General features: G+C 36.6%; 4 protein-coding genes and 1 pseudogene across 6 annotated transcripts; 2 read left to right on the plus strand and 3 right to left on the minus strand.

The window, feature by feature from the left end:
* Nucleotides 1–6,618: 6,618 nt before the first annotated feature.
* LOC121297359 (fibroblast growth factor 20-like) lies at nucleotides 6,619–8,790 on the minus strand. Its single transcript, XM_041223683.1, has 3 exons — nucleotides 8,372–8,790; nucleotides 7,714–7,817; nucleotides 6,619–7,389 (listed from the first exon to the last, which is right to left on the minus strand). The coding sequence occupies exons 1-3, from the start codon at nucleotides 8,646–8,648 to the stop codon at nucleotides 7,144–7,146; spliced, it is 627 nt and encodes a 208-aa protein (XP_041079617.1). The 5' UTR covers nucleotides 8,649–8,790; the 3' UTR covers nucleotides 6,619–7,143.
* A 3,244-nt stretch (nucleotides 8,791–12,034) lies between these two features.
* LOC121322065 lies at nucleotides 12,035–62,910 on the plus strand (annotated as a pseudogene).
* An 18,660-nt stretch (nucleotides 62,911–81,570) lies between these two features.
* Nucleotides 81,571–101,629, minus strand: LOC121320248 (CCR4-NOT transcription complex subunit 7-like). Of its 3 annotated transcripts, none has more exons than XM_041258502.1 (7): nucleotides 101,524–101,629; nucleotides 94,288–94,492; nucleotides 89,400–89,593; nucleotides 86,607–86,768; nucleotides 86,123–86,267; nucleotides 82,497–82,607; nucleotides 81,571–82,186 (listed from the first exon to the last, which is right to left on the minus strand). In XM_041258502.1, exons 2-7 carry the CDS (start codon nucleotides 94,402–94,404, stop codon nucleotides 82,055–82,057), a joined length of 861 nt encoding a protein of 286 aa, XP_041114436.1. In that variant the 5' UTR covers nucleotides 94,405–94,492; nucleotides 101,524–101,629; the 3' UTR covers nucleotides 81,571–82,054. The 3 variants fall into 3 exon arrangements, with proteins under 3 accessions (XP_041114436.1, XP_041114443.1, XP_041114451.1); XM_041258509.1 differs by lacking the exon at nucleotides 101,524–101,629 and adding an exon at nucleotides 91,551–91,613 and having other exon boundaries at nucleotides 94,288–94,376; XM_041258517.1 differs by lacking the exons at nucleotides 89,400–89,593; nucleotides 101,524–101,629 and having other exon boundaries at nucleotides 94,288–94,380.
* A 192-nt stretch (nucleotides 101,630–101,821) lies between these two features.
* Nucleotides 101,822–112,034, plus strand: LOC121320236 (vacuolar protein sorting-associated protein 37A-like). Its single transcript, XM_041258492.1, has 12 exons — nucleotides 101,822–102,231; nucleotides 102,758–102,832; nucleotides 102,978–103,095; nucleotides 103,401–103,501; nucleotides 104,328–104,559; nucleotides 105,629–105,699; nucleotides 105,976–106,103; nucleotides 106,210–106,268; nucleotides 106,637–106,705; nucleotides 107,113–107,256; nucleotides 110,871–110,968; nucleotides 111,735–112,034. The coding sequence occupies exons 1-11, from the start codon at nucleotides 102,122–102,124 to the stop codon at nucleotides 110,949–110,951; spliced, it is 1,188 nt and encodes a 395-aa protein (XP_041114426.1). The 5' UTR covers nucleotides 101,822–102,121; the 3' UTR covers nucleotides 110,952–110,968; nucleotides 111,735–112,034.
* Nucleotides 112,035–114,420: 2,386 nt separating this feature from the next.
* mtmr7a (myotubularin related protein 7a) lies at nucleotides 114,421–143,892 on the minus strand. Its single transcript, XM_041258526.1, has 14 exons — nucleotides 143,702–143,892; nucleotides 142,802–142,924; nucleotides 142,259–142,421; nucleotides 140,947–141,104; nucleotides 125,065–125,193; nucleotides 124,069–124,203; nucleotides 123,317–123,449; nucleotides 120,676–120,785; nucleotides 120,178–120,303; nucleotides 119,997–120,046; nucleotides 119,273–119,473; nucleotides 118,906–119,040; nucleotides 118,164–118,290; nucleotides 114,421–117,720 (listed from the first exon to the last, which is right to left on the minus strand). The coding sequence occupies exons 1-14, from the start codon at nucleotides 143,723–143,725 to the stop codon at nucleotides 117,355–117,357; spliced, it is 1,980 nt and encodes a 659-aa protein (XP_041114460.1). The 5' UTR covers nucleotides 143,726–143,892; the 3' UTR covers nucleotides 114,421–117,354.
* Between the last annotated feature and the right edge of the window lie 287 nt (nucleotides 143,893–144,179).

A 144,179-nucleotide genomic window follows, 5' to 3' on the forward strand; every position in this document is an offset into this window, starting at 1 on the left:
AGACTTCTGCTCTCAAACTCCTACTCACTTTCTACCAGACACAGAGAAAAAGGACTTCCTTTATAGGGCTCTTTATTAGATAATTAATGACAATTTTTACCAAATTGTTTGCACCTGATTTGTATATACATATATTAGAGTTCTCCCATGACCTCTAGTGGACATTATTAGAAATAATGCTAATACTGCAAAAAAAACTTTTTTTTTAGAGAAAACCTGGACACAGTGCTCTGCTCATTCTTAGGCTGACATATACACAAGAAATAATAATTATTTTTATACTTATAATATATATACTGATATATATATATATATATATATATATATATATATATATATATATATATATATATATATATATATATATATATATAGTATATAAATAGGAGGAGTATCTGGTGCACAGCAGGAATATATGAAGACAACAGGTTGTAGTTTAAAGCAGTTAAAACCGCTATTGTTGTTGAACCGGAACAGATAGAAAAAGGACAACTGTCAGATAGGCAACCCCAATAACGAAACAACAAAGTTGCACACAGGCAGCTCCTAAATAGGAATTCCCCTAGAGCCCTATTGGCTCATACACACAAGGGCACATTTACATACACACGGACCAATCACTCATACTCTGGGTGCCATGCAAACAGCTGACTGACGAAACTGAACACAAATCAAAGTGCAGCCAACACAGACCCCTCTCTCATACAGCTGCGCGGTGCACGTTTTACCTTAAGCAGCACAGCAGCACTGCTTAGACTCAAAATGCGCTTCCACTCATAGACTCACGCAGGGTGACACACACAGAAACGGCAGGGAAAACAGGGCAGCACACAAACGCGCACACACACACACACTCACTGTACACATGTCGTTATGTGTCTTTAAGTTTCAGAAAATATCTTTTCACTAAAAGTGATTGGTGGCGTTTCCCACGTGCATTTTTCAGAGTGAGCGGCCATAAAACGTCTCACCGCCGGTACTACTGCAAGATATATATACGCTACTAATATGCGTTATATATATATATATATATATATATATATATATATATATATATATATATATATATATATACACACACACACACACACACACACACACACACACACACACACACACACACACACATACATACCGTCTATACGTGAGCCGCTATTGTCCTCGGCAGATACATTTGTCACGTCATGATGCTAGTGATTGTACTACGATCACTACCAAATTTTGGTTTCCACAATGGACCCTAACGATTTTAAAGCAAGTGTAACATTTCACTTACGATAGTTTTATTATTATTATTATTATTATTATTATTATTATTATATTATTATTATTATTATTATTATTATTATTTATTATTATTTAGCAGATGCTTTTATCTAAAGCGACTTACAGAAATTAATCCAAAGAAAAAAAAGAAACAAAGAATGATTTGAACTTACTAAGTATTATTTTTTGCTTACCTTTAGCATATGAGAAGTGCTAGTTTTACGAAATGAACATGTTTTACAAGGGATGCACATTATACAAGTAATGTTAAAGTAAACTCTCAATTATGTAGATAGTGCAAAGGGTGCATATTATATTCAGAAAATTAAGGTCATAATTTAATGTGGCAATAGTCTATTCTTATAGGACTACATGTAAGTTTATGTATACTAATATACTTATTTTGTTGTATGACTTTATAGACATACTATGAATCGTAAAGTGGTAGAGATCTCTATATGAATCACATGAAAATCCTTTACTGTAGGAGTCATAAACCTAATTGTGCTACACACTAGTAAACACAAGTATCTCAGAATGTATCAAAACAATATAAAAGTTACAAAGAAAAAGTGAAGGAACTATATGGTTCTATATAGAATGCCCTTTTTTCTAATAAAGGTGAGGGATAGCAATATTGATCTTTTGGGATTAGCTTCATGTGTTTAAATCGTTCTATTGTAATGATTTAAAAAGTAAATGTATCCTATTGGTGATTTTCCTCAAGGGTTATTTATTAGCTCTCTAAGATCACTTAATTCACCAAAAAATATCTTTGCAAGGATGATGTTACATCGCTGTTGAGATCATTAAAAAAAATATCTCAAGCGATATAGACCAGAAATCTTCCTGTTAAACAGAGATGAAGTTGTATTGGGTTCAGAAAAGATTCCTGTCACAGGGGTGAGAAGTTAATTGTTGTGCTTTTCATGTTCAACTATGTAGAGAAGAGTGCACTTTGGCATGAGGTCAGCCATAAACATATTTCTCTTTCCAAACAGGTACAATTGTCAGTATTTGACTATTGTTCTGATGATGCAGAGATGCAAGAACCAAACAAAGAATTTGCAAAACAAATCAAACTGAGGATTAGGCATGTTTTGTGCAAGACATGCATGAAATCATCCCTTATCCTTGTGTCATCCTTGCATTACCTTTTGCTTTAAACTTGCATTTACTGTAGATCTCTTGAAATTATTGCTTGAGTCACAGTATAAAGATACATTACTCAAACACAGCTACCCTATCTATGGCTATTTGATTTTCATACTGTTTTTTTTTTTTTTTTTATCTTCCTAAACAAAAGAATAGTAGTTATTTTTTAGAAAGATAACAGGAAAGTAACATAGATAGATAGATAGTTTTTAATTATAGAACAAGAAAGTCTTTTATTTAAATGGGAGCAGATTGAATTACAAGACCTAATCCCTGTGCACACAGGAAACATTTCTAAGCAGTGGTCTTCACTTTAAACAGCAGGTGAGTCTCCGCCAGTTCCCTCAGTGATGTTACAACTAGTGAGTAAGATATAAATTATTATACTTTATGATAATTGAGGCAGACAACAAAGCTTAGTATATTTCTTCTGAGATGCAGTGCCCCCCCCTCCCCCCACCCCCATCTGACAAACACAAAAGCCTGAAGATCAGAGAGCTGGGAAATGCTGACAAGAAAACCTTGAACACCTGCACTGCCTGAGTGGCCCACAAAGAGAGCCAGTCAGATCAATGACTTACACACCTACCTCATTCTGGACTCCTTTAAACACCTTCATCTGATTGGGTTTCTGTAAGAAACGTTTAAGGCTCTTTCTGAGGAGGTGATGAAAATAAGGGTGCATCCATTAAGTGTATGAAACAGACCTTAAATTGGTCCTGGACGAAGGATTTACATTTTTACTGTAAAGTCTGACGGACCACCTGCAGGTGGGCCCCCGACTTATATATATATATGGACATATATATATATATATATATATATATATATATATATATATATATATATATATATATATATATATATATATATATATATATATATATATATATTTGCAGAGCAGGAAAGCATACAGGCAGCTAGATTTCAAAACATCACTTAAACAAGAGCAGGAATATTTCTGGGCAGCAGGTAACACTGGACTGTTAAACTCTACAACTAATCAGAGAAATGACCTTCACAGTGTCAAGAGGCACTTGTATAACAAGGCATTCTGCTTTAGAAAGCTAGAGAGGCTGAGTGACCAAGAGGATATGTCAAATAGGTAGCTCTGGTTCATTTGATTTAGTTAGTAATTGTATATGTTTCTTCAAATTGCATGATCAAGTATGGGAAAAAAGAATACTTCATTGCTTATTTGTATTCTTTACACTTTTCTTGTGGAGCAAGTTTTGGCATGAATTCATCGGTCTGTTTTTGACACATAGTCAAATAGAATGTCTAACTCTTGTGATCATTTTGTACTAACTCTCCATGACCCCCAAAAAGGGGGAAGCTAGAGCATTAAAGTGATATGTACACTATTTACTTTGTGAAATTAAAATAAAACTGTTCAGGTTATAAAGATAATAACATAAACAAGACATAGGCATATTTGCGAGGTCTTCAATTAACCTTATCCTAGTGTAAGTGTAAAAAAGGGGAAGTAAAACCTAAGACAGACACAACTAAACTGTAGCTGATATATACAGTCTTGTTGTGATAAACCGCTTTGGACATTTAAAAAGTAAATATGCAATGAGACATTTGATCTGTCTTGTTAGTAATATGGTATTATCATTATACCATAATAGGTCAAAGATCGACTTTATTGCTCTCATAACAGTGTGTGTGTGTGTGTGTGTGTGTGTGTGTGTGTGTGTGTGTGTGTGTGTGTGTGTGTGTGAAAATACACTTTTTACTAATCTTATTCAATACCTGCAATCATACTTAACTTAAAGAATCACAGTTGTATGAAGCCAATATTTTGCATTTAATAAAAATAATCTTATTTAAATTACTACTATAATATGTTCTGTGCTGTAGTTACATTATCTGTTCTTGGCGAAGTGCTGCAATTGTATCAACAACAATACGTATCATGTCCTTAGCACCCTTATTTGAGTTTCCCAAAATGTATTTGAACCCTTCTTAGAAAGTAGAACAGCCTTATTTAGAAGAGAATATGTTTTAGAATGGCCAAATAATTTAAACCAAGAAAGTGTGATGCTGTGATACTATCGTATTGGGAAAATGCTAACATCCCAGTATTGCAAACTTTTGCTCCCATAATGAGAAAAGCCCACTCTTGCCACAAACACTATATTCATGATTTAAGTTGGCAAGCAGACACTGTCAAGACAGTTCCTGGCTTCAAATCACACAGATGCTGAGATCACAAAGCATAGTTTACATGCTTCAGCACAGGAATTCTTCCAAGCACTCCATGAAAGTTATTTTTGGTTAACAAGGATAAAAATCTAAAAATGCTAATGTTGTCATTGTACTCTTGTTTTTCTCTGGTAAATGTATATTCATGAACTGGGGCTAAGTACAAAGCAATAGTGTTGGTTATTGTAACCTGAATCCAGTAATTACTATACAGGTACTTTGAAACCACATATGTTTAAGTGATGATAGATTCTGTCATGTTTTAAGTATACACAAATAAGCATGTATTTGAACTACATAAATACAACACTGCAATAAAGTTGTATGTGTGAGTTTAAATGAAGTAGAGCCACAGGGTATGCTGAGTCACATAGATTACTGTCCATTAAAAGGATTGCAGCTTTTTGGCATTTTGTGTTTAATGATAATATTTAGTAAAACACGAGACTGAAACTGCCAGCAGAGATTACTTAATCCTTATCGCACTGACCTCACTTTTTACTGTAAGGTTTCAAGTCATTAGAAAGAAGTTAAAGGTAATGTATTTTATTTCATCTGGATAGTTGTTGAGTGGGTAGGTTTCTTTTGTAGGTGTGGAAAATGTTATATTGGTTTTACATTAAAATTGGAGATAAATCAAATAAATTATGAACAAATCTAACTCAGGGTCATTATCAGTTAATGTAACAACCACATGTACTGCATCTATTAATTGTTATGAAATGCAAGTGACAAACACTAAAACAGTAATAATATAAGTTGTCCTTTTATACATTTATCCTCAAATAGTGAATTTTCACCGTATAAACCCAATCCAATATTCATTAAAATAATGCATCTCGCTCATGAACAATATTATATAATATAGATATTAATATATATATATATATATATTATAAGGAGTATATTTCTATATATATATATTATTAATATATATATTATATATAATTTCGTTAACGAGTGGGCAATGTTTAGACGTACATGTCAGAAGATACGTCAAAATACTTAACACTACTGTGAAAGTATTTAAAATCCTACTTACCACCTACAAACTAGGTTGTATTTTTTTTTTGCTTTCAATTATAGATAAAAGTGTATAAGACCATTTCTTTCATAAAAAAAGTTCCTGTTTTTGTCAAAGCAGACATTTTTTCTCTGAAGCTAGTCAAAACTAAAATCTATCATTTACATGTACTGCTGAACTGAGATTTCAAGAGAAATATGACACGTTTCTACCTCTGTGTTTTAAATTCATCTTAAAATATTTGTATGTTTATAAAAATACTAACTGTAGTTTTCTAGCAGCCTGGAACATCAACGTTAAATCTTAAGAGCTACGTTGCTATATGGTGAACGGGGACAATGGATAAACCTTATTTTTTTAAATAAAATGTACTGTATATCACTGTCCCATTTCAGAATCCTCAGTTTCCTACCACCAGCTTACAGGAATAAGACATGTTTTGAAATACCCACAGTTCTTTTTTCACTGTTATAAGGTTACCCAATATAATCCAAAGCTTGAAAACCTCCAAGCTAAATATATTTGTATTCAAATACCCCCTATAGGGGTAGGGGTATAATGTGGTTACAGTATACACTAAAACATAAAAACAACAAATAGAAATGTTATAAATTGAAGACACAGAAACTGAAATTAATTTAAATTGTTTATTTTCCTTTTGAATGTTTACTGCACTGCATACAAATCAAGGCTTTTTATATGAATTATCTTTTAGGAAACAACATTAATTTAAAAATATACCCTAAACTATACTTTATAAAAGATGTTACAAAAATTATATTTTTGATTGAGTTATGATGCAATCTTTTATCTTCATAATTACAAAATCTGAATAAATATTGGCAAAGAAAATGTATCCTGTTGTACTTATTTCAATAAAAAAAAAATAAACTCTTCAATAAATAAATATAAAAAAAAATACATTTTTTTCTATTGTAATCTGGAATTGCATAAATAAATCCATCCTGGAAAGGAATAACTTTGGTAAGTGATCAATCCAGTTTTAACTTTCGTTTCTTGCAATGTTTGATTGATTTTACAGTCACCATAACTTGTTTCACAGTTCAGAGCTTAAATTGAGAAATGGTTTGTCCAACAATGCAAGAAATTCTTTCTGCAAATACTCCATTTCATGAAAGGAGTGTTCTCCCACAGGTAGATGTTTTGATACTACTTCGGTTTACTACATACTCCAAATAGGAGGTACCAGCAGCATCATAGTTTCATTACCAATTTCCTTTTGTCTTCTACTTGGTTTAGTATCAATGGAGCCTACAAGGCACAAGCAACTCTTGCTTTCACTCGTTCTTCTCAGACATGCTGAACTATCTTCCTGACACAGAAACGTGATTGTTCTCTTTGACTACAGGTCTCAAAACCAGCCTTCCAATAACCTTGCTGCATTAAGAAGCTGAAACGTTTACATCCTTGTTTCCATGGAAACCTGGGTTGAGGACATTTTCTTCATTAAAAAAAGCTGCTGCGTTTCAGCTGTATCCCAATACATCTCTGTACAACTCTGGCACTCTTTCGGGGTCTACTGGTCTTGGCAAGAAGTGTGTGAACTTTTGATGCCGTCTGGATCTAGTCCCATCTCTTGGAGTGCCATCTTTGTTTAGTGCTACAAAATATCGGCCTCCCTTGTCACTATGTTTGTAAAGATTGGAAGAATAAGTGTTGTACCAGTTTTCTTCAAATTGCTCCCTGAAGATGCATTCTGCTGACAACTTTTCCTGAAAAAGAAAAGAGTTCATTAGGTCAGTGAAGAAACCTTACAAAACAACAAATTAGATAAATTAACTAGTTTAACTGGGCACAATACTCTAAGATGGCCAGTCCAAAAAGTGGTGTTTGATTTAAATAGATTTATAAAACGCGCCACCTGCTGGCAATATGGATGCATTACTAATAGACAACTATTTTAGGCACTTATTTTATACTAAACTACCTACATTAAATGCAGTTTAATAGTGAACTATTATATTTTTTAAAATGTTAAAGAATTAAGGCCACTTTCATTAAAATAAACAAGTAATGGTTTTATTTTTTATACTCACAGAGCCATAAAGTTCTCCCTTGTCGTTCATTCCTAAGTAAAGACCACTGTCCACTCCTCGTATGCTGACCAGTCCAACAGCAACACTTATAAACTCCAAAATACCTGAAAAACAAAACATACGAATATCAACTTATATCAAGTTATATAAACGTTATATTCTCTCATTTATTACAACTGTTTGTATATTGCTTAAATTATTGTACAGTAAATGACTGGGAATTACAGTACTATGTAGGGTTTGGGTCTATTGATTCAAATGGCTGTGAATTGGATTTTTCTATAGACTTCACTGAACTTGTGTTAAGGATAATTTTGCTTATCGGAAAGTGGTTAGTCTGTAATCATTTTCTGTGCTGTTGTTTAATCGATACAAATACATGTTTATGGTGGGATATAACACAAAGCCCTTTTGTTTTGATAATCTTAAGCAAATCATTATTCACCTGTGTATTGCAATCCATTTCTAACAACATTGCAGGAATGGATACCCGAGGAAAAACTTGGGCATAACAAACAAAAACTAGGGCACATGTATGCTATTTATAACGAGTGTTGCAAAAACAAAGCAGGTTTAGGAGGAGTGTTGATTCAATATTCTCGATTAACCTAGTTTACCTAGTTTAAATAATACGAAATGCCTGAAAAATACAACTTACCTAACCGACTATGATCTTTCCTTGTCCCTTGCACAGTTCCATCAGGGTGTATTTCTAAGTGAAAACCAGTCCTGCAATACAGCTGCCTCCTTCGAAGGATGCCCTGTAAGTGGGCTAAATCAGTAGATGTGCTGCGGGACAGTCTTTCGTTCTGAGCCAGGTGATCACTCACAAGAATAGGGTTATCCCCAGCAGGAGGCAGAAAGAAATGTGAACCGACATGTCCAAAACCATCCAGACCGCTAAAGAAGCTCCCTACTTCGGCTAAAGGAGCCATCGGAGAGCTGGTAAATTCACTCTTCAGCAGATATCCAGTAATTCTATAGAAAAAGTAACCACTACATTAAAACGCGTCCTTTAAAAATCCAAATCGGTTTGGTGTGTGTGTTGTTTTAGTAAGAAACAAGTGTTGTTTTTTCTTGCTGTCGTCTCCAGGTTTCTCTTTTTCTTAAAGTCCAGACACTTCTTGTGGAAGCCTCTAGCTTGTGCTGTTGTGTCTGTATAACTGGATTAGATTAGAGTCCTGTTTAAATACATACCGTATATGTAAATTCAATCTTGACATATGCTAATTCACCGCTTTGTAGACTCTATTTGAAATAGTAATCCTTACCATTAGCACACCTTTCATATTAAAATAGACATGTTCAGTCGTACAGTCATTCAATAGCCTGATTATATTACATTACAGGCTACTTTGCTGTTGAGATCCTAAATTAAGCACGCTCGAGCTTGGAGTATAATATGCCAGGCATGAGAGGTGAGTTGCTATAAAAAGGAGTTGCTTTTAGCGCGACTAGAAGACGTGCAGCAGGTGCAAAATGCAAAGAAAAGAGAAGGGGCGTTACCCGGGGATTAGACCTGCCCGGGCAGATATACATTAAAGCAAGGTATAAACTCAAAGATCTACAGAAAGTAGTTCTTAAACAGAAGTCTGTTCCGTAAAAACACGCGTGTTGTAAATAAACTATCCGTTTTGTTGAAACTTACATTCAGTCTGTGGTTTGGCTGGGTATTTAAAACCCTTTTGAAAATTATATAATTCAGCCGAATCAATTATACATGAAGTCTCAACATACACACGATCCACTGCTGTACTTACAGTAGGCCTACATTCAATATTATGTTGTTGTAAATTCAATGAAAAATAACAGAGAACGTTCGTTGGTTGAAAAGTGATCATATGTTTTTTTTTTTTGTTTGTTTGTTTTGTTTTGTTTTTGTGGGGGGGTGGTCCGACTGATTGCTCATAAATACTGTATTTGAGTGAAAGAAATTAGCCAAACATGTCGCCCGTTCTTTGAAACAAATAATCTTTGTTGAGAGAAAATATAGTATAACACTTGTGAGACTGCTTGCTCGTTCAGCAATCTGTTTTAAATATTATTAGGTAATGATTTTAAAATACGATTACCGAAATGTGGTCGTTAAATATAAGGAACATCACGATCAATATAGGTACGGTTAAGATCAAACAGAATTTATTAGTTCAAAATAGTCATATGATCGCTCTGTGAGTTTTTGAACAACGGGCTAAATTGACCTGTTCTTGTCTGTGCAAAGCCCTGCAAGGTCCCATGATAATAATAAACAAGCAACATATATTCTGTATCAATACAGGAGTCTGTGTGGGCCAGGTCCCGGCTCACTCACTGACTCGCTGTGTGACCCTGAGCAAGTCACTTACTGTAACCTCCATGTGGTCTGTGAGATGTACAGTTCACACACCCTAGCCTCTGTAAGTGGCTTGGATAAAAGTGTCTACTAAATAAACCAAAAATAATAATAATAATAATAATATAATCTAAATATTATAATAATAGAATTAAATAATACCAAATAATTCTCATTTAGTGCACAAGTTCGTTCTAATTGAAATATATTAGAAGAATGATGCAGTGAGAAAGTGCTGGTAGTGCAGTACACATCACAGGCTGCAGATGTGTTATTGTGCCTCTTAGATGGCAATGCCTTGTCAAGTGGTGAGGCTCCTATACTGCCATAATAAAGACTTAAAAACACATCTGTGTAAATGCTTCACTTCAGTGTCAAACATCAGATGATCTTTCCCGTCTTTGAACAAAATCTGCTTAATTGTGGTGTAAATATCAAAGGACAAATCAAAGTTGGGCAATCCAGCACAGAAAATACTACACAAAGGTATCAGACATGTTTGAACCCCATATCAAATATATCCCTTCCTTCAATTTGTCCACTACAATGGCTTTAATATATATATATATATATATATATATATATATATATATATATATATATATATATATATATTATATGGATATAATGATATAGATTAATAAGGATGGAGTTTTTTTTTTTTACAATAAAATGCAAGTTTTTGATCAGATGAAATATCAATATATTTTACAAAAACTAGTCTAGACATATTGTCTGTCCTACCTTCATCTGTACTACGCCTGATGTATAAGTTAATTTTATGTAAAGTTAAGATTTGGATTTTAGAACTGGGTTCAATTTATTTATTTATTTATAATGTTGACAAACATATAACGCTAAATTATTGCACATTATATATATATATATATATATATATATATATATATATATATATATATATATATATATATATATATATATATATATAAAACAAAGCAAATGTGGGTAATATATTTAACATGGTTTTGCAATATTAACCTACAGCAAGATCTAGTGGGATTAGATTTAGAAATACTGAAAGAAATAGAATAAATTCAGTGGAACTGGCAAGATAGGAAAGAAACAAAGCCAGACTAATGGGTTGCAGTATCAAAATCAGCAAATGAAAGACAAATCCTTGTTGATAGGTTACTGACACATTCAGATTATATCCCCCCATTACACTGGGCATTTCTAGGGTTAACCTACCAGCCTGGGTCTGTCCAGGTCTGTCATCCACCTGTTAACCCATTAATCCCAATAGGGGATTGCTAAAGACAACAACTATGCTTAGTATCTAGTTTTAAGAAAATCACATTCCAAATCAACATGGTCTCCAGTCAAAAAAAAAAAAAAAAAAAAAAAAGGTATAGCATGTTATCAGATATATAGAGGTATTAATTACAACCGTTACCAAAACACACGCTTAAGAAGTACAGTAGAATGTGCATAATATAAGGCATCAGGTGCATTGCATTGTGTTCTGTTTCCAGTCTTACCATAAAACTGTTTGCTGTGCTGCAATCCAACAACTAATGTGTGTGAGACATATCTGTGATTTCCCAGGCAGCTGTGTGGTCCTGGTCACCCGCTAGTTTTGTTTGTACAAACTTTCACCCATCACCTTTTTTAACCAGTTTTGTGACTCATCTGTGGCTACAGTGCAAATTTGGGATTGATGTTCCAGGGAAGTTTTCATTGTTGCATATCCGAGACACATTTTATTTTACAAGCCCACTGTGCAACCTTTTTTTTTTTTTTTTTTTTTTTTAATTATTGATCTGTTAGGTTTGAGAACTACACTGAAATATATTCTGTACATACACACTGCGTTTGATATGCTGCCAACTGCATACACAGCCTCAACAATGTCTCGCCGCTGTGCAAGAACAGGTGCTGGATAGATTTACTTGGACTGTGTCCCTTTTCCAGATCTCGCGAGGTTTGAGAAAATCAGCGTTTCCAACTAAGTTAATACTAGCAACAACTATGGTCGCTATCAGCAGAGTATTTCTTGTTGTAATTAAGTCTATGAAGAATAACTTCACAGCAAGCCTACCAAGCGACCACCTACGGAATATACCTAAAAGGAAAGTGAAGTCGCTGAAGCCCGGTGTAACAGCGATGTTTGTAGCTGCAGGAGGAGCTTTCGCCTACTAGTATCACTGCCATGCGAATAAGTCGTATCGGGGCAACGGATTGGTGTTCATTATCAAGAACAAAACGGACCTGGTCTCATCACTATCCGCAGTAGCTGCGAAGGAACAGGTAGTGTGTGTGTGTGAGAGAGAGTGAGAGAAGGAGGGGGAGAGGGAGAGGATACAGCATTGGTGATTTAGTCCGTTCAATTTGTGGATGCTTATGCTGCGGCAGTAATATCAGTACTGTAATCTATTGTTGCATGTCATAAAAAGTTCAAGGTTACTGGTAGGCTGCTCCCAGTCCAGAAGCTTGTTTATAAAGACAGGTGAGCTTGCCAAGTTGACTTTTCAGGATATGTAAATATGTGTGTAAGTGTAGTTGATCATATATGCAAAGGTCTACCTCATTTATTTTGCAAGTAAAATATATAAAATTGCTTTTGTACACACAAAATACATGGTATGTTCTGTATTGAAGCAGCAGGACCCCTTTTAATATTGATATTTTCAAAAAATGTAATAGAATATAAAAGGGTCTGTGAAGCTATCAGAAGACTTGGATAGCAGGACTATCCATGTTGATAGTCAGAAAGCATCTCCATCATGTACTGTAGCAAAGTTTCTAAATGGAAAACGCTGTCATCTGGAAACAACTGCTGCACCAACACAAACATACTGCAGGAGGTAAAGCAAAACAAAAAGAGAACACTTAGAAGTTAAACCCATTGGCCTGCCTGTGAGTACCAAGCACTGTTTTTCCAATGGCTGTTTTTTAATGATGATCTGGCGTGGAAGTGTCAATACATACATTTTCCTTAGTAAGCTTCAAGTTAATTACCATGAAGAAAACAGTCTGTGATGGTGGTCCACTATAAAGGCGTTATATAAAATAAAGATTGATTGATTGATTTACCAAAATGTCTACATTTTTCATATTGGAAAATCTGAGACCTGAAAGGTCTAAAATGAAACTCAAAAGGTTGAATTGTTTGACAAGGCCTATCAACAGTAAACACTGCATAAATAACACATTTAACATTACTTACCTGCCAGATGTTCAAGTAGACTATGCGCCAAAGCATCAGTAACAGCATCAGCATTACACAGGCTAATTGTATTATACCTGTACAGTAAATATGTGATCTTTGTTTAAAAAACACAAGTTTTATTTTTTCTTTCAGTTACTGTAGATTTATTACAGGTTAAGCTGTAAAATATAATTTGTTATTCAATAAACTGGCTAAAATGGCCACCCATATATCTTGTCAAATAATATCAAATATATATATATATATATATATATATATATATATATATATATATATATATATATATATATATATTCAGTGATCTATCCAAAATAACTGACGTTTTGCAGCTCTATAGATTACAATATTTTTAACTAATGTATTGTATGCTTTTGGAAGGCCTCAGTTGCCTGTTAACCAATGTTTTTAACCTTTTTCATCAAATCTAAAACACGTACATTTCGTTTCACGGACCCTGAGGTAACATTAGATAGTCCAAGATTAGTGTCAATTAGGGTCTGCGAAACCAACTGGTAAGATATCAAACGCAAATGCTAAAAGTCATACATGTTACAAAAGCACTGGAAAAAAAGAACTCGGTTCCCTTCCCTGTCTAACTGCTTCTACACCAATTTTTACATGGTGCTGCAAACCAACTCTTTATGAACAATTCAGTTAGCTTGCAGCTGTGACAGATTTTCGGAAAACCCTCTCCATTTCAAAAATGAACCTTAAAACGATTTGTCTTATAATCTATACAAGTTATACTGTTGACCTAATACTACTGATTGGGAACATTTCAACAGCTGTAACATTTTCATCTGTAACCGGTATTACAAATTTAATAAAGAGTAACTGGATATGTACGTAAACAATAAGGCTTTGCAACATTGGAACACTTGTGGCTGTACCCTCAAGTGGCTAGATGCGTTGTGTGATTCATGGTGGAAGGAATACACAGCTCTCTCTATGAGAACAGTGTTGGAAACAACCCTTTTGAAATCTTCTAACCCCCCCCCCATTTTTTTTGCTATGCTCATTCATTGTAAGTTATAGAGGTCATATTTTTATTTCCTAGGACATTTCACATGGGCTAGAGTGCACCGACAGGACGTAAGTCAAGTCTTAAGTAGGTCGGAAATCGTAAATCAGAAGTTAATACATTCTGGCTTCTTGTCTGCTAGTTGTGTTTTAAATGAAAGATATGTTATAACAGTAGTTTAATTTATTAGATTACTTTTGCATACATTTCCTTGATTTCAAAGAAAATGAAATTTTTCAAACAATTCGTTGTCATCGTATTTGTCCAAAGGATTACTTTGGTCGCTGAGCACACGTTCACACCTGAGACTAAATCCTTTACGCCTGCTCTTTATGAGGCATAGGAGTTAAGCCCATGTGTAACTCAGACACACGCACGTCCTGGTGGTGCACTAGGAGTACATTTTAAAGTCTGGTTTATTTCTGTTTTTAAGTTTGACGTCAGGCGTGCATCCTGTTGGTGCACTCCAGCCCTGGAGAGTGAAATTGTCTCCAATCCTTCAATGCCTGCTTTAATCCAATGACATGCTTTGACCCTGACAACATTTTTGACCCTGGTAAATTGTCCAAACATAAACTACATAAAGTCAAACAAACTGCTAGATGTTTGCTATAACATGGGTTTCATTCAAAACTGCACATAGCAAATGAAAATACAAACTACAATAATTTTAAATATGGTATTTAGTACCATACCGTTTGTTGCTACATTTTATGGTGACTAATTTTAGTTATTTTTTCTTTTTTTGTGATCATATGTTTTTATTGGAAGTACACAGAACAAAACAGAAATACAACACGCCAAATATCAACAACACCTATGTCTGAAACAAACTTCTGCAATGCAAAGGAAACCAATTGCTGTGAACTTCTTTGTTGTGCATTCGATATGTCTCAGGTATGGTTCATAACGACATTCATATCAGCACTGAGGACCAAAGAAGAATCAGACGACTCCAAAATAGCTTTTTAGTCAGCGAAATAAACAAACCAGAGGCAGAAATCGTAGCGATGTACACTGAAACAAAAGCCACCCTATTGCCAGAAATGATAGACTTCAAATAAGTTACCCTCCCCATTTCATCCCCGTTGTCGTCAGCCATCGTCTATCAAGTGAACAGATCAGAGTACCGGGACAGAGAGCAGCCAAGGCCGAGGTGTCGCACAGTAGAGCCAACCTTCTTCATCCCATCAGAGTGCGTCCTGTCAGCAGAAGCAGGGGAAAGACTACGGACCTGGGATAGGCCATGGAGGTCAAGAGAATCCAAAAGGCTTGGGCATCTTCATGAGACTGGAACAGATGAACCATGGAGATGGCTGATCTTCAGAGCCACTGGGAAGAGCAGAAATGCATGCAGGCCACAGGAACATGCAAAGACAATAGAGTGGGAGAAGGCCCTGCGGCACTGAGCAGTGAAGCTACTGTAGTCTGGAAAACATTTAAGTTCACTGGCCGCACAACGAGACGTGTCCTTCTTGGCTGCTTGCATTATAGCCTGGCGGTCTGAATATCTCAGGAGATTAAAAAGAAGCATGCAAGGCTTCTCTTTTGCTTTAGAATGGTCAGAGTAAATATGATGTGCACGCATTATTTGAATATCTTGAATACCAGATAGGGTCAGAAACCACAGTGAGAGTGATTTGGTCAAGAAATCAACGACATCAAAGTCATTATTTCATAGGTTTCTGTCCTCAAGATCCCGACATTTGGGTCTCCATCTGATCGATCCTGCTCTCACAAGATGCCATATCCGAGTGCGAAGAGTGGTCAAATCAGATTTAAGGGTATTGAATTCCACAGTGAAGCCTGTGAACTGTTTCCGCGAAGTGGCCACCCCAGAAGCAGTTTCCAGCACTGTATTTTCAATCCAAGACAGCATGTGTTCAAAATATTGACAAGTCTGTGTCATACAGGCCTCTGTAATGGCGGACGAGTCTGGATCCATCTTGCTTTTTTCCCCCTTGGATGGAGAAGAAGAATGAGAGGTAGAGGTCTGTTTTTTTGATGTACATGATACTCTCGAGGCAAATCAGACAGTGATATATTCATTGGTAACAAGGGAGTGTGCCCTTTTAAAAAGTGAAATAATTGAGGGGAGGTGAGGAGAAAAGAAAAGAGACTAGACTGACATTGCTCTCGCAGGTCACATGATCCCCCTAATTTTTATATTTTTTTCAATTGCTCAATAAAAAAAGAGGATACTGTGTACATGAAACATAAAACTGTTTAAAGTTAATACTCCTGATCAGGTTATAAGGATTAAGCAGGGTTTTCAAAATATGCTGAGTGGCGCAATGCATTGTCTAAAATGATATTTGTGCCGGCCACTTTTATTAAAAATATATATATATATATATATAAAATGATCATTTGCGTGTATTATTATTACTTAGCTTCGTAGATGTCTTCAGTTTTTTGTCGTATTATAATTCATATAAACAGGATGCTGGAGACATCTGCCCAAGGCTTCTAAGAAATTAAAGAGAAAAATATCCCTAGAGTCTGCGACAGCGGAGCGGAAGATGACTCAATGTTGGATAACACGGTTAACGACTTAGGAACGGAAACGGGTATGAGAATGGAGAGTTCAAGATCTGCAGTTAGCAAAGATATGGAACTCCAGGTTTGTATTTGCAGCTGGAGCAAGGCGACAACAGTCAGGGGTTTGAAGATTCATCAAGGGAGAAGGAAATGCTTGAGGGAGAAGGGACAAGGGCCTTGCATTGATCAGTACTTCTGCCGAAATCAGTCGAATGAAATCCAGCGTCAGGAAGCAAAGCACAGTTCGCAGGATATCAGCACCCCTGTCATAGACGTGAGGAGGACTTGCATGGATACAATTAGTGATGAACCTAATGATCCTTGTGAACCCGGTCAGACGAACCAGCATAAGAGAGAAAAGACCCTCAGTGGGCAAAAGCCTGGAGTTAAATGGCCAAGAGCTTGTGAGAAAACTATATGGAACACAGTAAACACAGATCTCTGTTTTACTTTGGAAAGGTTAAACGGAACAGTTGAAAAGAAGCTGGGTAAATTTGAGGACATCATCTACGCATATGGAAGCGAGGGATTTGGAATTGCAAAAAGGAAGGAAAAAGTACAAACTATTCCGGGAAAGTGTAGACGGAAGCAGGAGATTGAGCGCTTAGTTAGAGAAAGGAGGCAGTTGAGGAAGCAATGGAGAAAAGCAGAGCAAAGTCAGAAGGAGGGACTCAATCTGTTACAAAGGGTCATAAAAGATAAGCTTGCAACATTGCGCAGAGCTGAGCGCCTACGGAAACGCTACAAAAAGAAAGAGTGTGCGAGAAATAACTTTTATAAAGATCCATTCAAATTTGTAAAGCTATTCACCAGTGAGAAAAAATTGCACACTGAAATCATTTAAGTTTGAGCTGGAGAGATATTTGGAGGAAACACATACAGATTCAAAAAGGCAGGAGCCTATATCAATTCCTTCAGATATCCTATCTATCAATCCACCCAAATACCAAATGGAGGACTGTGCACGTAAGTGGAAAGAAGTAGAGCAAGCTGTGAAAAAAGCAAGGGCATCATCATCTCCAGGGCCTAATGGAGTTCCATACAGAGTGTACAAGAGTGCTTCTGGATTTCTACGAATCCTGAGGACATTTATGAAAGTGGCATGGGAAAAACAGGTTGTACTAAGAGCATGGTGCCGAGCAGATGGAGTCTTTATACCAAAGAAAAGGATTCTACAAGCATCGGTCAGTTTCATTATATTTTCATTATATTTAACGTAGAAGGCAAGATTATCTTCAGCATTATTGCTTAGAGATTGTCAACCTACCTATTGAAGAACTGCTTCATTGACACTTCAGTACAAAAAGCGGGCATTCCAGGTTTCCCAGGATGCTTAGAACACATCAGCGTAATCTGGCAAGAGATTCAATCAGCAAAAAAGGAAAGGACGGAGCTCCATGTGACATTCCTGGATTTGGCTAATGCATATGGTTCCGTGCCACATGAACTTCTTTGGGCAGCATTTCATTTGTTCAGGGTACTGATGACAATAACAAATTTAGTGAAAGCCTACTTTGGAGATTTGCAATTTTAGTTTTTCAACTTCAGAATTCAGCACTACATGGCAATGCCTAGAAGTTGAAATAATGGCAGGATGTACCATTTCTCCACTGGCTTTTACCATGGCAATGGAAGTAATTATAAGGGCATCAAAATGGGTAGTGAGAGGAGAGTGCTTGGCTTCTAGAATGCAACTACCACCAATTCGAGCATACGTGGATGACATGACAACAATGACTACAACAGTAGCCTGCACTTATCGGTTATTGGGCAAATTAACCAATAACATTGAATGGGCACGAATGCAATTTAAGCCCACTAAATCAAGGAGCATCTCTATAATTAAAGGTAAAGTAGTAGATAAAAGGTTCTACATTAATGATGAGGCAATACCAACAGTGTACGAGAAGCCAGTGGTGAGGCAATAGACAACAGTGTCCAGGAGAAGCCAGTTTGGTCTACTGCCAAAGTCTGTGGCCACTGAGATGTGTACGAGGTTTCCTTGACAACAGTTGAGAAGCTAAAGCTTTAATCAGTTCATATGTCAGAAAATGGTTGGGAGTTCCATGCTGCCTCAGCAGAGTGGGACTTTATGAATACTGCAGCTACCAAACTCTGCTCTAACCAAGGAGTTTAAGTGTGCCAAAGTCCGACTGGAAATTACATTAGTAGATTCACATGACAAATGCGTAAGGGGGGCAGCACCTGTGCTGAAAACTGGAAGAAAATGGACAGCAAAGAAAGCTGTGGAAGATGCTAAGGCTGCCCTTTGAATCAGAGATATTATGGGGCAAGTTCAGCATGGAAAAGGAGGTTTTGGTCTCAACATGGCACAAGGCAACCCCAGCTCAAGGAGGAAGCTGGTAGTCAATGAGGTGCAAAAGCAGGAGGAGAGGAGAGGTGTGTAAAGGCCATTTGGCCAAGCAGGGAGAATGGTGAATGGGAGAGTGTGGAACAACACAAGATCGGCTGGCAAGACCTATGGACAGTAGAACAGAGCAGGATCAGTTTCCTCATCAGATCACATATGATGTTCTCCCATCACCACAGAACCTAAACCTCTTGGGTGAGATCCCATTGTCCTTTGTGTTCATCACCTGCAACATTAAGGCACATTTTGACAGGATGTAAAGTGGGTCTTAGCCAAGGATGGTTTACTTGGCGCCTTGACCATGTGCTGCGATGTTTGGCCTTAGCATTAGAAGACGAGCGTAACCAGACCAATAAGTTGCCACCAGTTCCATCAAAGCATTACACACAAAAGGCAATAAATATTCCTCCATCCAGGAGAGCAACCACCAAGAAAAGGTGTTAAAACCAAGCCTCGCTCAGGACAACTGGAAGCTGCTAGAGACTGGAAGATGCTGGCAGATGTTGGTCAATGGCTTATTTTTCCACCTGAGATTGCCACCATTAACCTTAGACCAGACATTGTCTTGTGGTCTGGATCAGCACACCTTGTTCATCTGGTAGAGTTAACAGTGCCAATGGAAGATGCTGTGGATGAGGCGGAAGAGATGAAGAAACTTCAGTATGGGCAACTAACTGCTGAATCAGAACAGCGAGGATGGAAAGTTTACCCAGAGGATGGAGAGTTTACCCAGTATAGGTGGGTTGTCGAGGATTTATCGCACTCTACAACCCGGTTTCTCAGAGGCGTGGGGTTCAGTGGCATAGAGTTACGTCACACAGTAAAAAACTTATCTGAAGCAGCAGAAAGGAACAGCAACTGGCTGTGGTTGAGACGGAAAGATTCTGGATGGGGATCTCAAGCACAGTAGAAAGAAAGCAACGCTGATGTACAGGTAAGTAAGCTGGGCTGAGCTGAGTGGGGGATGGAGGGGGGTGATGTTGGGACGCCAGAATCACTGTCGAGCCCTCTTGAGGTGTCGTGGGCTAGTCAGCGAAACACTGAGGATGGAACGTGCCCACTTGAAGACCCCAGAGGTGTACCCTACTTAGCTCAATCCAGCTGGTTGTCATGCTGATGCGCTGGGGAGACTGCACTGTGGTTGATCCCCAGAGCCAGCATCGCAACTGTTGTGTGTGCTGATGCGCTGGGCAGGCAAAATGAGCTGATCCCTGTAGCCAGCATTACACTTCAGCAGTCAACACCAGACAGAAGGATATCTACATCATCAGATGGAAAACAACGCAAATTGATAGAGATGCAGATGGATCACGTTAATTTATTGCAAAGCTACGTCTTAGTTCGTGCTTGGCGAGAGCCAAGTTCAAATCAGCATGAAGTTCAACATCTACTCTCATGTAATGGAAATCACAAAAGTGTGTCATGGCCACTGCCTGTAGGCGCCACCATACTTGTATGGTGCCGTGCAACTAGTTTAGCGCACTTCCTGTCTTTCCGGTGTAGGACGGTAAAAACGCTCCATAGTTTAAAACAAGAGTGTTTTGAATGTAAGCTGATCACAATCTAGAGTGCAGTGAGTGTATGTTCAAAACACTCTGCTGTGCTCTGAACTTACGTTCGTCAGACGCCCAAAGCACTATAGCTACGTATGCTCAAAACGCTCCCCTTTACCTGCAACATATTCATATAAACGAATTACAGGCAGCCCTCACACTTACGACACAATTTGTTCCTGAAAGTCACGTTTTAAGTTGAAGCGTCGTAAGTCGAAGCACATTTTCCCATAGGAACAATGTTATAAACTGGGGTTGTGTTCCTGACTCTTCAGCCAGATAATATCGTTTTACAAAAATGACCCGTTATATTGTACTCATGCAATTATTTATTTAATTCTTTACACTCAGCCCGGTGGTTACACGCATATTACTCAGACATCGACCTGGCTTGTTTAAAAGTACAGACTGGGGACTTTCCAATTACGTATTCAGTGTGTGTATGTGGTACTCCTAGCAGGAAATACGATCGCCTGAAGTTAAGCTCCTCATCATGTGACAGAGTTCACAGCTTACATTTTGTTTTGAGTCAATTGTTCTTATCAGATATTGTTAACGGCAAATAAAACAAACAAACAAAAAAAACAGTTACATGCATTAAAAAAACAAACAAACAAAAAAAAACAAAGTCAGGGCAACCACGGCAGATACTGCAGTTTAGACACCAAGCATACACACATGACGCATGACTCAGGTCTCGCTGTGCCGTAAATGCCGTATCGATGTCGTAAAGTCGAAAAGCAGGGTAATAATGCAAAAGAGTCGTAAGTCGAGGCGTCGTAAGTAGAGCATCGCCTGTACTGTATACAGGTAGGTACAGTTCAGTGCTAATACTTATGCCATATACAGTGTTTTCCTGAAATCAGTAAACAGCTTCTAGGTTATGTTTACTAAATGTGGCCTATTAAGTTATATTTAGTTAATGTGTTATGTTGTTGGTAGTATATATATTTCTTCCTCTAAATGTGCACAAAACTTGCGTGAAATAATACTGTTAGCCTACATTTAAACTGTTTAAACAGGGCTAAGTGTGCATTTCATTATGTATTTTACCAAAACTGCAACTAATATTTAACTGAATGTACATAAAAGGCTGCACTTCCAGGGCCCTAAATTGGCAACAAAAAGGGCAAGGCCAAAATGGCCTTCAGTTCATTACATTTGAGTACACCAAGGCCATGAAGCTTGTCACGGCCAAAGTGTAGGATGTTGTATCATTTTGCTTAGGATTCCAATATAAAGCTAGTTATTTTGCCACATAAAGAAACAACAAAGTTTAACTTAATAACTTTATTTAGAAAACCCATGCCATTTTATAATTGTACTTATTTGCAGTAAGTTTTTTCACACTGATGCTTGCACTGAATCCCACCACATGTGTCACTGCACTACAGATAGTGTTTATGCAGTACTCTAGTGCAGTGGTTCTCAATCTGTGGCCTGCCAGCTCCTTTCAGGTGGTCAGTGGAAATGTTACATAATAACAGAAAGGAAGCAGCAGCACAGTTTATAGATCCCATTGCAAACCCAAAATTTTAGACGTAAACACTCATATCTCCAAGTTAAAAACATGTCTAAACTCTCCATCATATATAGTTTTTTGAGTGTCTTAAATGTATTTGTTATTAGGGAGTTTTCATGTATTGCACTCACGTGCAGCTTGTAAAGTAACACAAGACAGGGTGTGCATTGTGTTGCATACATACGGCTGTATGCTAATGCTACACAACACACAAGCACTAGAGTGTTATCCCACTTCTAAAATGGATACTCTCTCTTTATTATTATTATTATTATTATTATTATTTATTATTATTATTATTATTATTATTATTATTATTATAGGTGGTGGTTGTATTTATTAGTAAGCATAGTAGTGTTTTACTTCATCTGTCCAAAACACTTGCCATGTAAAAAAACAAAACAAAACAAAACAAAAAAACATAAGTTACAATAAAAGGACGAGCCATATTGCCAAACTTGCCCCCAAAATAGGAGGGGGCAAGTTTTATGCTTGGAAAATCAATGCGTCATTTGCTTAGCAACAGGTTTAACAACCACAAACCTGATTCTAAACAAACAAACAACATGGCTATGCCACTTAGTTTTTATGGCATTACGGTTTTATTCACTGATGAACCAAAATTAATAAAATGTGGTGAAATGGCTGTAAATTCAGGGCATTTTATCACCTTCTCTTTTGGTAGCACTAACAGCGTATTGTTAGGAAGTGTTCAGGCTAGTATGAGGGGCAAAACTTACGGTATCAAGTAAAGGTCAGTGTTGTAGACAGTGCAGTGAATAAGTACACGTTTCAGCTAAGATTAAGAAACATTATTGCACATATAAAACTGCTGTACAGTTATGCTTCTAATAATGCATGTTCTAGTTTTTCTTTTGTACAGTGACTGCTTGATTATGATTATGGTTATCATTGTTATTAGTATAGCTACATAACTATCACACCTTAATCAGAGTACCATGATCAATGTTTAATCTTAGGAAATAATGTAAATAACTTCTTGTATGCTGAGATTAATTACTACAGTACGGTATAGTCATACGCCAGTGAAAAGATCAGGTTCGTGTAGAACCACAGGCTTCACTGCCCAAAACATCTTCAAACTAAAAGTGACTATGTGGCTTTGAAGAGTAAGGGAGTGCGGGGTAGATGTATTGTTGATTAATGAATCCACAGTTTGTGTTACAAATCCGAAAACTGGATTCATCAACGAAATCAGTCAGAACAATTCAACTGAAAAATGAATACCATTTTATTACACAACAATCATTTCAACAATTAATTAATAACTATTGTAGACATTTCAAACATAACACTTAGAAAAGGGGTTGTGATTTCAGTTTAGCATTTCATATTGTTTGCTGAAAGTAATACAATTATACATTTAACAATGTAAAAACAAGTTTTTATAATTACAAATTGTGACAGAGCTTCTTTACAGTATAACTTTGAACACAGTTCTGGGTTCCTAACACTGTCTTTGGTGGATAAATTGCTCTCGGCAGCAAAGGATGGGTTTAGTCAGGACCGCACCTGTGTGTTTATTTGTTCCACGGTGTCCCTTTTCCAGTGGGAACGCGGCTTCTTTTAACAAACAGTACAACTAACTTTCAGTCAGACCGGTAATCCGGCATACTGACTTTAAATGTAATATTCACAAATCACAGACTTAATATATTTTGTTTTAACCTACACCACATTCAGGTCTACACAGGTCCTTACCTTCACACAGACATCTATTGTGTTTGAATTTTAAACCTTTCCTTTTATACCTGCCTGGCTTGTTAAATTACAAACAGGTGTATTAGCCAGTCAGTCTGTGTTCTTGGGTAGTTTTTGCATTCTGGGGGTTTTCATTCCTCATTTAAACAGAAGAACTATGTACTTTTTTTTCCATCCACATTTTGTAATGCCTATCTTACATTTCCAGGGTAAAGACTGCATACTATTCGGTCTATTATGAGATACTATGTATCGCCCTATTACAATGTTACCCCCATATTTGACCACAAAATAAATTTTGACACAAACACACCCTTCTAAAAACAAATGTGGATTATATGTATTCACTTCAATTGTATTTGGGGGTGGTAGCTCAGTTACTATTTGTGTATTACTAGGGGACACAATACAAGTATACAAAAAGCAATATAAATGCTTTGAACCTATAGTAGAGTGTTGTGAGCGGGAGAGTCTTTTGAAAGTAAGTAGTGGAGTGTTTTTAACAGATGCAGTGTTATGGATGTGACCGAAGTGTTTTGAAAATATGCTCATAACACCCAGGGTGTTTTGAACATCATATGCCTGCAAATAGCGACAAAACAAAAACCTGCCACGAGTACACACACTTTAATTAGGCGTTATTTCAAAAATAATGCTCAGCACTCAGACTTCCACTGAAACCCAAGAAGTGCAAGTAGAAGTTAGTGTTGATGCACAGGAGCTTGGCCTCCCTTTGGGTGATGAGTCACACACAGGATCTGAATCAGACTATTTCAGCGATGTTCTTTGTATAGTATACAATTAAACTGTTTTGATTAAAAGCAAATACCAGTTCTTTTTTCAGCCAGTCTTGTATTGCAGGGGCCTTGATGCTTCAAAACTCAAACATCCTTCTTGTTGGTCCTGCCTTGCTGTGTCCACTACTAGCACATGCTTAGACCTTTCAAAAGTGCGCCAGAATGCACCATTTACCAAATCTCTCCCCCACCGGTGCCAAGTGCCCCAGTGAGATATTAAATATATTAAAAACCCTGATTTAATTAAGAATTTTATAGAATTTTCAGCATAAAAGTGTAGGCCTATATGATAGACCAGATGGCTTGAAAACTTGTAGTTACAGTAATGTCTGAGTCGTGTCGAAGAACACGTTAAGGGTATGAGTTTCAGATTGTCTTAGTGTTCACACAGGAGGGAGGGATTGTGATGTACTGCAAAACAATGATTTGTGTGTGTGTGTGTGTGTGTGTGTGTGTGTGTATATATATATATATATAATATAATATATATATATATATATGTATATATATCTATATATATATATCTTTAGATATCTTTGGTACACGTCAAAAATAAAAAAAATGAAAACTTGCAAAACCAGGCAAATTTACCCACCCTATGTGGTGTACAAGTTTAAGTGTAGAACATTGGTATCAATGGACAACTTCTTCAAAGATTCAAAGCCCTTTGTCATTTTTTTCTTCCACAATAGTAGTAAAAAGATGTGTACCCCTCTAATAGTCTTGTGATGTTTAAGCGCATATATACAGTACATCTGTAAATGTCAGATGCTCCAGGCAGCACGTAGCCTTAGTTTTTTGAGAATAAAGGTAGAATTTTTCAACCTGGTCCAATACGTTTGTACTGTTAGGTGACATAATATAGTTTATTCACAGTTTTTGACAAGGTAAGATTCCCTAGAGCATTTGGCATATGAAGTAAGTGTTAAGATCCAAGGGGAAATATATATACAAATGCTATGAAGTGCAGGTGTTTTAAGGTGGGGGTGGGGGGCTATAAATCTGCAATTTATGTGCTAAAAAAAGGTTGATTGTTGAGAGGTTAGACTGCAGTGCACCTTCAGTACACAAGATATATTTGAAATGGCCAATGATTCAGACAGATTGTTGTGGAGATTGTGAATACTAGGATGCTATGAAGAACAAAGTGTTTGAACTAATTTGATACAATCTGTACAAACTATAACTGTCCATGGCGTAAACATCTATGAACTATAAAATCAACAGCTGTTTTCTAACAGTACAACAAATTGGAAAATGTGTAGGAAATTTATCTTCAATGTACAGAAGTGTACAGATTTTATTTAGGCTGAGTTTTGTATTTCTAAGAATCTCTTTAAGAAGAACCTAGTAACAGTAATCTGATTTATCTGTTTTAAGGCTTATAGAACTTGTTTTTTAATACTATTATTGGTAAAATATCTACTAGAGCTCTGTGGCAGAGCACAGCTCTGCCCTTTAGAAATTGGCAGGGATGGGGTTAAATTCCCCTACCTGCCTGGGTTCATTGTGTTCAGGTGGCTGGGGTTGATTAGATGATTAGTTTAATTAACAATCAATCAGCACCCAGCCACCTGACATAAAAGGAGGCCTCTGCTTCTCATTTAGTGAGAGGGAGTTGAGGAAGCAGGTTGGTGTTTTGTTGGTTGTGATTTTTCAATTTTCTAAATCCAGTGAAGGCATTGCCCAGCCTGGAAACCTTTATTTTGTACATTTTGCTTTTTTTGTCTTTCTTTGTGTTTCAGTCCTTTTGTTTTGGCCCTTGTGCCTTTTTATTTTTGTATCTATTTATAATAAAAGTATATTTTTTTTGAACTGCAGTCTGTCTCTGGGCCTCTATCCACTCACCAGCTTGCCACAGTGACATAAATAGAATATAACTGTTCTTACAGTTCAATATTACACTTGATGGGAACTGTTCTGTACTTATGCTTCAGGTTTCATGAAAAGCTTATTGACTGTGAATTATTTAGAGACTAATGGATGGGGTATGTGATATGAGAATTTAATGTCCACCCATGGGGTGGGCATTACATTCTCATTTATCACACATTACCCCATGCAGTATTTTTTATTATCTCTGGCGAGATGTTTTTTTTCCCCAGCTGAGAGGCGAGCGTGAGAAGACAGCAACTATGTGAAGTACGGTTGGAATTACTTTCAGTTTGATAGCTCGCGATGGAGGCGTGTTCCGTTGCTGGCGTTAATGAAAGTGTGTTTTCTATATCAACTATCTGTGTATTATGGCAAATATCAACTGGATGAGCCCATTGATTAATATATGGGCCAGTGCAATACAATATTTTCATTGAGGGATTATGGGTAAGGCCCTATGTAAATCACAATTTCATGGGCTGCACAGAAATTGTGAAATTAGCACAATACCATGCTTTTTACAATATTTATAAGACATAAAATACATTATTTCAAAATTATTTGTATTTGTAAAAAAATACATTAATGAAACTGTACAACTCTGCTGTGTGCCTGCGTGTACAATTCACCATGCACATAGTGCTGTGCAGTGGTTATGTCATGCATGTGACTATATGCTATCTAAGCGGAAATCCAGAACAGTATTGAGATTGCTTTACTTGCAAAGAAATAGTGATTTCCATGTTCCAAAAGTCCACTGAAAAAAAGTACCAAACACTTTAAATTTTGACCCGTCAGAGACATTTGTTTGTGCAAATATCCCTCTTGAAAAATTGGACAACCAAAAGTAAATTCTTCAGACTGAGTGTAGCAAATGGTGTAGTGATTCCTTCATCAGCCCAGCTGAGACATGAATACTTATTTAAAGTTGCAGAGTATTACAAGCAGGAGATTGTGGAATTGGTAAAACAGTCTGCTTGCTTGTCAGTGGTCACTGATGAGTCAATTGATGCCCAAGATCAGTATGGGTTACACATTGTATTTGTTTTGCAAGACCTAAATGGTGAACATGCATCTGACATACTAGAACTAAAAGCTGCCCTTGCAGATACACTTTACCTACAGGCTGTTGTTTACAACTCAATTTCCTAAACTATTGTAAAGTGCTTGAATAACTTTGACGTTGATTTCGATGATGTCAGTGCATTTATATCTATATTTGAAAAATTTGTACACATAATTTATGAAATAGTTCTGTGCACATTACACAAAATACGATCCTATATCCGTGCCATTGCCGTGAATTTTAAAGAAAATTTCCGCTATTTTCACAGGGCCTTAGTTATGTGACATCATAAACCCCATGGTTTCTTGAAATGTACTGTTATTTTTAATGTTACTGTACATGGGTTTATAAAAATATGATACAATGTGTTGTTCCAGGTTCATACTCACTGCAGTCTCTTTTTACAGTGCATAAATGACAATAACAACTGTTGAATTTAGAATAGTATTGTAGCAATCGTTAAAAAGATGCTGCATACTGGGTCAATAAAGGAAAGGCACATAGCTCAAAAAAAATGTAGCTCTTTATTAAGCAGCAATCCACAGCCTTTGCTTGACCAGAGCCTCTGGCCTTGCCCTTTCAATGCAGTGTTGCTAACAGGAAACAGCAACACAACGATATGATAGAGAGTGGCTTTCACAGCAGCAGACTGAGGGAGCTCAGCTCACCACACAGTGTCAGGTTCATTCTCACTGACGTATTTTTTCATAACACAGAAAATTACATTTTTTAGGTGTAAGTCACGCTCGGATGTAGACATTTCTTCTGAATGTATGTTCTCTCCAAACTCAGTCACTGTAAATAAGATTTTACCAGGGCCAAATCAAGTTAGTTTTTCTTGGTTGTGTTTCTTGTTGACGAATAAAGGTTTTTTGAGCATCATTGTTGGCTGGCTGTTGGAAATGGGACAACATGCTGGGTTTGTGAGAAAAACAGTTTTTGATCGAGTGAATCTTGATTGACAGAGAGAATCTTATTGCATGGATACTAAAATAGTGTGTTCAGTGCAGGTTTGCAAGTTGATTCTAGTGTCATACTGTACAAATGTTAGTACAATAGAAGGTTGAACAATTGTGCACAAACCCTGGATGCTGATTTATCTACAGGGTTCATAAAGCTTCCCTGTGAGAGAAGCTTGTATGAGTTTGCAAATCTGCTGCCACTCCACCTACAACTTCAAATGTGTCATAAACCATTTAAATTGGTAACTTCATATTTGAATGTTATGGAAAATCTAATACTGCACCATTGATTGTGCATTCCTGTGGTAGAGTGGCATGCGGTCAAGGCTGGTCAGTGGCAGAAATAGTAAACCCAGAGGCAGTTCAGTCTTTTTGCACTCTTTTATTAAACAAAACAAAAGATATAAACAAAAGTTCAGACTCAGCGGCGCCTTCACTGAACTGTACATCTTCTCCCCCCCAAACAAAGGATTGAGTTCCTCTTTTATATCATGTGACTGGGCTTAATTGATCACCAATTATTCAATTTCCAGGCACATTATGCACATGGATTTGGCAGAGATGTAGATTTAACCCCATCTCTGCCAAACTTAAATTCAAAACATTTGAACCTTTATTTACGCAACCAAAAATATGAAAACATTTACATGTGCAGGGTCTGCTCTGTCTCAATGCTAAATGCGACTATGACTTTGAACTCTGACCTGCTGTAGAGTTGTTCTTTTAATGTCTGATATGCAGCTTTATTGTTAGACGTTCTTAGTTCTGTTACCTCTGTTGTCCAGTAAAAAATAATCCCTTTACTGCCACATTATTTTAACCATACAGTGTCAATGATACTGTAAAGAAGATAGCTGGTCATGGTTATTATTTAATTCTCACAATAACGTTTCATTACAGGAACTTTTTACATTTCCAGTGAACATTTCAGTGCCATATTGTTTTCAACCTCTGGACATGTCCATGACAGATCTTTTCCACATTTAACATAAAGTTTGTTTTTGTTCACAAAAATCCCATTTCTGGTTGAAGAACAGGCTCAGTAGTGCAATGCAATTTTGGCCTACATTAAAGGAAAAAGCTCAAACATAGAAATGTACCAAGAAATGTTTAAAACAGTACCAGTTCTCTATTTTTGATAAGAAAAATGCTGTGGGAATGGTGCATGAATCAAAGAGTAAGTAATGTTCAGAAGGATGCCTAGGGGTGAAAAATTTGGAACTTTTTTTTACCCCTGACTAGGTAATAGTTGCCAATTCAAAATATGTAAAAGATTTTAAGTGCAGTGGTTCCCCCAGTCATTACTTTAGCTATACTGGGGTGAGTCATTTAAAGCCTATTTACCCCAGCCGGACTCCCATGAAAATGAGTCACCACTTATAGAAACCTGGTTATGGGAGGAGCCATCATTGCAGAAACCAGGCCCCACACTGGCCTTCTGCATTGGTAGAAATGCTCTTATGGGTCAGCATGTCAGCTTGCAGTGCGACATACATAACTTAAAACTTTATTGAAAACTGTTCTTTGATAACATGCTACTGTATAACCACTTTCACAATTAACCATATGTATTCAACACACATTTAAGATACACTTAAAGTGATTGTATCTAACAAAATAGTTATGTAAATGTTCTCTGCAGTAAACATCTATTCATTATATCGGTCTCAAATGTGCAGTTTTTAAATGAAAAGTGTTTAAGCAAACCAGATATCCGGTACTACACTGTTAAATAAATCTCTGTTTGTAAGCCATGCTTTTACTGTCTGCAATTCCTGAGTCTTTTGATTTGGATGGTGAAATTGGCCATGGCTCGTCATTGGCTTTTTCCCTGTCAATAACCAATGAGCTGCTTCCCCAATTGGCTGATATTCTTTCAGCTAGTAAGGTGCTTTCACCAAGAAGATACTGCTGGGGTGAAATGAACAGACAATGTAAGTGCAATTAAAGTGCAATTCATTTGTGAGGTATGATTACGTTAGTCACACTGAAGACAAAAGGCCTTGAGTAATGTAAATGTGTGAAGTCTGAACAGTTTTGTGTTTGCTTTGTTTTAGTCCAGCAGTCTGGATTTTGAAGATGGAGATGTCTACATTTCTTCTCATGAGCAAAGATTCCGCATGTTTTCCTCTGTTGAATATGAGGGCCAACTCTACATGACCCCGCAGAATTTCATCAAGTCTGTTACTATGGATGAGCCCAAATGTAAGTGATGAAAAGTAGTACTCACATTAATTTGCTTACAAACAGTTGGCTAAACAACTAATTAAATGTACAGTGCTAGAATACATTGTTCTCTGTATAGGATATTATTCAGGACACTTATGTATTCACCTTATGTAGAGTATTCAAACGTTTTAAAGGTGATGCATAACAATGACCTCAGATAGCTATTTAACAGCATTCCACATCAGTGTATTATTCTAGACAGTCTTCTTTCATGTTGTGTGCATGGACAATCTGCCTAATCCAATTGATTTAGACATGCTATCAAATTAGATCTGAACACATACGGGTAAATTGGAAATTGTTTGCAGGTGATGCTTGGAGGATATGCATTTAGGAAATACATTGTCTTCATACATTGTCTGAAATAGCCATGATTGTAAATAACCCAATGAGACACAACACCTGCATGGAGCTAACAGTTTAACCAGCATCAATTTTAGTGCTCATCTGTGTAATGGATATTAAACTGTTGTTACAAAAAATGTTTACCACAAAGCAGGTGGCGTTCCAAAGGCACTGTTATTGACACTGGTTTTATTTATATTAGATTTGTAATTTAAAATTGAAAATAACCAGTTCTTGTTTTAGGTGGTGAGGAATAAAGAGTGGTATACCCCCAAAACAATTTCAACACATCATCCTGGCTTCTCATGGCATTCCGCGGTTATAGTCATACCGGCACATTTTAAACACCATCAACATTAAAATGAAAGACAAACTATCGGATACAACTCAAAAGTTTTGTTCAAGTACATCATGTCAAATATCTGCACTGCTAAAACGCTGTATTTAAAAGGGTAAAATAAAAGGGTTTATTTTACCACATATTAAGCACTACTTCAAAAAAATGAAAAACTATACTAATAAACTAATATAATAAAAAATAACTTTTCAAAAGAAACTAGTCTGTAAACAATTATATGCACATACAGAACTGTAAAAACAAAATTAGTTTTTCATCAAAAACCAAAGTAACATATGATTTATTTTGCGTGTGTGTCACTCGCGCACAGAGTCCAGGTTGAGATGCTGAGCCTGCAGCTTTCTGATCAAAATGTTTTTGCTGAAGTGCTGTGGTTAGCTTCACGATGAAATCTCTCCTACCTTGTGCAAAACGAAGGACTTGATGGCTGCCAGGTCCAGTAGAGATAACAACAGGCTTGTATGTATAAAAAAGAATTGAATATTGTAGGTTATATTCAAAATAAAAAAATAAAAAACATATTATACAAAGTGGTTCTAGTGTTAATGAAATGTAACTTTTAGATGTTCACACAAACACAGATATAATATTCTAAGTAGTAAAACTTATAGAAATTATATTTTGGATAATTTTGTGTGTATGTGTTAGAAAGGTAACTAGACAAACAAGTAGCTAATGCGTGGTGTAATTCAGAATGTGCGTGACAGCACGTGAATTAATTTCTGTTGTTAAATGTTTTTGTGTTCATGGCAACGCATGAAGCTCTCCTCACGAGTAGTTCTAAGCAGACACGGACATTTAAATATCCCCTCCCCTAAATTACTATGCATTGAGTAATCTGCATTGGCACGGACGATTTTCTTTCCTAAATCAGAACTGCATAGCAACACATTTCCTGAAAAGTACGGCAAACAGGTTGTGAGGAAAACTCATGACCTGTGCATGTAAACGCTGCCATTGTCTGGGATATACAGACAGTACTTATTGAAGATAGTGTGCTTTATGTTACTGGCCTGAATTCTTGTTTATGCGGAGGAAATCGTTTACGAACAAGATGTTTTTATTATGGTAAGTATGGCTTGTTCCATAAGTGATAGTGTCACTTCTGGTGTACTTAGTATGTATGAAGAAACATTTTCATGAAATGTATGGTTTTATACTTTGGTTGTAAAGTCCATGGAGATGTGTACTCAATGAAGACACTTTTTGTGAGAAGTATGCTGATAGCCAATTATCTCAAAAGGGGCATCGTTTAGTTTTATGACCTCAATAGATAAAGACAATAATTTGGTTAAAGTATTAACATAAATCCTCTTGAAGTCCATTTTATTCCTAGGTAAACACATAAAATGCCCACCAGGAATCGTGCACCTTCTTTCTTTTGGAACATGTAGTAAAAGATTTGTTGGCTATAAAAAAAAAAGGCTCTTCAGAAAGCTTTGACCACAGATTGTTAATGATTTACAACAAATGTAATACAGCAAAACATATAATCTAGAAGTGCAATATTAGTGGGAATACCTGATAAATAAATCACCTTAAGGCTTTTGGTCTTCATTTTCTACATTCAGGCTTGGTCTTTTGTGTTTGGCTGAGTGTAAGTGCTTTGTTCTAACACTGACAGTTAGAAACTTTATCCACAGGTTTGCAACGTGCCATAGATCTGTTTTAATCCCTTTTAATACATTTGCAAACAAAATAAACTGCCTAACATTTGTGCAAGAAACCATAGCTCACTCAAATAAAACATCCCATTTACAGGGGCACTCTGTTGGCCTCCACCAGCCCTAATACAATGGTCAAAGCAAAAGCTAACACGTGATAAATGCGTACACAACACTGGATCTGAGGAAACAGATACCTTTAAAAATATAATTAATAGTCCTGTCAAACATACTAGCACCACAGCTGTTTTCAGAAAATGAAAGGTTTGTTACTTCTAATGTAAAGGCAAATCTATGTAATAAGAAAAAACATCCATCTAGGCAATCAGTTTGGGATTTGCAAATCTTAATGCTGACAGTAATATTCACACGGGCCAATCTGTAGCCAGATCTTTATTTCTTCAGATTATGAACTGTGATTTTTACTGTGTTCATATAGATGTTTTACACAGCTTGTCACATGCTTGTTTTTGTGCCTACAGTCACTGTTAAAATTAAGTATGATATGCAATGTCATCTTTCTTATTGTCTGATAATGTGCCAGACTGTTTTAAATAAGCTCTGGTAACATACAGTTACATTTCAGCAGTCTTCAATGAAGCTTTTCAAGGTAGATGGGGAGAGGGTCTGATGCTTTTACACCTATTGAGATGTAAAGTTCACTTGTGTATGCGCCGTCAGTTTCAATTCTAGTCGTTTCTTGAATTTCAAGTTTCAAGTCTTTTCTAGCTGGTTGCTATGTGGATAGGCAGAAGCTGTAAAGGTTTTCTTAAGAATTATCTGTTTGCCTCGCATTGCGTTGTTTCAGATTTTGCCAGTGTACATTTTCATCCTTTTTAGAATTTAGACTTTGAGCAGTCTCAAAGCAAAGCACCAGCCACAGAGTAAATAAGAAATACTACTGAAGAACTTTCGACCGTGGGTAAGTAGCTGACTGTATTGGAAAAGGCACAAGAACACTTCAAGACCATTGTCGGGGTTAGATGAATGACTTATAGAAGTGATGTTTTTTAGTTCATTGCTAGTTTGCTTTGTTCATTGCTTGTAAATGTGTCAGTTTTGCCGTCAAGAGATAAATGTAGTTTGACTTTTGTTTCTACAACCTATTACAGACTTATGATGTCAAGAGCTTTTAATCATTGCTTAGTAAAGACTAACATTAACAATGTGTGTTGATGACATAAGGGTTATTCCCCCTATTGCCAGAGCACATGCTGATGCACAGATTCAAAATCTTTAATTCTGCACTTAATCATGAAATTAGATGAGCTTGAACGTTTCAAAGCTTTGATTTAAAAGTAAACGTATAAAGCGCAAAACAAGAAATACTGACATTAACACTGCTGAATACCAGTATAGCTATATCAACAATACACTGAAACCAGAAAGTATGGTGATACTAAAACCAGGGCTGTGTTCGAAGGTTCATTCGCTAGCCAAGAATTCTATTTTTTTTTTCTCTGTTAACAGAAACAGTTTGACAGTGTCTGAATACTGTAAGTCACACATTAAATGTCACTCATATTCCAAATGTGATCTTTAGCGGCTCCAGTGCTTCAATAAAATGTGTACTGAATGCCTACTACCTAGTGTACAATATGTAATTTAAGGGTTATAGTAGAATAGGTATGAAACATAAAATATGCGCTGTTTCGTTTTGGAGGAACTGAGTATTTATTTTCAACAGACTAGTGCTATAAAGATCCATGGGGGTACCCTGCATTGTGCAAAAAAAGTTGCAAATAATAAAGTGTAAGTATTATTTAGTCATTATTTTATAAAGGTTGCAACTCTGCGTTTTGGTTTGAAAATAAATTAGCAAGAGGTGTATATGAAGATCCCAACTGGGGGTTTCAGTAACATACTCTCTGTTCAACAGCTGAGATTTCTGAATCGCAATTTAAAACATGTATGAACTGGAAAGGATTTTTTTGAAACACGGTTTTCTTTTTTATTTTGTAAACAAGTTAGCAATAACAAGACACGTTGCAGTAAACGTTATATATTTTATTCAGCCGATAATAATTATTATTGTTCATTTGCAGTCGATAATAACAGAAAATTGCATTATTGTCCAACACTACTGTATATGTATTACAAGCAACATCAATTGCATGTACATAAACAACATGTATTTTTATTTAAATTAGAAAAACATGATTACTGTTCTATATAATGTATTTTTAAGCTACGTGTGATTGACTTATTTAATTTATAAGATAATAGGATTTTCAATCAACTGTAAACTAGTAGCTATGGTGACAAGGTCACCAGTAAATTATGCAACTTAGTACTATTAAACTTTCAAACCTTCGTTCGGTAATGTGTTCCAAACCTTCAAAATGTACCCCTCGTTACAGCCCTAACTAAAACACCTCCTTGCAAGAGCAAGCAGAAACTACAAGCAAGAATTGCCCACGTACTGTTTTTTTTTTTTTTTTTTTTTCAAGTTTTTGCTAAACACATCAACTTGATTTATTTATTTATTATAAAGTATATACTGTATCATTTTGTAAGTATACTTTAGGTCTGAAATGTTTTTTTCAGACTGAAACCGTCAAGTTGTATTCTAAGGGCTAAACGATCCTGGTAGTACACTTTGGATAAGATTGAATAACTCAAACTAATGCTCCTTTTAAGATATAGTGACACGTGTAAAATAAACAAATACTGTACAGACTTGTCACATGTAAATAATATTTGTTTTACTTGTCTCTTTTTTTGTTTTTAAGACTGGTTTATCCGAATAGCATTTGGTACAAAGTACTTTTTTTTAGTACCTGTTAAACATGTCCTGTAGCTGTAATATGGGACTTTTTATATGACTTCTAGTTAGTCAAGACGAGGGTCATTGCCACAGCTATTATCAAACAATTGTGATAAGTTTAAGACTTTAATTAAACAGGCACTTAAGTGATTGTTTTATGGTTCTGTTTATCTTGTGAGGTAAGACTTTTATTGCATATTGGATTGCAGTACTGAAGATTAGATGAAAGGTTGTGAACTATTTATTGGTTACTAGCAACTACTGAAATACTGTATTTCTGCAAAAGCTGTGCATGCAAGCTGCGTTCCAGTGTTTTAGAAATAGGTATTTCGGGTTATTTAAACTGAACAGATTTTTTATTAAACTGCAATGAAGCTGCAGTAGTCTTTTGAATTTGGTTGTCAAATGAATGGTCCAAACAGGGTTAAACATGCTTAAGCAAGTTAGTATTTTATATTAAAATGGTATTTGCATAGAGATAATATTCAGTTATTTTTGTCTTCCTAATCTGTGCCTTTTTTAAAACTTTTATTAGACAGAAGACAATGGAGGCCACTTTCAAAGCAAGTAAGACCTTTCTGACAGAAATACAGTTACCAGTTACCAGAGCTGAAATCAATTCTCCTCTCTCTCTCTCTCTCTCTCTCTCTCTCTCTCTCTCTCTCTCTCTCTCTCTCTCTCTCTCTCTCTCTCTCTCTCTCGCGCGCGCGCACGCTAACATAAGTTTAAATTGGTAAATTAAAAAAATAACAAAGACTGGTACACAACCACATGTACATCTATAAACAAACACACTTGTAATGTTCGAATAAGTATATGTTCACTTTAAATTATTTTTCTTTCCTACTACAGAGGAATGATTTGATTCAGCATGCTGATTTTTTAGTCTTATCTGAAAAAAAAAATCTCCTAAATATGTCAAGAAAACTGGGCTCTAAACACACAAAATAATGGTTTTAATGGAAGATGCCCTTTATAAGAGTAGACTTTATGTCCCATAATTTGTATAGATAAAATATATTTCAGTATGTTCATGACAGTAAAACAGTTTATGAAAGTTTTAGGTGAGTCAGTCAGCTGAGGACTTTCATATATACATTTAAAAAAATACAATCCTCAAAGGTTGTTTTATTTAATTTACTAAAGAAAATAACTCATTCAATTCTTGTATTGTGTTTTATAGGAGTTAGAGCAGATACTTTCAGAGGGACATCAAAACTGTTTCGAAACTTGTCTGATGGTGGTAAGGGAATTACATTGCCAATGTGATATTAGGGGGAAAACATTTTGAATTTCAGTAATATGCAGTAAACTTATTGTTCATATCATAGTTTAGATTAATACAAAAAGGAATACTACTGGTTTGGTGGTAAATATAGCTTACAAGTGTAATCTGAAAATAGATGTGTACTTTGTTATGCTTGTGTTTGTATGTTTCTGATAACATTTTGTTTACACAACAGTGTTTCAGCAACATAATTGGCATTACAGCCAACAAATTTGCTATTGAGGGGCTAAGGTTTAGACAGTTATGGTATTAGGAATTCCAGTAAGTTATTAGGTGTTTTGTTTGTTTTGTTTTTTCTTCTGTTTCATTTGATTGCATTGCTCTACCAACATTTTAGTTCCAAACTACTTGCAGTATGTGCACACCACACTGTCTAATTTGTCAGATGTTCCTATTCAGTTTTTGTTGTCTTTTTTTTTTAAATGTGGTGCTAAATAGTAAGAAACATTATAAGGTGGCAGCATCTCCTTTATACCAATTAGGGATACAACAGTTATCATTATCTTAAACCAAAACCGAACTGAAGCCAAATGCAAAAGTACTGAAAGAAAATAAAATGTTAGTTGAGGTCCCGAAACACTGGGAAACTGGAACAAGCAGTAAACTGGGTGAAGCTGCAACAAGCGAAAGGGATACTGAGGACAAATGTCTGGATGCTGCTTTTATCTGTGAGCAGGTCAATTTGTTTTTATTAAGGTCACTTTAATTTATTGTACATGTATTGAAATGAATTTAGTTTGTCTGATTTACTTTGTTGCTGCATGCCTTCAGCATGTTGATTGAATTCAAGTGTAAGTGCCTTACCGTAGAGTCGTATGTATTATGCAATAGTGATAGGCCATAATAAACCAGCAACTAAACTAAACTAACCCTAAACAAGAACTTTGCGTATGTTTTTTGGGGGTCTGGCTGCAGGCCTTTTAAGCTTTAGTGTTTTGCTGCCATAAGTCTGGAGGATATTTTAAATTGAATTAATAGAAGTGTTTCTTCGTCAATATCACTTAATACACTTTTTTATTCTTTCTACATTGTGTCTATTTGTAGAATACATTGGTATCCATGATGCAGTAACACTGTATTGACCTTATTATCACAGTTTTAAAAAATAGTGGTATGCCTCGATCCCTTGGCTGCACAAATGCAGTTTGGTTTTTCGGTTTTAAACTTTCATTTTGGTTTTACCGAAAACCAATTACCAAACTGAACCGATCATAGAATCATGTGATGTCACTAGGATTTAAACACTGTTCCACAATTCCAATACATATCTGTATTACAGAGAAATGACACTCATGCATAACAAAGGTATTTTAGAAGCACAGCTATATTTTAAACCCAAATATGTTAAGATGATTTGCACAGTTAATGTGTCCACAGAACATATTCTTCTAAAAGATGAAGTTGTCATTGGATCTTTGAAGAGTTAAGTCCTAGATTCTGTGTGTCAGGTTTTAGATGTTTTCTTTGCCTTTTTATTTGACTTGAATCCAATACCTGTTCTGGAACTGAAACTGAGGGGCTGTGCTGGGCTGAAGCTTTTTAATCCCGGCGTTAAGTTTCGAAGCTCTACACGAAAGTATTAGAGTGATCTTTAAACAAAGCTCATCTTTGAAAATGTACAAAGCTGTTTGAATTCGGCAGTGTTGAGACAAGATTTATATACCAGCCACTAATCACTGTGGACAGTATTAACTCTAAAAAGGGCATTGAATTACAGTTCAGACATTGAAGCTTTCTATAAAGTGATCTTGTGGAATTTTTTTGTATTGTTTAACCACATTCATTTGAGCTTTGGCTTTGTTAAGGTAAATAATTTAAAAAACAATTTTGGTTGCTAAGATAGAAACTATGTGGCATAAGTGTTACTGAGAAGGAATTTTAAGTATTTACTGTATTTAAAATAAACTTTTAATTCTTTGCACTGTCTAAAAATGTGTACATGAGTAACTGATTGTAATAGCATCTCGGTATGCATTGAAGGAATGTTGCACTTGTTAGCATTTCTTTTCAATGAAATACATTATTATTATTTTTTTAAATAGTATGTGTTTACATTTACGCAAGTGTGTGTGTATATATATATATATATATATATATATATATATATATATATATATATATATATATATATATATATATATATATCATTATGAAGGTTGCATATATACTAAATATAAACAACGAGTTTTTTATTATACTTAAATGATGTTGTTTTGGTTTGCTGTTTTGGATAATATGAAAAGGGCAGACCTAATATGTTGTTGAAAGAGTAATTTAAGTTTAAAAACTGGTATTAGATATGTTGGAGAAAAAAAAAAAAAACATTGTGAATTAATCGAATGCAAAGCCTTAGGTTTGCTAGTTTCTTATTTATGTACATGCCCAGTACTATTGCATTTAAACCTAATCATTTTATGTTTGGGTGGTACTCCGCCTTTCCCCTTTGTGGTTTACTGGGGCACGTTTTTGTCTGTACAATAGCCATTCCAGGATCTTTCTCCCATAACACTCAGTGCAGTCAACCACAACTATCTGTGCTCCGGTCACTGTCTGCAACCACAAACAAAAGAGAGAATGCTTTCAAGGCCTGCTAGATAGCTTCTTCTATGTCTGCTGACATGTTGCCTGACAGTTGCTCTTCCCGTCTTTGTTAGGTAACAAAGAGAGTGGCATCAAACAAAGAAGAACACAATACCAAATAAAGAATCCACATCTCTCTAGATCACTTAATGATGTTTTACAGCCCTTTACCAAAACATAAGCAGCATTTGACATCTACAGAGATGTCTCAGGGGTGTTTTAATTTTCTTTTGGTTTGCATCCACTTATGAGGTCAATTACGTTGTTAATTCCCTATTTCTGTGAAGAGAACAACAGCCAAAGTTGGCAGGGGATTAGTGCGATTGCTTTAATGGTTTAGAAGACTTGGTGGTTTTTGTTTGTGTGTTGTTTGTGTGTGTGTGTGTGTATACTGGAGATTTTGACACACACCTAACAAATTTATTTACTCTGCGTAACCTGGTAGGTGGCATCTTTTTAAAGATTGCTACAATACACATTGTATATTGTATATATGCATATGCATTACGAAAAGAAACAGCAGTGAGAATGATCCCAGAAAGCTACTTTCTGTTCTGAATAGTATTGATAGATATCTTGAACAACAAATATATGATCATATTTTTAAAATCCATTTAATATAAAAATAATAAAGGGCTGCAGTGCATTACGAGAAATAAAAAAAATAGATCGGAGATTTCCCTTAAACTGACTGGGCAATATGACGGCTTTAATCTCTTGTAAAGGACCTCAAATGATGTCTTTCAAACTATGCTTAATCACTGTTCCAAATCAGTCTGCCCAGAAATACATAAGTACAGCAGTTGTGTATTTTGCCATTTTTCTGCTTGATGAAAGGTAATCTCTGTTCTTGTACACGCCCTCTGAATGTTGTCTGTCAGTGTAGACTAATACTGTTTCCTCACTTTATCTATCTATTTAAATTTAGTATAGCAAATAAAGTTTTAAAAACATCGAGAATAGTGTTTGCTGTCAGCAGCAATCCAGTAACCACAACAGCATCTAGTCTCCGGTTTGAATGACGAGATGAAGAAGTCAAGCAGCTGGCTTCGATTTACTTTCAACAACAACTTTATTTCAGCAGGTCACAGTAACAACACAGGCATGGTACTCTCTTCTCTAACAAAGCCAGGAAGAACACACTTTACCAAGTTACTGAACAAACAGCATGATCAGCATTAATCAGTCAATCAGTCTGTTTTATATAGCGCCTTTCATAGTGGCCCACCATCAAAAAAAAAAAAAAAAAAAAAAGGCTAACAGACCACAGATGGAATTTTGATCTCATTAGTCATGGAATAATAAGAAAAATATTTCTATTCATTTGCGACAAAGCGCTAATCGATATCCATTTTCTAAAGGCAATAGAACCCTCATAAAAGAACTTTACCGTCTGGTTACCTTCGGCTCATGACATTTAATGACAGGAGGTGGGTCTTGCCAGACCTTAAAGCCCTCTTTGGGTTCTGTTGCTTAAATATATCATCTAGGGGCTCTGCGCTCTTGCGGTTTATGATGTCACATAACCCCTTGATGACATCTTTTTCATAATGCACTGCAGCCGATGTATTATTACATCTATGACAGAGACATAATTGTTCTTGGTGATCAATCTCTCTCCTGACCTGTGAGGGTATGGTGTAAAAGGAACAGAGTGCCCTGGACTGGATGGCCTTACAATTCATTCCCAGGGTTAGAAGGACGTTGGACGGTCATCTAGAAAGGTGGCAGAGCTACGATACACTAAATCATTGACCCGGAAGGAAAACGACGTGTCAGCCGCGGTTTGGAGGAGCGGTTGCACTAGTTAACCAAGGGTTCATGATTGATGGTACAGAAGGGGGCGTAGCGAAGTGATCTGTTCCTTTGTATGGTTAAAGCTGAACCTGAAGAATGTGTATCGTAATCTTGAGTTTTATCCTGTCTAAGGAATACTTGTTTGTTATTAGTAGACAACTGAACACATTTCGGAGCTGTCACCAAAGGCCAGCCCTAACCCGGACAACACTGTACTTTGTTTCATAAACTGTATTCGCACCACGAGCACTAGAGCATGCACTGTGGACTGGTGCTAGTGTTTGTGTTTCGTGTGGGTGTAAAAAGATCAGGACTGTTATTTCGGGACCAACCTGTGGATTACAACGAAGCGATATACGTCGCTGTATTGCTTGTTATTATTATTATTTACTGTATTTGTGTCATCGGAGCAATTGGATTTACAAATAAACGCCATTACACCTGGATTATTGTTGTCTGTCTGTTCATTGATCACTGCTGCATTCCTGCACCTGCACACTGTTAACCACTTTGACACAATATAAAATACAGTGTCATGTCCCAGGGATACAAACTGGTATGGCATTGGTCTGCATTACCAAAGAGGGATTTGTTGTGTCTTGGCAAAATATCATGTTTGACATGCATTCAATGTATGACCATTGTCTTATAAAATGACATTTTAATTCAGAAATATGATATGATATGTATTTAATTAAATCATAGTTTGTTTCAGGTGTTATTGCCTACACTGAATATCTCTTTCTGCTCTGCATTTTAACAAGTGAGTATGTATAAATGTCAAACTACCCACACATTTCAGTTAAAGAAATGACTATGAACTGTCTTTTTATTTCAATTACAGATTCTACTTTTAATAATACAATTAAAATGTAGTATATTTTAATATATAAGACCTGTTACTGTATGCCTATGTAATGTCCTCTGTGACATACAGTAAATCTGGCCATGTGAGGAAAAAGGAGGGTTTAATTGTTTGCTTGCCAATGAGTTTTCACAGCTAGCAAGGGTTCTTACAACCTTAGAATGTATTTAGTTTTCTGAGTGACCAGGATGTGTCCTTCCTACAGTATGCTATATTGATTTACGTTTTTTCATAAATAATATTCCTGTAGAGGGCATTGTCCCTCCAGGTCAGGTTCAAGGTTCATCAGTTTTTCAGAGTTATGGATTCACAATCTCAGTGCTGTATAATATGTAGTTTCCTGTGAAAGTTCCAATTTCTGAAAGACTAGTGTAAATGTAAATGTTTTTATCACTTAAAAAGAAATATAGCAAATGTTTGTCTTATTGAGACAATACCTGTTACACTGCATTTTGGAAACTGGCAACCAATTTATCTTGCTTCCGGTGAATGCTGTAACACACTGCATAGATCTGCACAATTCATTTAAAATGTCATCAATGAAAAAGACACCATCTGTATCAAGATTGGAAATATCTTTGCTGAAGATTGCTCTGTCCAGTACAAGAAGAGGACATTTCACATGTCTGTTGTTCTTTTATTTTTTATATATATTTTTTTCATTTTGTTTGATAAGTCACAAATGTTTAGTATAATGCCTTTAAAATGCAGACATTAAAAAATGAAATTTTCTGCAATTTAGCATTTTACTGTTTTTCAGGTAAGCACTTAAATATTTAGGGACATTTGTTGTACAGGGTGATTAGAAAAATCTCTTGGCAGGCTGTACTTACTGTTCTTCAACACAACCTAAAAAAATTGTGGAAACCCAGTTTAAGAAAGCTGCACAGTGTCAGTCATCGTGCAAGGCCAAACTGGAACTCAGACAGAAACATTCAAATATACTGTCTCGTATTTTAATATTAATTGTGTTATTTGTATTTGGAAGGAGAATTTCTCTCTGTGGCAGAGCAAAGCCCTGCCCTTTTTAAATTGGCAGGGATGGGGTTAACTTCCCCTACCTGCCTGGGTTTATTATGTTCAGATGGCTGGGGTTGATTAGGTTAATTAACGATCAATCAGCACCCAGCCACCTGACATAAAAGGAGGCCTCTGCTTCTCATTTGGGAGAGGGAGCTGAGGAAGCAGGTTGGTTTTTTTTTTTTCCCAAAAAAAAAAAAAAAAAAAAAAATTATCCCAAAAATTCCACAAAACAAAACAAAAGTACTGCGCTGAGCCTCTAGGTGGCGCTATCCCACTCTGACACCAAATGTGGCAGGCTGGCGAGTGGAAAGAGGCCCAGAGACAGACTGCAGTTCAAAAAACTAACTATTTTATTATAAATAAACACAAAAATGAAAGGGCACAAGGGCCAAAACAAAGCAATTTAAACACAAAGAAAGACCAAAAGCAAAACTTACAAAATAACAATTTCCAGGCTGGGCAATGCCTTCACTGGATGCAATCTTTCCAAACAACCAAAAAAAACCAACCTGCTTCCTCAGCTCCCTCTCCCAAATGAGAAGCAGAGGCCTCCTTTTATGTCAGGTGGCTGGGTGCTGATTGATCGTTAATTAACCTAATCAACTAATCAACCCCAGCCACCTGAACATAATAAACCCAGGCAGGTAGGGGAAGTTAACCCCATCCCTGCCAATTTAAAAAGGGCAGAGCTTTGCTCTGCCACACTCTCCCTAAAAGAAAAGAACATGAAAACCCAAGTTACCCCAAAAGTACGACCAAAATAGTGTGAGAAAAAGGTGCGACTTGTTTTTATTTTTCCATGGAAACTACACCATTTTGTTAGCATTTTTATAATCTTGAATTACCTTTAATGGAATAAAGAATTATTAAACAATCTGCCATTGCACCACTGTTTTTAACAGAGTGACCAAGTGGGGCACCTGCTATTCATTTCACCCCGTGGATTATTCGTTAGTTTTTCGCATATACTATTCAGGGATATCAAGCTATTTGGTAACCAAAGGGTCTTTTGGCCTTTTATTTCCCTCAAGAAAACCGAATTGAATATCTTAGTAACAAAATAGCTGTAAGCTGTACATATGTTTAACCCCTTTGTTTCTGCTTATCTGACACTAACAAATATATATCTTGACAACTTTCATACAGTTTGACAAAATCCAACCTAAAGAGAATTCAGGCTATATTAAACTTCTATTAAATAAATACAATAAAAAGTAAACATGTCACACTGACAATGTTAATAGATTTCTCAGCACTTATTATTTACATATGTTTTTAGAGCAGGTGGTGCAAATAAAAATGACTACACCCTTAAAGCACAACATTGCATTGGTCATATTAACTAATGTGTGTTTCTTGCTGTTTAATGGACCTGTTTTACTTCCACTGTTTTCTGAATAGATGTTGCTTTCACTGTGCACTGAAACAATGACACCAAACACACTTTGTAATCCCATAGGAACTGAACTGTTTTGATTAAAATAAATCTGTGTTTGTTTGGAGCCTTTATTTATTTCATAACAAACCAAACTACATTGGGTTTGATATAAGCCGCCCACAAAAAAGTGTGAATGGGCCCTTAAATGACCTGACCTAATAATAAATACAAATTATTTAAACATTTATTTTAGTTGATGCAAAGTACAACTGTGTATAGCTCACTGTTGACTTTAGATGGTCACAAGATACGTTTTAAGTGTGTGGGGGGGGGGGGGGGGGGGGGGATCAAATATTTTGCCAAAGTAACAAGTGCATTGTTTTTTTTGTTTGTTTTTTACTCAGCTGCAGGAGATTTTCTGAAAGAAAAATGAAAAAAAGGGGAGAAAAGGAGATGCTGAAAAATCTGCACAGCTGGTAAGGATGGTCATAACAATGGGTACCTTTGATCTCCAAAGCAAGGGTTTTAAAAGATTCAGTACAGGGTTTACTTCTGGCAGCGTTATTGCATTTGAGAGGTTTAAGTAGAAGAGTTCAGTTTTGTAGGTTCTGTAATAATTAAGTGCAATGTAAGCATTTTATAAGTTCAAAAGATTACATTTAAAGTAAGGTGTAAGTGCAAAAAAATCAGATTACAACCAATACAACCAAGGGAGCAATGTTCCAACCAATAAGGATTCAACATTCCTTTTAAGAGCACCTCTGCAACTGTGATAGCAAATGAAGGGCATTTTGAAACAAAACCAAACAAAAGGAGACAAAAGTACAAAAAAATAAAAAATATCCAGCAGCCCAAGTGAGGATGACTAAGCTCCTCAACCAGGATATGAAATAAAAAAAAGTCAGCTATAAGGCTTTGTCTGACCTGCCTGGCACTTGCAGCATCTGCAACCTTCACCACTGGGGCTCAGGTTCAGCATCTGCTTCCCTCAAATCCTGTAATCTTTCCTCTGTAAGTTTAACAGCTGATCCATTATGGAGAGCTATGTTCTATAAAACACAAGAAGCCAGGATGATATTGCTAACCTTCTGAGGAGTGAACTGTGGTGTTCCCCCAGAGATATCCAAACATTGCAATCGCATTTTGACGATTCCAGATGTTCGCTCAATTACAGTACGAACACAATTAAAGGTATGGTGTGACGGAGAGCGAATGAATCCGAATCAAAAATCTCCCTCTCGACCAGTGAGGGCACTGTACAACAGGAGCTGCGGGCTTCCTACTGAATGGTTGGGCAGTTCATCCTGGGGACAGTCGGGAGCCAGCCATTCAGGAAGAGGGCGGCGTTACGGTACCTGGAGTCATCGCCCTAGTACGGTGAGCGAAGTTTCAGTCATGAATTGGAGGAGACGTGATTGAACTAGCTATCGGAGGGGGCGGGGCTTAGGGTACTTTAGGGGGACGTGACACCGTAATCGGCTCCTTTGTTGTGGTTAATGGGAGGAGACAAGGACGGAACCTTGAATGAAGTGTGGGTTCATTGAGAAGTGTTGTGTTTGTTTTGCCACACGGCTGATACGAAGCTGGAGCTGCAGCAAGAAGCCCGGACCTGAACGCGCACGAGCACCAGCACTCAGAGCACCGCACCTGCACCAGAGCACCCAGTTTAGAGACGTGTTTTTGTGTTTATTATTTCGGGACTGCAACCCCTTTGTTTTGTAGCTGGTAATACCCATTGCTGGGTAGAACCAGCTTTATTATTTTGGGTCCAGTTTTCACTGGCAATACCCATTGCTGGGTAGAGCCAGCTTTATTATTTGAAACCCGGTTTAAAAAGGGCATTAAAAGAAACCTGACCGGTAGACTTTGTGTTTGTCCTTTGTTGGAGCACCTCAACTCACCTATACACCGGAGCACTACAAACCACTTTGCCACATATGGTTATACCTCTGTTCGGCAGGGCCGTGTTGTTGAGCAGCAGTGAGTGTAGCCATCGCTTCAGTGGATCCCCGTTGTCCTCCATCAGCCAGCCTCTCAGACTGTCATCCCGCTGAAACGCAGCTGCCACTTGTGAATTAGCAAGGATTAATGACTCAAGAGCGGAGCCAGGATAGTTGGCATACACATTTGTGATGTCATTGTTGCATCACACACTACTTGCACGTTGACATTATCGGTCCCCTTACGATTTATGTAGAGGAGCTTATTCTGTGTTGGTGCACATAGCTGCACATGTGTGCAATCGATGGCTCCCAGGAAATCCATAACTCCCAAGAAAACCCTGCTTTGTATTTTGTTGCAGCTTGTGAGGGGCAGGGACATGGATGAATTCTACTGCCCGCTTTACTAAAGCTGAAGTTAGCACTGTGCATGATACAGCCGACTGGCTCATGCCTGCAGTATAACCCACAGTGGAATGAGCCAGTGGCATAAAATGTTAGTGCAGTGGATACCCATAGTGCTGCAGGCAAACAGTGTGCTCTCTGCATGTCTCCTTCCAGGTCAGCCTGAAGCAGTTGGCATATGTCAGTGATTGTTTGGCTATTGAGGCAAAATTGCTGCATACATTGTGTGTCAGAAAGGCAGATGACTTCTAAATATTTGAAGACGTCTCCTCCGCCTCTGTCTGGCCACATAGAAATCCAGTGCAAACTATTTTTTTTTATTTCTCTTTTTTCTCTCTCTTCTCTTTACCTGCTTCCCTGGTAGTTTTTCAGCGGTATTTATAATCAACCATGTAATTTGCACACAATTTAGACCTGGTTTTCACATGTCAGTTGAAACACAAACGCTAGTACATGTTGATGGTTTGCTAAATCGCTAGAGTTGTATGTAAATGAGGACACTCCCCTAAAGTTCAGCCCATGTCCAGCACAGTTGCTAAATCACATAGGTGGGCAAAGTCTGTTTGCCCACATGTGCTCCTGATTTTGTGCTAAAAAGTGCCAAAAGTGTTTTGTGGTTGCCTTAGGGGTGTACGAACATTTCTAAATAGGGCCCATAACTTTAATATTCATGCCTTCTGTATTTTGACATGCCTTCGGGTATTTTGAATCGGTCTGTTCAGAAGACAGCAAATAAGGTCATTAAAGCACCCTTTGCACTTTGTGAATATGCCTTGGATATGTAGTTCAAAGGATTCTGGGACCAGTGTTCAAATGCTAGATCCGTTTGGTGATGTGTTGTTTAGTTTAGATTTTGTATGCTTTTGTGAGTGATTTACAAGGGCTTAAACATGTTTTTTTTTTCTTTTTATGTCTAAATTGGTTAATCTGAATTTCTTAAAATATTTGTTGAAAACAGGTAATGTGCTGACCAAGATGATAATGTAGCCATTTTCAGATTTAGCTTTGTCCCAGGTCTGGGACAGGTCAAAGAAATTTAATCAAAATAAGGCTTATTATTTAACTTAACAAAACTGACTTTGCTTCAGAAGTGCCAAATGGTTTTATAGTTATGCACTTAATTCACAAAGTCAGCTTTCTCTCAGCTTTTCTTTGTGAATTAAATATCTTTGCCATTTTAGTTACTCCATATCACCATGTTTATTAGAGGTTCAGATCAGACTTTTTATCTGTATTGATGCTCTGTAATACCATTTTCCAGTATTTGAAACTCTTCTCAGTGCACTGATATATACTGTACACTGCTGTAAGTAAATAAGTACAAAAGCTTTATTATTTGTTTTACAGTTCAAATACATAAGTGAAATTAATTTAGTCAAGTTTGATTCCTCAGTACTAGGACATGTGCTGATAATGTGCTTTATGTAATCTTATAATTGTTTGATTAATGCCTTGCATGTTCTAACTTGTTTTATTTTCTTTCTTCTTCCTTCTTTTAACGCATACTGTATTTTGAAATCTGACACTGCATCCTCCTTTTACTGTGTGTAAGAATGTGCAACTTTATGGATATCAGTTTGCACCTATCAACAGCGTATGTATTTCATATTAAAGTAATATACTATCTGCTGTAATAATAATATATGAATAGCTGAATAGTGTTCATGTATGGGTCATATGTTCATAAGTTATATTTCTGTTTTAAATTTGTAGTATTTCATTTCTTATTGATAAAGTCATATGTTAGTAAATAATGCATATCTAATATTATATCCCCTCTTCAGCCTTGTGTGTATAAATGTGGTAGAGTATATAAAGTTTCGTATCCACAATTCCTCAATGTACAATGTAGGTGATTTGTACCATAAGGTGTTTTGTTGAATTGGTCAGGGGTCTGAATACTTTTGCAAGGCACTGTGTGTGTATATAAGTAATATAATATAATTATATATATATATATATATAATATATACGCCGGCAAAAGTCTTACTCTGATGCATTATGAGCAGCAACAATTTACTCAAAACCTCCACTAGTGTTTTCTACTATTATAACAATCTTGACTTGCATAAAGAAGGAAAAACATTGAGTGAAATTTTATCCTAAGCATTATCAACAAGTACAGAGAAACATCATCTGTCTTCGACAAACTCAGGACTGGAAGAGCCAAAAAGCTGTCTAACAAAGAACAATAATACTTGAAAATAATATTCTTAAGGAATAGAAAGAAGACAAGCATTGAATTGATAACAGAACTGGCGGAAGTCACAGGTGTCGTTGTCCATCCATCAACAGTCCAAAGCACCTTTGACCATTGTTCCATAGTCCAATTTCTTGTTGTGCATATTTTAGCCTTTTAGTCTTGTTCCCCTTTCTTAACAGAGGTATTCTTACTGTAACACATCCTTTAAGTCAGGGCTTCTCAAACTCGGTCCTGGGGACCCCCTGTGGCTCCTGGTTTATATTCCAACCGAGCTCTCAGTTACTTAACTAGACCCTTAATTGAACTGATAATGTGCTTAATTAGACATGTTTATTTATTTTCAGCTCGTAAACAATTGCAGTTCAAGTTACTTATCAAATGTTATAGCTAATTTGAAATATGCAACTGTTCAGAGCTGAAAACAAGTGAAAAGGTCTAATTAAGCAAATTTGTAGGGCAAAATTTGTTTTTTATTCAATATCCTTACAACAATAAAGGGACCACAAAAATAGTTCCATTTGTAAATCTGAACTACACACTAAGTTAAGATGAGTAATTTGATCACTCTGGGGTCCTTCAAGAAGCTACTTGATGAAATTTTGGGATCAATATACTACTAACAACCAAAGGAGCAAGACGGGCCGAATGGCTTCCTCTCGTTTGTAAACTTTCTTATGTTCTTAATTGAAACATGCAAAAGTAAGTAAATATACAGGGTGATTAGAAAGTAAGTTTATTAAATGTGGTAAACTTCTAATCACCTTGTATTTGTTTTTGATGTGTTGAATTTTACATTGCCATTGAAAAGATCCACCAGGAAGCGGAGTTAAGACGGCAATGAATTCATTTTTTGTTAATAATAGTGACGTCTCAGATTTTAGTAATTTTGCAAGGTCTGTGTCGGAGAGGGGTGGATAATGTGCAGAAGTGTCTTTTTTTGTTTTTCTGTAGCGTTTACAAACCGCTAAAAATACATTGTTTGAAGTGGCAAAGTCAGGGTGAGTGAGTATAAAGATAGCATTTTCTTTTTTCTTCCAGTTCATTTAATTGTTCTTCATCCAAATCAGCATGTCTGCTTACTACTTTGGGATTGTGTTGCTGGTAATTGGTCATTCAATTCTCTAGTTACTGTACATCTGTACCTGAAAACAATATGGCTACCGTTACTTTAAATTCAGTGAGGCAGCGCAGTGATTTCAAATATGTGACAAGGCCAACTCCCCATATTCGTCCAATATACAGACAGCTGGAACCTTTTCCAACCAATCACTATCTGTTCCAACAATAGGGCTATAGTTTATATAATATATATAATATATATATATATATATATATATATATATATATATATATTATATATATATATATATATATATATATATATATATACTATATATATATACATACATATACATACATACATACATACATACATACACACACACACACACACACACACACACACACACACACACACACACACAAGGTATTCCATTGGTTTGTGTACAATGTCTGTGCCGACAGTGAGGGGAACATATAATCTGTTAAGAATAAATTAATCATGCAACATGGTGTATAGCAGCAGTTCAGTATTTCCTAAATATTTCTTCTAATAGGTAAAAAGTACAATACTTATGCGGTTGTGTGGCAATGTGCCCCGTCCCTGTGTGTATTTGTGTGTTATATGTTGCGTGTGGTGTGTTAATGTTGGTGTGTAGTCATTGGTACACGGGATATAAATGGGTCTGTGTAACACAAGGGATTTAGAATGTATATTTATATTTAGGCACAAGGATTGCACATCACTCCATGTGCAGATTAAAAGGTATATAATATGTGGACACGGGAGTGCACTAATTTAATTAACATGCAGTTGTACCGAGATTCCAATTGCAATTGAATGATTGATTAGCAAGAGAGTCTCGGTACAGCTGCATAAAAGCATGCATGTTTCAGTCACTCAGGGTTGGTGTTCGGTGAGTGGAGAACGGGTGTGGAGAAGGAGAGTAAAACAAAGTAAAGTAAAAGAAAGTAAATAGAATCTGTTTTGACACACAGTGTTTGTCTGTTAGTCCACTGTTTGTTTAAGTGTTAGTCCGTTTTGTTTGTCTGTTTATTTTGGCTCAAGTGCCATGTCCTGTTTTGGTGCTAGTGTTTTTGTTACAACCTTTTTATTTTCTGTCTATTTAATTATTAAACTGCACATCAGCGCCTTCACCAATTCAAAACCTGCGTTTTGTGTCGGTTCCTGTTTCTGGTCTGATGTCACCCACTACAGCCGTCTTTGTGAGAGGTTGTCAGGGCTTGTTTTCAAAATGTCGGCCCGGGCATTGTATACAAACCAATGCAGAGAGAATGTGTATGTCTTCAGTCATATGACCCAATGCGGTGAACATTGAGACTAGCAAGTGGGTATAACACACTAGCCAATGTAAGGGAATCGCATTGCAAAATGTTTAAACTTTGCTAGCCGACTGAAGTCAATTAGCCCATTCTATAAAGTCGCATCTGAAACCATGGTGCATCGCTATTGACTGTATCGGGCAGTGTGTCCTGGGCATTAGATTTTTGCTGTAATTACTGTATTATTAGAGTGCTGGTCGCACCCCACTAGAAAGTTTGACACCCCACCAGTTGGGAACCGCTGATTTATTGGTGTAATTGAGCAAACATGAGCTATATGTGCTATTAGTCATGCCTTAAGTAATCTTAAATGGCTACAACAGTTGAGATGATGGAGGACAGTATTTTCCAGGAAGTAATAAAATATGATAGCAACCAAAGTTCACAATCATGAAAAAATTGGGGTTTTTTTGTGTTTAAAATCAGTTAAACAAGAGCTCAAGTAACACCCTCATAGCCACATGCAGGCTTGGTTTTCAGAAATGGGAACACTTTAGAACAGTCAAAGCTCAATCAAGGACCACTTGAAATGTAATGGCCATTGTCTTGCATTTAGAAACACGATTCTAACTGTAAAACAGGTGTACCTGTATAAACACGTTGCTTTGAGACACGATAGCCATATTAATCTTAAAAGACCCTCGTAGGAGTAACATTCTGGGACCCCCATGCTTCATCAGTTTTGAAAAGTGATATTTTGTCTTTTTCTTTGTAGTTTTTGTTTACATTTAAAACACAGTAACCTTTAAGTATGTTTTGAAACTTCAAGAATGAGTTAATGCAGGGACTCTGAATCATGCAGTTTAATATTACTTTTAAGCATCTATCTGTGATTGTATCTTTTAATTCACATTAGTTTTTTGGGGCACATAAAAACAAGAAAAGAAAAACCTTTTCATGCTCACATGACAGAGTTCCCCTTTAAAGCTGCGGTTGGGCTTTCCCCCATATATTATCATAAATTTAGAGCTTTTATGATATTAGATAGAAATATTACTGTGCATTAAAGGATATTCCCTTAATTAGCTGTGGGATCATGCCATAAATCTCTCCCTGAAGATTCTGAAGTGTTTAGTTAAAGTGGTGTTTTTCAGGTGTGTCGCCTTTCATTATTCCTTGAGGGCATAAAAGATAAAAAGAAAAGAAAAACAAAAAAATACAAAACCGAGCAAGTCACACATCTTTTTTTTTTTTTTTTTAGGATGTATTGATTCATTGCTTTTTATTTGTTGTTTTCCTTTTTAATTATATTTTTACTAAACAATTTGTCTTTGTAAAATACATTAACAATTAGCTTTACTATAAATTAATGAAATGAACAAGTTACTGACATAAAGTAGAAATCCTCTTTGTCAGTGGTTTGTTAATTTCATTAAATATACCTGAACTTTTTGTGGTTGATTTCCAAGGTTTTGCCAGGTTTCACTTGCCAGACTAGTACTTGTCAGATATTTCTATTAATAGGTAGGTGCTTTTTTTTTTTATTGACACCGATTAAAGCTTTAAGTTCTCATGACTTGTATTAATATGGTATGCAATCACCCACCATCAGATTGCCTCATCAGGCAGTAGATTGCCTTTTTTTTTAAAGAGATAATTAGCTATAATCTTTTTTTTTTCTAATATGTAATGCATTTCCAATGTAGTCACAGTAATGTGATGTTACATGCAATGCAATATTTTTCCTTCATTCCTTTATTTACTTTGATAGTTCTAATAGTTATGTCTCTCAAAACTTCTACAGGTTCTTAAAGATACTAAGGAGCATGCCCCTAGAAGCTCCTGGGTTATACTGAGACGCAGCACAAGCCAGGTACTCTCTTCAGACCTTGCAGGGGTACAATATGCCTCTTGTCTGGTCATTCTTTTCTTTTTTTCGAATTATATGTATTGATTTTTCGAATTATATGTATTGACAATTTTTTTTTTTTTTTTTGTAGACCATTTTTATATATAGATATTAATTGGTTAAAACCTTAATGTATTCATTGTAAAACCTATTTAATTTATTATTCTCATCACAAACTGTTTTGATTAGATTTGGTTTGTTTAAGGCGGTATTTTTTTATTCCTTTTTAAATAAGTTTAATATAACTTATAATATATTGTCTTTGGTTTTGGATTCTGTTTTTTTATGTCGGTGATCCTGTCCAGCTCTGGTTGTATTGTGCGCATAGTGCAAAGGGTGGAAACTGGTATCTTAAGGCCTCATGCTGGATGCACTGTGAGCTTTGTGAAACTGTAGAAGAAAATAAAAGTAGTATATTCTACCTACAGTATATATGCATGACTGAGCTCTTCTAAAATGCACGTTACTGTGTAACCAAAAATATATCACTTTACAGGAGTTAAATATTGTGTGAGCCTGAACATCAGTTTGATTGTCGCCTCTTATCTAGTGAAAGAATCATTTTACAGTAAAGGCTGGGATTGCCAGGGATTGTAAATTGCATGATTTCAATAAACTCGCCTATTGCTGTGTCTCTAAAACTCTCTGGTGGTAGAATATGAACATATTCAGGAACTTTCTAATGTATTATTAAGACTTATCTTCTTTTCTTTAGGATCACAATTGAAATAATATATTTGTAACCCATGAAGCACATTCAATTCAATTTAGCTTACTATGATCATGTCTCTTTATTTTAAACACTCTGAAACAATAGGATTTTAGACTAGAGGTATAGAAGTAGCACGGTCTGGAGTATTTTGAATGCTGTGGTTACATAGGAAAGGACTGTTTGGCAATTAATACATTGGCATGAGTTTCTTTTTGCAACTTGAGCATGGAAAACTAGTTTTTCTGCTCATTAACACCTTTGTAACAACATTGTTACTTGTATGAATTGATCTTGTATGCTAATACAGACTCGTTGTAAATAAACACATTAGTATGCGATTATCTGTGCTACTTTTTTTTAACTCGTCAAGTTACTTTTTCCAGATGTTGGGGGAAAATGCTTTTAAGTGTCTTTGTTCTACATTCAGCAGGCTTAGAATGAGAGTAAAAACAACAAAAACAGATAACCACAAACTTAGTAATATTTCTATTCTGATAATGATATGATGTTGAAAATCATATAACTAATTAATTTGTTTGAATTTTGATTCTAGTGATTTATTGTCTGCTGTTTTTCTGAACATGTTTTGGATTCTGTAACCAAAAAAGTAGTGTATCTTGCGTATTGTTTTAATCTTTTCTGTCATATTTGCACCTATATGCATGAATATTAAACAATTGTGTCTATGATTAATTTCCCATTGTGCCTGTGTATTTGATGTGTGTATGCAATTAATGTATTTGTGTTTTGCATTCCTAATCTTCGTGATTTATGTTGCTCATTTTAATGGGTGAGCTCACTGATTTCATCTCCTCCTGTTCTTTTCCATATTGAAATATCCACATAGTTTTTTAAATCGTCTTTTTTTCAGCATGCAGAAGAGAATATGATGGTAGACACAACACTCCTGGTCCATTTCTTTGGAAAGAAAGGGAAGGCTGAGCTCAACTATGACGACTTTTACAGGTGTAAAAATGTTCATAAATATTGTATTCTAGTACATTCTGTAAACCTAACCAGGTCTATCTGTAGTGTATTTGAGCTTTGGGTAATAAGAAAAATAAAGTACATCATCATGCTCCAGGAACCGTTGTAGATGATATCTGTATCAATTTCCTACATGCCACAAAAGCACGGTTTTGTTTACTGTGGTTGTGTTCAGTGACAGGTAGAAAGTAAGTTATGTTAATATTGTCACTGTAGAAATATATTGTTGTCTGCATATCATTTATTTTTTTCTTAATTTTAACTGATTTTTAGATTTATGGTTAATCTACAGACAGAGGTTCTGGTGATTGAGTTCCTAACCTACTCCAAAGGGATGACTACCATTAGTGAAGAAGACTTTGCTCACGTTCTGTTACGTTACACAAATGTGAAGAACATAAGCAGCTATCTAGATAGCGTTCGGCAGAGGATTTCAGAAGAAAAGGTACAAGATACGTGCTTTCTTGCTGTCTCACACTGTTTAAAGACTTTTTAGAGACGGGTTGTTTAGGAATGTTGTAGTACATTCTGTCCACTTTCCCACAATCCTGACACCTGACTAGCTGAGCTCACTGAGTTGTTTATTTTGTAAATATGTAAACTGCTTGCAGTAACCTGAATACCGTAGTAATTATTAAACTATGCTTGATATATATATATATATATATATATATATATATATATATTTATATTATATATATATGAATATATAGAATATATGGATAACCTATTTTTGGATATTAAACAATACATGAGGAAAAGTGCTTCTATGGGCAAATACAGAATATTCTGAAAAACTCATGGCTAATAGCATAAAGCAGAACCTAAGCAACCAATAGTTGCCGAATTTCAAGTTTCAAACATTCTGGAACTCTACAGGTAATTTACACAAGCAAACTAAGAATAAAAATAAACTGATATTATGTTGGTAATAAAAGTGCTTAAGACTTACAAACAAATTAGTTTCCTTTTTTATTATTAGTCATCGTATCAGTGGTTTAGTTATTTATAGTCATTTGAATTTAACAACTCTTGCTTTAACTGTGTCTACCCTTTTCCAACATTGTTTCCTGTTCCACATAGAGGGACATTTATTTAAAAATGTTGACACGGCATCATGATAAAAAAGCAAGGCAATTTCCACAATTTAGGTGTTGTATACCAATGCTGGCTTGCAGATAAGTAAAATAAAATACATCTACAGCCATCTTTTGCATGGCAAAAAGCTGAAATTCTAAATATGCATTGGCAAAGTGTTTTTTTTTTTTTTTTTTTTTTTTAATAACGAACTGGAATGCCATTCAGTCAGTATGCGATTGCAACGTAATACACTGAGGATAAAATGTGCTGCTGTTTAATGTTAGTTTGTACTTTACAGATTCTATAAAAATGTGTTACTGGTACACTAAACAGAGGCTTTAACATGTTTAAAGGTGGCAGTCTTAGTGACCGCTTACCTGAAATTCTAAATATGCATTGGCAAAGTGTACAGTTTTATAGTACTGACAGCTTTAGATTTTATCATTTAATATGCATGTTACCAACATAGGTTATTAAGAAGTATTGTTCAAACTTTTAAGTTTTGGTCAGGGTTAAATTGAGTTGCAGATAATTATTCATGTGTTCAAACATATTCTAGAAAGTCAGAATGACAGTGTTATGATTGGGAGCAACTCAATCCTAATCAAAGGGCTGGGCGGAACTCTGCGGTTGACAGTAGAGGTCATTCATTGATCTGATCTGTCTAATTGTTTAGTAAAGTAGCTCTTATAAACGATCATTGATAGATTACTATTTATAATGAAGTGGGTCTTACCTCTGGGTTAAGAAGTATATTTAAGGAGTTTAACTAGTAAACATAGGAATGCATCCTTTGTAACTCATTAGATCATTTGTTGAATAGAAGGTGTCTGTTGTCAGAGTGTCTAAGTGATTTGAAGAATTTAATGGTAGATGAATGCATCAGTGCAAATCAATAGAATGTGATTATTATTATTATTATTATTATTATTATTATTATTATTATTATTATTATTATTATTATTATTATTATTTCTTGGCCGACACCCTACCCAGGGCGATGTACGGTTGTATACAAAAATGCATATCAAGAATTACAGTACAATTGAGCACAAGATCCAAAATACAATGACTTCAGTTGTAATAAGAGCAAATTCAAAACACACTACAATTTGATATCAGGGCAGTTTGACAGCAGATAAGTGTTGATAGTTACGTCAGGGTTAGATACGAGTGCAAGTGAAATACAAAATACTATAGATTGGGTTACGTGCAGGATTCAATACAGTAAAATAGGGAGTAGATAAGTGCAAGTTAAAGTGTATTAACAGAGTGCTATCTTGTCCAGAAGGGAAGACTAGAGTTTTACAGGTGTTGTCTGAAGAGATGTGTCTTGAGGAGGCGCAGGAAGGTGGTCAGGGACTGGGCAGTCCTGACATCCATGGGAAAGTCATTCCACCACTGCGGGGCGAGGGTGAAGAAGAACCAGGAGCGGGCTTTGGAGGCAGGAGAATGTAGAGGAGATACAACCAGTCTTCTAGTGCAGGCGGAGCAGAGAGGTCGGGTCGGGGTGTAGCTGGGTGCAGTCTGGTCAAGGTGAGTACAAGAGTCTTCAACTGGATGCGAGTGATGATCGGGAGCCACTGCAGTGATCGGAGCAGTGGAGTAGCATGGGAGAAGCAAGGCCGAGGGAACACCAGGTGAGCAGCGAGTTCTGGATGAGCTGGAGCGGACGGGTGGTGGATGCAGGGAGGCCTGCCAGGAGGGAGTTGCAGTAGTCTAGGTGGGAGAGGCTGTTTTGAATATATGTCTTGTTTGTGTTAATGCAAGTATCAGGTTAAACTTGCAAATGACTTGACTTTCTTTAAATGTAAACATGTTGTATTAGTAGCATTAAGCTAGTAATGTAAAGGAGCACGTGCCACCTTGCTGTTCTTACAAGTTCAAGAATGCATCAAGTAAAAAAAAATAACTTAAAAATCTTTTACCTTTATCTACATATTGTTGTCTAACCTTCAGACATTTCACTGCTTTGTAGTTATTTGGTTCCAATATTTACCTGTTGTATTCACAAGCTGATGATGTTATTACTATGTAACATTTCCCTTCCATTAAAAAGTAAAATGTAATTCTTTCTTTTTTATGCAGGGTCTTACATTTGATGAGTTTAGGTCATTCTTCCAGTTCTTGAACAACTTGGAGGATTTCGCAATTGCAATGCAAATGTACAATTTTACAAACTGATCAATTGGGCAAGGTATGGTGAATTTTAGGGTTTTTTGTATGGATTTATGCTTTAACCTTAAATGTTTCCTTTTCCATTTGTATGTTTTGGCATTTTTTCCTAGTCTGCCATGCTGATAGCAACATTTGTTTAATTTGTTACAGGAATATTTTAAGTACTGTGTATGCACACTATTATGACCTGCTTTTTTCATGGTGCCAATTGGCTGAGCTATGTAAGGCTATATCGTCAGAACCACTCCACCAAATTAAAACTTTGCATAAACATCTGTTACACACTGTGAATGTAGCACACAGTGACCCACTAGCCCTGGATTAGCAAATCTATTAAAACCTGTATTCTTGGAACTCATTTCTTAAATTTGATTAATTTGATTATGCTTTTCATGGCAATTTGAGATATATATATATATACACACATACATACATACATACATATACATACACAGCTCTGCAAAAAATTAAGAGACCACAGCAAATTTTTCTTAAATCGGCATCTCTACATGTATGGCAGCCATTCCATTCCAGTGTCTGTTGAATTCCAACACAGGCACACCTCATTCTACTGAATGAGATACTGATTAGGGGATCACCTGAACCAAATCTTATTTAACGAGGAAAAGTATAAAAACCACTCCTGTGATCATCACTATCCTCTTGCAATAGGACCAGCTGGATGGCAAAACAGTGCTAGTGGTACCTCAAAAGTAATTGGAATAAAAAAATAACTGTTGACCATGCCCAAAGAGTTGAAAAGGAAAGTTTTGAGTGAGGAAAAGAAGGGTTCAATTCTGTCTTTACTGGCAGAGGGATACAGTGAGCGTCGGGTTGCTTCCATCCTTAAAATTTCAAAGACGGCGGTTCATAAGAAGCAGCACACATTGGGGACAACAAAGCTACAGACCGGCAGAGGGCGAAAACGACTCTCCACTGACCGGGATGACCGCCAACTCATTCGAATGTCACTCAGCAACCGTAGGATGACATCAAGTGACCTACAAAAAGAATGGCAAACGGCAGCTGGGGTGAAGTGCACGGCGAGGACGGTTTGAAACAGGCTCCTAGGGGCAGGGCTGAAGTCGTGCAAAGCTAGAAAAAAGCCCTTCATCAATGAGAAGTAAAGAAGAGCCAGGCTGAGGTTTACAAAAGACCATAAGGATTGGACCGTAGAGGACTGGAGTAAGGTCATCTTCTCTGATGAGTCCAATTTTCAGCTTTGCCCAACACCTGGTCATCTAATGGTTAGATGGAGACCTGGAGAGGCCTACAAGCCACAGTGTCTCGCACTCACTGTGAAATGTGGTGGAGGATCGGTGATGATCTGGGGGTGCTTCAGCAAGGCTAGAATCGGGCAGATTTGTCTTTGTGAAGGATGCATAAATCAAGCAAAGTACAAGGTTTTCCATGAAGAAAACTTGCTTCCTTCTGCTCTGACAATGTTCCCCAACTCTGAGGATTGGTTTTTCCAGCAGGACAATGCTCCATGCCACACAGCCAGGTCAATCAAGGTGTGGATGGAGGACCACCAGGTCAAGACCCTGTCATGGCCAGCCCAATCTCCAGACCTGAACCCCATTGAAAACCTCTGGAATGTGATCAAGAGGAAGATGAATGGTCACAAGCCATCAAACAAAGCCGAGCTGCTTGAATTTTTGCGCCAGGAGTGGCATAAAGTCACCCAACATCAATGTGAAAGACTGGTGGAGAGCATGCCAAGACGCATAAAAGCTGTGATTGAAAATCGGGGTTATTCCACCAAATATTGATTTCTGAACTCTTCCTAAGTTAAAACATTAGTATTGTGTTGTTTAAAAATGAATATGAACTTATTTTCTTTGCATTATTCGAGGTCTGACAACACTGCATCTTTTTTGTTATTTTGACCAGTTGTCATTTTCTGCAAATAAATGCTCTAAATGACAATATTTTTATTTGGAATTTGGGAGAAATATTGTCAGTAGTTTATAGAATAAAACCAAAATGTTCATTTTACCCAAGCACATACCTATAAATAGTAAAACCAGAGAAACTGATAATTTTGCAGTGGTCTCTTAATTTTTTCCAGAGCTGTATATATATATATATATATATATATATATATATATATATATATATATATATATATATATATATATATATGGGTGTGTGTGTAGCAACAAGATTAAAACTGTCCCAGCATTTGGTGAACACTGTCTTCAAAATCTTCAATGTCAACCGAAATGAGAGTTTATTGGAATCATGAAGGACAGGCTGCACAGAGGGTCTCGAGTAAGAAGTTTTTATAATCTGTAACCCAATACTGATGATACCGCAATTGTATTCTAAGCAGAATACATTTAAATGAAAACCGATAATCTATGTATGCATTGTAATGTAAGAATATAGGTTATGTAGTTTATCAGTACACATGATAGATTGCAGGGGTGCAGTTCTGGAACTATAGTGCTAAATTCTAGTGCCAGTGTGTCTTATATAGCGCCAGCAACATAAAATTCTGGCGCCAGTAGACATGTTTTATTTATTTATCTATTTATTTATTAATGTATTCATTTTTATTTCTTCCTCAGCAACCATAGATGATGATGGTTTCTCATTGGGTCTGGATTACTCACATCACCCACCCCACACATCCACAAAACACAAAAAACGAATTGGGGTGGGGGGGTTATTAAGGTGGGGTTTGATAATTTAGCATCAGTAGGCTCTCTGGTGCTAAACTTTTAAAATAGTTTAACAACAATTTTCAAAATGATTGGCACACTTGGATTATCATAAATTATTTTTGAATTCTGTCGCTAACTAACCTAGTAATGAAACTGGCATGTAGATTGTTGCTGTTTTGTTTAGTTTTTCTTTCCAATTATCAAAAAAAAAATTGATTTCTTAATGTTTCATTGGCTCTTTAATTGTTCATCTCCTTCCCATTGGAGTAGACAATAGAAACATTTGAAAAGTTAAAAAGGGATAATTAAATTAAAATATGACCATATACTAATTGGAATCTATGCCAATAATTCTATGCTTCTAACAATATATGTCACAAATTACATGGCAACGTGGACATCAATGTCAACTGAACCATATTGCTGCTTTATTGGGAGGTGCTTTTTCTCTTCTTTTTCTCTGTTGCTTCCCCACTGCCACATGCTTCTAATTTTGCTTTTCTATACACAGCCATGTAGAAAGTATAATACAGTGGCTCTCAAAAGTATTCACACCCTTGGACTTTTCCATATTTTATTGTGTAACAACATGGAAGCAAAATGGATTTAATTAGGAGTTTGTGTCACCGATCAACACAATGTCAAAGTGAAAAATAAAATCTACATATTGTTCTAAATTAATTACAAATATAAAACAGAAAATAATAGATTGGAGGGGTGAATACTTTTGAGAGCCACTGTAGATGGTTTGGGAGTGATTCAGACATACATTTTTGACCACTTGCAGAGAATTGCAGATTTATTTTTTTTTTTTTTTTAATTTATTTATTTATTTTGTGGGGGGAGGGGGTAATTTCAGTTACAGTACTGTCCAGAACAATATTAACCTTTTTCTTTGTTTAACTTTCCCCTGAATTCTACATCACAGAACTCCACACAGCCTACCCAGTTTCTGAAGAAACATTCCAGCCAATATTTCTGTTTTACTGTTTATTGTATGTTGTACTTTACTGCCACCTAGTGGTCTTTTTTTTTCTTTTAACCCTTAACCATTGCTAATCCATTACTTTGTCAGTAACATGCACACAACAAAATATGATCATTTCAAATGCTGTTTATTTAATGATATGGATTTTGTAGGGGAGAAGGAGTCTGCACGAGTGTAGTATGACAACATTTTTCCACTTTCAATTCCGTGCCTTGTAAATGTGTGGTCCTGGAATCCTGTATGACTTAAACTATTGTTACAGTAGTGTTGTCAGTTAGTTAACTCTTAATGCTGACAGAATGTGCTTTCAATAAGTGTAATGCTGTATTAACCAAAAACTAACATACTTGTTTTGCCACTTTTTTCTTGTTCTGTCACTTTCATCACTTGCTCACTTTGTCTCTACATACCACCAGCCACTGCTATACATCCTTTGGATGCTGCCACATTGTTTAATGCCTACATCAGGGGTACAAAACTGTACAGAGGTACACTACCTTCAAATCCTGCATCAAAAATGAACTCTTCAGCAAATAAGTATATTCTGTTCATGAATATTCCATTATTTGCATTCTGTTGTTGTTAAGCATGCATGCCGTTAAGTGATAATCCTCGTTTTAGAATTATGTTGCTTGCATTACTTTGGTACAAAGGTAGATAGAGTATCTGAACAGATGGGTATCTCCTCAAATGTCATTAATGAGTTTCTAGTTGTATATTCCTAGTGTGGAAAAAAATATGTTCATGAAGTACTGTGGTATTTTCACAGATGTGTAGAGTAGAATTAACATAGAATGTCATGTATGTTCATCTAGTATTCTATTTATATATGGAAAAGTAGTTTGGGTAAACCTAAATTTAATTTCAAACTAAATTTAGGTTATCACTTTCCCTATAACAAGTACTGCATCTGCTTAGTAAAATGGTGTGATTCACCACGTCACGCTGTCGGTGGCTTTGTGATCCAGTATAAACCTCTGTTTATATTTTAATTGTATGAACTGTCCTGTGTGGCTACTGGGTTGCAGGTATGATGGTGACTTTTGTGCCTACAGGGTCAGAAAGACATTTTTTGGCAAGCAGCTTCACTGTTCAGAGGAACACAGCTGTCATGCGAGATCCCTGACCGGCAAATTAAACCTTCCCACCAGCAATGTGGCTAATTACATTGCCGCTGGGCGGCCCTCCAGCTCAGCAACCAACAGCCTAGATTTGATTCGAGTCTGCATGGATGTAGCGCCCTGTGCTGAAGGCATTGGCTTTTACCATTATGCCATGGGGGCATTTTGTTCAATTTTAAAAGCAAATATTCTACACAGTATAACAAGCTAAATCATTCCTGTGTGTAACGTACAAAATGCAGAGCCGCTGTGTTGCTGCCAAATAATGATAATAAACACTGTAATACAATGTAGAAAAGTATATCCTACCATTTTGGTTTTGTTGTGGAATAGAATCTGAAATAAAATAAGCTCAGTGGGAATTTGGTCGTTTTTAAAAGCGTTTTTATTTAAGTAAATTTAACACATTTCCACAGAACGTTAATCCATGAAAGAGTTTAATTGCAAAATATAATGCACAAGAACTGACAGTAGATTTTCTTTTGTCTTTTATGCAAACATGAGTAACACTTATGGCTCCTTATGAACAACTTTTTTTTAACATTATATTTAGGGCTTCTGGGATTTCAGAATTTAAAAACTTTCATGACCATGAAACAGGTAAACATCGGTTAAAACAACTCTCCTACCCATGTTCCACAATATAAACTAGTAAAAATTGGTATACATAAACAACTTGAACAGTAATGTAATAGTAACAGTACTAAAACAACGTTATACTCGCAGCTTGTAACTCTAGTAAAAGACGTTTACTTGCCTAAAATGATGCCAGGCCAAATGAAGGAATTATGGAAAATAAATGTGGACTCCGTTGAAATGAACTTTGTACATCCAACTTAAACATAAAAATTACCTTTTCAACAACAAAGTATTAAAATGAATAAATTCTGCTTTGATTGTAGTAAATACATTTTTCCAAGCTGGCAGTAGCCATTGAGGAATGTTCTGGACTTTACAGAAAATGTTAGAGGTGTGTGTTTGTCCACAACACACAACTCCTCCCCCACGTCGTCCTCCCTCGTAGGGCAGGTTTACTTCCCCGTATTCTTAGCAGCGCAAGCAAGGAGGAGGTGAAATCAAACTACTTAATCAATGCAATCTGCTCTGCCACACCAGCTGCTCACTCTCTCTCTTGCAGCGGCGTCGGCTCCCACGCTGCTCACTCTAGTCTGTTAACCAGCTTTGCTCACTTTTTTAATACAAGCAAAGAGATGGCATCCGCTCCTCCTCTCCTGACTCTGCTTCCTCATCCGCCGCTCCAGTTAACACTACTTTCTCCCGTGCCCTTCTCCAGCTTGCTTGCTTGCTTACTGCTGGCTGCTGGATTCTCGCTCTGGTTCTGGCTGTCTCAACTGCATCTCTCTGCTCCCATCTTCTCACTCACTCAGCTGCTTCTTATAGGGCTCTTAATTAAGGTACATAAAGACCTTTTGATTTTGTGTTGCATGTTCCCATGTGTTGCTACAACTGTTTACGTAAGGTGTGTGTATTGTTTTCTTTACATTTTGACCACTTTTTTAAACTTTTGAATTGCATTCCCTGACTCAAGTTGGCTCACTGGTGAATCCATCTCAGATGATGATGGTAAATGTAGTTCTGAGAGGTCCATGCAGGTACATGGGAAGCCATCGAGGCAGGGAATGCAATTTAAAAGTTTAAAAAAGTGGTACAAATGTAACATAAATAAATAAATAAAACAATACACACACCTTACATAAACAGTTGTAGCAACACATGGGAGTATGTAACACAATAAAATAAAAAAGGTCCTCATGTACCCTTTAACACTAATAGTAAATTGGTTATTTTAATGCACCTGGGGAGGTGGACCCGATATGAACACTGGGAAACTGCATTAGTAACAATGCCACTTGACAACAATGCCTGACAACAGCCGATTCTCGGTAGTGATCTACAGTAACGTTGCAGGACGTGCTGAAGAGCTTACCTCCATCACTGTGTAAAATGCTGCAGACACATTTTTAGCGTTTTTAGAGACATCCGTTTTCTTGTTTACAGTATTGGGCTAATTTCATGATTTCTGCACAGCCCGTGAAATCGCGATTTACACAGGGCCTTAGTTGTAGTGAAAGGACAATCAAAATGAATGCTACACTTTTGGAGTAAATTAATGAGGTGTGAGTGTGAATACAAGTAGAATTACATGTACCTCTTCATCTCATGTATGCAGTATTCTGCCTTTGCTTTATCCTATTCCTTAAAGAATTGAAGGAATAAGATAAATTGAACTTTTATTCAAAATCAATCTAACATGGGTTGTTTCAAAGTGCGCCAAATCTTAATCCAATATGCAAGAATCCCAAACTGAGTTTTTATTCCAAATCAATCCGACATGAAAAGTTAATCAGATCCTCAAATTGTGTTGTGGTTGTTGTTTCTTTAATCAGTTTTGCCTTGCCGCTTGGTTGCTGAACAAGCCAAAAAAAGAGTGTGCTTTTGATAACCTATATTCACGACAGAGATATGACTGCGTTACTACTTTTTTCAAAGCATCAATATAGTTTCCAGCTTTGTTGCAGTATTAAGTGATTTTCGTTTTGTAAGCATAGTTACACAGCGTGCTTATGTTATTAAGACGAAAGAGTTGACTTCACTGCGGAGTTGGTATCACGTTGTTATAGAAAGGGATGTTGACTGATAGTGTGTGTTTATATTATATTATTTTAAATTATTTTATTTGGTCCAGGGGCCAGGTTCGTTATAATGAAGGGCGTTGTAGCGAGGGTGTACTGTGTGTGTGTGTGTGTGTCTATATATATATATATATATTATATATATATATATATATATATATATATATATATATATAGTACATACACACACACATACACACACAACACACCACGCACATGCATTTAGAGGTCGGCATCTGTAGCCGAAAACCCAGGTAGGCATCAGGCCGACGCTAGCCAGGTTTCGATTTATTAATTTGAGAATTTACTGAAAATGCAGAAAATATGACAATACAGTTGTAAGCGTGGGTCTCTGGCCGGTGTAATAAAGACAATGTTAAAACAAGATTTTGCATGAAGCCTTTTCTTAACTGACAGGATATCAGTGTTTTACAGAAAACAATAACACACAGCGAGCGGCAATAAAAACCTCAATAATAGGAACTTCGGGGTCTATTCTCAGGAACTAAATCGAAGAGAATACAACATAACATCTTGTTGATTTATGTCAGTGATAACTGTGATCCATTACTAATAACTGTGTAACTTTCCCTGAATTCCATGGATCATTTTAATAGGCAGTTTTTAAACTATAAATAAACTGGGAGTTCAGTTGGAATATATATATATAGACACACACACACAGGCTCTCAAAAGTATTCACCCCCTTGGACTTTTTCACATTTTATTGTGTTACAACATGGAATCAAAATGGATTTAATTAGGAGTTTTTGCCACAGATCAACACAAAAAAAGTCCATAATGTCAGTGAAAAATAAAATCTACAAATTGTTCTAAACTAATTGCAAATACAAAACAGAAAATAATTGATTGCATAAGTATTCACCCCCTTGGGTCAATATTTGGTAGAGGCACCTTTGGCAGCAATTACAGTCATGAGTCTATTTGGATAAGTCTCTACCAGCTTTGCACATCTGGACACTGCAATTTTTGCCCATTCTTCTTTGCAAAATTGGTCAAGCTGGATCAAGTCAAGTTGGATGGGGACCTTTGGTGAGCAACAATTTTCAACTGTTTCCATTTCTCAATTGGATTGAGGTCCGGGCTTTGACTGGGCCACATATTACTCAGACACCTACCTGGCTTGTTTAAAAGTACAGATTCAGGGCTTTCCAATGACGTATTCATTGTGTTTACGCAGTACTCCTAGCAGGAAATACAATCGCCTGAAGTTAAGGCCGTCATCATGTGACAGAGTTCACAGTTTATAAAGCTACCTCTTGTGATCAGGCTGGCTCGATTCTTAGTAAATGAGGAGTATATTATTGCGGGGGAAACCAATGTGCACAGATGAGATATGAACCAATGCTAAATATAACATTCAGCCGAATTGATGAACAGGGGTCTGAAGTGAAGCTGGTGCAAGATGTAAATAATCCTTTGTGTGTACTATAATGATTTAATCCATTCCTGGTTGATGTGGTGGATTAAGCCTGCTTTGGGAGCAGAAAGTCAAATAAGTGGTCAAGCCAGTGCAATAAGAGGATCTGTTGAAAGGGGCAAGGCTGCATCCCTGTATGTTTGTTCTGCATTTACTAGTCCTCTGATAGTTGGTTTAGTTAAAATTTATCTGGTTTAACTGGGGAGTTACTGCAGGATTTATCAGAGCTGTAGGAACTGGACTGTGAAATCTGGAAAATTATTTCATACTGAAATCCATATTAGGCAGCGCAGTAGTTGCATAATAAGAGGGGAACAGGAACAGACTTTTTTGATAATATGCATGTAGAGTTGTTATCACAAAAGAATAGTATTGATTTCTTTGACCAAAGATGATCCCATAGGTGTTCTGCTGCGACTATTGGATACATTTCTAGAAGAGCTCTAGATTTAAAATGTGGTGACAGGTTTTTGATTTCTCGTGGCCATGCACTAGAAAACCATTGATTATTTAAAAAACGGATATACCATATAACAAAGTGTATATAACATATAGCAAACTGAATATGTCATACAGCAAAATAGATATATAGCAAAAATTATATATAGCAAATTAAATACACTATCTGACAAACTGTTTATATCAAACTTTTGGATAGATTGTTCACATGGTGCTCATACATATACAGGCTGTTAAGAATTATGTAAAGACAAGAGCACAATTTTCTTCAAAATAATTTCTTGTGATATTTGTGTTAATAATGGACTTAATTCACATCCTCATTTGTATTTGTTTTTTAATTGTTTTTACCATCTGTGAAGCGTCAGTTGAAGACATTGAAGATTATTTATTTTCTTTGAAGTCCTGTTTGAGGAACTTTACGCAAATCAAAGCAAAGCAAATGGAAATATTGCTTCAGAAACTAGAAAGCTGTCATGAAATCACTGCAGCATTTTAAGTGCTTGTTTCTTTTCCTTTAATGAAAACAATGGACTGACTTCGATTTTGGAAGAAATCCTAACCGGTCTCTCTACTGTAGTGGAATTATTAAGAAATAAGATAAACTCCATGTCTGTTAAGTCTGATGGCAAGGCCTACAGAACCCCAACCATAAGATCTGGATCTCTGGAAGACCAAAGTAAAAAGCATACCATACTACGAATGATAATATAAATAATAAATCGAACCAAGACCACAGTTAGCAATAATAATAATAATTATTATTAAAAACTCCTGCAGTTTCCAAATGTACTTTAAATGTCACCAAACATTATATACTGTATAAGATGCAAATATATGTAGGGCATTGATGCAGTGGATGCATTTAGCATACAAAAAAAATGCTGTGTATTTACCAATGGAAATTTAATACGAAGAACTGTTTCTTCGTATTCAAGAAGATGGAGTCATTGCAAAGGAAGTTTGAAATTGTTAATAGTGGGCTGAACATTTTAATCAGTAGCCTATATGATATTAAAAAAAAAAATGTAAAACACATTTAAAGAGTAGAACATTTTTATTTTTTAAAAACACCCCTGCAACAACAGTTATTTTTCTGAACTACAGCAGAAAATGTTAACTGTAAAGCCCTTCAGTATCCTAGCATGCATAGAACATGTACAGTGCTGTTTTAAGTTTTACAAGAACAAATGTACTTTCTCAAAGTTAACATCTAACCTATGTACCTAAATTGGTAACAAATGTAAATGTTGAATGTGAAATATAAGTCTTTGCATATCTGAAAAGTTCACAACCTAGCTGTATACTGTGAACATATGTTACAGTTTTTAAAAAAAAAAAGGAAAGAAAAAAATATTTTGTACATTAATATACAGCTTTAGCCCTTCTGATCACATGCAATACATTTTTTTTTTTTTTTAATGGAGTTATCGGTCCCCACATGTTGCTACAGCTGGTAGCATACCTGCAATTTTAACTTTTTTAAAAATGTGAAGTCCAGAGAAAAATCCCCTGCAGCATAAGTCATATGCTCTTTCCTGGAAATGCAAAAAAAAAAAAAACAATATTCCACACAAATGGTTCCCGTTTGTAGGAAACAAGTCAAAATTAGAGCAGATTTTTTATTTGTTAAGATATTTTGTGATCAATTGACAAATGCTACACAAAATCTACCCCATGATTGGCCATTTTGAGGACACATTTGCATTGGACTTCAATCAGAATGTTGACAACAAAGGTTGAAATTGCAGTTAGCAGCTGTAGCAACATGTGGGGATTGATAACTCAATTTAAAAAAAAAACAAAACAGCTACCTGCTCTTAAAAACAATATAGTCTTAAATTGTTATACTTTGTTTAGACCTTGGTTTCAGTACCTGTTTAAAGAAATCAAAATATATGTTGATATATATATACAGTGCCTATAGAAAGTTTATACCCCCTTGAACTTTTTTCACATTTTGCTGTGTCAGTGCCTCAGAGTTTCATGCATTTAAATGATGATTTTTTTCCCCACTTATCTACATACCATACTCCACACTGTTAAGGGGAAAAAAGTTTTTATTGAGAAAAAAATTATGTATTAAAAATACAAACCTGAAAGATCATAATTGGATAAGTCTCCTCCCCCTTGGTGGAAGAGCCTTTGGCATCAATTACAGCTGTGAGTCTGTTGGGATAGGTCTCTACCAACTTTGCACACCTAGATTTGGCAATATTTGACCATTCTTCTTTACAAAACTGTTCAAGCTCTGTCAAGTTCCTTGGGGAGCGTTGATGGACAGCACTCTTCAAGTAATGCCAGAAATTTTCGATTGGATTTAGGTCGGGGCTCTGACTGGGCCACTCAAGGACATTTACCTTTTTGTTCCTTAGCCACTCCAGTGTAGCTTTGGGTCACTATCTGCTTTGGGTCATTGTCATGCTGCAAGGTGAACTACTGTCTCAGTTTCAGCTTTCTTGCTGAGGGCAGTACTCTGTACTTCTCTGTACTTTGATTCTCTGTTCTCTGTTAATTTTCCCTTCTATCCTGACAAGTGCCCCAGTCCCTGATATCCCCATAACATGATGCTGCCACCACCATGCTTCACTGTAGGGATGGTTTGTTATTTACAAGGTATACATACGCCTTCTACCTTCTTAAACAAAAGGAAGAAAAATTTACCAAGGTACAATTAACTCTTTAGCCACTGGGTGGCACACAATGATACCACCCATACTGTGTAATACTACAATTATAGTGCCAGCTTCAACTGCTCCTAGCAAAAAAACTAAACGCAGGAATGGTTTGTTATTTACAAGGTATACTTTTTGTACCTTGCTAAACAATGTAGACTTGATTGGTGTTAATAGTGGTCTGTGAAATCACCCCTATATGTTTTTGTAAATTTGCCACCACCTTTATTTCTAGTATGTCTTAAAATATTTCAGATGCAAACTTCATATATTCAGTGTTATGGAAACTCTACAACTATGGCTTCCTTATTTGGTCATATAATTTATTTATTTACACTTTGAGATATTGGCTTTGTGTTAGGTACACACATGTATTCTAGGATTCTCCAGATAAAGTTCTGTCATGGATTTTGTAATATTATATATGATATAATATATATACATATATATTATATATATATATAATATATAATTTGTACTACATGAATGTCTTTTACACAAATATCGTTCCAAAAAAATGAATGTAAACAACTGATTTTAATTACCTGCGATTTGTTGACTAATATCGTGTAACCTTATTCCGTGTTTTCGTGGATTTGGACAAAAGTCATTAAACTTTCTCTTTTTCCCGATTCCATTGTTATGTCGAAAGTGCTTTGTCATGTCAGTTTTAAAAATTTATTTAGATAAAAAAATGTTTTATAAATCTCTCTCTCTCTCTCTCTCTCTCTCTATCTATATATATATATATATATATATATATATATATATATATATATATAATCTCAGAGACTGTTTGATGTTGAGACTTCATACTTGCAGAGTAATACAACACAGAATGATAAATGTGTTGGTGACCTTGGCATTGACCAAAATGATGCATAATGTGTGTTTGTTTATGTGTTAGTGAATAAACATGTCTTCTATTAAATATATTATCATTCCGACTCTTTGCAGTTTGAGTTCAAACCATTACCAGTAATAAAATTGTCATATTTTCCTTAAGACTTACTTAATAACTTGCTGGCAGGCATAAGGGTTTAGATAATCATCACCATTGACATTCATTATGTTTTGTTTTTTTTACTGTTATCTAGCTTGGGTGATGGTTGCTCCTTCTTCTCAAGTCATATAAACCAAGATCCAGAGCAGCCTTCAAAAAGTAAGCGTTGATTAAGTTGTTTATAATCAAACTCTTTAGGGTATGTTGCTTGAATAAACAGAATTACCAGTAAGTTTATGAAATAGTTATACAACATTATTGTGCAACAGACTGCAATATTGTATATTCATTGGCTGGTACCCTATTATAATCTGCAGTGTGGGAGATGTCAATCCTTTCCCTGCCAAACCTTTACAAGAATCTCAAAGATGCCTGCTCATTAGTGGTCAGTCCTGGACAGAGAGTGATGGTGGGGACGAAAAGAACCAACATGGTAAACAATGTAATTATCTTTTACTAATATTTACACTCTATTTTTTTTTAATAATACTTTTGACCTACTTATGTGGCAAGCAGTCAGAGGCACACAGCTGTGTACAGACTAAGAAAGCAAAGTCCTTGGAATGGGCTTGCCATGAATTCTGTTTGTATACCCCCCCCCAAAAAAAAAAAAAGAAATCCCTAAATCCAAGAAATAAATAAATGTAATTACTTTTCCAATTCTCATTCTTTATTTCCACTAAAGGCCTATTCTGTCCTGCTTGTGATTGCACCATCAAAAAAAAAAATTATCAAAGCCTGATTAACCACAATGAAAAGCTAAACAAATCTGTACAAATGAAGGGAATAATCCTTTGTAATAATAGTATTACTCTGTTCTAGCAAGATTTCCAAATTAAGACTTCCCCACGTTTGCTGCAGGCATGGCTGTTCATGTTCTAGCACTGATTAACTTACCGCCCTTAAATATCAGTTATTACATTATACAGTGTAAGTAAATATTGCGCGGTTAATAAAATTATTCCATGTGAACATTCTGAAAATGTTAAAGTGAATGTAGCTAACAAAATAGCTCCACATCCATCTGCTATAAAGGCCTTTTTAAAGAACCGTGTGTTTAGGCTAACATGTATTTTAAAACATGACATTTGGTATTACACTAGATTTAAGAAATTATATTATGTTTTCATATTGTCCTGCTCTTCCTGGGTCTTTTACCTGGAGAGGGAAATTATCCACACCCCTCCAAGGCCATGTTTCCTTATTAACCAACCAGCTGCTTCCCCTAATGACTGACATCCTTTTCAGCCAGTGAGATGCTTTGACCCTGAAGACACGACTGGGGTAAACTGAAATAAAGCAGTAACAGACTTCCTGTAAGGCATGGCAAGCAAACTTTCTTTAACCTAGTGTGGTGCCTTGATTAAAAAAAAAAATAATAAAAAAATGACATTAACACTTGACACCTATATTGTGAATGATTTATGAAATGATTTTGTTAGCTACAACCACTTTGAGTTCTACATTGTCAAAACAATGATCCCAAATTATTAAGCAATACAGAATATACTAGAATAAACTCTTCAAATAATAACAAAGCAAGCAAAATAATTGTTCAGTTTACAAATTGACAAACCCCTCTAAATATTAGCTTGGATTCCTTTTGTCAATTTTTGGTCTTTCCTTTTGAGTCAATGCATCATATTCTAAAATGATCCACACAGCTCACTGGAGTAAGAGTTGCGTCCCTTTTCTAGACTAAACAAATTGAATTGTTACTTTTGCATTTGTGAAGGCAGAATTATTATTAAATGTTTGAACCTGATTTTCTTTCTGCAGAATAAAGCTCAAAGGAACAAAAGGTGGTTATTTTTGTAGGAGAACCCATTTGGGATTTAGATTTGGGTTTTACAGTTTTAGGTTCATCAAAATTGTAAAAAGGGAATGAGGTAGCCTGAGGACTTGGGGTCAGATCTTTCAGAATGCATATTCCAGTTCATTTATTGGCATACTAAGTGTCCGTGGGTAAATCATATAATTCAGTAAAGCTTGGTCACTTGAGAAGAGTTGTGGACTACAGTAGTCTGGCTAAGAGAATACTCCTCGGGAAGCAAGTTAAATGTTCTCTTAACCGAAATGTTCTTTAAGACAGGGTTGACCACCACACAAAATATGAACCAATATAAATAACACATATTTATTACTTGTCATGAGGCATGTGTATCAAAATATGAAATGAACAGAATAAGAAAAAAGCAATAGGCAAGGGAATGTTAATAAACTATAAAAATAAAGAAACAAACTAGCGTTAATAAAGTAACTGTCAAACTAAATTAACACAGCACTCGTACACACGTTAAAAAATGCAGCAGCAGCTCTGCATAAATGATGACTACCTGTACAGGAGCAATATTCAAGATGATGGGATGCACTCATGGAAATCAGAATACAAAACGAGGCAACGATATAACGGCAGTTCTGCATCAAAACACTCTTGCAATGACAAGTCACATTTGAAAAGATTGAATAAACCATTTGAATTTGAATTTTGATGATGGTGAGTTATCAGGTTACAAAACAGTACTGTATCTGTTGTTAACAAATCTCTAGCGATACCAAAAAGGTGTTATTTTAAGTTAACTTTAGGCAGAGCATTTACAATGGGGAAATTTTCAGCACAAGGGTGTTCGCTTAAGCGAAGTGTTCTTTTAGGAGGTGTTCCTATATTCCTATATGCAGAGACTAATGTATCATATTGATCAAAGTTATGGTGAACTTCATGATTGTTCATGAGAAACAGACATAAGAAAGTCATCAGGATTTTAAATATTAATTTCTCTTTGTACTTTCATTAATAGTTACAAGCAACCCAGCAATGGTGATAGAAAATGAAACCCAGTTCCAACAAGCAAATGACCAAATCTGGAAAAAGAAGGCTAGAAACTTGATTTATTATTGAATGTATCTGCCATTGGAAATGTGTCGGAATAACTCAGGTTAACTAGATCAGATTTTGATTTCATTATATTTATTATTTCATAATTTATACAAAGAAAATAGTAATTATATTATATATATATATATATATATATATATATGATATATATATATATATATATATATATATATATGCAGTCACTTAGTGCGATACAATTTGAAATGTCAAAACTGATTTATAACAGACTCAACGTAGGTAAGGATTTATTTCAAATTTTTAGATTGATTGAAAAAATCGGAGCACGCTAAAAGAGCAATGTTCTTGTACTGACGGTGTGCTGTAGGCGTCAAGTAAATATACAGAATGTCGTAAAAAGCCAAGCACTCACCAGATATCTGCTGTTAAGCTTATACATTTATTATTATAACACCATTATGAAAAAACAATGAAGCAAATTCATGCACATTTTATAATTTTTTATATTATAAAATGATTAATGGATTTACAAGAAATGGAAGCATTTAAAATAATAAGATATACAAACAAATGATTTATATATCTTTATGCAGTATTTGTGTACAGCACAATTAACAGATTGTTATATTCCACACTCTAGATCAGTAGTTTTCAACCATTTTTAAAACTGTACCCCATCTGTCAGCAGGGTTCAGCACAAGACCCCTTTGCAATTGTTGCTTAGAACTTGTACCACAGTTGCAATAAAAGGCAGAATAATCTGATGAACATATTTATTTTTTACCCTGTTTATTTAATATATAATTTATGTCACAACAGTTTGGGACTGAATACCAAACAGTAATTCTTAAAACTTTTAATTGTGGATTCTGTGACAGGGCTAAAAGCACTGCACATGAAAAGGGGGCAGGGCAAATCCCTGCCATACATGTATTTGTATTAGGATTTAAAAATGTATTGTTTATTTATTTTAGAACAGGGTACCCCTCCACCCGTTTTTTCAGTGTGTGTTATTTTGTATCTGTTTTATTATAATATATGAAACCCCATCCCCATTAAAAAAAAAAACCTTGTGTAGACGGTGGCCATCTCCATATTAATTGATTGTTTAATTTATTGCTAATGGGGAGATGGCCACCTCCTATAAGCCTGCAGCTCTCTGCACTCAGGGTGGTGTTCAGAAGAGTGAATGTGAGAGTGAGGAGAAAAAAGAAAAGAAAAACAAATAAACATATAATCAGTTTGGTGTTTGAGATTTGTTTTGTTTAAATCCTTTATTTTGCTCTGCGATCAAGTGTTTTTTGTATGAATATTTTTATTTATTTTGTCGATTTGAAAATACATGGCGCCACCAGTGCCTTTGCACCAGCAGTACTGTCTCTGTCTTGTGCCTGCATTCCGGCCGGACGTCACCACTACAGCCATCCCTGTCACAGATCACTGAATCAAAAGACAGTATTTGAGAATCTCTGGAAAGACACATATTCGCTTTCGATTTGGCAAAGTTATTATAAAAATAATCTAAAATAATTGTAAATGTTTATCACGGTGTTACGGAAAATTGGTAGACCATGAAAAAAGTAGATATCGCCCATAGCGAGCGTGATTTTCTGAATTTAAAGGGAGAGTTAATTGGAAAATCAATGGAAGATTACAGGATCAAAACAACATTATTTTACAGATACAAAAAGGGAGGTACAGACAAAGGTGTTTTTTTTGTTAAAAAATTGTGACATTTGTCATCTTATCTATCTAGGTGTAAAGTATATTAATGTTTAATTTTATCTTTAGGAGATCGATTGCACAGTTCAAATATGCTTTGCTTTCATTCTTTAAGAAACATTTAATTAAATGTGTTTTTAGCAAAACATAAATACAGTATATATAATTTTTAAAAATTACATTGTTATACTTTATATTTGTGAGTGTTTGAAATCACTCATTGACAAATGTTTGCATGATGTATATGCAGTTATATGCGGTATCTACTAATTTATGGGCCATCAATGTACACATTGTGGTCGTATTATTTAAGAATACTGTATATTAGATTGTAAGCAGCAGGGTTCGAAAAACTATAGTGTTACACATCCCCAGGTGTTGCTACAACTGTTTAAATAATGTACCTGTAATTTATTTTCCTCTGTTAACATTGACAACTTTTTACACTTTGAACTTTAAAGTTTGTTACAAAGCTTGTTTCAAAATGGCTACTCTAGTGCACTGACAGTGTAAGAATTATTTGCCCACATCGTCAAACAGGTGACACAGCAATAACAATCCATGATGTGGTATGGAACAGAAAAGCCAAAGCACTTGTTTTGTTTATTTTATTGTTTTAATGGCTGTTTCCCATAGCGATTTAGAGGACAGATCTCAAACCCCAGTGCACTAGAGTGGACATTTTGAAAAGTGTTTTGAAACAGACTTTAAAGTTTGAATTGTAAAAAGCTGTCAGTATGTTAACAGTGAAAAGATAAATTACAAGTACGTTATTTAAAGTTGTAGCAACACGTAGGGGTGTATAGCGTTATATTTTTTGGAACTCCGCTACTTGCTCTTTAAACAATATGCTTTTCTGGAATGCAAGTCTGGTTTATGTGTTTTAACAACTGGATGTGTTTCATAGCTCAAGTTGTTGATTTCTTGCAGATTGTACCACTGAGGGAATACATAATGTGAAGTCTTAATCTACCAGAAGTGGTCCTCACTTGCCAACTGTCTTATCTTTGCCTGTGTGGGTGTGCAGCAAAGACAGCATTCCAGCATCTGGCTGGCTCTTCATATCACTGCTAAATACATAAGACGTTTGTAATGTACTTGTATTTTCATAGAGGTTTTTATAATAAAGTATCAAAGATAATCTTCTGATCGAATACATTTTTAGAAAGCTTAGCAAGAGTCAAAGAGTCAGTTTGAAAAGGAGAGGGCTGTGAGAGTCACCCCATATACCTTACAGCAGTTATTTTGGGGAGCAAGTAGCATGTCTAGTTAATTACAGAATCAGACTGGTATATACATTGTAACAGCACAGTAAATTGTTTAATTCTGCAACAAAAATGCAATCACTGCTCTCTCTCTATATAATAAAACACATTTACCAGATCAAATCTTGTATGCCATTAAAATGTAGCTTTTATATTAGTTTCAATGCATTTCGTATCAATGTGTTATTTGTCACAATGCTAAAAAAAAAAAAAACACATACTGTAACATGTTTAATATAGAGCAAGGATGCACAATTCCTTTCCTGGAGCAGCCATTCCTTAGCCCACCCATGATATATACCAATCAGTAATAATGGTTTCATTCCAAATCACATTTTGTTGATCTTAAACAAGTGATTGTGGTACCCTATAGCTTTAAGCAGAATTGTTTATTTCAAGAATAACAAAGAACACCACAAAATGAGAAGTGGTTGTCTAAAAACAACAGTATGCAAAGCTAAGAACCCTTTTCAGGTATTGGCAAGCTGAAGCATGGCACAATGTTATTTACAAGCTTTAAAATTGGTCTTTCAACTACATTGCAGCGTGTTTAATGTGAAAAAGCTGAAATATCCTCAATCTCTGTGCTCTAGTTTTTCTATTAGGATGTTTTTATGGTTGTGGTCATAGGGGGGGGGGGGGGGGGGGGGGGGGGGGGGGGGGGGGGGGGGGGGGGGGGGCAGTCTAGTTTTCATCGGGTCTCAAGGGGGGTTTGCTACATGTGCTGTATGAGCCTTCCTTTTTTTTTTTCTGACCACTCCCTAAAATTACATTATGAATAGGTGAAAAATTGTTGGTGTGGCATGTTTCACATATTCCTGCTTTTAGCATGAATTAAAGAGATGCATTATGTATACAGCAGTATCTATTTTTGTATTATTTAATTTGGAGATGAAATGCAACCTCTTTATTGCCAAAAAACAGGAGCCTTTTTTTCTCTCGTGTTAATGACAAGTGAAGACAGTGTAAAACAAATGTGTATGCCTTGTCAAGAAAACTAATAAACCACTGCATTACAACACTGTCATGCTTGCATACTACCTGTAGTAATCACAGTCTCCTCAACTATGTGTTAACACTGCCCTTTAAGCTCTCACAATTGATTCTTTCAGCAGTTCATATTAGATTGATCAATGAATGAAACAAATAAAATGCAAATGGCAGAGCATATGGATACATCAACTACTGTATATCCCCATTACCAGACACATTATTTCCCTGTCGAGGATAACTGAACAAAAAAATAAAACATTAGGACTTACACAAAGCATTTTCTATTTAGAAGACCTCATATTCCAAAAACATGCAAGTAGAACTGAAATCAATCCAATCCAATTTTACTTGAATAAGTCTAACTCTCAGCCTTACTTAATACAGCCTTATTTGCAGTCTGAATTTCTAGTGATTCAAGCAGTGCTTTCTTTTTTTTCAGAACAGGATGATGCACATACAGTACATGTTGAACTGGAGGACTCAAGACCATGCACTGTAAATATTCAGTGGCTACATGCAGTAAGACAGTAATGTTCATAACATCAGTAATACCTATCAGACAAAACCATTTCACATCTAATATATAACTTAACAGCTCAAGGAAACTGCAACATGTACAGAACCTTTAGAAAGTCTATACCCTGTATCAAAATGTTCACCTTTTGTTGGCTTATAGCCTGGAATTAAAATGCATTAAAATAGCACTTTTTTTTTGTTTTGTTTTGTTTTTTTATCTACACATCCTATCCCACAACTTCCAAGTGAAAAAAAAAATTCTAGAAATTTGTAGAAAATTAATTAAAAATAAAAACTGAAATAGCTTGGTTGGATAAGTGTCCATCCCCTTGTAATAGCAATCCTAAGTTAGTTTAGGTGTAACCAATCACCTTCAAAATCACACACCAAGTTAAGTGGCCTCCACCTTTGTTAAATTGTAGTGATTCACATGATTTCAGGATAAATTCAGCAGTTACTGTAGGTTCCCTCTGCTGGGTAGTGCATTTCAAAGCAAAGACTCAACCATGAGCACCAAGGCACTTTCAAAAGAACTCCGGGACAAAGTTGTTGAAAGGCACAGATCAGGGGATGGGTATAAATTTTTTTTTATCCAATTACGATCCTTGTTTTGTATTTTTAATATATAACTTGTTTTCCCCTTAACAGTGTGGAGTATGATGTGTAGAGAAGTGGAAAAAATCCTCATTTAAACGCATGAAACTGGAGGCACTGATGACAAAATGTGAAAAAAGTTCAAGAGGGTGTAGACTTTCAATAAGCACTGTAGATGTGTGTGTGAGTGGAGAAAAATCAACTGTTTCTTTTTTAATACACCCATTGTTTTAGAGCTTGGACTTTTTTGTGTAACTTTTCTTGTTAAGACGTTCTCCCAACAAAAAACAAGTATGTCAATAACAGGCATGGTTGAAAATTCAAAATTAAGAGCTATCAATGTGATGAAGAGATGTCTGACCAGTCAACTAAACACCATTTTAAACTGGAAAAGGCTCCTGGTTACTATAACAGACGTAAACAGCAGACAAGACATTTTACCAGTTATCAAATTTTTTTTTTCTTTTATTAATCCTGTTTAATACTAAAGGTGTAAACTTGATCATGTCCACAAGGTTATTCAATCCAACTTTAAAACTTCATACACCTTGTTAAAATCTTCTTTTACTTACCAGGAATCGCACATCTCCCTTTCCTAGAATAATTCAGAGCAGCTCCAGTACAAATATAGGGTAACCTATATAATATGTCTTTCCTGAGGACCCTACTAGCTCACCTTGTAAAAGCACTACTGTATAGAGTGCCGGATGAGTTCCCTGGTTTGAATCTTGAGTCGAGTTGCTGTTCTTGACTTGGGGAGGCCCACATGCCACACTACTTGCATCACCTCATTGCACTACAGGGACTTACTAGTCAGATGCCCAACAAGTTTGTAGGTTGTAAAGTGATTGGCTTGACAGCAGGAAAGTGAGTTCACCAGTTAAAAAAAAGCTGTTGCTCTTCCAGTACCATCTTACAACTGATACAATGATGTGATCTTGGTTAAATAACACATGAAATAAAATTTAAATAATTCTGAAGCTTTTATTTACAAAAGCTTTAAAAACAAACACCCCTTTTATTTTGCATAATTTGTTTTTGTTAATGTTTTTAAAAGGAAATCACCAAATTACTAAGATGTAATTTCAAGCAAAAACAAAGACTTATGTACATTGTACAACCTGAAGAGTTTTTCAGGTTTATCCCAATCAATCTAAAATTTCCTGGGAGGTTTAAATGCATTCATTCAATCCACATTTTCAGGCAAGCATTTGCGATTTAATAATATAGCTCTCCTGTACACTTGCCCTCCGACCATGCAATAGTACTAGTTAAAATAAACACACTGCATAGCAATACAAAAAATATGTAAAAATAATAATAATAAAAAATAAATTGCAATAAACCATTATTACAAAAATAAATTAATAATAATAACAATAACAAATCCCCAGGCAAGGTCATGCTCGAGTTGGTTAAGATCTAATAAGAAGTACTGTTTTCTAAATTAATAAAACTTTTTTTTTTTTTTTTTTTTTTTTAGTAAAACACTACCAAATTTAGAAGACAACTGATTTTTATATGAATTTTGAAATCTCCTTGTGCAACAGTGTTTTTACAGTAGCAAATTTAACTGGTAAAATCTGTGCAAAACCAATACAAATGGTAAAATCTGGGGTAAACCATTAAGCTATTAAATAATGTGTTAGCGTGCAGGGGAAGGGACAGGGCATCAAAAATCAACCACTCATGTCATGGTATTACCTGGAGTGACTACAACACCTGTTTAAGTGACTGGGTATTTTAGGAGTGTTAAGCGTTTACAATCAACACCTTAATGTGACAGTGCAGTGTACAAAAACAGCATGAGACGAAGTAGCGTATTTACTTTGTTTAAGGCTGAACTGTGTAAGATAAGGTTATCTAAAAGCTTTAGTAGTAGTCCCCCCCCCCCCCCCCCCCCCCCCCCCCCCCCCCAAAAGAAAATACATAAAGAAATAAAGTATTGTGAATATGGTGGAAAAGGCAACAAGCAAAAATGGTGCACAACTGTTACTGAATCTTATAAGAACAAGAAACAGCCAAAACTTGATAAAACAGACTCTGGATCGATCTCAAGTGCAAAATGGTCCAAATTTCTGAATTACTAAAAATCCCACTAAAGCAATACACATGAATATCAGCCAATCCATTTGCTTACACAGAAGATATATATGAAATTACTGGAGTAAACTTTGCCTTGTCTCCATCAGTTTCTTTTTGTTTGTTTTTTTAAAACTCAGTAAAATTTTACTCTAAATTGCTTCCAGTACTAAAGTTAGAATCTGCAACAAAGACAAGGGAAAGAAACAAGTGATGGAAAAAACAAAAAGGCCTTATAGTCTCTCAGGCAGAGATTTAAAAAAAAAAAAAAAAAAACAGGCCCAAATTTCAGCTGCTTCATGTCATGATTGTGGTTTGTTGGCTTCTTCTTCATAGGCATTGCCTGTGCCATTTTGAACATAGGGTGAACCAGTACCAAGGCCATACAAGTGACCACAATATTTAGCATCATCAATGTGATCCTCAAAGAACATCTTGGAGAGAAAATTAAAAAAAAAAAAAAGGGTTAGCAACTTTTCTGTAGCAGAAGTCTATGTACAAAAAGTACTTGATTTTTTCTGGACAGTAAAATAGCTTAACTGAAAACCACCAAATTAAGCAGAGAATATGTTCATGCTTCCATGTGCCATCTGGTGTTATAAAAGAAAGGTTAAATCGCAGCATGTGTAATGTTTGATCATAATTAATACTGCTGATTATTTTTAATTTGTGATAGTTGCTTATTCAAAATGTCTTTAAAAAGTTCCAAGTACCTGACTGAAGAACTGAGAATGTTTCACATACCTCTCTCATTTTAAAGAAGGCCATGCCTGTCAGTAGAGAGTCTGAGCCAGCCTGGTGCTGTGGCCCTATTCTCTCCAATTCTAGCTGTTCAGCTACTTCTTGCAAGCCACCCTATCAAATACAACAGAGCAACACTTCATCACAAGATGTGGTATAAGGCCAAATATACACATTGTATTGGTTATATCTAGGCTTACTCCTTTTCAATTTTAAATTGGTAAAGCTCGTTAAACATTGAATTCCTACAAAATATTAGAGTTCGACTGAAATAAATTTATATAGGATAAACGTTGGGAAAACTACTTGCTATCTTATTTTCTTACCAAAAATAATCATTTAGAAATTATCTCTAGCTTGTGTAATTATTATACTTGCTGTCTGTCCTGTCTCCATTCTGCTCTGAACGGCTAGGGGTCGCCGTCAGTCATCGCAGTGGTCCCTTAATAGGCTACTGTAGTTTCACGGTCAGTCAATTCATCCTGTTGACTGAAGCAGTGCTAGAATGCTCTCATTGCTCTAACTGTGCACTTTCATTTGCCAGCTACAGTACAGTACCTGTCATGCCAAGTGCCTATTTTGAAATTAACAGGTTAACACTGAACTGCCATGGCAGTCATTTTGACGGCTTTCACTTTTCAAATTTAAAATTACTCTGCATGTGTGAAAGATATGCGGTTGTCCATTCTTTACTTTTGCTAAATACATGTGTTAATTAAATACCCTAATGGCAATTGAAAAACAGGATCGCAAAAATAAAAATTAAAAAAAGTTATAATCCCCTCTACCTAGAACTACCAGAACAGTCATTTTGACTGTCTTTTACAATACATGTTTTTTTTTTTTTTTTTACTATTACCTACAATATTCTATTTTATTTTTATACACAAGCCTGTTATCTCTACTGGACCTGGCAGACATCCATTTTTTTGTTTTGTACAAGGAATGCACGGGGGAAAATATCAGGAGAGATTTCATCTTGAAGCTAGCCACAGCGCTTCGGCGGAAACATATCAGAAAACTGCAAAGCAGCAGGCTGCAGCAGCTTAACCTTGATTCTGCGCTGCACCGAGTGACACACGCAAGAGAAAACATGTTACTTTAGTTATAAAATTAAAAACGACTTTTGTTTTTACAGTTTATGTACATAGACCTGTTTAGTACTAGTTTCTTTTGAAATGTTTATTTTATTATAGTTTTTCATTTTTTGAAATAGTGCTTTATATTGTGGGAAGGTAGAAAATAAACCCTTCTATGTTTAATTGTTCATTTAAATACAGTGTTTCGGCTGTGCAGATGTTTGATACGATATGCTTGAATAAAACTTTTGAGTTGTATCCAATAGTTTGTCTTTCATATTAATATTGACGTTATTTAAAATGTAATCGTCATAGGTATGGGTATAACCGCGGCGGTTATAGTGTTAAGGTGTAGGTAAGCTTTTGCTATAGGTATACAGTGACAGTTACTAGTTTGATTTGAAAATGGGGCGCAAGAGGAAAACCCAGAGTACTGTGCACAATACCCTGAAAACCCCGACCCAGTGACCGAGTCCACCTGTGCTGAAGCAGGAGAGGGGAGGAGCTCAGTCTCCAAATAATAAGTGCAAGTTAGTTCTCTTTAGCTGTCTAATGTTTGTTCTGTGCGTACAATTTTTTTTGGTATATTTATGCTATACATTTATGTAATACACTTCTATATGCTCCGGATTGTGAATGATCTCCTGCTCAATGCTGATGCTAGTGCTCCCTCTGTGCTTGTCCTTCTTGACCTAACAGCTGCTTTTGACACCATAGATCATGGCATTCTTCTTGACCGCCTTCAGAAGTATGCTGGAATCTCTAGATCCTGTCTCTCCTGGATGTCCTCTTACCTACCCGGACGCATGCAGTCTGTTTTTTATGCTGGACGCAGTGGTGTTGCAAACCCAGTCACTTGTGGTGTCCCCCAAGATTGTTCTTGGGGCCCCTTCTCTTCAATATCTACATGCTTGCCTTGGGCCACCTCATCCGCCAACACAATCTCATGTTTCACTCCTATGCTGACGACACCCAGCTCTACTTAAAGCTCGACCCTGGTAGCCCCTCTGCCATGGCCCGGCTCTCTGCCTGCGTTCAAGACATCGAGGCCTGGATGTCTGCCAATTTTCTTCAACTGAACACTAACAATCTGAACTCCTTCTAGTAGGTTCTAAAACTCAACTTAAGAATCTCAACGTAGCTGCCCTGAACCTCAGAAACTATCGGCTGCTGCCTTCCCCCACAGTACAAAGCCTTGATTTACTTCTTGACCGCAACCTCTCCTTTGATGCCCACATCTCCACCATGGTCAAATCTTCCTTCTACCACCTCAGAAACATCTCCAAAGTCCATCCCTACCTTTCCCTCCCGGATGTGTAGATACTTTGTCATGCGTTCGTCTCCTCTTGACTCGACTACAGCAACTCTCTATATGGTGGTCTCCCCATGCACCATAAACTGACTGCAGCTAGTTCAGAATGCTGCTGCCAGGATCCTTACCAGATGTAGAAAACATGATCACATCACCCCCAGTCTTGCTCAGCTGCATTGGCTATCTGTAAAGTTCAGGATTATGTTCAAAACTCTCCTGCTCACCTACAATGCCCTTCATCACACAGGTCCCGAGTACCTCCTCAACCTGCTGACTCGCTATGTCCCTGCCCGCAAGCTCAGGTCCTCTGACTCTGGCTTACTTGTTATCCCCAAGGAAAAGCGCATCGCACTTGGACAACGCTCATTTAGCTTCATGGCTCCAACTCTCTGGAACTCTCTCCCAGCTCTGGTTTGTGGTCTCTGGACCATAACTCACTTTAAAACAACTCTCAAAACCTACCTGTTCTCTCTTGCTTTCCATGCTCCTTAAGCCTGAGATCTGTTATTAGCTTCTGCTATTTCACATATTGTTACTGTCATGTATTCTGCACTTTCCACTGTATTTATTGTACTATTTCATATATTCTGCACTTTCCATTGTATTGTACTATTTCATGTATTATGCACTTTCCACTGTATTTAGTTGACTATTCCATGTATTATGCATTTTTCTATTTTAAGTATTATGGATTTTCTTGTATTTATTGCATCTTGTAAAGCGCTTTGTGATGGTGTTCCACTATGAAAGGCACTATATAAAATAGATTGATTTGCTGCGTTTTCTACGGTTTATTTGTAGGACCTTTCTTTACAGGTATAGCTCCACTGTGACCAAATGTTATTTCAATTAGAATGTTGGTAACCATGATTTTGTTGCATGTTGAATACAATAAAGAGGTTTCACTTTTTTTTAAAGCATAAAAGTAGATTTCTCCCATTCTCTGCTTGAACTGAAAATAGAAAAAACTGTACATTTTCTAAAATAAACATCTATATTAAATCATCAGTTTCACAAATAAATTGAATAGAAGAAAGCCTATTTATTTCACTTCTTCATATTGTGGTCTTTATAATTGGCATTATATGATAAGTGGAATCTCTTGCATTTATTTTCATTAGAATTTCAATTCCTGCAAGTACAGCACAGTTTTGAAAAACGTCTCAAGCTAAATTCTTCAAGGTGGTACATTTCACAAAACAAAAAACATAACAATGATCAAAGTGAATGCCACACACCTTGAGGTTTTTGCAGCTCTTCATCAGGTACTTCACGTCATATATGACAGGAAAGAACAAACGGAGGATCTCGAAAAAATCCAATTCTTCTTCTGGCAAGTTTGAATTTGTTAGGATTTTGATTAGGTATCCAAAGTCATAGCCACTGCAATTACATACAAATAAGCCATTAAATAATGCATAACTCTTACTAAGTGTTACCACAATTAGATAAGCCATTCTGTAGACACAAGTAAAAATGCAAGTGTGACTGCTATGTGAAGTCAGATGGACAGCCAACTATTTTTTATCCCTACAGTTTTTTTTTTGAGGGGTATTTAGCTTGTCAAAAGGGGTGAGAAACATGAACCAGAAAGAAAGTATGATATTACTGCAGTGGTTCATGAAACATCAAGAACTGCCAGTTGCCTGTAGGTTTCCCATTGCTTTTGCTCTCGCCTCAAAACAGTGTGTAAGCAGTAGTAACATGAGGGAATAAACCTACCTATGGAAAGACAGCCATTTGACCCCTTCACACAGTACCACACCAGAGGTCATAAGCAGTTCTGCAAAGTAGAATGTTTCAATCCCCTCTTCCTCGTGTTTTTTAAACTGGATGCCAGATGTTGTTAGCAGTTCTATGGAGTCCTGTGCATACATGTCCTCCCTAAACACAAGAAAAGTTAATCGTTTTAGCCAGACATGATCTCAGAAAACCCAGTGTGTGTCAAATTACAGTAATCAGTTTAATATGCAAGGAGAAAATTTCATCTAACATTTATTTTTAAACAGAGCAGAGCATCTAATCCTCCTGGTCTCTCAAGAGTGACTGGGTAATTAAACCTGAACAAAAATCATCTACAGCAGGGTTCCCGAACCCTGGTCCTGGAGCGCTACAGGGTCACTTATTTCAATAAATTATTGGTCCAGAAAAATGTGTGCTCCAGATCATTAGCCACCAATACATAAAACCTGCAGGACTGGGGCTCTCTGGACTGGGACTGAAGACCCAGGAGCTACAGGATCAGTTGCCAAGCTCTGCCTTGGTCTAACTATCCCTATAATAAAATGGAAGGACAGGTGCCTAGGATCCTGATTTTGACCCACTGTTTACAAGTGAAAAAAATAAACAAAAATAATACAATTATTTAACAGTTTTACATTAACAGATTCACTATCTAGAAATATTGGTAAATGTGACAAGTAAAATTGGTTAAATGTATCAATACGCAGAGTCTTGCAATCTGTTATGCACACAAGACTTGGTATGTATAGAACACATTCTCCTCCAAGCATATACAAGAGGTGAGTCAATGGACTACTGTAACACCTGACCTGTAATGACCTTTCTACAGTGGGACAAAACCAGGATTCATCCTCCATATCCCCCATCTCAAAAAAGGCAGGATTTAAAAATTGTTTTTTTTTTTATATATATATATATATATATATATATATATAAAACCAGTCAAAAGTTTGAGTACACTTGCTGGAAACTAGGTTTTTTTCCATAATTGATAATGTTTTACGTCGTATATGTTTCTGTAAATACTTGAAAATGAAAAACACATGTTACAATATACAAAACATAAAGAGTATCAAAGCAATGTTCAAGAAAATTGAAAATTGTCTCTAAATCTTAGATCCCTCAAAATAGCCACCCTTTGCCTTAATAACAGCCCCATAAACAAGAGGCATTCAGTTAACAAGTTTCAGCAGGAAATCACCCGACATGTCTTCCCAGCTCTTCTGCAGCAATTCCCAGAGATGTAGGGCACTTGTGGGCAGCTTTGCTTTGACTCTTCTGTCCAGTTCGTCCCATACAAGTTTTATGGGATTGAGGTCTGGAGACTGGGCAGGCCAGGTCATTAGATTGAGCTGTCCTTCACTTTCCTTCTTCGCCAGATAGTTCTTGCACAACTTTGTGGTGTGTTTCGGGTCATTATCTTGCTGACGAATGAAGGACTGCCCAACTAACTGTAATCCTAATTTGGAATGGCATACCTCTGAAGTATGCTATGATAGCCATACTGGTTGAGCTTGCCACGGACTTGGTAAAGATCACCAACTCTGTCACCAGCAAAGCAACCCCAGACCATGACACTGCCTCCTCCATGCTTGACAGTGAGAACCACACATGCAGGACTCACGCACTCACCCTCTCTGCATCTTACACATACTTGGAGGTTGAACCCAAATATTTCAAATTTTGACTCATCGGTCCATAAGACCAACTTCCAATCCTCAAACGTCCAGTTTCTACGTTTTTTGGCCCAGACAAGTCTCTTCCTCTTATTCTGCACTCTTAACAATGGTTTCTTTGCAGCAATTCTTCCAGTTAGGCCAGTTTCACGCAATCCCCTCTGAACAGTTTATGTTGAAACATCTGTACTTCGAGTAGCATTTAGCTGAGCTTGTACTTCAGGGGCAGTTAATCGCCGGTTTCGCAAATTTGTGACTCAAATGAACTTGTTCTCTGATTCTTAGGTCACCGTTGGCCTGCCTGACCTTGTTCGGTCCTCATGAGTGCCAGTTTCTTCAAATCGTTTGATGGTCTTGGCCACAGCAGTTACAGACACTTGCAAAGTTCTTGCTATTTGTCTTAAAGATTGACCTTCATTTCTTAAAAGAATTACAGACTGTCTTTTTTCTTTGCTTAACTGAGCGTATTTTGCCATTTTCTGCTCCATTACATTCAGGAATGACAAACTTGTGCCTATGCGCACTATATTTATAGTAATCATGGACCCTCACCTGTTAACAATAATTGGTGACAAAAGGTTAATTAGGTAACATGCTAGTTAACTCAGAGAGCATCTAACCAGGACACTATTATACTTAGGCCAGTGTTCTAACACCGTGTTATACACATTTCAGACTTTTACCTGACTTGGGCTTCAGACTGAAATCCCTTTGCTTTGGGTGACCATTTCATTGAAATGGACAAGATTGACACTTTCATTTAAAAATTAAATTTTTGAATGCAAATCACTTATGATTATCAGCTTATATAAGTACACGTATCATAAAATAAAATATTAAGTGTTTATAGACAAGTTTATACAGTTAAAAGCATAGATAATCATGAAAAGCCTGGTTTCAAGCAGGTGTACTCAAACACTTGACTGGTACTGTATATATGACACACAGAATAGATAACATTCCAGTACACATAGCTAAGCAATCTACACACCTCATTACATTACTTTACAAACTCTACCCACCCCTGGCTCAATGGTATTAAAACCCCAAGCTACCATGCACAAGCTGAAAAACAGAAAGAAAGTTTGGTGCTTACGTGAGGTTAAATTTAAAATTTAACTGCCATGTTGAAGTGCCAGGAGGATATTCACCCTGTTCGTTCATGAAAGTCAGGCCTAGTTGGATTATCTTTAACAAATCTACATTACACCGCAGCAATTGGTACTGGTAGTCAGCATTGCTTCTGAATTCTCCGATTGGCCTTGCTACTACACCTGGAAACTCTGTGTCCTACAAAGAAATGTATAAATATATTTAAATATGTGTCAAAATTACAAATTAAGAGTAAAGCATTTTTACTACAGACTGTTCTCTCACATGGTTTTCACCAACCTAAACATTTGCTGTGCTCTGCAGCAATCCCTGCTCAATGAGGAGGGGAGAATATTTTTCACAAGCTGTCAGTGCTTGCTCCTACATTAACAGCAAGCACTTGGGCTACCAGAAGTGGACAGAGCACTTTTCAAGCTGTCCCCATCTGTTTTTTGCTTTAGACTGTCACTAACATACAGTAGTTCCCCCTGACACAGCTGTAAGTAGAAATTGGATCCATCAGTATCATGAAAAGTTAGATTACCATGACATACAGAACATCAACCATGTTTACACATATACGCCTTGATTCAGACACTCTGAATAACTTGTATAATAATTTAACATAATTAGGGGTTATCCAGATACATGTACAAATGTAAGCGTAATAAACAGTACATACTTTATGTACAGATAGATAGACAGGTATCTCCTTTCCTGTATGTCCAGATACTGACATTGTTAAACTCACAACTAGATAACTAGTGCACTAGAAATAATTAAAAAAAAAAACACACACACACACAATAGTATAATGGGTGATATTCTCCAATAATTTTCACTTCAAAATTATGGGGGGGGGGAATCCAATTACAATCATAAAATGGATCTAAAATATTTTCAAACTACTTACAAACCCCCGAAATCAAATACGTCTGCCGTTTATGCTACTACACCCAATTTGTATTTACCTTTTACACCTAAAATGTACTGATTTTGTCATTGTATGCCCCTTAAAACGGGCTCTCCAGCTCATTGATCCTTTCTGAAAAAATTGTGCTTATGCCAGCCTGGAAAATACCAATAATCAGGTGGCCAGATTTATCATAGAAGACAACTGTACCCCATATTTGAAGACAATGGAACTAACTTTTGCTCCACTTTTTACTAACTAATACAAAAACTTGAACATAACAACCTTGGTGTATCTGTGGGCTCTAAAAATAACATTTTATTATGTCAAGGTTAGAAACTAATGACACTTCGCAGTGGAGAAAATGCCTAGCCCAGTACTTATTTCTATATGGTGATGAAAAAAAAGCCTATTGTTTGTTTCACTCAAAGTGAGAAAAAGATAAATACAGAAATGAAGTGAATCAGAGACGGATTACAACTGTAACTTGAAAAGGTGAAATTCACAAGATACTCTTTGTTGGGGCCTATCAACTGCTAGTGCCATATACTAAATCAGATAAAATGTAACTACTAGTTAACAATATGCCTTTTAAAGTAAATAGTGGGGTGATATTTGCCTCCAGTCCTTCTGTTCCATTATATCTGAAACAATTGGTCTTTGGGAAAAACAGCTTGTCAATTTCTAAAATATGCTTTTTCAGTTATTTATTCAATGCTAAAATAAGCTTGCCTTGCCAAGTTTCAAGTGGAATGCTATAGGAAATAACCACCTACAATATGAACATTGTTAAGTTTATCAAGCCAGTCCTGAGGGGGAAGAAAAAAAAAACAACCTTTGATGCCAGGGTCATTGCTTTGACACAACTGTACACATTTACAAACAGGAGAAATACAAGGCAAAGGGTACTGTTAAGCATTATTGAAATGTGTGCTTTTTTATGATAACTTGTTATTTGCTTCTGCAGTCATTGTTTATTTTGTCAATTTAAAACTGCATTTGACTGACACTATTTTTACACTATTGCAGGCCACCACCAATAATAAAAACATAAAACCACTGAATAGACACTACTATTTTTTTTTTTATTATTTGTTTTTAATTGGGTTTTTAAGTTTAATTTATTAGAGAATTCATCAGAAAAGAAGATGGAGAAGAAATGCAAGTTTACAGGAACAAGCCTGAGGGTCTTATTGATGAACAGTGCTTCAGACAGTATGCTAGATTAAGAAAATTAATTACCTGTGCAGGCTGCTACAGGAACAGCTACTGTACAGCCTTCCTGCAGATGTAGTCAGGTATGTTCTGTTCATAAAAAAAAAAAAAAATGTATCTTGTTTATTCTTCTTTGTTTATTTTTTTTAAGTGATTGCTTGGGATACTACTGGTATTCTGAGATTTAACTACTGTACAAGAAATTCAGGGCCCTATTTTGAATCAAGCGCAAAAACAAACGGAAGTTATGAGACTACTGAAACAACTGCAAGTGTAGCAAACTATCAGATACAACATAGTTGCAGAAAGGTGCAGTTTAATATTTGTTAGTAGTCTCTTCCTAATTTTATACTATGTTGTTTTGTTTTTTTTTATTTCACCTTTGTAAATGTACTTTTTCTTTTACATTTGCTTAAAAATAGTGCCCTTAGTGACGTAGACATATTTTGGTGAATGCCTTCTTCAGTGTTAAGAGGTCATCTGTTTTTGTGTTGGTGCTTTTACAGGTATATACAATGCATATTTGGCCACTCCACGAGAGAATTATTGAATAGACCCGTCACCCCATATAGATTATTTTCTGACTGTCAAGACAGGTATCACATTTAATGTCTTCTCTTTTTTTTTTTTAAGTTTACTTTTGCAAATGTATTTTCAATTGAAGCTATGTTTCTTTCAAAACCTACACTGTATATTTCTGTTGTGATTCCAGTGTTGCCAGTCAACACTACTGAATCCCATTACTTAGGGTAAACTGGATAACAAATACATTAGATGTTAACTGTAAATGTGCACGTAATATTCAATTGGGGTTAAAATGGCCAACAAACGCTCTAACCTCATTTGATTTTATTCCTATAAAATACATTTTTGTGTAACACTGCATGGTAAATTTGTTTTGCCAGAGTCCCACAATACTTTTGGCATAATTAGTGATATTGTAATTTTCTTGGTTTGTCATTAGGAGACAACTGCAATGCAGAGAATACTTCAAAAAACAAGCACAAGAGGAAAACCTTTGGTTTCAGCCTCTACAGATTAATTTTGAAGCCATTTTTACACAAAACAACAAGCCTGTAAATCTAAAATACCCCCCATCCCAAGTCATTTAATAAATATATTTAATTCTAATTCTACACTGGCCATCCGGGTTATTTGCATGCCTTTTGAGAATGTCATGGTCCTAAGAAAAACAAAGATGTGTCCTGAACGATTCCCTAAACACTGCTACAGAACTAGTATTACTAATTTCCCAATAAAATCTGGGGACCGATTTAAAGGTAACCCTCAAAACAGGCTGTGTACTGTTTTACGGGGACATATTTTAGAACTAAACAAACCAGAATATACATTAGTTTGGGTAGTAACAGGTCAATAACATTATTTAGCCTGATGTAAATTGCCAAAACCAAAGAAATGTTGGCCTTGATATGTTATTTAGTCTACATAAATACATATTTGGCCTGGGTAACGTTTAGTCAAATGCCTCTAGGAAAGGAGAGCTTTTCTGAAGTGCAATAATACTGTACCAGTACACTTAAGCCAACTATCCAAACTTTTTTTTTTTTTAAATCCACAGTGTCTGCAATGCTCCTCTCCATCTTGAACTGTACAGTATATATTTTAAAAGGTACAGGGTTTGTATAGTAACCATTTTTGGAGGTTTCACTATTGGGAGTAAAAAAAAAAAAAAAAAAAACACAGCAAATGCTGCTTTACTAAATTCAGGAACTTATACAGGTCCATTACGTATATATAAATACCTGACAAAATGAAATGGTCCTGGCTTACTCTGAATGTATACTGGCGAACAACGTATCAATTATCTTCATTGTACAGTACCAAGCTTTCAATATATAGTATTAATCAATCACCCTTGAAAAGCTGATAATAAAAAAAGACGTTTTGAAAAGCCTCAGGAAGATATAGAAATGAAGTCCTGTGTGTTTAGTTTTCCTGACTATTTTCACTTTGACTCGGGCGAAGAAAATGTATTAACCACCATCACACTATAAAGTCACCTACCTCAGCCTTACATAGATGGGATTCACAGGAAGTGAACTTAGTGTGTTGGCTGTATACGTTGGCTTCACTCAAAGTGAAAATAACGTCTACCAAACTTAGTAATATTATAAAGGCACTTGTGAGAATGGTTTTACCACTTAGTTTCTCAACTTTAAAGAAAAGTAGTGAAAAAAATATGCCAATTGTCATTTTGTTCTCATTCAACAACTCCAGTACTTTAATTCTGTAATGACTCCAAAACCAATCTCTTCTGAGATAAGCTGCTGTATTGTTACATTTGTCATACTATAGTAGGCATTTGATGCTTCATACCTTACATTGTGTGCAATGCTCCTCTCCACTGTACAGTATATATTTAAAAGGTACAGTGTTTGTATTGTTACCATTTTTGGAGGTTTCACTACTGGGAGTCAAATTATTTTAGCAAATGGTACATTACTAAATTCAGGAACTTATACAGGTCCATTATGTATATATAAATACCTGACAAACAAATGATGCTGGCTTACTCAGCATGTATATTGTACAGTTATCTGCATTGTACAGTATCAAGCCTTTAATAATATCTAGTATTAATCACCCTTGATTAATACTACATATGTATAGTGATCATTCAAATGTATTTTGTATAGCACCTTTTATGCCAAGGCATCCCAAAACACTTCACATTCAATGAAGCTGATGCTCCAAGGGTTATCCTGTATAATATACAGTAATCAAAAGCAACTTCTGAACTTACCATTGCAACATAGTTATATTTATGAATAACCTGGCGGATTCTCTTCAGCTCTTCCTCTAGGTTGCAAGCCCAGACCTCGCAAATTCTTTGGTTACGATCTACAGTAGCTGCTGGCATAGTGCCACATTTAAATGCAAGGCATCAAACACAACACACTTGCTGGAAGGGACAGCCTCATAGAATTGTTGGTCTTGTTCCTTTTGACCTAAAATTAAAATAGAAACAATGAGCATCAAACTGTGAAAAGTAAAATAAAATGATCAGGTGCACTGCAACAAAAATAACACTTAAACAAAATAAAGTACAGTCAATTCTCATTAAAACAAATTCAGATTACACTAATTTTCTACAAGGTCCCGGACAGATTTAGCAGTCACTTATTGTAAATTACTTATAAACCAAACTCACTTAAAACAAAATTTCCCTGTGAAAAGAAATGTGAATAAAACTAAATGAGCATAAAGAATATTGGGAAACGTATTAACTTGGGAAACGCCTCTGTACTGTATTTTAGTGCTTTTTGGGGGCTTTTTTGGGGTACTTTAAGTTCATTTATAGCCGTATTTTCAACAAAATGCAAAGTACTTTTAAATATATAATACTTTTCATTGTTCTGTAATTGAAATTTTATTTGAGAGTTACTGTAACTTCAATAAAACCTGACAGTATGCATTTGGCTTTAGACCCCTAATAAGAATTACTTAAGACTTTTTGCTGGTCCCTTGAAATTCGCATTAACAAGAGTTGACTATTTCTATTTTCATTCTTATATTATTGTTGTGTGCATTACGAGATTTCTTTTTTTTTTTTTAATTGTTGAAAAACCAGCTAGTTTGCTTACACATTAAAAAAACAGGTGTGTTATCACCACAGCTTGAACCCACAAAACAATTGTACATAATACAGAAATAATGTAATTTGTAAAAGTAACTAAGGAATCATCCAAACAAACAACTTTTAAGCTTGTGACCGCCAATTCAAATGACATTTACTTTTTTGTTAGGGTTATTGCCCTGTGTTGAGTTAACACCTGTCAAACTAGGGATGTTTAAGATATAGCCTATTTAGGGCTTCACTTTTCAATTTTTATTAATTTCATTTTTCGGTGCTTATTTTTAGCTATTTTTGAGTTGTATGTAAATCTTTTTTTCGGGGCTTTCACTTTTTATATACTGTATGAAATTATTGTTTTTTTCAGTTACTTTCCAAAATGCTTGGACGTTTTTTTCTGTCACAGCAGTAGTAACTCGACAGTACTTGCACACTTAATTTGTACCTTCTTTCCTTTGCTGTCTTCCACAACAAAATCCTTATGATCACGGCCACATTCTTCTGAGGTTTTTGTGTGTCTACATATTTTTTTACATTTTGCCACAATTAGCAATTCTGTTTTAAATTCTCACTATCTAGCTGTGATATAGCTTTAAATCCTGCAAACAAGTCTCCTTTCCTAATTGTAATCTTGTTTTAAACCTCGCAAGCAGAGTCTCCAATAGAAACGGATAATGTGCTGCCACTCAGTAGTTAGGGTGGGTTTAAAGTAGGGCTGGTCCGATTAACAGATTAAATCGCACCGATTAATCAACTAACGAGTTGATCGCAAATTATTATTTTTTTATAATATATATATATATATATATATATATATATATATATATATATATATATATATATATATATATATATATATATATATATATATATATATATATATATATATATATAAATCGTACAGAATTAAATATTCGAAGAACTGCACTTTCTCCATGGCAGTCCAATCATAAGCGAGTGGAGGCAGGACAAACAGTTGATGGTCTTCAGTAGGTTTAACCAATGGGAGATTCAAAGATCTGCCCCTTGTTATGCAGGTGTCCAGTCATGAGTGAGCAGAGGCGGAACAAATATACTAGGCTGCACGGTGTAAGAATAGATTAATTTCACACATTATTGCTAATATTACATAGAGACCGTTATTGACAATTATACCGAGACCTTCAAAGTGATATTTAAAATAGCTTTTTACAAATTAAATTAAAAAAAAAGCCAGACAACAGAGACATCGTAGTCAATTTGGTTATGAACCAATTTTCAAAAAAAAATGTTCTGATGAAGTTGAGATTCTTAAATGCTTGATTGATTCTCTTTACCTTGGCAAGCAAGAACTGCCATTCAGAGGGTACAATGGAGACACCAATTCCTCAAATAGAGGTAATTATGCAGAATTACTTTCTCTGATTTCTGACTACAACAGCATGTTAAGCAATAGCTTGTCAACAGCCAGTGTTCTCGAGTACCTCTAGATTCAGAACTGAAAAAAAGCAGGGACTGGGGCACTTGTCAGGATAGAAAGGAAAATGAATGGAGCAAAGTACAGAGAAGTCCTTGAGGAAAACCTGCTGCCCTCTGCAAGAAAGCTTAAACTGGGACAGAAGTTCACCTTTCAGCATGACATTGACGCAAATCACACAGCCAAAGCTACACTGGAGTGGCAAAGGAACAAAAATGTAAATGTCCTCGAGTGGCCCAGTCAGAGCCCTGACCTAAATTCAATCGAAAATTTGTGGCATGACTTAAAGATTGCTGTCCATCAGCGCTCCCCAAAGAACTTGACAAAGCTTGAACAGTTTTGTAAAGAAGAATGGTCAAATATTGTCAAATCTAGGTGTGAAAAGTTGGGAGACCTATCCCAACAGACTCACGGCTGTAATTGCTACCAAAGGTGCTTCCACCAAATATTAACTCAGGGGGGTGGAGACTTATCTAATTATGATTTTTCAGTTTTGTATTTTTAATACAGTGGCGTGAAAAAATATTTGCCCCCTGTCTGATTGTCTGCATTTTTGCACATTTTTCACATTGAATTTGGTCAGATCTTTTTGTGGGTTGTTTAGGGAGTCCAGGAGAAAAAAATGACACCAAAGTTTGGTGCTTCTATCATTTGTTTGGTGTGCAAGGTAATCAAACATGCAATCTTCAGGTGTGAAAAATGTATTGCCCCCCCCCCAGTTAACGCAACCCAATTAAAGGGGGAACTAGGGTCAGCTGTTTGAATACTTTGGTTAACAATCAGGCCTGATTTGGGCCAGCCCTGCCAAATATAAATTTGACTAACTTTGGCAGAGTGAAGTTGTCAGCACACAGGTTCTACAGGCACATCATGCCACAATTTAAAAAGTTGTTGATGCCTATCCATCTGGAAAGGGTTACAAAGCCATTTCTAAAGCTCTGGGGCTCCACCAAACCACAGAGCCATATTGTCCAAATGGAGAAAGTTTGGCACAGTAGTGAATCTTCCCAGGAGTGGCCATCCTGCCAAAATCTCTCCAAAAGCAAGGCGTAAAATCGTCCAGGAAGTCGCAAAGAACCCTAGAACAACATCCAGGGATCTGCAGGCCTCTCTCACCTCAGCTAAGGTCAGTGTTCATGACTCCACTATCAGAAAGACGCTGGGCAAAAACGGGATTCATGGCAGAGTAGCAAACGGAAAACATAGCTCACTAAGAAGAACATGTAATGCTCGTCTCAAGTTTTTCACGGTACTGTATATAATTTTTTTTTTTTTCCTCAATAAAAACTCACCTTAACAGTGTGGAGTATGGTGTGTAGGTAGGTGGAAAAAAATCCTTTTTTAAATGCATGAATTCTGAGGCACTGACACAAAAAAATATGAAAAAAGTTCAAGGGGGTGTAGATTTTCTATAGGCACTGTATATTTCTTACTGCCTGCCCGCTCTATTTTTTGCTCCTTTTTATGAGAACTGGTCCCGCAAGCTCTCCATCGATTTTTAACATCCTAGTCACAAGACGTGCAAAATAAGTAAACAAGCAACAGACAGTACTTTACTTGTGTTTCGCTATAGCACTTTAACCAGATCGGAACCATTAACGTGTTACATATATTTAATATGTAGGCTTGGTTGAAGTTCTTAATGTTAAAGAACTAAACTTTATACAACTATTTAGTTTAAAGATACAGCTTGTGTTTGGAACACAGGGCTCTATACTCGTGCCTTTGTCCATAAATAAGTACAGTAGTAAGCATTTTGATGACTGAACATTTATGTATTTACCATCTGTCCTAAAATTAAATAATGTAAAATATACATAAACATGAAGATTATCTACATTATATTTATATAGTACCAATCAAAAGTTTGAGTACACTTGCTGGTAAGTTTGCAAGTTTTTTTCACAATTGACAATGTTTTACGTCGTATTCGTTTCTGTAAATACTTGAAAATGAAAACACGTTACAATATACAAACCAAAACAGAGTATCAAAGCAGTGTTCAAGAAAATTGAAAACTGTCTCTAAATCTTGGATTCCTCAAAATATTAAGGCAAAGGGTGGCTAACAGCCTCACAAACACGATGCTTTCGGTTAACAAGTTTCAGCAGGAAATCACCCGACATGTCTTCCCAGCTCTTCTGCAGCAATTCCCAGAGATGTAGGGCACTTGTGGGTAGCTTTGCTTTGACTCTTCTGTCCAGTTCGTCCCATACAAGTTCGATGGGATTGAGGTCTGGAGACTGGGCAGGCCAGGTCATTAGATTGAGCTGTCCTTCACTTTCCTTCTTCACCAGATAGTTCTTGCACAACTTTGAGGTGTGTTTTTGGGTCATTATCTTGCTGAAGAATGAAGGACAGTCCAACTAGCCATAATCCTGATGGAATGGCATGCCTCTGAAGTATGCTATGACAGCCATGCTAGTTGAGCTTGCCATGGACTAGGTAAAGATCACCAACTCTGTCACCAGCAAAGCAACCCCAGACCACGACACTGCCTCCTCCATGCTTGACAGTGGGAACCACACATGCAGAACTCACCCTCTCTGCGTCTTACAAATACTCAGCAGTTGAACCCAAATATTTCAAATTTTGACTCATCAGTCCATAAGACTGACTTCCAATAGTCAAAGGTCCAGTTTCTGTGTTTTTAGGCCCAGGCAAGTCTCTTCCTCTTATTCTGCACTTATTCTTTGTCTTAAAGATTGACCTTCATTTCTTAAAGTAATTTTAAAGTATTTTCTTTACGTAATTTTCAAGTCTTTTACTAAGAGTATTTTGCCATTTTCTGCTCCCTTACATTCAGGAATGACAAACTTGTGCCTATGCTACCTATATTTATAGTAATGATGGACCCTCACCTGTTAACAATTGGTGACAAAAGGTTAATTAGGTAACACATTAGTTTTTTAAATTTTTGAATGCAATTAACTTATGATTATCAGCTTATATAAGTACATGTATCATAATGAAATATTAAGTGCTTATAGACAAGTTTACACAGTTAAAAGCATAATCATGAAAAACATGGTTTCAAGCAGGTGTAAAACTTTTGACTGGTACTGTACATGAATTCATTTAATTCAGATTAAGTTATTTTAACATGTCGGGTCTCTGTGTTGCTGTTACAAATCCTTGAAAATAGTTTTCTTGTTTTCTTTACTGTAGCTATACAAGGACACTTCATTTTGGCAATATCTACTGTTTTAAATCGCTCATTTTCATTAAGCCGATATCTCTGTTTGTGTTAATCAAATACAGTAGGGGCTACCTGTCTGTCTGTTGTCATGCCGAAGAGGGGGCAAGAGCTGGAGTGTATTTGTTAGGGGCAAATTTATGCCCGACGCGCACAGAAAAATAGGTCAATGTCTATTTTTGATAATAACACTTATTAAGCATCATATTCCACATGTAAAGTGTGTATACTGAGATTTTTGTCCACCGGTTTTTACCGATGTTTCACTTACAATCATTTCCTGTGTTTTTTGGCGATACAAAAGAAAAAACATGAAAATCAGAAGCCCTAGATATATTTCATGGACACTTGGTTTGTGACATTAAGGTATCAATTCCTAATAAAAATAAATATACATCTCCAAATCACTAAGTACAGTATGTTGTTTCAAATACTGAATAACAGAAGCATCATTTCTAACTGTGGCGCTCGCCCGTCAGTCTTTTCAAGTTTGTCCTTGGCTACTCAGAAATACCTCCACGATTAGCCGTGCAGGCATTTCTGTTATCATCGGTATTGTACTAAATGAGTTACCATCCACTTGCATAGTGTTTTAACTTTCTTCATCAACAGCACCACGATGTAAACTACATCAGCTGTTGCGACCGGTAACTGGGCAACAATCCACTGCATTAACCCCTCATTAAACAGAAAGTTTGCATCCAACACTGCAACAGGTGTGATTTTGTTTCTATTTTTTAATACTTGTTTAGAATTATGAATTAAACCATCATTAATTAAGGGTATTTCCATAATCGTAGTTAATGTATGACTGAACGTAAAACATTTATTAATGACTGAATTCTGCTCTATACGGAAATCTATTCAGAAAACGGGACTGTCCTACATTTTAATTAATACATAAAGCACGAATTGGTCGTTTATCTTGATTACTGCGTTCCTATATACACAAATATATATATATATATATATATATATATATATATATATATATAATATATATATATATATATATATATATATATACACATACACACACACACACACTTAATACAACACGTATAAAATAAGTACACAATTAAGAGTCGTGTCTTTGTTTCCCCTCCTGACTCAAATTAAAACATGTAAACAATGGAAAACCTCAGATCATAACTCTGCACTAAACCGAACCTGCACACCAGCGTTAGACACACCTTGTCAACATGCGGCATGCACAACTATGCTTGCTGTAGTAGAGTATTAAGGTATGATAATTTGCGATCGTTAGAACTAAAGCAGGCATTCAGAACTTAACTGAAAACCTTTAAAACACAGCACTGTAAATGAAAACCTTCGGCCTGTTGTATTCAGCAAATGTAACTGATGATAATGGCATTCGTCCTAACTGGGGCTCAAGATACTCACCAAACAAACAGTCTGGTCTCTGTCTGTCTGTCTGTCTGTCTCTGTCTCTCTCTCTCTGTCTCTCTGTCTCTCTCTCTCTCTCTCTCTCTCTCTCTATATATATATATATATATATATATATATATATATATATATATATATATATATATATATATATATATACACACGCATGCTTTTTGGTTATTACCCAGTCTTATACCTGCCTCACCGCAGCGCACGTAGTACACAGCCACTCTCACTTGCTCAGGTTCGGTTCTGGTAACGCAGTAACTGAGTTATTCACGACTGTAATGTACAATTTTTACCCAATTCAACTAAAAGCCGCAATGTTTCAATAACGAATAATTACCTTACTCAGAAAGGAGCGGTGCTTGGAATCGAACCTTTTAAACAATTGTATTTTGTAAATAACGAAAACACACCGCTTCACCCTCTGAACTTCCATTACAGCACTACCACCCAAACTGATGACATCATCAAATCATGAGTAATGACCTTTCAACCCCGCTAAAAAATTAAGGCGCTCCTAGATTTCTTTATAATATATATTTTTATTTTGTTAATTATTTTGTCAATATAATTTACACAGTTTGTGATAAAACTATTTTTAAGTGTATTTTTGTTTACAAAAAAAGTAGCGTCTCTCTGTCAAAACACGTGATGACGTCTTGCACAACCACTGAGCGAATGCTTAGGTTGCCTATTTTAGAGGCAGTAACTGCTTGTTTATAATTTGTATCTGATATAATACTACATCGCAATAAGGAAATGTATTTTGAATTATATTGATGGGCGGCTTAGAATACGGCATGACTGCGGTTAAGTAGACATTTGAATCGTGTTTGATTGATCGTTTTTTTTTTTTTTATTGTTTTGTTGTGTCTCCCAGTCGAGGCTGTTTTGTGATTAATTAACTATCACTAGTTAGCTCCTGTCCAGATTAGAGGATGAACTGGATTTTTCCACTGTCCAAGGGTTCTGGACCTCTTCCACCTCTTACAAGTTTACAGCAACAAAGACAGAGGCAGATTGAATCCCTGAAGACAGCCCACTCCAAGTAAGTAAGACATTGTCACGAGTCAGATATTGTGTTGTGGAATTGCATGCAGTGGCTTCGGATTAAAGTATTACAATGTTTATTTGGATTAAGAGGCCGTGCTGAGGAAATAAATTCTTACCTGCTTCCTTAACTGGTCTAAGTCATAACTGTCCTGACGAGTAGCGCTTCCTAGAAGACATTTTAAATGTAGTAAATGTGAGAAACAAACACAAATAGATGCGTTGGACATTCAAATCTGTGAAGGCTGGGCCGTGTTCTTTTTCACATTGATTTAGAGGACAAAGCCAGCAATTCCTTAGAACAGTTTCCACAAAAATCCCTCTTAACATGTCCTACTGTAAAAAATGAGAAATGTTTATACGCCATTCAGTTTAACACTAGAGAAAGGGGAAGGGCTGCGCTTTCCTCTTATAAAAAGTAAAAGTAAAAGCATTAAGATTCCAAAGCAGCAAGGTTGCCCTTATCTAAAAGGTGAGCTTGACTACTTCTAAGTTTAACTTGCTTCAATTTTTCTCCCCCACAGCCTAGCTGAAATCCAAAAGGATGTGGAATACAGAATACCTTTTACCGTTAACAACACAACAATCAGTATTAATATGTAAGTACCTAAAGGTATAGAAAGGCATGTATGCCTACTGTTTTGCTTCTATTTACTAAGCTTAAGGGCATACAATAAACACCATTAAAACAGGTTTTCAGGATTTATTATTTTAACTGTTTTAACTTTATCTTTTTTTCCTCAGCCTTCTTCCTCCGCAGTTTCCACAGGAGAAGCCAGCAGTCAGCGTGTACCCACGTGTAAGACATCGCTTAGTGGACAGCCACAATGGCACAGTGGTCACCAGTCCACTCATAACCAATGTAGGTAACCTGAAAATGTGTTTGCAACTGGTACATGACTTATTGCTGTACTTTATCTACATAGGGACAGGTAATAAAGTTGGCAGAAGCTTTAACACAAACGTGTGCCAACACTGTGAAGCACATAATTTATTTTTATCATCCTGGAGGAGTGGCATAGGCTTGCAAAACTTTAAACTCATTATGATTAAACATTGGCAAGGTTGAATTGGCTACTGTGTATATTCATAGCGTGGCTTCTTTTTGCAGAAACCATAGTTTTTAGTTAAATTGTAAAATATATCTTATTTCTTATTTCTTCTCAGTTCACCATGCATTCAGATCTGGGTAAAATCATACAGAGCATCATGGATGACTTCTGGAAGAATCCCCCTGTTTTGGCATCTGGATCTTCAGGGTTTCCCTTGTGAGTATGAGAAGACACTGCACTCAAACTTCTGTATTAACATTCAGGTTTCCAGAGGTTAGTTGAGAATTAGGGGGGAGAAAAAGATAAGACCTGTTTTTTTTAACACATTTGTCATTTATTTCATTTTTATATACCTACCTGCATGAAAACCTGAGTGTGAGAATTTCAATTTTCAGTTATAGACAAAGAGAAGGAGATGTGATACCTTTTATTGGACTAACTAAATAATTATTCACAATTTTCAGTTAATCATTGATATGTATGAAAGTTAGACCACTTTTGTGCTTTAATTTGGCATCTCGAACAACTAAAAAATCTATTTCATTTTACGATTTGTGGCTATGTGTTCCTTTTCTCTTACTATTTTAAATTAATTGCACATGTGACCTAGTAGTCATCAATTAAACAATCATCAATAATTTGCATATGTTTACAATTGTCCAAGATTTTCAGTTAGTGGTTTGATTTCATATGCACAACAAATCAAAACAAACTCAAAACAGGGTGTTCTAATGAATGTGCACACTACTATATATCTGCATTATTATAGTTGTAAGAAAGTGTGTGAAACAATACTTTAGTTAAGTGTGATCTGTTATCTTGAAACATGTGAATGTATGACTGCTGCCACCAATCAACATGCAAATCTATTAACTAGGTGATAATGAGGTAAGAGTTGTAAAATTTAAATAACTCAGTGTAACATGGGGTATACAGTATGAGGTCATGTGATCCAACAGTAGCCATGTTTACAGTACAGTGTAATTTAATTGGTTTGTCACCAATTTTTTGGTGAATAATCATTTGTATGTATTTATTTCAGTATGTACAATAAGCCATCAGGAATTCCTCCATACCCTCCTCAGGGTTTTCACTTCATCCCTGCTTTCCCCCAACAAGAAGCTCCCCGGTCTGTGGCCCCAGCATCTATGCAGGTCCCAGGAACAGACTCTATGCCTGCATCTCCTCTTGGCTTCAGCGTCACCAGGCCTGCTGCTCCTACCTACGGCTTCATTACAGACTTGCCTTTGCCAGTTCCCACTGCAGACTCGCAGGTAAATCTAGAACAGATCCAAGAGGTGTAATCTATTGACAGCCCTGGTTATCAGGGATCACTAATAGTCCTGTCATTTGTTTTAACTACTGTATTACCTAAATATTTGGAAAATCTACAGTACTTACCAGTGCACATAAACAATGTTTGTAGGTAGTCCCTGATAAGTTAAGCTCCCACTTCCTAAAGTGTTTGTGGCTGTATTTTATGTTCATATACTAGGTGTGTTGATAACCAGATGCCTTTGCGGTTCTATGTCGGACCAGGTCCAACATTACAATTTTCCCTTTCCAGTCCGTTGTCGGACCCTGTCAAGCACAGGTCTCTAATCGTTTTTTCTCTGGGGGGGGGGGGGGGGGGGGGGGGGGGAAGCAGAAAAAAAAGGAAAGTTTCCGACTGAGCACCGAAAAAAACCTGAAAAAAAAAGGGGCGGATCCGAGCAATACACAGAGGCCCTGCACCACAGAGATAACACCGTCATAAGCAAACAAGATAGCTGCTTCCGCATCCAGAGCTCAAAGAGTATCACAGACATTTGCAGAGCTTTTTTAGATGTTATAGTAATAAAATAATGACTTGGATCACATTATTGAGGAGTTTGGTGATAAAACGAGTGATCAGGAGATGATTTATCAGTATGCACGACTATGAAGAGGTATGTGAATAATACAGCAAGGGGTGGGGCTTAGCTGGAGATGCAGTACTGAGTGTCCTTTTGATATGCAGTGCCTTTTAATCCTGTTTTACTGTTAAAAAAAAAAACCTTTCAAACTGCGCATGTAAAATAAACGGCATGTGTGAAAATAAATTGGACCTGACGCGCCTGACAGGCGCTGAATAAATGGACTGCTAAGGGTAAATGTCTTGCTGCAGTGGAATTAGGAGCAGTTTAGTAATTTGTTTAGTTATGTGTTTATTTTTGTAGAAATTCAGAAATTGTTTTCCTATTACAATCAGGTTTAGAGAAATAGTACAACCTCTACAGTATGTGCAGTCTGTTTTCACATATCTTTGCACTAATAATTCTATGCATATTTAATTTAATAGTGGTATACTCACTTTGTTTTTAGGCAGGTCTTAATGGACATACTTACAAGATGCCTGAAATTCCTGAAACTTTCCCAGAACTGTCAGAACTAAGGTACTGTACATTGTCTACTCTGTAGACAGAGTACTCTGTACTGATGTCTTCATTTCAATAATAAATTTGAATAGCAATAACAGAATGGTATTAGGAAACTGTCCAAAGACCTTTACTGTGAAAGTATCACAACAAAAATATTTGTTTATCTATAAAAGTAAACTTAACAGAATAAGATTGAAGGAATTTGGGTACAAAATAAAACCTACAATTCTGGAAAGCATGTCAGTCTGTACAGGCTAACGTGTTTTTTTTTTTTTTTTTTTTTCCATTTAGTATATCGCAGCTAAAAGATATGAGTGACCAAGAAGATGTGCTGCTTGAGCATTTTGTATGTCTTCCACAACTGAAACAGGTCACCTCTGACAAGGATGAAATGGTCAAGAACATCGTAGAGATGGCAAGTGAGTAAATGTTATGGAACTTGTAGAATGTTTTTTTTTTTCCATCCTTTCTTTGTCTGGTTTGATTTTATTTTTAGGAGAACCCATTTGTGTTTTGTTTGCACAGAAAATAATTTGCAACTTGAGCCACAGTTAGAAGGAAAAAGGCAAGACGTATTATACAAAGTAAGTGTGCAAGTTAAACCAACCTTATTTATAAATAAATGCTACACACATGAGAAAATATATCATGACAAAATAGTGTTGTAACTGATTTAGTCATTGTCATTGCTCACTTTGTCAGGGTTTTCCAAATTTCAATTTCTAGGAGTTTCACTTAATTTGATAAGGCACAGCATTAAACAACAGCTGTTACCAAGTGTTCTGTACCCTTCCCTTGACAAATCAACAAGGTAAACTAACGTACCATTAACATCTTCTCAATGGGAGTTAATTTACTATGTAAAATTTGATAGTCAAGGAGTATTGAATAAGTGTTGGAAGATATGTTAAGGGGACAAATGCATAGTCTTACTTTTTTATGTATCTTGTAGTATGAGCAGATAACCCAGATGAAATCTGCCTTTGAGACAAAGATGCAAAGACAACATGAACTAAGTGAGGTAAGGTATGATTTCCATTTACAAGGAAAAAATGTTCAGCCTGCCTTGGCATCATACACATTTGCAATATACCTGATATTGTACACATTTTATCTTGCTCCCAATAATCTATTCAAACTAATCTGAAACACAGCATTGTATCTGTTCTCAATTGTGTGGATGGAGCTTTTAGATATCAGTCCCAATGTACTATGTATTATTTTTAACTTTAAATGTGGGCTAGATATATATCGCTACCAAAAAAGAAAAAAGTCTGTGCAATTCTTTAAAAAAATAAATAAAAAAAAAATTCGAAGGAATATAACTTTTTTTCTGGACCCCCCCCCCCCCCCCTTCATCTAGCAACAGTCCAAAGAGCAGAGGTGTCATTATGTTTTGCTGTAACTTGTGAACTGGTCTCTAAACAGAGTTGCAGTTTGAGTGCCCTGCAGGCCAGGCTCAAAGTAGCAGCTCACCAAGCGGAGGAGGAGTCAGAGGACATTGCAGAGGACTTCCTGGAGGGCAAAGTAGAAATAGATGACTTTCTCACCAACTTCATGGAAAAAAGAACAGTATGTGGCATTTTATATTTCTGTCTTTCTTTTTTAATTTGTTTTTGTGTTATATACTTATATATATATATATATATATATATATATATATATTAGTGCCTTGCAAAAGTATTCAGACCCCTGACCAATTCTCTCATATTACTGAATTACAAATGGTACATTGAAATTTCGTTCTGTTTGATTTTTTTTTTTTTTAAACACTTAAACTCAAAATCAATTATTGTAAGGTGACATTGGTTTTATGTTGGGAAATATTTTTAAGAAAAATAAAAAAACTGAAATATCTTGCTTGCATAAGTATTCAACCCCCACACATTAATATTTGGTAGAGCCACCTTTCGCTGCAATAACAGCTTTAAGTCTTTTGGGGTAAGTATGTACCAGCTTTGCACACAGTGTCGGAGTGATTTTGGCCCATTCTTCTTGACAGATTTGCTCCAGGTTGTTCAGGTTGGTTGGACGACGCTTGTGGACCACAATTTTCAAATAGTGCCACAGATTGTCAATGAGGATTGAGATCAGGACTTTGACTGGGCCACTGTAGGACATTCACCTTTTTGTTCTTGAGCCACTCCAATGTTGCTTTGACCTTGTGCTTGGGATCATTGTCCTGCTGAAAGGTGAATTTCCTCCCAAGCTTCAGTTTTTTAGCAGACTGAAGCAGATTCTCTTGCAGTATTTTCCTGTATTTTGCTCCATCCATTCTTCCTTCAATTGTAACAAGATGCCCAGTCCCTGCTGATGAGAAGCATCCCCACAGCATGATGCTGCCACCACCATACTTCACTGTAGGGATGGTGTGTCTTGAGGCATGGGCAGTGTTAGGTTTGCGCCACACATAGCGCTTTGAGTTTTGGCCAAAAAGCTCTATCTTGGTCTCATCTGACCACAAAACCTTTTCCCACATCGCAGCTGGGTCACTCTCATGCTTTCTGGCAAACTCCAGACGTGCTTTCAGATGGTACTTTTTGAGTAACAGCTTCTTTCTTGCCACCCTCCCATACAGGCCAGTGTTATGCAGAGCTCTTGATATGGTTGACTGGTGCACCATTACTCCACTCCCAGCCACTGAACTCTGTAGCTCCTTCAAAGTGATTGTTGGCCTCTCTGTGGCTTCTCTCACAAGTCTCCTTCTTGTTTGAGCGCTGAGTTTTGAGGGACGGCCTTTTCTTGGCAGTGCCTGGGTGGTGTGATGCAGCTTCCACTTCCTGATTATTGATCCAACTGTGCTCACTGGGATATCCAAACACTTGGATATTATTTTGTACCCTTTCCCTAATCTATGCATTTGTATTACTTTATCTCTAACTTCTGTAGAATGCTCTTTGGTCTTCATTTTCCTTCAGATTCACAGCCTTACCAACGATCCTTCAATAGTTGGGGTTTTTATCCAGAAAATGTGACAGCAACTTTTTAATGGTTCACAGGTGGAGGCCAATGGTAAGGTAATTGTGTCCTCGTTAGGGCAATTTCTTTCATCGGTGCAAACTGGGAGCTTCCACAGCACAGGGGTTGAATACTTATGCAAGCAAGATATTTCAGTTTTTTTTTTATTTTTCTTAAATATTTCCCAACATAAAACCAATGTCACCTTACAATAATTGATTTTGAGTTTCAGTGTTTTAAAATAAAATATCAAACAGAACAAAATTTCAATGTACCATTTGTAATTCGGTAATATGAGAGAATTGGTCAGGGGTCTGAATACTTTTGCAATATATATTTACACATCCTTGTAAGGAGAGCTTGGATGAGATTGTCAGACATTGCTGTAGCTGCCACACCTCTGTCAATGCTGTGGAAAATCTAATGGCATCTTTCATTTTAACCTGTGGTCTAAGATGGTCGCTATTTTGTGGTCATGTGAAGTTTTGGTTTCTGGATGATAAAGATAAAGACGCTTTAAGATAATGACTTCATTCTCAGTAGACAGGTACGTTCTGAGATTCCCCAGGCCTAGTTCGATTGTGGGTGTCGTGTCCTACAAGAATAAATAACCCTTTCCTGATCAATGACTCAGTGACACAAACCACATGCTTCATAGTTGGTACACACTTGTACTCTGTGGTTATTGCAGTACAGTTCTATTATAGGTGGTGTCCAGTGAACATTAATCATTTTAGTTCCAGTGCTGTTGCAATGATAAAATTTTCACATTTCCATTTTCTGTCATGTTTACAAGCCATTTGAGTTGGTCTGATATGACATACCCTTAGATTATGCTACCAGGGATGCTTTGTTTTTGTTAATATACAGTACCAGTCAAAAGTTTGAGTGCACCTGCTTGAAACCAGGTTTTTCATGATTATGCTTTTAGCTGTATAAACTTGTCTATAAACACTTAATATTTCATTATATGATACATGTACTTTTATATAAGCTGATAATTATAAGTGAATTGCATTAAAACGTTTAATTTTTAAATAAAAATGTCAATTTCAATGAAATGGTCACCCAAAGCAAGGGGATTTCAGTCTGATGCGCAAATCAGTTAAAAGTCTGAAACGTGTATAACACGGTGTTAGAACACTGGCCTAAATATAAGTGTCTTTGTTAGAATTGCTGCAAAGAAACCATTGTTAAGAGTTCAGAATAAGAGGAAGAGACTTGCCTGGGCCAAAAAACACAGAAACTGGACATTTGAGGTCTTATGGACTGATGAGTCAAAATTTGAAATATTTGGGTCCAACCGCCGAGTATTTGTAAGACGCGGAGTGGGTGAGCGCATGAGTTCTGCATGTGTGGTTCCCATTGTCAAGCATGGAGGAGGCAGTGTCATGGTCTGGGGTTGCTTTGCTGGTGACAGAGTTGGTGATGGAGGACTTTACCAAGTCCACGGCAAGCTCAACCAGCATAGCTGTCATAGCATACTTCAGAGGCATGCCATTCCATCAGGATTACGGCTAGTTGGGCAGTCCTTCATTCTTCAGCAAGATAATGACCCGAAACACACCTCAAAGTTGTGCAAGAACTATCTGGTGAAGAAGGAAAGTCAAGGACAACTCAATCTAATGACCTGGCTTGCCCAGTCTCCAGACCTCAATCCCATAGAACTTGTATTGGACGAACTGGACAGAAGAGTCAAAGCAAAGCTACCCGCAAGTGCCCTACATCTCTGGGAATTGCTGCAGAAGAGCTGGGAAGACATGTCGGGTGATTTCCTGCTGAAACTTGTTAACCGAATGCCTCGTGCTTGTGAGGCTGTTATTAAGGCAAAGGGTGTCTATTTTGAGGAATCCAAGATTTAGAGACAATTTTCAATTTTCTTGAACATTGCTTTGATACTCCTTATGTTTTGTTTTGTATATTGTAACATGTGTTTTCATTTTCAAATATTTACAGAAACATATACGACGTAAAATATTTGATCAAAGTTTGAACTGGTACTGACCAATACATGTATGTATATATATATAATATATATATATATATATATATATATAATATATATATTATAATGTTATATTATATATTTTACAACATATAATAAACAAATTGGTTGATTTGTGGCAAATTTGATTCAAGTTGACAGTAAACTAAGTAACTAAGCTTTAGAAAATGTAATAAAATGTAATAAAACGTTTATACTGCTTCTATGTGTGTTTGCTTTAAAGCTTTGCCACTGCAGAAGAGCCAAAGAAGAAAAACTTCAGCAGACAATAAATACCCATGGCCAGTTTAATGCACCATTATAACTTATCAGTTCATCCAGGTAATCTGCTTTATAGCGACACATACTTTCTGTGATCTATTGCTTTTACACTATTGGAAACATTAACATATGTCAGTGTTGAAGTAAGATTAAGGGTGAACTTTCAGCAGTATTGGTTGTTCATACAGTAAGTGAAATATTGAAGGAAATAAATTAATTTAACACTGTAATTCAGCCAAGAGGTTTGAGATGAGCCATCATCCCATCCCTGATATGGAATTAGTTTTATCACTTTGTCATTTTTTTTAAAACTTTTTTTATATGTAATATACTCTTTATAGCCTACTATTTTATTTTTTTAATATTTTGATTCTGTGAGTTTAAATGAAACACTTGCTTAGTAAAGTATTGGGTTTTGTCATTCCATAGGCCATAATGTCTGTGACTCAACTGTGGCTAGATCATGGCTCCTAAAATAAGTAAAATCCAATATTTGCAGGAGAGAATTCTTTCATCAGTAAATACATTTAGATGATATATTATTGCAGGACAATAAGAAATGCATATTAAAAAAAAATTAGCAGAATAATATATTTTTTTATTATTATTTTTTTTTATTGGGGAGAGGGGGGGGGGGGGGGGGGGGGGAGGGGAGGGGGGGGGGAGGGGGGGGGGCCCCAGCATACACATACGGGCACACCAAAAATCCCTCATACCTCACCCCAACACTGTGAATTTTCAATTATTTGTGACACGGAAAAAGTTCCAAATGCCGTCCTTTTGCAGACGACTTTGCTTAATAATGACCTTGTTGCCTTTTTCATAGGTTTTGATGTTGGCCTGCCTCAGCAGGATGAAAAGCACATCTTGTCTTCAATGACAACCAGAAATGAAGATGCACCGTCTATTCTGTTATTTTTGATCAGATCTAGAAAAACCTTTCTATTCTACTGATTCCAGCACTGAACATTTTGGTGATACACTCTAAATGGCTTGAATTGGACCTATTTAAATGCTGCCCACATAGATAAATACTGTATTTAAAAGATGTTAATAATAGTCTTATAATCAAATATATAATGTGTTGTTATCTAATTTGTTAGGTAATAAATATTTAGAACTATTACACAAGACTCTTTTTGTTTTTCTATTTATCAGGTCATGCAAGTACAAATGATGTGCTCTGTGCAATGGCATCAGAGGCTTTCTAAAAAGGGGGGAGGTATGCATTTTGAGAATGCAGTTTTATTTTTGACAAACATCGCAAAGTAAAAATGTAAAAAATCCCCAGATTACAAAATGAAGCCATAGCACAATATTACACATTAATTTTGTAATTTTTATTTATTTATTTTTAAAAAAGACCACAAACTTTACCAGAACATGCTTATTGGTACTGTAGTTCTAAACAACATTGGGGCCGTGAATGTTTTCCCCAGATAAGAGCTGTCAAAAAAAATTCCCCCAATATCTTTATAGAAAAAAAAAAAAAAACAGCATTGAAATGTTTTGAGAAAACCTGGTGTTGCTTTGCTCTTGAAACAATTTACTATGCTGTTGAGACACAAACACAACTGTCTGTTAGACAGAGGCACAACCTATAAGTAAACTGCAGGATACAAGCTTTAACAATGCCACTTGTACATAAAGCCTATATGTACAATTTAACTTTAACGCTAGATTATAAGTTTTCAGATCTCCAAAAAGATTCATGTCGTTTGCCACTGGCACTTTTTCATTGAAACAAACTAAACCAGCTGCCAGGTTCATACTTTCACTGTAACTGGTAGTGCATCACTAAGTCAAATGTTTGCTGTATTATTTGAGGTGATAATGTGTATATTTACGCTATTTCAAAAATGGGAATTTTAACTGTAAAATACGTATTGCATGGCAATGGGTACATTTCACGGAAATCTTTAAATCTGTGGAAAAAAAATACAGCCTTATGGATCGTATGTCTGTTTTCAGCTGCCGAAAGCATGAAAAGCTGCACTCGGATGTAGCATTAGACATTGGGATAGTAAGGAAGGTTCTTATTTGATATAATTAGCACCTCGCTTTTATGTAAGATGCAGAGTGTAACCGCAACTAAGCGTGTGCTATACAAGCACATTTTTCCCCGCTGTGCATGTTTCTTTTGTCAATAAGTGGGGAGGGGAGCATTCAAAGAGATAACAGATAAAGTGGACATGCAAGAACATTATTCTTCACTGTTCTAGTGTTAAATAACTATTTTTTTGCATTTTATATTGATATGTCTTGGTTTGGTGTGTTTATCGACTATTAAGACCTGCTTACTATTGTTTGTATGTACTGGTTTTATTTTTGGGGAGGTGGGGGTAGCACTCCATACCAGAACAGCAGCTCATTAACTAAGCACGCACCTTTCTGGGATCGTAAGTCCCCAATGATTCCCATTTATGATGATCCAAATGCCTACATTTAAAATATGAAAGCTAAAATGTAGGCTGTATTAACTGTATGTATGCGTTTATTATTTTGATTACCCATTAAACATTTTGGAATGATGAAGAGAAACACAAGGTAAACACAGCTTTTAAAATTACAAAGCCCCAAATGTGCCTGCATGTCTTTACTGCAGGCTATTAATGCAATAAGAACAATGTGTTGTGATTGTCATAAAGCATATACCAATTCCTACTTGTTATGGTGGTTATGCATAAACCTAGCACTTGTATTGATAAAGCATAATATTAAATGTTTGCAATGACAGTAAAATTGACAGCAGCACTGTAGCATGTCCTGTAGCCTACTTTATATCCTGCTATGACAGTGCGTCCAAACTAATGCCAAGTTGCTGCTTTGGGGAGGGGGGTGAGCTCCTTTTTGTTTTACTGACTTGGTGAGACACAGGAATATGCATACAGTTCAAGCAAGAACAATAATTGAAACACACAATGAAATTTGCCAACTGTCTTGGGAACAGTGTTTTGACCACATGAATATTCAGCAGCAAAATGTAAACTAAAATAACAGTACGATTGTTTTATAAAACCATGTGTGTAGTCGCCATGAGAAAGGCACAGACAGGATAGTAAACAGTCATTATCATGTTTCTGCCTTCCTCATGTTTCATGAGCATATCAGCAGATATGATGGCTCTTCATCCTGTTAGTAAATTGATTCAAATGTTTCACTCTTCATGCATTGTAATGTAAAACAGCAGCTCAAAGCAGCCAATCCAACATCATTACCAGTGCAGTTAGTCACAATTGCTAAAAGGACTTGGTATAAATAGATGGAGAAGTTGCCTACAAGGCATGGACGGCAACATTTTGCACATTATACTGTAGTCTTGCAATGAATGACCATTAACTGAGAAAACATAACATTGTCTATAAATCTATCTATTTGTCAGAATCAACAACATATAGTTATACCTGTGTGTGAGATAAACATGTTGGATTATAGAACTTGTTTGTATTTTGTAGAAAAGAATAGCTTTTCTTATGATTTAAGACAACTCAATAAATTAGACCATTGGCAGTTTACATTTTTTGTTGCATTTATTTCAGTGAGAACGCAAACATCAGAACCAAACAAAGTTTGAAATAACATTTCTCTCAGTAGTAAGTTAAAAATGAAGTTTCTTCATCAGTTAAACACTTTATACATCTAAAGAAGTTTCACACCTGGATTACTTGTAGTAACGTATACAAAGAACTACACCTATAATCACGGTTTAGATCCAACATGAGTTGCACACGGGCAAAAACACATCAATACCTACTGCTAACTCTATTTACAGTGAAATATCCTGTAAAGAGAAATTTACAGGATTGTCTCAATCCTAACCCTTTATTTCCCCTTTGCCATTTTTGGTATCCTTTGTCTTTAATAGCTTTGTGTGGGTAAATGTAAAGACATTTTAATGGAAACACAACAATTTAAATTAAGTGTATACATTAGACAACAAACATATACTGTTAAAATGTATATTACAAGACACAAATAAAAAGGTCTTCCATTGCACCAAATTGGCTTGTATCTCAGAAAGTATTTACAAGTTGGTAGAGCAGACATTTTTGCAGCTACATTTTGTATAATTTAACCCAAGTTAATCCATAAAGGTTGCTTTAAATTGCATACCAAGTACCACAACATGTATGCAAGAATTGTTTAGAGTATTGTTTACTTTTGTTTAACGGAAAATATCTTATTTTACCCCTGAAGAATAGTAGACAGTTCTCACTGAGTATGTCCAATACTCTACAGACATAAATTGAAAAACAGGTTTATTTCATGCAAACATAAATGTTTAATTAATTGTATTAATATTCTTCACAATTCAGAATGTTTAACACACTTTTTTTAAAAGAACACTAAAAAAAAAAACCTATAAGGAATGTCAGTGATTGAAGAGTAAAATCATAATTGTATGCGAATCATGTCAAAGGATGTTTTTCAAAGGCCAGTCTTCATTTTTGTTGGGTAAAAAGCAGATCCCCAAAAATGTAGGACTAACTGTACTACTACTTACTGTAATAGAAGTGCCACAGGAGTACAAAAACAAAAAAACAGTGTTATCTATACAAGTGTGATTCTCCTTTGTTGTACAAGATAATTCATACCTTTAAAAGACCTTTCTACTACTGTATTTGCATATTTCTCAACATAAGTAAACAAATCACGTTGTGGCTAGTGCTCTCTTAATGGTACTGGAAAAGGTGACGAAGGCACTAGCATAGGGTTGCAGCGATACAGCAATTGTTATTTGTATCATCTGTCAAACTTAATATAACCAGCTTCGAAACAACACTGACTATCTCTGGTCTCTGGCTATTCTAGATTACTGTTATTCATGCATAAACTGCGCGCATTTAATCCTCGTTACAAGGCAGGCCCAAGTTACATACAAATAAAAGATGTCTACATGCATTAAGTTTAGAATTTTAAAACATGCAAGTAGCCTAGTTGTAATTAATAGCATTTACCTGTGTAGCAAGAAGCTTGACTTTTCCCCACAAAACCTAGGATTATTCTATTTTTGTATCGCTAAATTATATATTTCTGTGGAAAAATATATAAAAAATGGAACGCGTTTGGTATGCCTCGTATTGCAAATAAGCACAGCGTTTCATACAGCTATTCCAAATACTGAACAATTTGATTTACGCATGATAGTAATAAAAAAAACTTTTTCCATTCTGAAAAAGTTTCATAGCTATATAAGGGGTACATGTATAAAGAGAAAAAGTTATCATTTTTACTCTAGTGATGACAGCTAAGGATGCAAGTTTTTTTTCTTTTTGCAGATTTATTTGTGTTCTCTTAATCTATTTGCTACACACCGAGTGTGTTAACTAACAGAAAACAACCCCATTTATATATATATATATATATATATATATATATATATATATATAGAGAGAGAGAGAGAGAGAGAGAGAGAGAGAGAGAGAGAGAGAGAGAAGAGGCTCAGACGTTTTTATGTAATCATAAAATTGGTTCAGGGCTAGTACTATTGTCTACCTCGGCTTAGTGAGCTCATATTTTAATGAAACATGAACATTTATATTTCAGGGTTTACAAGTCATGAACATTTGTACAAATGGCCTTTGCTTTAAAAATATCTAAATGGTGACCATTTAATTCAATAATATAATTAGAATAGTAGTCTTTTTTCCTCCCCAGTAAAGCATTCAGTATCTTTTTTTTTTTTTTTTTTATCTGCAGTCAGTATAATCGAGTTTGACTCCGAATTGCAGGCAATGTGCTCTTCTTTTTCTTTCTTAATTCAACATAATTTACTGAAATTAAAGTGTAGTGTTGTAGTCTGTTTACTGTCTGGACATGTACTATTGTACTACTTTTGAAGTTTACAAGAATTCAGTGAAATATATTTTGTATTTGAAATTATATTCTATACTGTTATTGTTGACAAATCCACCTGTTCCTTTCTTTAAAATTATCTAGAAGAAAAAAAAAAGTTAGTCCTAGATCCAGATAATACCAGGATATCGACATATTCTGTCCAGGTTGCATTTTGATGTGAAAAATCTTGTATCGCTACAACCCTACACCAGCCAAAACTACTGTTTGACTTGTTTACTTTTAAAATGATTATAAATATCTAAATGAACACAATGCAGGTTTAATGGCGTATTAAAAACTACCAACCAACATGTTAATGTTAAATTTGGATTATAACAATATAATAAAACACGTGTTCAGCAATAGCCGTGATAAATGAGACCTAAAAGGGGATACTGTACTCTTTAAAACATTGACATGAAAAAGATAAACTCTGTACCAGCAACCAGCAGATTTTGTTCTATGTTCAAGTAACACCTTTCCAAAACAACACCTAACAAGTATAAATTAATAATAAATAGTTCCTTTTTACAGTCATTGCAGTTCACTCATTCGGAAAGCTTGTCCTGATTTCTTTCAGACCAAGGCCCCAGGGAAGCGGTCTGTGCTCAGGCAGCCGAGTTGGCAGCCTCATCAGAGTCTGGGTCCTTGGCACTGTCCTCACTGGGGAGGAAGTCTCCCCCACTGGGGGAGCGGCAGTTCAGGTCCGCCACCCCTGACTCCTGGTCGCTGTTGGTGGAAAGGTCAGGGTCGGAGCTCTTCAGGGTGTCCCTGGTCAGGATGAGCACAGAGCTCTCCTCATCCAGCTGCGAGGGGCTGCAGGAGGGGAAGGTGCCTGCAGTGTCAGTGTAGTCTTGAGGCGTGTTGGCGATGCTGTTGTCAGAAATGGACACCCCCAGGTGCTTGTTTATGTCTCTTGGTTTGGCCTTAATTTTGTTGCTGTTTACTTGCGACTTTTCCAGCTTGGCTATTTTCTGAAAAAAAAATAAAAAAAATAAAAAAGAAACCACAAGGAAAAAAAAAAGATACAATTACCACACAATTAAACCTGTAGTTTCTGTCATCTACAACACCAATTTTTATAATTAGTAGTGTAGAGAAAGTTTGGATTCTACATTAGTGCTTAGAAGTTAGTGCTTAGAGTTGAAACATTATCACATTCGACCACTGGTGTTTGAAGACCATTAAAATTTCCACAATTTATATATATTTTCATTACGCCCAATTTTTCAGTTGCATAAAAAAGTGTGAGTGGACTTCAACTCCCAGAGCACACCAGAGTGAAAAAGTTGAAGCAGGAACTTGGCAACTGGTAAGTTCCGACCTCAGAAGTTTGTATTTGTTTGTGGCAATCGGATAGAGGCTTCTTTATCGTTTAGATTGAATTCCTGTAAATTTAGGTATTTGGAGCTCCAACCTCCTCATGGATCTCCAGATCCTCCTCCAACTGCTGCGTCTCCTCCTTCACAGCCATTAGGAAATCAATCACAGACTGTCTGGGGTGCAGTCCTTTCTCAAAGCGGTTATACATCCCCCGCCAAAACCTGCATGATGCACACACCGTGGTTTGTTTTTTAAATAGTAATACAAAATTTGATAAAGCACCATTTTATTTATTTATTTATTTTTTTTTAATATACAATACAGATCTATTCAATTTATCTAAACAGTGACAGATTGAAATACATAATAAAGAACTTTTAGAATGTTATTTTAGAATGTTTTTCTAAACCATGACATAATGGCAGTATTTAAATTAATTAAACAGACCCTTTTTAAAAGAAAAACAAAAAAAAAACAACACCTTATATCTTATTTTCTATAACACGTCAGCAACAAATCATTTAGGTCTGAAAATGCTGGAATGAAGCCCTTTTATAGAAACACTGGCAGCACATTTAACACCCTGGAATCCAAGTGCCAAGATTAGGGAATTAGCATTCAGAACTTTTTGCTTTAATTATACACCAACAGTACCTTCAAGAGCAAAATTAGAAGCAAATATAAAGGCTCTGCAACAAGAAGTCAACATTCATGGTAACCAAGGCGAAGCATTTAAGTCTAAATAGTCAAAAGACAGATCATCAAGTAAAGTATCTGTACAGTATAAAGAAATATAGAGAACACTAAATAGGACCACCAGAAGAAACAATACTCACTTGAAACAGTAGGGGGCAGTATCAGGCCGCAGGACTCCTTGGGTCTGACTGTGGTCTGGTCTATACAATGGATTCATGTAATCTGCACTGTTCTTCCACATGTGGGGCCATAGTGAATGCGTCCTCTCGTGGGTTCTGTGAAGAACAAAAATGAATATAAACTCTACAGGATCTTCTCCACAGTGATTATTAGCTCCCATAACGATACAAATGAAAAACAAAAAACATAAAAGTAGGTTATAGAATCTTTCAATAATAAAATCCCTTGGATTCTGTGTTTATGCAATATATTTGTGCTATACATATTCTGTTAGTGTTCAGGTTTTGGTGCATATGGCTGGGATTATCTTAAGCAGCACTCTCTCACCTCTGTTCTCGCCTCTCCTTCTGGCTGTTGCATATGAAGTTCCCATACTGGCAGGAGTAAATGTGGTTGTGCACATGAACCAAGAACCTCTCATTGTACTCAAAGGCACAAGGGAATTGTTCCATTAAATGCCAAATGCACTCTATGAACTGGTCGATTACTGGAGAGACCTCTTTTGGGTCTCCATCCAAATGATTATACCTAAAAGGAATGAATTATGTTAGTATTGATAGATTTTAAAGGAATTTAAACACACCAAAAAATAAAAATGTACCTTTAAATTAACTGACAAAAAGTTGTCTAACATGTTTCGCCAACAACTAGAAACTGAACAAATATAAAAGCATCCTATGCACAGTATGTGGCACAGTGTAAAGGAGGGGAGGGGGGCTCCAACAGGTAAACTAGAGGAATTAAGACTAGCCGACATGCTAGCTACTACAATTCAAGAGTTCCTTTAGCCCCCCTTGTTGGTTGCGACCCAGTAGTACAAGCAGCTTCCAGGTGCACACACTAGGCAGTCACATGTGCCCAGGACAGCCAATCATATTGGCCAACAACAAAAGCAGACAGGATACAAAAATGGCTGTCACAGCAATGAAATTTGATTTGGAATCCATTTTCCTCTGCAGTCTGCCAACAGAGTAGATGGCTTATTTTATTACATTGAAATTGGCATTCAAGGTCATCCCAATTATGAAATAAAACAAGAAAAAAAAAATACCTGTGGTTGAATTTGTGACCAAATGATACCCAGTCTTTCTCAATAAGGACCTATACAAGAGAATATAAATGTTAACATTGGTTTTAATATACACTTTCGCAAAAAAACAAACACATCTTTGTTAACATTTGGGGGAAAAAAAATAACTACCCCACCTTTACTTGTATTTGAACACACTTACCATGAATCCCTTTAGAGTTCTGTAGTAGGGGTCCAGCAGGAGGCTTGCTACTGAGCACACCTGGGCTGTCCTGTCCCAGCCATCGGAGCAGTGCACAAGAACACTGACAGCCTCCTCTGCCACTGCCTACAGACAGGCACAGAGCACAATATTACACTTGTCTGCCCCTGCAGTTCTGGAACAAGCAGGGTGCATTTAGGGTTATCCTGTTGTATATGTAGTTTTAGATTAGATTTTAGTATGACAATAAAAGGTTTAGTTGCTGATGAGCAGCTTAGGATTTACTCACCAAATATTTACCAAAAAGTAATATAGTGTTGCCTTTCTTACTATTTAAATGGGAGTTTTGGTGTAAAGCCTTGGTGTAATTCGTAGTGTTAAAAAATGAAATACAAAAATATGTTGCAGATGGTTTCAGATATTTCCCAGAATGCAACTGATAACAGATCAGCTTCTGGAAGAGTAAAAGGGAATCTGATCATATTTGCTTTGACATACCTTTGCAATAAAAATGCCAGCATCCAGGATTGCTTTGATATGCTTCAGCCAGCCTGAATTCTCAAGACCCCACAGAAAATCACCCATGGAAGGAGACTTCAGCTCACAAACTGGTGACAAAGTTTAGCATTAACAGCCCATTCAATAAATTAAATTTTCGATATTACCTTGGAGATGCTGGGAAATCGCCATGCAGTGTCAAACTTTTTTATAGTGTCAACTTTATATATTTGTTTGTATTTTTCTATTATATATTCTGACATTTGCTACTGTATTTTGTGCACAGTCTATTCCAGCAAGTTACAATTATCAACTTAAAAAAGCTGAGGTGGTTTGAAAAATTACCAGTTTAACCTCCTAAAAGTTCTGTCTGAAATAGTAATTGTGTATAGAGATTTTCTATTTACTAACTCACAGTGGTCATAGCTGCAAGCAATTTCAGTTGCACACCCCTTGTAATTATAAAAAAATAAGTATCACCTAAACACATTTTTTTAAATTTAAAAAACAAACAAACAAAAACAACATACCCTATGGTAGTAAGGCTGGTAAATAATGATCTTCACAAAAACAGCTATCACGAATTATACAGTTTATGCATAACACGATATCAACCAAGTAAGAGATTCAATACAACACAACTGTTGGGTATACATTATTGCTCACGTGTAAGCAAGTTGCTGTTTAAAGTTGTTGTACCATATCAGTACATACTGTAGACATTCGTACAATACAGAAAACTGTTGGCAAAAAGCAAGCCCCGTTGAATGCCACGTCACCTACAGCTTCTCACATGATTTCAGTCTTATTCCTATAAATATTTACTTTGGGTATCCTGAAATTTACATAAAGGGTACAGCCAGGGTTTACACCTGAAATAAAGCTATTAAATGTATTTTGACTTATTTAAGACAGCTAAACGCCTTACTTGATTTCACTGTGTTAGATCACTTACAAGGCTAAACTTCCACTGCCCATTTAAAAATAATTTGCGATACAAATGTTTATCTACAACATTGAAATAAATATTTGCAAGCTACTTTCCGAGAGCAAAGTCCATGTGCTAAAACAGGCAGTTTGTTTTAGCTACAGACCACCATACAGATGTATTATTCTGTGGTCACTGTATTTAAAGAGTCAGGAACATACTTTAATGTAGTGGACAGTATATGCTTTGTCCCCAAAATGGAGGACAAATTAACGTTCTCTATTAGAGATGTGCGCAAATATCCGATTTATTTTAGCAAGTGCACTGACAATGGCATTTGCAATTTCCTGGGTTGTCCAAAAAAGTTATTTAGTTATTTAGTTAGTTATTAGTGGCTTAATGAATCAACTTGGCTTAATAAAATTTTGTGCTATATACTATTGTAAAAGGAGTGGGAATCAAGGTTTTAAAATACATTTTCTTACCTTTTAGAACTGGTTCCCCTTTAGTTAAGTTGAAGCTCTTTTGGTGTACATTTTATATATGTATAAATATATATTTATGCAGATATTTCAAAGACAACCTGGAAAAGTTGTCTTTGAAATACTGAATTCAGACACAAAAACAATTGAGTACAATACAAAGGGGACAATTTAAAATGCTTTTAGTGGCTGTTAATACATGTTTAAAATCATAAGAGTAAATTCAAAAATCTATCTCAACCATTTACCAAACAACATTTCCCTTTAAATATATCAAAGGCAATCCCCAAATGCTGTCTTATAATAATAATACAATCCAAAGCATAAGCCCTTGTCAAGACGTGTCATGGCAAGGACAAAAATAAACTCTCACTGGTCTGCTTAAGATTTATGTTTCAAAGGCCCTGGGACTTTCCTAGCTGCTGTGAACTCAAAGGGTTTACAATGATAATAACAAAAACAAAGCTTCATTTTTTTTTTTTTTTTTTTTTTTTAAGCACATTATTCTCATGCTCCCTCTTACTATAAATACATTTTAATTTATAAATCAACTGCAGGAGTTTAAAATAGTACAGAGAAAAATAGTACAGAGATGAAAAGCAGATGGATTTCCAGGCAACATTATTATATCTTTAACTGAAGTCTATTTTACAGCCAGCTTACAGAATGCTTGACTTAAATAACAGTGTAAAATACTTCTAACTCATCAGTAGTAGCTTCTATGACTTACCCATCCAAGGGATTAGCCTTACTGCTTAAAGTGTGTGATTAGAGCTTTACCAAACACCAAATCACCAAATTCTACCATTTGTATATTGTTTTATAGTCTCTATACTGGTATTGACTGTATTACAAACAATGGCAAATACAAATACTGAATGTAATTAGTTCAAACTACATGTGCAATTTACAGATATTCAGATGGGAAAGTACTATATACTTCGTAATGAAGAAATAGAACCAACAGCCAACGGAAAGAGAATGTTACGGTAGTCCTATGGTCACAATGAGCAGCTTTAAAAGCAACTGCAAAACCATCCTCTTCCAAACCGCCAACCACTGAACTGGCTAAATCAAGTTCATCTGCTTCTCTACCCAATGTTTATGCTTTGTTTTAGGCTACTGTGCAGCAAATGACTGCCAAACAAACAGCAGATTTCACCTCAACTCAAAGAAAACCGTACGTATCCTGAGAACAAAAAATTCTATAAGTATCTCTACAAGAGATTACCTTCCAGCATCTTCTGCAAGCTATTCCTCATCACATGGATGTTTTCTATACCGATGAACTGAAACTTGATGTTGGAGTAGTTGTCTTCGTTTTCATAGCCCTTCCCTGCAGCTCGGTTTGCCATTGCATTGAGCTGAAAATGACAACAAAAAGACAGCTGGTTATAAAAATTTTTTTTTTAAAAAAGTATCTTAAAAGTAGTCATGAAAGGTTAGACGCTAAAGTATTACACAAAATAGAAAGGGCAGTAGTATATATAATTGCAGTTATTGTGTCCAGATTACTACCAAGTGAATTGGCACCAGAATATGGTACCAAATGTTACGTGGAGTGGGGAGTATATAAAGATGCAGTATCATACTAACTGTTAATAAAATGTTCTTGTCAACAAAAACAAAGCACCCTGAGGGTACACTCAAAGGGGAATGTTATATCAGATACAAAATAAATAAATGTATATCGATACCTAATCCTAAAATCTTTATCCAGGAGTATTTTAACCTGTTTTCTGTATTGATTTAACCAGGAAAGCACTTTTGAGACTAAAGCTTTGTTTCCAAGGGGGGTTCACTGGTTCCTCTTCCTTCCAAAAAAAAAAAAAAAAAAAAAACTTCCATGTTGCTAAAAAAAACAGCATTTTTTTAAATGTATGTATTAATATCATATTTGTGTACTCTACTGGTAAGTTACAGCACAAGCATTTTGAATACCACTGCAGTAAAGGAAGCATGTCATTCTTCAGATCCACTCACCTTTGGTCTGGTGTCCACCACATACATGAACTCACTACCTGGGTTTGCCTTCATGATAGCCTGCAGCATCTGCTCATCTTCCAGACAGCGAGCACTGAAGCCTGACAAAGGTTGGCTGCTTCGGCAAATTGAGGCCTGCATTACAACAACAAAAGTCCCAGACTCCAGATCACACACACAGGATGTTGCCAATCATACATTCAATTACAGAGCTTGACTCACACATTATTAAATTATGGTGAATAGGCTGAACTGCATTATCCATATGTCAAGGAATATTGCACACTTTTGAGACTCTATCTCAAATGCTCTATACTTCGACTCTGGGTGTGAGACTTGTTCATACTACTCCACTAAACAGTATTATTTTTTTTATTAGTACAGTGTTTATACATATCGCTCTTAGGCAACATAAGGATTTAATAGCAATTATATACTGCAATACACGTCTGGTGTAAACTACTAAGAAATATAACAACTAAGCACAACTTACCACCAATATTTCTGGATACTGAACAACTAAGTTCAATAATTCCTTGAGTAATTATTTTTGGTCATAGTTTTGGTTATTAATACATTTTTCACCCACCCCTAAAACTTGCATTCATACAGTATGAGCACGTTTAAATGCCTTGAAAAGAAAATATTTTTAATCCAAAGGGAATATGAATTACGATGAGAATCTAAGGTCTGCCAGAGTGCCTGGCCCTAATTTTCCTCGCCGCATGGATACAAAAAGATCTTGTGGCTTCTGTCTGTTCACAGCTGCATTTTGACCCTTTTTTGTACTTTATGAACCTGTTACTCAAAAACGATAATTACTCTAGTGATTAGCTAGTTTCCCACATCTAGCAGAAAGCAATCCAAATGATTACTGTAATGTGACATGTGCATCCAGCTAAACCATTCTGGTTTCTAATGAACAACCTGGTGCTACTCATGGAGTACCCAGTTCGTCAACAGCATTACACATAAAGTAAACCATCTTTGACTTACGTGGTTATCATGATTGTAGTAGGACAGGGTAGGGAAGCGTCCTCTGCTCCTGAACTTGGAACTCCCTATTATGATTGGTGGAGTTGCCGATGTTGGTGCATAAAGCTCGGTTGGGTAGGTATCACAAACCTGGGCAAGTTGACAAGTTCATGGTTACACTTGGGCATTGTTAAGCCTTTTCAACTTTAACTTTCTCTATTCTACAGTATTATTATTAGTATTATTATTATTATTATTATTATTATTATTATTATTATTATTATTATTTCTTAGCAGCTATCCTTATCCAGGGCATCTTGCAGTTGTTGCAAAATATATTACAGATCAGACCAATTATAAAATACAATAAAGTCAGTAATAAGTAGAGTAAATCAAATAAGAGAAAATCAATACAGCAAATACTTACATTTGAGAGTGATTTTGACTAACAGCAGTTCAACTTACAGTAAAAATATTTGCTTATAAAAGAGTAAATTCCATTAAGAGCAAGTAGTAAGTACAATAAATGGACAACAGCATTTTCGAATAAGAGCAATTACAAAAAACATGAACACGGTTACCTTTAAGAGTAAAATCAAGTACAAGATACAGCAAGTATAATTATAATTGAGAGCAGTAGTAGAATACAGCAAAGCGTGGAGCAGTTAAGTGGAAGTACAAGATGATGCAAGTATTGATACATCTCGCCTCGTTGAGTTTTCCGGTACATCAAGAGTCAAACAGACATGCTGGAGGATTTTCTTTCTGTTTCCATCATGTAAAAAACCTGGACCTTTAGGAAAACAGCGGTAAAGTGACAGCGCCTTAACTAGATAAGAACCAAGCTGCACATACAAATGTGTTATCCAATAACAGCTAAGATTAAAATAATAATAATGGATTTTTTATTTTTATTTATTTATAATATTGGTAAATCCCTGTAAATTTTCAATATTTTTATTAATAAAAAAGCTATCCATACGTGACATAGTTTTTATTTTATTTATTTATTTTTTAAATGGCTACATCCCTGTAAATGTTCACTTTTTATAATACTAAGCTGACAGACACATAGTAAAGTAAAAAAAAAAAAAAAAAAAACATGAAATGTTTAAAAAGAACAGCATCAGTGTTTAACCTTCACAGTGTTGTACAGGGATGGAAAAAAGAATCCCATTACATTTCAGTTTGATCTATTCCTGGTTTTACTATGAGTTTAATAAGACACACCTAGTGTTACCTGTACTCAAGCTCGTAGTGAAACCTGGAATGGCTGGTCCATCCCTGTTGTACATACATTCTCTTTTTCAATTATAAACAATTTCACCTTGCCTAAAAAACTTTTCATGCTGTGTTTTGCTCACACGTTTGCCCAATTTGGAAAGACTCACCTCCTGCAGGGTTACCTGAGCGAATCTTTTGTATATTTTAATTTAAAAAACAAACAAAAAAAAAAAAAACACAAAACCAATTTCCAGCCATTAAAATTCTACTTGAAATTAACACTGAATTAATTTCAAACAGTAGCAGTGACAGTGGGCCTGTGTCTGCAAACTAAAGGCTGCAGGAATCAAGAGTTATCTGCTCACCTTCATAGAAGTAGCCTATTATTCAAATAATTGGCGCCCGTAGCCGTACGGCTTGCAAAATTTCAGCTTCGTTAGTGTATACTCGCAAATAATCTTGAGATCGCTTGAAGCAAAACAGACATTTTAAGCTTATAAGGTTGTACTGTTCATTTAGTGGTAGCAATGGGCAAACGGAAGGAGATACAGTTGGTTGAAGCCTTGAAAAATGAGCAACAATCTTTCTTCTGATGACCCAGAATGTCAGAGGGAAAAAAAAAAAAAAATGTATAAAATCGCCAAACTGTCCGTTTCTGACACTAACGGTGGTGGAGTTACGTGCCGAAAATACGCTGGCGGAATTGAACGTTAGTACTGCATTATCTGAATGCTGCTGCTCTTCCAGGACTGAGCCCGGTAAATACACATTTATACAAGTTTAATTTGTATTTTAATTGCATCAGTGCCTAATATTGAAATGAAGAATACATTTCCCAATCATTAGCACATCATTGCCGAGTTGCGTTATGATCACTGATGTTTTATTTTTTTAACTGAACGTTTTGTCACAACGTGCAAGATAAAAAAAAAGGGGGGTTGTATGAAAAGGTAGCATTGTGGGCCCAGGTGTTATTGGCAGGAGACAGAGTCTCAGAGACAAGGAAAGCTGCAGCTAAGTGCTCACGCTCACTTTTACTAAACAAAGTCCAAAATACAAAACAAAAAGAACATGGGCCAAAACCAAGGTTTAAATAAAAACAAAAGCAGTGCCTTCACTGAACAATAACACACAGTAATATACAGAAGAACACAGGTTCACTCACCCAAAAACTCCTCCACCTTGCTTATAGGCCATGTGGCTGGAGTCTAATTAATCATCAGTTAATCAATTACCTACTTCAGGCTCCAGCTACATTCTCACGTGTATTTTGGCAGGGATAGGAAAATCACCCCATCCCTGCCAACCACCACCAAAACACCACACAACACTATTTACAGGCAGGGCCCTGACCTGCCACAGTGCGTTTATACTCCATGCTTAGGGGGTGAGTAATGATTAGTTGTAGTGATTGTGAGCAATGATTAGAAATGGAACCAGCCCAACAGATTTGTGATCTAGTTTTTCCCCTAGATCAGGGGTCTCCAACCCTGGTCCTGTAGAGCTACTGGGTCTGCTGGTTTTCAGTTACTTGTTTTCAGTTACTTAATTGCACCAATTTTGGCTAATTAGTCCAGATTAACAGGTGTTCCAGATCTTTAGCCACTGAAGATGTAAAACCTGCTGAATAGGAGTTATCCAGGACCAGGGGTTGGAGACCCCTGCCCTTGATGAAGTCTGTATTTCAAATAGGTTTATTTGCAGCTTTTACTATTTGGCTGTTATCAGTGACAATTGCTGTTCTGTCTCAATGGCAGTGTGCCGTTTTTATTCGTTTTTAGAAAGGGAAACAATGTTGAAATTTGATTGCAGTTTTCAATGTGATCACGTAGTTGCTATGAAACTCAGGAAAGAACAAAAATGCAGCATTCTGATTGGCTAAAACACTTTACAGCTAGGTGATGGAGAGTCGTTATCGGCATGAGATGGGACGTCGGTGTAGTTCAGTTTTGCGTACTATGTGAAAGATTTCAAATACCGCCATCTTGTCAGTGGAGCAGAACGACACTCGAGTTAGCTTCTCCCAAAATAAATAAATAACCTATATGCAAAATGCCAATTCTCCCGCATTTTCAGTACTACAGATTGGAATGACAGGCATCTTTTTAGGATCAGGTGACAACCGAACACTGGTTCTGACCTCTCACAACCAGAGCGGAACTTAGGTTACTGTGTATAATTACAGGGGCAGATCTAGCCTTGTAGCTTGACTGATTCACTAAATACTTCAAGAGGCACAAAAGGTGCCCTGTGACCCCACTTCACCTCACCCAGGGGTGGGATGTAAAGCAATTTTTAGAATTTCTGTGTATAGGTGCTAGACTTCCACAATTCAGTTTTCCAGAAACTTGCATGGTTCTCTAGAAATATAAATTTTTCTAGCAAAAGAAACAACATAGGAAAAAAATAAATAAAAATAAATAAATAAATAAATAAATAAATAAATAAAAATATTTGTCCAACAGACAAAGTATAAGGCAAATCGTGTTGTCCATCACACAATTTTTTTTGTCCGGGTGTCGGGCGATATCAATTGCACACCCCTGATCAGTGTTCCCTCTAAGCTTTCTAGATGCTGAGAAACTTGCCGTTTTGACTGAGAAACGGTAAATTATCAGCGAGAAACTTTCAGCCATTAATCAACTGTTTTATTATTTTTGTTGCACTACACAATTTTGAAACAATACTCCAACACAAGTATCTCAACAATTTTACAGTTTGCTGTAATTAAACATTACATATAAACATATATAAAAGTTAGAACTCAATCACTTCTGACTAATTTACAAATATATATATATATATATATATATATATATATATATATATATATATATATATATATATATATATATATATTATATATAATTTATAAAGCACATCAGATCACAAAGTGATTTCAGAGCGCTGTACACTGTCCTAAACACAGACTTGCATATCAGCCGGTCTAGAATTTATGCAACACATATAAAAAGTAAAGATTAAATAAAATAAGCACAAAACCTACACACACTAAACAAAAAGATATCGAAATAGAACTTAATAGATTTAGCGCAATTTACTAAGCAAAAATGTTTTTAGTTTTTTTATGAATGGAATAATCTCTGAAGTGAGGCGGCGTTCAGCTGGAAGAGCGTTCCAGATCCTTGGACCAATGACTGAAAATGCTCGAGCACCGAACCGTTTTAATTTAAAACATGGTTGGCGCAAGATCATAGTATTTGAAGACCTCAGATTCCTATTTGGGTGGTAAATCTGCAGTTTTTCAGCCAAATATTTTCGCCATTGTTGGTAGAGCTTTGTGGATTAGACAAAGTCATCTAAACTGGGCTCGTAGTTCGATTGGGAGCCAATGTAAATCAAGCAATGTCTGGGAAGTATGGCCCTGATGATACATAACATTCAAGAGTCGGCTGAGGCATTCTAATCCTACACCATGGCAATCCTACATACATACCATTGCCATAGTCAAGTCAAGCTGTCACATGCGGAAGAGGAATAGGGCTCCATTGTTATTTTTTGAGAGCGATTAATTAAAAATGATTTAATCGAATTAAGTGTAGTTCCACAGATGCCCACATCTCGCTCCCTCCTCTGCAACAAAAGACCATGGTCTATAGTACTGAAAGCTGCTGAGAGGTCTAACAGGATCAAAAGAGCTGATCCTCCTTTGTCCAGCATATGAAGTAAAACATCAACTGCACACAGTGTAGCTGTCTCCATACTATGAAGGGGGCGGAAACCCGACTGATTTATGTTGAGAAGTTGAAAGGAGGTTAGATATTGCAACTGCTGTGCAACATGTTTTTCTATGAGCTTACCTAAGAAAGGTAAATGAGATATGGGATCGTAATTATTGAGCGAGGTATGGTCCAAAGTAGCTTTCTTTAGAAAAGGAGAAAAGAAGCTAATTTCAGTTCCTGTGGGAAGATACCGTGACATAATGAGGAGTTGACCATTTTTTGTACATGGGCCCAAGGACTGTATAGCTCTGTTTAACCAATTGTGAAGGACAAGGATCACTATCATAGGAAGTAGGCTTCATTTCATATATAACATATCCAGTACTGTGCAAAAGTTTTAGGCAGGTGTGAAAAAACACGTAAAGTAAGAATGCTTTCAAAAATAGACATGTTAATAGTTTATATTTATCAATTAACTAAATGCAAAGTGAGTGAACAGAAGAAAAATCTACATCGAATCCATATTTGGTGTGACCACCCTTTGCCTTCAAAACAGCATAAATTCTTCTAGGTACAATTGCACAAAGTCAGGGATTTTGTAGCCATATAGTCAGGTGTATGATTAAACAATTATACCAAACAGGTGCTAATGATCATCAATTCAATATGTAGGTTGAAACACAATCATTAACTAAAACAGAAACAGCTGTGTAGGAGGAATAAAACTGGGTGAGGAACAGCCAAACTCAGCTAACAAGGTGAGGTTGCTGAAGACAGTTTACTGTCAAAAGTCATACACCATGGCAAGATTGAGCACAGCAACAAGACATAAGGTAGTTATACTCCATCAGCAAGGTCTCTCCCAGGCAGAAATTAAAAGGCAGACAGGGGTTTCAATGTATTGTCCAAGCTCTTTTGAAGAAGAACAAAGAAACGGGCAACGTTTAGGACCATAGACGCAGTGGTCGGCCAAGGAAACTTACTGCAGCAGATGAAAGACACATCATGCTTACTTCCCTTCGCAATTGGAAGATGTACAGCAATGCCATCAGCTCAGAATTGGCAGACAACAGTGGGACCCTGGTACACCCATCTACTGTCCGGAGAAGTCTGGTCAGAAGTGGCCTTCATGGAAGATTTGCAGCCAAAAAGCCATACCTCCGACGTGGAAACAAGGCCAAGCGACTCAACTATGCACGAAAACACAGGAACTGGGGTGCAGAAAAATGGCAACAGGTGCTCTGGACTGATGAGTCAAAATTTGAAATATTTGGCTGTAGCAGAAGGCAGTTTCTTTGTTGTTTGGAGAGCAGTACATGAATGAGTGTCTGCAGGCAACAGTGAAGCATGGTGGAGGTTCCTTGAAAGTTTGGGGCTGCACTTCTGCAAATGGAGTTGGGGATTTGGTCAGAATTAATGGTCTCCTCAATGCTGAGAAGTACAGGCAGATACTTATCCATCATGCAATACCATCAGGGAGGCATCTGATTGGCCTCAAATTTATTCTGCAGCATGACAACGACCACAAACATACAGCAAAAGTCATTAAGAACTATCTTCAGCGTAAAGAAGAACAAGGAGTCCTGGAAGGGATGGTATGGCCCCCTCAGAGCCCTGATCTCAACATCATCGAGTCTGTCTGGGATTACATGAAGAGAGAGAAGCAACTGAGGCTGCCTAAATCCACACAAGAACTGTGGTTAGTTCTCCAAGATGTTTGGGCCAACCTACCTGCCGAGTTCCTTCAAAAACTGTGTGCAAGTGTACCTAGAAGAATTGATGCTGTTTTGAAGGCAAAGGGTGGTCACACCAAATATGGATTTGATGTAGATTTTTCTTCTGTTCATTCACTTTGCATTTTGTTAATTGATAAATATAAACTATTAACATGTCTATTTTTGAAAGCATTCTTACTTTACAGCATTTTTTCACACCTGCCTAAAACTTTTGCACAGTACTGTATATATATATATATATATATATATATATATATATATATATATATATATATATATATATATATACACATATATATTCTTCAAGCGACAAGCGAAGCAATTGAAAGGCCAGATCGGCTTGCTTGAAAAGCAAGTAACAATATCATCAAGGGCCTTGAAAGCTTAGTCAGAAGCTTCATACAGGAAGACACAAAGTATAGGTGAAACATTAGTTCTTCCTGCTGCAACAAAAATGTGCGAGACCATGCATGGAGACAAGTACGGTGAGGCCCTGAAGTCGATCCCTTTATCGCGGGACACTGTAGGGAGGTGTATAGATTTACTCTCTGCTGACATTAAAACGCAGCTGATAACACACATTCAGAACAGTTTGAAAATCGCTATACAACTGGATGAAAGCACAGATGTGGAGAATTTAGCCCCGCTTCTTGTATTTCTACGATACTGTTACGAAGAGGAAGTGTGCGAGGAGTTTCTGTTTTGCCAAGCACTGGAGGGGAGAGCTACAGGGGAAGCTATTTTCTCTCTCGTTGAAATTTTCACCACAAACAATCTTTCTTGGAGTACTTGTACTGGAGTATGCAATGACGGGGCAGCTGCACTTGTCGGACACAGAGCCAAAGTGCGTGCTGTTGCTCCGAGTGTAACATTCACACACTGGATCATACACAGGGAAGCACTCGCTGCAAAAGAATTGCAGCCTGAAGCAAACAAAGTACTACAAGATGCTGTTAGTGTCGTGAGCTTCGTAAAAGCAAGAGCACTGAACAGCAGGCTCTTTACCATTCTGTGTGATGAAGTGGGATCAGAATATAATAAGCTCCTGTCCCACACAAGAGGTGCACTGTGCAACTGGAAGATGAACTTCACATTTTTTTCTGTTGGACAACAACCCTACACCTCGCAGCACATTTTATGAATGAAATGGCTTCTCGTACTGTGCTACCTGGCTGACTATGAAACACTTAATAGTGTTGAATTTAGAAATACTTAAAGAATCTTAAATTCAACAAGCCTTTTTCAGTCTTCAAATTTGATCTGGGAAGATAGGAAACAGCCCAGCAAGGTCCAAGACACCTTACAGGTATTGTTAAAGCATATACAGACTTGATACTTTACGTAACAGTAACTTTTAAATCCACAATATAAAACCTGCCTTTGACGTTGGTTTTCACCAAGTGAGTACAGTTGAGAAGACTGGCTCAACACAGCTGCTAGGTAAAGAGTGGATGAAAAATGTTTACAACTGAAGATAAGGAACTGAGTGGTGTGTGGGAACTGACCTTGATTGGAACACTGGTGACACAAAGAGAAACACAGCTTAAGGTTTAACCCTTTGCGGTACATTTATTCAGCGCTTGTCAGGTGCATTAGGTCCAACTTATTTTCACGCACTGTTTATTTTACACACGCTCTTTAAAATATTTTTTTTTTCAGAGTAAAACAGGTTTAAAAGGCACTGCATCGCAAAAGGACACTCAGTACTGCATCTCCAGCCAAGTCCCACCCTTTGCTCGCTGTATTTTTCACTTACCTCTTCATAGTTGTGCATACTGATAAATCCTCTCCTGATCACTCGTTTTATCACCAAACTGTTCAATAATGTAGCTATCTTTTTTGTTTGTGCCCGTGATCTGTGGTGCAGGGGTTATGTGTATTGATGAGACACGCCCTTTTTTCCGGTTTCTCTCAGCACCTGTCAGTCTCACTCAGTCATTGAAAGGTTTTCTCTGCTTTTTCCAGAGGAAAAAACGACTAGAGACCTGTGCTTGACGTCTTTTGATGACTGGAAAGGGAAAATTGTAATTGTCGACATAGGACCGCAAAGGGTTAATGTCACACACACACACGTTTAGATAAGATATATAAGACAAGGTATTTGAGAGTGCATTTGAGAAACATTTAAGATCTTCAATGCAGGGGTGCAGAATGTTCGTGCCCATGCACACAATGTTTTGGTTGGGAGAACAAAGACTTATGAATTGTTTTACCCTACATGCCGCATACTCATAAACACGTAATACAGTATTGGTAATACAAGCTTTTTGCTATTTTGTTACATTTTCTACTTCTACCCTCCATTTCAAACTTATCAATAATGTTATAATTTTAGTCAGTCATATTTATGTTGTTGTATATGGACTTGGCATTGGGTAAAGTCTAGTGAAAGACGGACAGACCCAGAATCTCTAAGAGGACCATCAACCAGAGGCTTCAGAGCCTAGAAATTGCTTTCATTCAGTGGTAACCTCACTGTAACTAACATGGAACTTGAAACAAGTGTAGAAAGATCTGACATTTTAATCTAATATCAGACAGCAACTCAATATTTAAGTATAAACCTGAAATAAACATAATTAGAAAATAAATAAACGATAGTGTACATTGTTAATACAAACTGAACTGTGTCACGGTCAACATCGTCTCTCAAGAAGTCGGCAGCACTCAGTAAATCTATGTTTGCAACATAGAAAAAAATCTCTCGCTGCCACGATTTGCAATTTTTCCTTATTCTTGATTTTTTTAAGCATATTTCATATAGATATCAGCATATATAAAAAGATGTTATCCCGAAGGCGATTGGGCTACTCTTGCAATTACGCTGCATGACTGTAAAATGACCAGCCCCTATGTAGAAAATGTGTAGTTAACTTACGAGAGCACTGACAAAAATGTCTACTCTTGACCAATATCCTTGAGGCATAAAAGCTTTTCAGTATACAAAGACAAAATTAAAACTGGGAAATCCAAAACTTGTGTACCGAGACCATGTTTTTTTTTTTTTTTTTTTTTTTTTTTTTTTTTAACTATGACAAGCAGATATCATGAAGGATGCCTGTGCAAATACCATGAAAATGTACAATTGCTCACTGAAGGTGTTGGACAGGTGATTACTTCACTACCCAAACCAGCTGAAGGAATTCTAAGTCTCACTGTCTGCAGCATGGAATCTATTTCATGTGTTGACAAAACATGCCAAAACTGTGGAGCAGACACAGCAGTGGATCTTCTATATAATCTAAGAGAAGATAAGGCAGTATCTTATTATCAGTGGCAGACAGTAGAGGGTGGAAGGGTAAAGAAGATACTGGTGGATGCCACTACAGAAGACTCCAAAGATGACCTGATAGGACAGCTTGAGCTTTTTTGCTCAACATGTTTTTAATGCTAGACGACAACATAAAGAGCTAAGGTACCTAAAGGAAGTTCTGAAACTGGGAGAAATAATGCTGCAGGAAGACTTTTCTGAAAGCTTCCTACTGAGAAATCAGCGAGAGATCATGTCTGCACATTGGTCAAATGAAACTGTAAACATATTTACTGCAGAAATTTACTACAGAAATCACAGTGAATTATTGTACAAGTCATTTGCAGTCGCTTCAGATTAACTGTCCCATGACAAATATAGTGTGTTTTAACAAGGCAATTAGAAACATACAGCAATAAACTACTGTGAACAAAGTGCACTACTGGAGTGATGCATGAATCAGATTTCGGATCATCAGCAACAAGGAGGTTCTTTGAATGGGAAAAGTCCAGTTGATGGTGTTGGTCGAGAAGTCAAGCGTTCTGTGTGGAGAACCACCTTGCAGAACCATGCGGTTGTCCAGAACGCAGAAGATTTTGCAAAGGTTGCATAGGCTGAGTGCAAGAAGATCCATGTCCTCTATTATTCCAGACTTCATATAAGAAGCACAATGGAAATGCTGCAAATGAGATGGCAGAGAGTAAAGGCCATCCCACATACTCACTCTGTGCACTTTGTTCAAAAAGCAAACAGCACTACTATTTGAGTAGCAAGAAATTCATGTTTTATGTTGCAACACATCTGTACTGACCACCAGCTCCTTGAGCTCCAAAGTGACGCTAATGCCAGTGCATAACTGTACCTTCAATTGAGCCAAAGAGAGAAGAAAAACAGCAAATCATAAACAGACCCTTGCATTGGTGATTAAGGCTCGAGGCTTCGTCACTGTCAAATATGTTGTGAATAAGACAAGAAAACGTTACCTACAGGAAGTCAGAAACACTGAAATTCTCTAGCATCTCCAAGAAGAGCTTCATGTGCAATTTATGAGGAAAAAAAGATATGGAAAGGTGTTCAGTTCTAAAGAGGGGGGTGTCAGCTGGATAGCTATATATCAGATTGTTGAATAAGTGGACTGTCATGTTGATGGAAGAGGAAGGATTCACTTGTCTAGTCCTGTTGATGTGACAGATGTGGCAGTTTTTAAAAATTAAACGACATCCATTTCCCAGACTTTAAATAAGCACAATGGAAATGCTGCAAATGAGATGGCAAAGCAACATTACCTAGCAGTTCAGAAACACTGAAACCATCCAGCATTTCCAAGAAGAGCTTGATCACGGCCATTTGCCAGAATTCTTAATAATAATAAAATGGCAATTTAACAAACAACACCAGCACTCAGGATAGGCCAAGTTTGTCCCCTCCGGGACGTCATTAGCTTCTTTATTTAAATAGTTGTACATATTTACTTTCGTGAATTATATTATATAAAAAGTCAATACCTTACCTTAATAAAAGTGTTATGTTTATTGTAAGTTCACAGTTTGCTTGATTTTTAATTTTTTTTTTATTTAGTAGTCGACAATTATTTTTTGTATTTTCTCCCATTTTAGAATATTCAGCGCTCGGTCAATCGTGCGCCACTCCAGTCCACGGTCAGCAATGGAATAGCCTGGACTCGAACCGCCGAAGTCCAGGCTATAGGGCGCATCCTGCGCTCCATTCGGAGCACCTTTTTTCTTGGTTGCACCAATTGGAAGCCCCAGTTCACAGACTTTTTAAATTGTAGATTTAAACTTTAAAAAAAAACTTTTTTTTCTGCAGCTCCCACCGCAACACTAATAAAACCTTGCCTGTTTAAAAAAATAAATAAATAAATAGTCAAGTAAGTTGTTTTTTATTACAAACGCAATTATGATTAATAAATTACAATTAGGATGAAACACGTGACACTCAGAATACTGTGGAATACCCCTGCAGCAAGTATTTTGGACATCCTGCTACCCTGCCTCAATGAACACACACCAGCGGCATATCCGATGCCCTCTCAGAGATTAGGTAACTAATTACTAGTGATGGAACTTCAAATAGTTTCCTTTTCGAATACACGGGGTCCAACATGTTCGGGTAATTCAGGTAAATACATGCTGTTACGAAATTTTTTAATTCCTGGAAGGAAGCTTTTAGTGTCTTTGTTGGCACCAATATTGTCTGAACCATTGATAGTTTCTGTTTCTCAAAATAATTTTGTTTATATATATATATATATATATATATATATATATATATATATATATATATATATATATATATATATATATATATATATATAATTATTTTGAGAAACAGAAACTATCAATGGTCCTTGTGTCACAAAGACAGCTGAAGTGGGCTGCGTCAGAACCAGGAAAAGGAATGAACACAAAGACAGGACAGTGAAGTGAAATGATGAAGACGCTTGCTTGCGCCGGTTTATTGCAAAATAAAAGGGTTTAAACAAACAGAAAACAGGACACGGCACTTTATGCCAAAACAAACAGACATAAACAAAACGAACTACACAGACAACACACAGTGAGCAGATATTTAACTTTACATTCTTATTTACCATTATCTAATACCTCCGTCTCCAATCCCGTTCTCCACTTACCGAACACCCAACCCCGAGTGGGTGAAAACATGCTGCTTTTATGCAGCTGAACCAAGACTCGATTGCTAATCAATCATTCAATTGGAGTCTCCGTACAACTGCACGTGAATTAATAAAGTGCAATTCCCCGTGCTCACATATTACTTTTTACTTGCACGTGAAGTGCTGTGCAATCCTCGTGCCTAAATATAAATATACATTTTAAACACTCGTGTTACACAGACCCGTTTATATCCCGTGTACCAATGACTATACACCAACATTTAACACATCACACGCAACATATAACAGAAAATACACACACAGGGGCGGGCACTTCGTCACATATACCCTCCCTGTGCAAAGCACACATGGCCCCCCCCTTAAAAGCCCAAAAGTCCCACACAAAGTCCTGGGCCAGGACCGGAGGCTTCAAGAGGCCCACAGGTCTTAAGGCTGTCAGCAGCAATGCTGACAGTGGGGTGGCATACTCCTGCCAGGGTAGTCCTGGCAGTGGAAAGGCTGCTTGGGGGGTGGTCTCCTGACCTTCCCCCTTCTTCGGAGCCGGCAGCTACCCTTGGTGGGGCTCCGACCACAGTACTTCCGGCAGCGAAGAAACTGCAGTGGGAGCAGGTCTCCTGACCTCCCCCACGATCTCCGGCAGCGAAACTGCTGCAGTGGGAGCAGGTCTCCTGACCTCCCCCACAATCTCCGGCAGCGAAACTGCTGCAGTGGGAGCAGGTCTCCTGACCTCCCCCACAATCTCCGGCAGCGAAACTGCTGCTGGGGTTGGTGGTCTCCAGGCCTCCTCTCCCTTCGCGGCCTGCAGCTCCCCTTGGTGGGGTTCCGGCCACAGTACTTCCTGCTGCGATGCGAAGAAACAGCCAACCCCAATCGATGTGGAGCAATGAGCAACCCCAGGCGATGCTGCGCGGTGGGCAATCCCAGGCGATGCTGCGCGGCGGGCAACCCCAGGCGATGCTGCGCGGCGGGCAACCCCAGGCGATGCTGCGCGGCGGGCAACCCCAGGCGAAGCGTGGAAGGCATCCTTGGGCGAAGCGTGGAAGGCATCCTTGGGCGAAGCGTGGAAGGCATCCTCTGCTGGTGGACGGGAACCCAGCAGGCATTCACCCTCTGCTGGTGGAAAGGAACCCTGCAGGAATTCACCCTCTGCTGGTGGACGGGGACACTGCAGGCATTCATCCTCTGCTGGTGGACGGGGACCCAGCAGGCATTCACCCTCTGCTGGTGAAGGAGGCAGAGGCAGCTCCCGCTGCTCTGCTCCTGGCAGTGGAGGTGGCGGAGGCAGAGGCAGCTCCTGCTGCTCTGCTCCTGCTGATGGAGGTGGCGGAGGCGTGTAGTCTCCTGGTGGCGGAGGTGGGAGCGGCGTGTAGTCTACCCTTATTACAGGGGACTGGTGTGGCTCTCCCTCACTTGCAGGGGACTGAGCGGCTCTCCCTCACTTGCAGGGGACTGGTGCAACTCTCCCTCACTTGCAGGGGACTGGTGCAGCTCTCCCTCCTGCTCTGGAGACAGCGGTGGGACCTCTCCCTCTGGAGACGGCAGCAACGGCTCCTCTCTCTTTGGCACTGGAGACAGCTCCTCTCCCTCTGGCTCTGGAGGCGAAACCAGCAGGCATTCTTCCTCTGCTGGTGGAAACTTGGGCAGTGGACGCTCTGCCTTCCTCTTCCACTTTCCCCTTCTCTGCCTCCTCCTCACCTTCCTCTCCTGGGCCAGTTCCTCCTCTTCCTCTTGGTAGGGGCAGCGCACCACCGGGCGCCCGAACTCCCCACAGGCCGGGTACCAGCCTTGGTCCTCTAGACCACCGAGGAGGTCCTCCAGCTCCTGGCAGTGGACTGGTCTCATGGCTTTCAGGCGAAGCCACTCCTCCGCATCCTCCACCTTTCCCTGATCGAGGGCCTTCAAAAAGAGAGGGTCTTCATAGGGGCAAACTTCCCGGAGGTGCCCATACTCCAGGCAGGAGGCACACCATGGAGCCCCTCCTTCCTTCAACTCCTCCGGGCGATCACGACATGGCTGCCTTTCTTCCTCCCATCCCATTTTTTTATTTTTTTTATTTTTTTTTTTTTTTTTTAAACCAAAAACACCTCTCCTGGTCCGACGCTTGGAGGTGCTGTTATCCCACTGCTGACACCACGTGTCACAATGACGGTCGAAGTGGGCAGCGTCAGAACCAGGAAAAGGAATGAACACAAAGACTGGACAGTGAAGTGAAATGATGAAGACGCTTGCTTACGCCAGTTTATCGCAAAATAAAAGGGTTTAAACAGACAGAAAACAGGACAAAGCACTTTGCGCCAAAACAAACAGACATAAACAAAACGAACTACACAGACAACACACGATGAGCAGATATTTAACTTTACGTTCTTATTTACCATTATCTAATACCTTCGTCTCCAATCCCGTTCTCCACTTACCGAACACCCAACCCCGAGTGGGTGAAAACAAGCTGCTTTTATGCAGCTGTACCAAGACTTGATTGCTAATCAATCATTCAATTGGAGTCTCGGTACAACTGCACATGAATTAATAAAGTGCAATTCCTCGTGCTCACATATTACTTTTTACTTGCACGTGAAGTGCTGTGCAATCCTCATGCCTAAATACAAATATACATTTTAAACACTTGTGTTACACAGACCCTTTTATATCCTGTGTACCAATGACTATACACCAACATTTAACACATCACATGCAACATATAAAAGAAAATACACACACAGGGGCAGGCACTTCATCACACCTTGCTTCTCCGTATTTAACATTAAAGTAAAGCCAAAAGAAATGTAATCTGGGTCATATTTTTGTGATCTACTCAATGACCTGTGTGTAGATGCCAGAACTCCATCCTCGTGATTCCTCTTTCACATTAATAAATTAATACTTCCTCATCCATCTTAATAAAGTACTTGATAAAGCTATTCCAATCCACAGCACTAACACATCCTTCTTTTAACGCTCTGGCAATAAATATCACCTGTGTCACACAAGTGTCTTGCTGTATATTAAAAAGGTTGTGTTTCAAACTCATTGCTAATGACAACGCCCACTAACGCTAATTGGCTTCATTTTCACATGCATTAAAGCATCTGTTTTCTGCTAAAGCCACTTAGCTGTGTGAAAATGCAGCCAATTAGCACTTGTGGGCAGTGTCATTAGCAGTGAGTTGAAAAAAAAAACACACACACACACACACACACACACACACACACACACACAAAACGTACTTTATATACGGCAAGACACACCTGAAATTTATTGGTCCACCCACATGTCACAACACTGCGTTTGGGAAACACTAACATCATTTAGTATCCTTACAAGAGCACACAATGGATTGAAAGCAATACTGACCTCATAGTCCCGGTTTAAATGGGTGATGTACCAGAGTTGAACTGGAACTCCCATTCGCTTATATTCAGCCTTGACGTCAATAAAATTCCAGGCCTGTTCTCTCTCTTCCTTATCCAGATTGGGGTTGAAGGAGAAGCAATACAACTCCTCATATTTCTCTGAATGAAGAAAAGTACCGGAAATCATTTTTATTTTGAAGGCAACTTTAATTTTCATTATATTCTAAAATTATATTATACAATAATGTTTTACCTCTTGGTATATGGTTTAACACTTGTATACAGTATTCAGGGTTAGAAACATTGATAGCTAATAAAAAATAAATAACAATGACAGAGCTCATTCAGGAAGGGTGCTACATTGATTGACTGAACACCTTTCTCACTTTGGTCTTTTTCTTGTGCTCCTGTATTGTATTATCTGCTGCTCAATATATCTACATTAAATATCACAATAAGTTCATCAGAAATTGTCCTGTTTGGTGGCTGAAGACCAGCCTTTGTGCCCAATTTAAATCATAGCCCAAGATAAGGGGGTGGGGCAGGGGTGCAGTACATGGAGGCAGTGTGGTCCAGTGGTCAAATCCCACCTCTAACACTGACTCACTGTGTTATCCTGAGCAAGTCACTTAACCTCCTTCTGCTCCATCCTGCGGATGAGATATCAAATCAATGTCCTATTGTAAGTGACTCTGCATATAATGCACAGTTCACAGCCTACCTCTGCGAAGCGCTTTCTGATGGTGGTCCAATATGAAAGGTGCTATATAAAAAAAAAAAGATATATATACACACACTCTTTCATGACGCTGCACTGTATTATTAAAAAGGAAAAAAGCATAGCCGCAGGGTGCGTGATACAGCACAGGTTCGCGTCCTGGCTGGGCCAAGTCGTCGGCCTTCACTGGGAACTCCGAAGGCAGCTTCACATTGGCTCCTGCGGTTTAGGAAGGCAAAACAGGGCCTGTTTCTTCTCACTGCGCTACAGAAAACCCTACAGATCAGGCACCCACTGAGCTCAGAGAAGACACCTGCAGGGCTGGCCTTTGTCCTCCAGAAGCCAGTAGCTTCTGACATCTCAAGTTCCTGGGTGTAAAAGAGGATGCTGGCTTGTTTGTGGGATTGGTGGACACCCACTGAACCTTTGGATCTCCTGTGTGAGGAATTGTTGAGGTGAGGAGAAAAAAGAATTGGACATTCCGGGGAGAAAATCACAGGTAAAATGATTGAGCACACTAAATAAATAACATTAAAAAAAAATAAGTTACTTAAGATGCCAAGAATCATTTACCAGCAAGTTGACTAGTTTTTACCTGGACGTGACAGGCGCATTAATGAGATGTAAACATCATGGCAGTCCCTTTCCTGCAGGATGATAAACTGAATAACTTGGTAGTTCTTGCAGCGAATGAGAAGCGGGCACCCTGTTGCTGAAGTTGACTGCTTTTCTACAGCACATATCTGACTGTGAAGAATCTGAAAGCAGAAAACATTTTCAATTACATGGGCTTCTATTTACTAAGGAATCAACTGCATTTAAAAAACAACTAGTGTAGTTTTCATTCTATACTCTTAAAAAAAAAAGTAAAATGCTTCTTAGTTTCTATTTTAGTAGACACACTGGTCTTAATTCATAGTTTTAAATGTGCTGATGAAATTGCAACATTATGTTGAGATCAGATATATCTGTGCTATTTCCATATTTCTGAATTACTGAATAGTCCACTTTACACAAATGCAAATCACTTAAGATACACATAAAAGGCTACTACTAACTAAATAACTGAATAGAAAAGAACATGTCAAATACTGAAACCTCTATCACACATCTGCAAGAAATCAGCTCTGTTACCTACCCAGGTTTCTTTGCGAGTTTCAGACACATTTTCCACAAAGATGACATGCGTGGCAGTCAGGTACAAAGTTCCAACTGGTGCTTTCCTGGAGGAAACCCTGTCCAGAAGACGAACATTCTCAACCTGATAGAAATAATTAATAAAAACAAACTGTTTTTGGTGGGGTCAAAATTTGTCCTGATCTTTAATGTAAACAAAATGCTGACCGTCCACATCACAAGTTAATGTTTTTAGTTCAGCTCCTAAAAGTGTGTGTGCCAAAATTAACACACATTCCACCACAACTGGTCCCTAATCTTATTTGCTTTGAAAAAAAAATGGGCACTAATTACATTTACACCATTATCCAGCAGCATATCATCCCTAATACACTTGTATTCTCACATGCCTAATAATAGTAAAATTAACTGCACTAGATATTGCCATAGTCAAGACAGTGTGAGATTACAGTATTGCAGCATATCTGAATGAGGCCTTACACAAGACAGAACTGCACAACTGAGAGAGGAAGCGGGGAGGGGGGGCGCAATATTAGTACACCTCCTTCTTTCTACGTGCATAGTAGTAGACAAAACGCAATTAGAAACCCACACACCTGAGCACTGTATCATCAACCTACCAAATTGACAAATGTATGTATTTACCTATCTGTTAAAAACGGCCTTACACAGTCAAAACACAACATTCAATATGTATTTAACATTGTAAAAAAATACAAAATAATAAATAAAAAAACCGAATGTATTAACAACATTACATACTGGTAATTAAAAAAAAAAAATAAAATTAAAAATTGCCAAGCTACAAACATTCTGTCACACACACACAAAACAGCACTGTCAGTGCCACTAATCTAAAATTGCATTACTCATCACCACTACAGAAATCCTTTCACTGTACCTTTGGCGTTCTGATGTACTCCATCACTACACTTTTGTAAACCAGTTATTTCTATTGATGTACAGTATAGCATCGGATTTACGATGCATTAATATGGAAAATTCAACACTTATGCATAAAAAACGTTAAAGCCTATAACACATCATATATGTTTTGCCTATGCCTATCAATAAAACCTCCTCTGTATTTCAGCCTTGGCCCCCCTCCTGCGGTTTGAGATTTACCCATCAGCCTCTGGGACGAGAAGGCAACACCTACCGGGTCCTAAAGTCTGTTTAATGTTGTGGGATGATTTCATTGCGATTTCTTACTTTACAATTAGGTACGTGTATGCAAATCTGCATTTTATATAAACTGCAGATTCTAAAACTCGTAACAGTGTAGCTACGTTTTTCCAACAATGCCAAAGTTTTGCTACAAAATACAATACTTTGTAACATTATTCACAGTATATTATATAAATCTTATTTCATTATGG

This window comes from Polyodon spathula, chromosome 1 (genome assembly GCF_017654505.1).
Source record: "Polyodon spathula isolate WHYD16114869_AA chromosome 1, ASM1765450v1, whole genome shotgun sequence".
Lineage (NCBI taxonomy): Eukaryota > Metazoa > Chordata > Actinopteri > Acipenseriformes > Polyodontidae > Polyodon > Polyodon spathula.

What these genes read in the sequence shown, in the direction of transcription:
- LOC121297359 (XM_041223683.1), bottom strand. Translation starts at nt 8,648, where the DNA reads ATGGCTCCTTTAGCCGAAGTAGGGAGCTTCTTTAGCGGTCTGGATGGT. An exon ending in GAAAGATCATAGTCGGTTAG is followed by an intron (nt 7,818 to 8,371) that starts GTAAGTTGTATT and finishes TTTGTTTTTCAG; the next exon opens with GTATTTTGGAGTTTATAAGT. An exon ending in AGGGAGAACTTTATGGCTCT is followed by an intron (nt 7,390 to 7,713) that starts GTGAGTATAAAA and finishes TTTCTTTTTCAG; the next exon opens with GAAAAGTTGTCAGCAGAATG.
- LOC121320248 (XM_041258502.1), bottom strand. Translation starts at nt 94,404, where the DNA reads ATGCCAGCAGCTACTGTAGATCGTAACCAAAGAATTTGCGAGGTCTGG. An exon ending in AATATAACTATGTTGCAATG is followed by an intron (nt 89,594 to 94,287) that starts GTAAGTTCAGAA and finishes ATTTCTTTGTAG; the next exon opens with GACACAGAGTTTCCAGGTGT. An exon ending in AAATGGCTGTCTTTCCATAG is followed by an intron (nt 86,268 to 86,606) that starts GTAGGTTTATTC and finishes ATGTAATTGCAG; the next exon opens with TGGCTATGACTTTGGATACC.
- LOC121320236 (XM_041258492.1), top strand. Translation starts at nt 102,122, where the DNA reads ATGAACTGGATTTTTCCACTGTCCAAGGGTTCTGGACCTCTTCCACCT. An exon ending in CCAGTCCACTCATAACCAAT is followed by an intron (nt 103,096 to 103,400) that starts GTAGGTAACCTG and finishes ATTTCTTCTCAG; the next exon opens with TTCACCATGCATTCAGATCT. An exon ending in GACAACATGAACTAAGTGAG is followed by an intron (nt 106,706 to 107,112) that starts GTAAGGTATGAT and finishes GTCTCTAAACAG; the next exon opens with AGTTGCAGTTTGAGTGCCCT.
- mtmr7a (XM_041258526.1), bottom strand. Translation starts at nt 143,725, where the DNA reads ATGGAGTACATCAGAACGCCAAAG. An exon ending in CTGGCATTTTTATTGCAAAG is followed by an intron (nt 120,304 to 120,675) that starts GTATGTCAAAGC and finishes GCCTGTCTGTAG; the next exon opens with GCAGTGGCAGAGGAGGCTGT. An exon ending in ACTGCCCCCTACTGTTTCAA is followed by an intron (nt 118,291 to 118,905) that starts GTGAGTATTGTT and finishes TGCATCATGCAG; the next exon opens with GTTTTGGCGGGGGATGTATA.